The following is a 144,179-nucleotide window of genomic DNA, read 5'->3' on the forward strand; positions in this document are numbered from 1 at the left end:
ACCCTGTAGTATTGGACTGAAATCAAATGTATTGGTATGAACTGATGGTGATAGATAGATGATAGATAATAGATAATAGATAGATAGATAGATAGATAGATAGATAGATAGATAGACAGATAGATTAGATAGATATAAACAGGAATCAAATGTATGAACTCATGGTGATAGATAAACGATAGATAATAGATAGACAGATGATACAGAGATAGAGACTTAGATTATGTGTATGTACACATGTTTATTATAAACAGATTTTCATCTAGCTTTGTCTGATGAGAGGGCCTAAAGGAATGACACCAGTAGCAATGAACACAAAGAGCACCTAGATCTTGCTTTCTAGATGACATTATTTAATAAAAGAAACCAAGGATCCTTGAGAAATGACTGAGCTCATGGCTGGGGCAGGGAAAGTACTGTGTAAGATTATCCTGGAACATCTTGTGCCAGAAAGAAAAGAAGTAGTAAGAACAAAATGGTGGACACATGTTGAAAGGACACAGACGCCAACTTGAAGGGGCCCCCAGTGGTCAATTCTGAGCCAATTTGAAGAACAAAGTAAACTATGGTAATAATGGAGTATAGCATATAGAATAAAATAAGTATTCATGACTGCATACTGATATACTTCAATAATGAAATAACTAGCAAATGGGAGAGAAGGGAAAGCTCTTCTTTACAGTAGACTTATAATTAACAAGTGTCAAATAAATTATTAAAGGAAAAAAATCACTAGTTGGCGATGAGTGGGGCAATATATAAGAAGCAGGATATTTACATAGTCCTAAAGTCTCCCTCTACGAAGTCCTTATTAAATACAAAAGTAAAAACAGTTCCTTTACAGTGGAGCAGTCTGGCAGACACTACCTTAACCAAGTGTTGAAGGCTAACATCACCAATAATAAGAAATATTCAACAAAATGGACCCATGATATATGCACTGAGAAGCCCACAATATTGCTTCTGTGATAGTCTTACCAAATATGTATAAGCCGAATTTAATCAATATTACCCTAATCATAATCTGGATCTTGGCTATAAAATAGGCATTAATGTGATAATTGGCAAATGTTGAATAAGGTCTGGGGTTAGTTAATAGCATAATATCAATGTTAGTTTCTTGATTTTGAAAATTATACTGTGGTTAAGTAAAATATTAACACTTGGAGAAGTTTGGTAAAAGGTATATGGGAGTTCTGTGTACTGGCAACTTTTTTTAGTCTGACATTATTTCAAAATAAAAAGGTAATAAAAATATTAAAAAGAAAGAAAAGGTATTTAAAAACATTTCTACCTATGGTTACAAAACTTCATTTTAAAAGAGATAACTTAACACCCTCTCAAAATACATTTTCTTCTCAAAATAAAAATGCTGGCCACATGCAGTGACTCATGCCTGTAATCTCAGTATTTTGGGAGGCTAAGGTCGGAGGATGGAGAATAGCTTGAGGCCAGGAATTCGAGTCCAGCCTGGACAACATAGTGAGACCCTATCTCTATAGAAATAAAAATAAAAAACTAACCAGGCATCGTGGTGCACACCTGTAAGTCCCAGCTTTGAGAAGGCTGAGATGGGAGGATCGCTTGAGCCCAGGAGTTTCAGACTGCAGTGAGCTGTGATTGCACTAATGCACTCCAGACTAGGCCACAGAAGAAGGCCTTGTCTCTTAAAAAAAAAAGTTAAATACATTCTTAAAAAATACACATGAAAAACATATTTATTCCATAAATTCTCCCACAGATCAATACGTTCCTTTGCTCTGACCCATTGTTTTATTTTTTTCTGCTATTGTTCATATTTTCAGAGGATATGACCTGGGTAATGAAGTAATTTTTTTGTAAATTAATCCTAGTTATAATTTTACCTCAGTGAATTTGAGCATCTTAGAGTCAAATTTTATGTACAGATATATGTTTTTCTAGGCAACAGATTTAGGGAACTTCATTTCTATTCAAAAAGCCTAGGTATAAAGCCCTGGCATCCTTACTCTATAAAGGATAGGCCTATTTTATAGACCACAAGACTCATCACTACTCAATAGTTACCTCACATTCCCAGTGTCAAACCAGAGCACACGCATACACACATATATACTTGCACATACGTACACATATATACTTGCACATACGTACACACACACAATGTATATATATGTGTATGTATATATATGTGTGTGTATATATACATTTTCAATAACTTGCTAATCATGATGAATGCTGTCTTAACTTTTTTTCAAACAAAAGTTCTCATATATTTGTTACTGAACCAACCTAGTGCAGAGCACAGAAACAAAGATAAAACATTTTTTCATTAAAACATGTCCCACAGTACAGATAGTGGCAACGTTTCCAAGTTGATATGGTAAGATGCCAGTGACCCCAGTACAGCATGAATCTGAGTGTCATCTCATGTGCAAGTCCTTACAGACCCAGCTGAGTCTTCTCCAATGTCTCCTGTTGGAGTTGTACGTGCTCTTATTACCAGTTTTCATCTGATTCCACTAGGGAATGGGATGATTTTGCTTTTGTTTCTTGGCCAGAAATCGCTTGATACTGAAAAACTTGCGAGCAGACATAGTGAGGAATGGAGTCAACCGCATACACCACAATGGCAGAGAAAGGGAGAGACCCGTCTTATTTTATTTTAATGAAATATTTTGCTTTGGAGAATTCAAAGAAAAATATAGGAGGTCACCTGATTTTACCACCAGAGGGCATAAGACATTAAGAAGTAGGGCAAACAATGCCCACTTGCTCGTGAGATTCTCTGATTTCATGGTTTGAAATCTCTAGGTGGCTATTTCAAAAAATGAACTCAAACCCTAACCTGAACCAGAACACAGACCTAAAAACAAAGGTTTAATATTCTGCTACTGAAACATACCAGGAGGGAAAGCAGTTCACAGCATGCACTGAGGGCCACAGACAAATAAGCTACCTGCAAACGAGGATAGGAAAAGGTTAGGAGGGAAAAGCTATCTTTTTAAAATCCTCAACCATGTTCTCAAAAATGTAATTTATTTACATTGTTAATTACATTATTGATTTAGGTTAAACATTGAAATAGGCTGGCAGCGTTAAATTTGATATTTCCTCTCCTGGTGATGTTTGAGAAAAATATTACCTGGTTAATGCAATCTTATCTAGCAAAACAGGGGTGAGCTGGTCTAGAATCAATGAGACCAAGGTCTTGAGTTCAAATTGTGTGTGTATCGGTGAACCTCTCTCTAAAACAGGGCCAAGCCCTCCTCCTAAACCAGCAAATGCACACGGTAGGTCATGGGGGGAGTGATGAGAGAGCACACATGTGCATAGCACAGACCCAGCACTGCCCTGGAGAACTCAAAATCAAATTGCACATTCTGTTGATGTTGTATCAATGGACTCTCCGCATAGATAGTATTTGGATCTCAGAGTCAGATAATTTAAATTTCTCCTATTCCTCTCACCACCCTCCCCTCAGCTCCCACCTTTTACATTTCTATGTTCTTCCCCACCTAAGCCCTTACCCTTTTAAAAATCTTTGATGGGGTGCATACATGGAAAAGGGGGTGGATTACTTATTTTAATGAGTTAAAAATTATTTTAATTCTGCCAATAGTTTTCCAGAGTAGAAGCAACTTGGATGGGCAGGAGATTTAGACATAGACCCAACTGGTCTATCTCTATTTTCTGCATGAGATGGCACCTTACCCATTACAAGGATATCATTTCCCGCCTGCCCCCTTGCTTAAAAATCTCTGGAGCTCATTTCATAGATGAGGACTTTTGAGGGAAACTGCATCTTATTTGGAATTAACATGATATTACTATATCCAAAGGAGCCTTCCTGGGTTTGAGGATAATCATGACTGATGCTGCATTTGTGCAGCAGAAAGTATCAGTGAGCCACATGCTGTCGTGTGCTGCGTTCAAGTCTCTCTAAGTGGGTAAAAGTAAACTGGAGAACTGAGATAATCATCTTGACAATTTAGTCAAAATACTCTATATTTATTCTAGATATAAGGACTTAGTATGTTGCTTTACACTGCTAAAATACTTGAGATAATTGCAATGTTTCTTTTACTTTTTAATAATAGTACTAGATATAATTGTGTTACATAAATGTTGTGTTATCTTAAAATTGCTAGAGTCCATTTCTGACTAAAATATCTCATTATTACATTTCTACTTCCTCACCTCTAGCTTTTTAATCAGTCCTTTATTGTCAGATTTCATTTTCCTCTTTAGAAATGGGTGAGGTGGAGCCCCAGTTGTGTTTAACGGGTATATGAGAACTATCTTTTGAATCTTCCTATCCAGGCTGTTGTTATTGTTGTGATACCTTTGAGAACACAAATGGAGTTGAGTGGGTCCCAGAGGAAAAGCCTACCTAGAACCTACTCAACCTGAATTCATAGTTCATAGAAGCTAATCATATTCCCTTTTTTTTTTTTTTTTGCATTGAGCACCTGATTAACCTCCATGAGTCCACACTAGAAGTGACACTGAGAAAGAGTACACCTTCTCATCTCCCATGTGTCCCTCAAGGGTCCCTCATCACCTTCCCTTCCTGAATTCAGGTCAGATGGATTTCCTCCTTTTCCAAACTTGAATGCCTCCCTTGTGCTAAAGCTTACAGAATCCGTATTAGGCCAGGCACGGTGGCTCACGCCTGTAATCCCAGTACTTTGGGAGGCCGAGGTGGGCAGATCGCGAGGTCAGGAGATCGAGACCATCCTGGCTAACACGGCACAACCCCGTCTCTACTAAAAATACAAAAAAATTAGCCAGGCATGGTAGCAGGTGCCTATAGTCCCAGTTACTCGGGAGGCTGAGGCAGGAGAATGGCATGAACCTGGGAGGCGGAGCTTGCAGTGAGCCAAGATCGCGCCACTGCACTCCAGCCTGGGTGAGAGTGAGACTCCATCTCAAAAAAAAAAAAAAAAAAAAAAGAATCCTTATTAATTTGGCCACTATCCGAGGCTATGTTGATTTATATGTGGCAACAGTTTGTAAGCTTTGCTGACATTCAAAAACAGGACTCTTGGGTATACTGGAAAAAGCCCTGCCCTAGGCATCTGGATTGAGGTTGAAGCCATGCCCCCTCACACCTGGGTGGGCTTGGGTATGCCCCTGGAGTAGTAGGTATAAAAACTTCAAATACTACTTCAAATATTTGAAGAAAATGCAGCTTCTCTGTTTTCTATAATAGATCTACTCTTCCTCATGAACATCTACCTCACTGGGTACCAATGCATGGACAGCACTCTTTTATACTTGTCAATATTCAGTATTAAAGTCTCTTCTCTTTTAAATGGGCTCCCTTGTGATGCATTTACTTTTGCATCTTCCCAGCTTCCTCTCTCTTCCCAGAGGATCTTCCAAGCTTCCTCTGGATCTTCCCAGATTCCTCTCTTCCCAATGCTGGGTCCTCCCAGCTTCTTCTCTCTCCCCAGAGGCTGGGGCTGATATAATCATGTGGTAGCAAGAGAAAGGCATGTCAGAGCCCTCTGGATCGTCAGTGCATGGCCTGGTCCCCTCCCAGCTGATGTGTCACTCAGTCCACACGGGTCTTTGGAACATTTTTCTGGCACATCCTCTGGTCCTGACCATTTGCCCCTGCTTGTGCCTTCCTTCTCTACAGCTTCTGTGCATCTTCAGACCTCTGCCAATTCCCTGGGCTTCTTAACACCAATACGTCTGTTTGTCAAGGCTCAAAGAACTTTTCAGAACCCATAGGATCAAGACCGTCACTACTATCTCACCTCACACATTAACAGAGTCTTCCAATACAGTCTTTTTTCCCCCAGTGCTCCAAACAGTGATGGGGAAAAATTGGACTCTTCTCTGGACTTTTCTTAGCAGGATGCATATACTAAAAACCTGCCTCTCCAATTCTCTTTTCTGTCTCCTTTTTTGCAGCCCACTGGCATGAAAGGATAAACATCCCACTTCTTTCTAACACCTGTAAGGGACTTCTTTTTTATATCCTCTACATATCCTCTTTTCATATCCTTTCTGAGGTAACATTTGCAGTCTCCTAAAGCAATCATGGTGGACAAGTTGCAGAGACAGAAATCTAGTTCACCCACAAAGCAAGATGTAGCTGGAGAAATTCCAAAAATATTATCCCTCTTGCATCTAATTTTTCTAATTCTCAGTTTCCTCAGAAAAGTTAAAGGGGGGGCAGGTAATAATGCCTGCACCTACTCTCCAGATGGAAGATCTGTGTGTCCCTCTTGAAATCAATTTGGGTTAAAACTGCAGGAAGTAGAATTTCTCCATATGCATTTATTCCTTAGAGGGTTTACACCCTCAGAAGGCCTATACTGACAGACAATCCTGTCTGCTGACTTAGCCACGATACAGCATGTAGAAACGCACACACACATGCAGGCACACATGCGTACACACACACACACAGAGCCATTCTCCCTTTACACCCTCCTTCTCTTTGGAAATGTCCTCCAATCTGTGTTAGGCTCAAACAGCAAAAAAACCCGAAAACAAAACCAAACCAAAACAATGATCCTTAAAGTCTCAATATAATTACAAATCCAATATGTTAACTTTTCTTAAATGATTCAAAAATCCTAAGAACAGACCACAATTATTTACGTATTCATTCAATAACTTGTCCTGGATGCTTGAATACCTCAGTAATCAAAATAGATCATGACCCTTGCCCTTATACTTGACAGGATGGGAAAGAGTGGGAAGAAGGGAGGCAGATACTAAGCAATACGCTAAATAAATAAGTAAATAATAATGTACATTAGAAGCAGAGGATGGAATAACAGAAATAGTAGAATACACAGGATGAAAGCATTTATTATTACCTTTGTTTCTCATATTTAAAGTAATTCATTTATTCATGTTTTTCTAGTTAGTTTATACCTTCCCAGGATTAAAATAACCTTTAACCTCCAAGAAATGGAATATTATCTTAGACCAGCTAAGACTGCAGATTATGGGTTACTGATCAATGAACTCTTAGGGCCTGGGGCCTGCTTGAAACTTCCGGAGGGATTCAAACTTAATCTAGTAACCATCTCTCTGCCTTTTTCCCTTCCTTCCCTTCTTCCTTTCCACTTTTTAGCATAAAATGCTGGAGGAGAAGTCAGTAACAAGCAGCTAAGACAACATGGTATATTTGGTGAGTACATAAGAGATTTGGTTTGTCACACACTAAGGAATTTGATTTTTACCCAACGGGTGATCAAAGGACAAAAGTGACAAGGTGGTTTTAAGAAATGTCTCAGAAAACTAATCGGCAGAGTAAATTTACAAGATAATTTTCAAAAAGAATCCTAATTTATTTATGCTATCAACCTTGTATGAAGAGTTCTAGAAAAAAGTTAAAGAAGGAAATTTTTATGTATAAAACATTGAAAAACAAATTCCAGATATTTTTGATAAGCTGAGATTAATGAGTCAAATTCTAATGAAACCCTCAGTATTTAGCCATCTCCCTCACTCATGAAGGAAGGGATCAGACATACCCATTGCGCTATTGTCTGGGAAGAATTCTAAGATAGCCCCATTATCTCTGCCTGGGTGTTTCATCCATAATTAGGTTACATTATAGGTGAAAGTGAAGGGATTTGGCAAATATAATTAAGGCCTCAAATCAGTTGAAAAGTTCATCAAAAAGAAAGATTATACTTGCTGGATCTGACTTAATTAGCTGGAAGCCTTTTTAAAGAGGGTTTGGACTTCACTGAGTCAGAAAGAGATTCTCCTGCCGGCACTGAAAGAACAGGCTGCCATTGGTTCTGCAGCTACAAGGAAATGAATTTTGCCATTAAGCATGTGTGCTTGGAAGACTTTGAAACTCACATGAGACCCTAGTCCCAGCTGATCTCTTGATGGCAGCTTTGTGAGACCATGACCTGAGGACCCAGTTAGGCCAAGCCTGGACTCCTGACCCATGAAAACTGTGAAATAATAACAGCATGTTGTTTCAAGATTCTAAAATAGTGATAACTTGTTACAAAGCAACAGAAAAGGAATATACCCTTAGAATGATTTTTTAAAATCACATGGAAGAGTGCTTCTCTATAAAAACAGTCAGTGTGTGTAGTAAAGGCACAGAGCCTAAAGCCAGACTACATGGGTTCATGTCCCAACACCACCCCTCCTTGTTGTGTGACCTTGGGCATGTTCCTGTGTGCTTCTATGCCTCCATTTCCACATTATGAAAAGAAGATAAACACAGGACTCCATTCATAGGATTATTTTGAGAATTAAAGGACTTAAGTTATGCAAAGTCCCTAGAAGGGTAACTGGCACACAGTAAGCACTCTATGAATCATTAACTATCCTTATATGACGCAGCTCTACTAATTGTCAGCGGATCTAGATATATCAAAGACTTTCTTCATATACCCCCTTGACAATTAAGAATGTCATCCTATTATAAACACTCAAGGCATTTGAAGAGATCAAATTTATCACTATGTTGAGTTTCAATAATCTATTTTAGTCAGAAAAAATAAATAATGGATGAAACAATGCAAGAAATACAATCTCAATTTTAAACTGAAAAAATAGCTGGTGGAGACCTAATCATTCCTGAGAGTTTTGTAATGCCCTCTCTCCCCTAAGATTCAAATATCAGTCACAGTTTCAAAGTAATCACTATAATACATGAACAGCTGATGAAATCTCATGTTGTAATTGCCGCATGTTATTTTCAAGGAATTGCACAATGCAAAACCTCTATATGTATACAATAAAATAGAAGGAAAATACTTTGGGGAAGGCTACTTAGCCATGACAGATAGATAGAAAGACAGAAGAATAGGAGGCAGAGATAGAGAAAGAGAGATAAAGGGAGAGATGGAAGAAAGAAGGAAATAGATGACTTGGTGCCCTCATGATGAGATGATACATCTTGAATCCCCTGGGTCAAATGGATTCAATCTTGAATAAATAAGTAAAGCTTCTTCTGAAGCAATAGAAATTGTTGAGCTATAGCTTTTTTAAAAAATCCGGCAAATTAAAAATGGAAAACCATTGTCTTAAGATATCCAACTAGAATTTAACTAGGAAAAGGAAAAACTCAATTGTGATATGAAGTGCAATACTGCTAAAGACTAGCTACCTCAGAATTGCATGGGGGATCTTTTAAAAATTAGAGATACAGCCAGGCGCAGTGGCTCACGCCTGTAATCCCAGCACTTTGAGAGGCCGAGGCAGGCGGATCATGAGGTCAGGAGATCAAGACCATCCTGGCTAACACGGTGAAACCCCATCTCTACTAAAAATACAAAAAATTAACCAGGCATGGTGGTGGGCGCCTGTAGTCCCAGCTACTCAGGAGGCTGAGGCAGGAGAATGGCTTGAACCCAGGAGGTGGAGGTTGCAGTGAGCCAAGACCATGCCACTGCACTCCAGCCTGGGCAGCAGTGTGAGACTCCGTCTCAAAAAAAAAAAAAAAGTAGAGATACATAGTCTTTATCCCAGAGATTCTGATCTAGGAGTTCTGGAGTTCACATCAGGAAACTGTATTTTTAAAAAGCTCTTTATTAGTTAAGGTAAGATAAGTTTTAGAAAGAATCAAATTCCAAGGTGTCAGTAGATTAGCACATTAGAAATTAATTTCTTGCTCATAGGATGGCTCATGGCGAGGTTGGTAGGAGGCTTCTCCACATGCAGTCATTCAGTGACCCAGACTCTTTCCGTCAGTGGCTCTCCCATATGCTAGGGTTTCATAGTCATCTGCATCCACCAAGTAGAAGGGGAAACAGCATGGAGGAGCTCTATGGGAACTTGTAATGGACAAGACTGAAAGTAGCATGAATTTTCCTTTTTCCTCTCATTCTGTTAAAGAGATCTCAGTCACAGGGTGACAGCTACCTACAAGGGAGGAAGGGAAATACCATCCAGCTGGTGTTCCAATAAGAAGAGGTAGTAGATTTCAGTGAACAGCATGCAGTCTCTGCTACAAGCACGCCATGTGATTTTATGTACAACTGGTGCATGATTGAAAGTTCACAGTTGAAAATACAACTTTTGAGTCCAAATAATCTAAATTCCAAACTTGGCCATTTGACAGCTATGTGATCTTAGGCAAAATATCTCCCCTCCTTGTGCCTTGGTTTCTTCAGTTATTCATCTTTTAAGTAAAGATTAAAAACATCCTACATCATAAGGTTCTTGTGAGACTGAAATAAGATAATATGTTTAAAATAATTAGAACCATAACTGGCACTTAATAGTAACACATATTTTACTTAAACTGTATTGTCTAGGAATCAAGGTGTTCTGCTATTTGAGATAAGAACTCAGATGCATCAGTATCAGAATATATATTTTGTCCCAGCTGAATTATTACATTTTACAGTGGAACAGTTTTTTGTTTCTGTTTTGTTTTGTTTTTTGAGACAGAGTCTCGTTCTGTTGCCCAGGCTGGAGTGCTGTGACACAATCTCGGCTCACTGCAACATCTGCATCCCAGTTCAAGCAATTCTCCTGTCTCAGCCTCCCGAGTAGCTAGGACTACAGGCACCCGCCACCACGCCCAGCTAATTTTTTGTATTTTTAGTAGAGACGGGGTTTCACTGTGTTAGCCAGGGTGGTCTCGATCTCTTGGCCTCGTGATCTGCCCACCTCGGCCTCCCAAAGTGCTGGGATTACAGGCGTGAGCCATCGTGCCTGGCCTGGAACAGTTTTTAAAGGTAGAATTTTAACACACTAGAAGTTGGTTTCTTGCTCTCATAAAAGTTCCTGGGCAAGTGGGCAGCTCTCCTCCATGCAGTCATTCTGAGATCTTGTCTTTTTACATCTGGTGGCTCCCCAATCCCTGGGCTTTATCATCATCTCATCCAGTGTGTAGAGATACACCAGGGAAGCAGTACTCACTGTGGTCAGAGCTAAGAATTTGGTGCTGCAGTATTAAAATATTTGAAGCCCACTGAAAGAATAATTGATGTGTTTTAAAAATAAAATAAAAGCAACTTCCAAAATTAAGAAATTGAAAGTGTTGATAGCTGATATCTCAAGCCGATATTTACAATAATCTGATGATTTTAATTCAGAGTGTTTCAGATATTTTTAGATTTTGCCACATATGAATGTTTACCACTACACCCAAGGGACTCCATGAACGCTTCTGGAATAGGACCTAAGCTTTATGGTGCTAATCATTTGAAGCAAGTGAAACCATCATTGATAAGCTTGATGCTGTATCATTGAAAGGATTAATTTATAGAGTGGTTCTGAAGTCTGGACTGGTTCTGAAGGCACTGTCCAATCAGTGAAGTTATCTATTTGAAGTAGAGATGACCTTTGTTCAGCATTTTTCAAAGCTGAGTAATGTATAGGCCTCTTTAAAGAAAAATAATTCTCACTAAGTCACATGAATATATCCATGGTTTTCTGGTCTTCAGACGCCAGTTTGAGGAAAACATCCCTAGTCAAAATAATTCAGAGCAAAATATGTCTCCGCATGCCTCATCTTGCTTTCTCCATCATTTTCCCAATTTCAAACCTTACTTCCCCCACCCCTTGCCACAATCACACACTTTTTGTGCTGTCCTCCCCAGTAAGCATCTCAGAACATGCTGCCTTCCATCTGACTTTCCTGATTCCATCCAAGTTTACCTTTTAGGTCTTGTTCTTGTTTAATGAACTCTTGCTGACCATAAAGCTGACCAGAGCCTGGCTCCCCATGTGCTCAATTTACAATGTGGTAGTCAATGTTCTGAACACAAGAATACAACCTCCTTCTGTGTTCTTGCCTTGCGCTGAACCACATATTAGGGAAGTGAGAGGAAAAAAATGTTTGGGATACCCTTCATGTGCCAGGCCTCATAGAATCATTTCATTCTTTTACCCTCATGCCCTTGGGAAATCACTTCAGCTTTTCAGCTTCCTTTTACTCGTATGCAAAAGGAGGATGGTGACAATTTCCTAGGTTCAAATAATAGTTACTCTTTCTTTAGTTCCTTACTGTGTTCCTAGTTCTCTATCAGGGGTTAGATGTATTATCTCGTTGAATCTTCAGACACTGCTATGAGGTAGGATTTTGGACGAGAAAACAGGCCAGAAAAGGTTTTGTAAATGGATCAGTCCATTTGGGCACAGTCCTCAGAGCTTTGGAGTTTTTCGGGTGATATTGGCTCAGCTGATAATACTTGCTTCCTAAGGCACAGTAACAACAGGAAACTGTATGACTAGAGGCATATATAAAATAAATAACCATCTCATCATGCTCTCTGTTTAGCAGCACTTGTTTGGTGGTTCTTTGCCACATCAGCCCACTTTACAAGTAGTCGAGTTAAGGTAAACTTAAATTTGACCTAGTTTAATCAAACTGTGGGTTGTGGTTCAATCATTCAACAATTGATTACTAAGAACTTAAACAGTTTTAACAACCACTATAAATGCAGTCTTTCTTTTGCGGTCTCTCTCAGAAGCTAATGTTGCTATTTCTGACCACCCTGTATATACTGTAACTCCTCCAAAATAACCTGAAAATGCAAAAAGAGTTACATTTTCACAGACACCATACTTCAAAGAACATGAATAGAAAGAAGGACCATGGAACTGATCTTGAGATGATGTTGCAGCGAATTCAAGCTCCAAATATCATCCTAGATTTTGCTCAATAATAACCTATACTGTTTACTTCCCGCTTAATGAGAAAACTCAAATGCAGACTGAACTTGGGAGTGCTGGTGCCAAGAGAACCATCAGACCGCAGCATGCTGAGACCAATTGGTCTCCACTACGAGTACCAGGCAGCCAAAGTGAGAGGATCAGCAAGGGCCAAAATCAATGGTGTTGGGGCCTCACCGAGGCAGCCCAACCTTACGAGAGCCAAAAGTCACCCCTACTCAGCCTACAAGGCAAGAGGCACTTCTAATAGAGAAAGATTAGAGAGAATAGAGAAGCTTCTCCAGCAGATTCCAATGCTGTTGCCTTTCAGTTTCCTGTTTGGGTTTTGCAAGCCTCCTTCAGTTACCCTGGAATGTCAGAACAAGCAATCTGCTTTGAGTTGGGGAAGGTTTGATGTTTTTTTCATGTGGGGGTGTTAATTTCATCAGAAAGAAAAATGAAAAAAGCCCGCCTCCTGCGCTCAGTAGTGTGGCATGGAAATGTAGCACATCCTACTCTGATGTTTCTTTCCTGCCTCCCTTAGCCCTAGTTACTAGATTGCGGTTTACAGGTTGTTTTGTTTTTTCTTTCCTTTTAATTGGTTTTACTCTTCATGCCAAGTTACTTTAAGGATCTAAATTTTTTTAAGTACTAGGGAAAGCTTTTATTTGCCACTGGCCAGGACTGGAGAGATGAGTTTGCAAATGTTCCATCTTCATGCTTTGCCCCATATGAGGCTCTCTTCTATCCCATTTGCATTCAGGGGAGTTACTCTGAGTTTGGTCCATGACAGCCACCAGCCAGGACTAGAGAGATGAATTTGCAAATGTTCCACCTTCATGTTTTGCCCCATATGAGGCTCTCTTCTATCCCATTTGCATTCAGGGGAGTTACTCTGAGTTTGGTCCATGACAGCCACTGGCCAGAAAAGGAAACAAGGACATGCAGCTATGTTAGCCTCAACAGAGAAGGCAGGAATAGACTATGCTCAACCAGGGGAATGCTGCCTTCACTTCTCCCTAAAATGAGGAGAGGAAAGGAGAGTAAAGGAATGAGAGGAGCACGTGCAACCAGCTTCCTTCTCCCAAACACTTTTCACAAGAAGTCATGTCAAAGCCACAGACACAACCTGGGCCGATGGTTTGAGGGGGTGAAGAATCTGGATTCCCTCAGTTGGTTTGACTTGTATGAACTCGATTCAATTCAACAAGCTTAAGTTTATATATCACTAATTATATCTATTATCATCACTTTATATCTATTATATCTATTATCATCACTTCACAGGCAGACCATAGTTCCAGCCTGTGGGCACTTTAATTAAGCAAAGACGACTAGTGATGCATAGAGTTCAGGATGAGGAGGCCTTTGCCATCAAGTGCAGAAAGAGAACACCATGCATTCTATAAAAACAACAACAGCTTTGCTCTTTCTGTGGTATACCTCCTTTTGGTTTTGTTTAGAGCTCCCTTGGAGAGGGAAGCATGAAGTGGCAAAAGAGGGAGGTTAAATGGCATGAAGCAGATAAATGAAGACAAAAGGGGAAAGAACTATCAAGAGAGCAAAGGGATAGAGCTGGAAAGACCAAGCCTTGTCCAGGGCATCTCAGCTCACTGCAATACAGAAGCTTTAACCATTTTGCCTGGGATTTATTAAAAAACCTGTGAACCACTGAATATATCATTATCCAATTTTATTGAATTAGTTTGCAGCACATAATTTTAGCATTTAGGCAAAATTTCTGTGCAATTTAGATCTGAAAGTCAGGGTTTAGGATTTGGGATTTATAGGGAAACAACCCTAGCCCCACTTCCTCTCAATGCATTGGTGGAGGTTGGGGCTGTAAGGTGAAGGACTATGTAACACAAGCTGCCCTGCCTTCCTCTGGCAGCAGTTACACAAAGCCAAGCAGTTGTCTTGACCTCAGAAATTCTCAAAGTCTTTAACAGATGAATATGCAATATGGCATTCCAAGGGAGAGGTACAGTAGGTTACATGTCACAAATATATTTAACCTTTGAATTCCTCCCCTTTAATTTCACCTACTAGTCTATTAATACCTTCTACAGGGTCCAGTTTGAAAAACACTAAGTGGGATGGTTAATTTTATGTGTTCCCTTGGCTGGACCACGATGGCAGATATTTGGTCAAACATTATTCTGGATGTTTCTGTAAAGGAGTTTTTGGGTAAGATTTGCAATTAAATTCATGGACTTTGAGTAAAGTAGATTGCCCTCCATTTCATAGGTGGGCCTATTCAATCGGTTGATGCCTTGATCAGAACCAAAGGTTGACTGTCCCCAAGTAAGATGAAATTCTGCCAGCAGATGGCTTTCTTTTTCCCATAGGATATTGAGGTACAGGTTGTGTTTGGTTACATGCGTAAGTTCTTTAGTGGTGATTTGTGAGATTTTGGTGCACCCATCACCCGAGCAATATACACTGCACCCTATTTGTAGTCTTTTACCCCTCGCTCCCCTCCCACTCTTCCTCCCAAGTCCCCAAAGTCCATTGTATCATTCTTGTGCCTTTGCACCCTCATAGCTTAGCTCCCACATATCAGTGAGAACATACGATGTTTAGTTTTCCATTCCTCAGTTACCTTACTTAGAATAATAGTCTCCAATCTCATCCAGGTCTCTGAGAATGTCTCTAATTCATTCCTTTTTATGGCTGAGTAGTATTCCATCATAATGTATACCACAGTTTCTTTATCCATTTGTTGATGGATGGGCATTTGGGTTGGTTCCAAGATTTTGCAATTGCGAGTTGTGCTGCTATAAACATGTGTGTGCAAGTATGTTTTTGTATAATGACATCTTGTCCTCTGGGTAGATACCCACTAGTGGGATTGCTGGATCAGATGGTAGTTCTACTTTTAGTTCTTCAAGGAACCTCCACACTGTTTTCCATAGTGGCTGTACAAGTTTACATTCCCACCAGCAGTGTAGAAGTGTTCCCTGATCACTGCATGCATGCCAACATCTATTGGTTTTGTTTTGTTTTTTATTATTATGGCTATTCTTGCAGGGGTAAGGTGGTATCGTATTGTGGTTTTGATATTGCATTTCCCTCATCATTAGTGATGTTGAGCATTTTTTCATATGTTTGTTGGCCATTTGTATATCTTCTTTTGAGAATTGAGCAGACAGCTTTTGAACTTCATTTATAATATTAGCTCTTCCTGGTTTGCCAGCAGACTGCTTTTGGACTTGAACTGCAACTCTTTCCTGAGTCTTCAGTCTGCCAACCTTCTCCATCAGATTTTGAACTGGCCAAGCCTCCACAATCACATACACCAGTTCCTTAAAATAAATGTCTTACACACACACACACACACACACACACACACCCTATTGGTTCTATTTCTTTGGAGAATCCTAATACATTAAGTTAATGTAAATTTGGAAAATAGAATGGCGTCTATTTTCAGATAGTCAGATCAATTGTAATTCTTGGTGAAAAGAGCAATGCACATTTCTAATGTACTATACAAACAGATTTTGAGATAAAGGGCAACTAAAAACCCAGGCACCAAGATCAAATATAAAACATGTCAGAACAAACACAAATTTGAGAAAAGCATTTTCCTAGCCCAGGGCATGGCCCAGGGCAGAGCAAAAGCACCTGGAGAAGAAGGAAGAGCTCAAAACACCAATCAAAAACACAGTAAGACCTCGTACTGAGGTCTCATCTAAGGCAAGCCAGATGGACACAAAGCTTTTAGCTGACAATGCACGCAGGGGCTTCAACTCGGGGCTGGATTATGTGTTCACATTCTAAAAGTAAGGCCACAGAAGGAGGGATGTGGGGCCACATGCTTCTCCATGATAAAGACATAGCCAGAGGAAAGCTGCAAACAAGCCACCCCTAAAGGGTAGAGTCCATGTAAGGTTTGGAAGGGAAGGGCCGAGACAAGATCCCAGGACACTTGCTGATCTTTTCACCTGGGGTGAGGTAAGGTGTCAGGAGCAAGCAATCCCACCCCTCTGGCAGAGGCTTCACCTTCTCATCTCCTCATATGTGCTACTTTGAAGCCTCTAAAGTTCTTGAAGCTTCTACTAGAGATTTCCAATTTCCAAGTATCCCAAACAGTGCATTTTTTCCTTAACTGTGCTTATGATCTACCCACTACCTCACATATTGACTACATTTATTTGATTTTAATACTATATAGTCTCCGAAAAAGACGATGTTTATAGTAAAAATAAAAGGACATATAGTAAAGAAGACTCAAAGACCAAAGTCAACAAGTAAAGAGGAAAGGAAAGGTCTTAAGAACAAAGCAATAGAAAGATCAGCCAAGTTTGAAATTCAATTCAACAAGTGTTGACTACAGATGTCCTTCCAAATCTAACTTACCCACCAGCATAGCATGGAGGTTAAGAGGGCTGCCACTTACTAGCTGTGACCTGAGGCCAAGTTACTTCACTGTTTAGTGCCTCCATTTTCCTATCTAAAAACTAGAGATAGGAAAACAAAACCAAAACCAAAACCAAAACCTTTCCCAGAAATTGACACAGCTTCAAATTATTGTCTATCTCTCTCATTCCTATCTAGTAAAAGTTCTTGAAAGAGAAGTCTAGGTGAGAGGAAAGAAACCAACATTTATTGTGTACCTACTGTATATTAACTCTATAAATTATGCATTTAGTCATCATAAACTTGTGAGAAAACATTTTTATCAATTACATAGACAAAATGGAGTCATGGAGCCTCCAAGGCTTAGATCAGAAGCTATAGGTGACCACAGTTCTCCTGTCTTGTGATGCATACCATGGAGTAATGCTCCACATAGTGGGACTCCTGGGCTCCCTGCCTCAGAATCACTCAAAACTAATCACTTGTTAAAACCAATGATTCCCAGGCCCTCACCCAATTTAATTACAATTGCTTGATGGTAGTGGTTTTAATAAGTCACCCACCACCATGATTCCCCTGTACACTCAAGAGCCATTGACTCAGTGGTTAGGAGCACGGACTCTGAAGTTGGGCCTGGTCCTGGTATCGCTGTGTTCGAGGTATGTGACATTGGGCACATTACTCAACTTCTCTGAGACTCTTTACTTCATTCCAAACATGGAGATTACAGAACATCCTTCATATGGTTGCTGCAGTGATGAAATAATGAATGTCAGGTGCCAGGTTCAGAGTCTGGCACTTAGTAACTATGATCATTTCCTTCACATGAGAATAACTTAATTTCCTCTTTGCTTTCTCATTCAACTTCACAATTCACTGTATTTGCTTTTTTCTCCACCATTTAAGTGAAATCAGCTGAGCAAATATGACCTCCTTGCTAAATCCAATCTCCTCTTTTCTGTTCTCTTGCAGTTTTGTATCCACTCTGTCTATCACTTATTCATCAGAAATGTATTGTGGCTCTGCCCTTGGCCATGCCCTGGGCTAGGCATAAGGAATGCCATGGTGAATGCAGCAGGCATAATTCTTATCCTTATGGAACTTTCAAGCTTGTGTTGGGGACATGGATCTCTGTAAGTAACCACATATAAGTGTAACAAGTTTTGATATGAAAGAAAAGAACAGAGTGCCCTACAAGCGAGTGACAGAAGGGACCTTTTGTCAAAGAGGATCAGGGAAGGTCTGAGACCTGAGAAAGAGCCAAGTATGGAAACGGTCATTCACACAGAAGGAACAGCAGCAGGTAGGAAGACCCTGAGGTGGAAAAGAGCTTGTCACATTGGAGGAAGCAAAAGAACATCCATATGGCAGGACAAGAGGAACGGTGGTATGAAATAAACCTGTAAATAGGCATGGGCTTAACTGTGCAGAGCCTTGTAAACCATGGTGAAGGTTTGCATTGAATTCTAAGGGCAACCGGAGGCCATGGGAAGACTTTGAGCAGGAGTATGATCCTATCACTGTAGCAGTGATTTGGAGAAAGGATTAGAAGGGGGTTAGAAGAGAAGCTGAGAGATCATTTGGTTTGCGGAGGCTTGGATTTGAGTACTGGAAGCTGAGATGGGAACAAGTGAAAGGATTGGGGATGAATTTTTGGTGGAGAATTGATAAAATTTGGAGATAAACTGGATGTGGAAGATAAAGAAGGAAGAGGTGCCAGGAATTACTCTCAGGGCTCAGTTTTGAACAATGAGCCATTTACCATTTTTGGTGGAGCCATTTACCAAGGGGAGGCACTAAATCCCTCTGTGGGGAATATAATATAATCTTTACATTTCTAAAATCTTCCAAATGACTCTGATGGCTGACCCTATTTAAGAAGGCTCAATCTAGAGAGGTGGCATAGAGAATAATGGTTACATTTAACGGCTAGTCATTATATCTTTCTTTGGAGGTAACTTGTCTTGTTCAAACCTAGTCATGAACTGGCCATATCACTGGGAAAGTTAGTTTAATCATCTATAAAATGGAAATAACTGGTTCATACGGCTATTGTAAGATATTAGTCTTATAAAACATTTGGAGTACTTCCAAGCTGCTATTTTTAGATTATTCACTTGAATAAGCCAGGTGTTTTCACATCTGTAAGCTTTAGCTCATTCCCTGCCTTTTGCTTGATGTGTTCATCTCCCCTTGTGAAAATTTTCTATTTCTTATTCAGAGATAGCTTTCCTCTGACTGGTACCTCAAACCACCACCCGTCCAAGCCAGTCATCTGGGTCATTTCTCCTGCTTGCATGGGCTCACCATTCTCTATGGATTCTTCCACCATAGAATTTACCACATGGGTTAGAGTTATTTATTTATTTATCTTTGGTATTCTGAACAAGACTTAGAACTTTTGGAGGTTGCTGATCTTGTCTTATACAAATTTATATCCACAGAACCTAGTCTGTTGTTGTACCTTGAGGCACAGAATGAATTTGATGGATTTAATTGAATTTAACTAAATTAAAAGCATAATACCCCCAGGGAACTCATCTCACAATCTAAGCCTCTTGCTTAATTAAAGTAGCCTATGAATGCAGTCATAGCAAGCTACAGCCAATGTACAGAAAACATTCACCCTACATGGCTATTTAGGCCCAAACTTAAGCCTAAACCAGTCATGCCAGACATAACACCTTTCTTATCTTTCTCTCACCTCTGCTTTGCTCTTCCTGAGCAATGTGGGGCCCATGCCTTTCTGAGGAACAGAGGAAGGAGGAAGGTGGGGTGAGGAGGAAGAAATACTCCTACAACTTTACAAAACCTTCCTTCACCCCTCAATGCAGGAAGGAAGGTAGAGAGAGTGGCTGTATGTGCTGTATTAACAGGCATGCTCAGGCTGGTTTGAGTCCTTTATTTTTTTTTTATTTTGTTTTGTTTTGTTCTGTTTTTATATATATATTTTTTATTATACTTTAAGTTCTAAGTCCTTTCTAAACACCTGACTTTGTGCGGAAGGTCCAAACACCATTAGGCAAACCCCAATAATGTTACAAGCACAGTGACCTATCCCAGAGCAACTTTTTTAAGAGGATCCGTGGTTTTTACCATGTCTTTGAGTGGAAGCAGAATTTGAACTCTCTCATACTAATTCTTGTAGAGCCTTCAACCTCCATAAAGTGTGCAGGAGGTACTTATCATACATTTTAAACTAAAATAATTTGATTAAGCATTTGGGTCTCTGAGGAAAAAGTTGAAGAGGACTCTTCACTCTATTCTTTAATTTTGAGGCAAATGGACCTAACAGGAGGTAGTCTGACATGTAAAAATAGAAACCTTTACAGCCAAGCAGATCTGGGTCTAAACCCTGACTCATTTACTCTTTAATTCCATGCTCATTAAAGTTAATAATGATGACAATGATGATAATCACTAACACTTACATGTGCTTACTACATGCCAGGCTCTGTTCTAAGTGCCTTGCATGTATCAACTTATTGAAGATACCACCACCATATTTTATAGTGAAGGAATCTGAGGCACAGAAAGGTTTTGTAATGGATACAAGTTACTAAAGAGATGAGCCAGAATTCAAACCCAGGCAGCTGGGCTGCAGATATCCATGCTAATATCCATTGTGCTTCCCTGACTCCCACATGCCTCTGGAGCACAGTGTCTGGCTTTCAGAATCTGAGTTTCCTTTCCTGTAAAGTGCATATGATGAGGCCAACCTTGGTGAGGCCTGAAGGAGACAGTGTACATCGAACCCTAGACACCAGAGGGGCACCCACACTACAGTAGGTGCCTCTAATGTCAACTTGTACACTCACAATGTCCTATCAGATTTCTAAGTAAACTCTAATAAAATTCTGAGATGTCTAGAGTGCCCAAGAACAGCAAATGTGTGGGTGGACTGAACAAATTGGAGGTTTTAAAATTTACTGTTTAGAACCTTCCACTGATCCAGAAGGTAGTCATAGTCTGTGATGCCCACTATCTCAATATTTCTAAATTAACTATGGCTTTTGTTACAGGCTAGAAGCCCACCAACTGCTAACAACCAGCTGGAGTGTAAGTCAAAAGCTATGAGAGCCCAGAAGGAGAACAATTATTTAGACCTGGAGGGACCAGCTGGGAAAGTCTTTGAAGGGTCTTCAGAAAATGGCCCAAAAGAAAAGAGGAAAAGTTATTCTACTGAGAAGTGTTTGTGTAATCAAAGCAACCGAGGCCTAAGAACTCACAAAAGATTAGAAAAAGGTAAAGGATGCCTGGAAAGCTGGACTAGGAAAAGGCTGTGAAGGGCCCTGAATGTCACATGTCACATGTTGCCTACAGCATGCAGAATCAAAACATGATAAATCATGTCTTGAATCATGATATATGAAGCATGACACATGAATCATGACATGTGACATGTTGAATGTCACATGTCACATGCCATAGGCAGCCATCAAGAGTATTTGAAAGGAAAGTGTATAATCAGGCCTGTGCTTTAGTAAGGTAATTTGTATAGTGTTCAGTGTGGATTAAAATGGAGAACACAGGTATCAGTTTGACATCGACAGTACAGGAAACCATTTGGGTTTCTTGTACACCTAAATATTAAAACATACATGCAAACACACCAATACACTAAAATCTTGAGAGAGAGGGCCAAAAGTTCTTTGTCGCTGGACTAAAAGTGGAAATAAATGTTTACAACCTCTAAGGTGGATTAAGCTAAGAATTTGGAGTTGTTGGCAAAACTGCCACATAAAATTTCAGACATGCAAAGAAATGCAATTGTAGACTTACACACATACTTCCACCAGAGAAGGGAATCTGGGCAGAGTGGATGACGTAAAAAACGTGTTCAAAGCTTAAGAAATTCCTTGCTCTTCACCAAGAAGAGCCAACAACGTTTTCTTTGAATCAACTCTCATATTCCCTTAAAAAGAAGTTGATAATGTTGTGGAAAACTCACCTATTGAAGTGATAACAAAAACAGCAACCCAGTATGAGTTAACTGGTATTATGTTAAAGGGACAAGTAACTGCACTTTTGACACACACCCTCTAAAAGGTAGGGTGGGAGTGTTTCAAAGAATCAAGTCTGAGTAATAGAAAAGCATATACAACTTCCCCATATACATGTTCAAGCATGGGGGAGCAGGAGGCTGGGTAATTGAATGCAGTTCTGCACACTGGCCATTTTCCCACCACATACCATTTCTTCGGTGTCTCTCCCAAAATTCTCCTTCTAAGTGACACATCCCTTTATTGATCATCTTTCCCCATACTGATCATCCTCAGCAATCATGTGAGTTATTAGTCTAAGTATTTTTTTTCTCAAATATGGTCTTTTAACTACTCCCTAAATATTTTATGTATACATAGTTTGTTTTCCCAATTTAACCACAAGCATTTAAAAAATGGGAATATTTGTCTATATTTCTGTAATTTTTCATCATGCCTTATGTGGTATATAAAGATCAACAGCAATAAAACAACAAAAGTAATAATAGCTAAGACCTTTTGAATACTAACTGTATGTTCAGCATTATTTCAACAGCTTTACAGGTATTAACGATTTAATTATTACAACAACTGCATGAAGTAGATACCATTGTTGTCATCAGTTTATACTTGAGGAAACTGAGTCATGGGAAGGTTAATTATCTTTTCCATAGTCACAGAGCCATTAAGTGTATGATCTCAGACAGTCTGACACCTGAGCTATGCTTCAATGTACCTGTTAAGATATTCTTTTTCTTGAATTCAAATTCTGAAAGGAATACAGAGTTGAAAAATCAGAGGCCCTAGCTAATCAAGTAAAGTTTTGCTTTAAAAACATCAAGAAACAATCTTCCTAAGGTCTCTGCAACATTTTGTGGCCCATCACAGAACAGGGTCATCTTTGACTTCTACACCAAGGAAAATGTGGCTTTTGGATTCTTGGATAGAACCTACTGCATGGCCTCTATCTTCATATGCCCTTGCTGGGATCTGAAGATAATATGAATAAAGTAGATATAGTGGAAGTGAGTAGAAGAAACATCCTGAACAAAAAACACTTGTTCCACTTGGCCAGCTACCTATATTCTCATCAAGGGAGAGTTGGCCACAGGTAATACCACATCAAAGTGCAAACTCTGGGTCAACTTGCACCTTTACTTATTCCTACCTTTGACACACACATAGCATAACATGTATAATTATTATTCAGGGCATAGTTGGTGGTAGGAAGGTTTTTATACATTTGAGATTCTATTTGGTGAGCATATGGTAACAACACAAGAAATGTGCCATCAGACTACTGTTCATCAGTTTACAAAGATGGCTACAACAATTCTTATGATTCTTGTGCACATGTTTCTTTGCCATGTAACTTTGTCACCCCTTCCCATCAAGATATAGAGTCCATTTCTTTTTCCCTTTAATTTGGCCCTGTGACTTGCCTAAAACTAACAGAAGGCTGCAGAAGGGACATCATATGACTTCAGGGTCTCAGCAGCAAAAGGTCTTTCAGCTTCTGCTTTCAGGCTGTCATTGCTGTGAGATAGGAAGCCTGGGCCAGCCTCCATGAGAATGAGAGACCGCACCTGGTCAACAAGGAGAGCCAACCTTCAGCCATTTGAGTGAGACCATCCAGCCTCAGTTAAGCTGCCAGATGACTGAAGCCAGATAAGTGGCCCCAGGCAAGACCAGCAAAAGAACCAACTTGCTGAGCCCATCCCAAATTGCTAAGGCATAGCAATTTAGGACAAGATAAATTCTTGTGTTTTAAATCAGGATTTGTTATGGAGAAATAGATAACTGATAAAGCTCCAAATCCTAACTGAGACAAGAAATTCAACACCTTTTATATTACCATGATACAAACATTATTTTCTTAATAGTCATCATTAAAGCTTTGTATGTTTAACTGCCCTTCCACTACTACAACAGCTACTGTGCTGGTGCATTCACATGCATGCATACACATAAAGACACATTCTCCAGTTTCCCAACTAGTTACTCATATACTCTTTTGGGCTTTCATTTCTCAATATTGCTATATTTCCAGCTCAGTCCATTTAACTAGCTTCATTCCCATATATCCAGCTCTTCCTGTCTATGAAGAGTAGCTTACCATTACTTACTATGTGCCAGGAACTGTTTCTCACTATCACTTTATCAGGCAGATAGTTCTCTATCAATAACTACTGAACAGATGACTTTATCTAGTCAACCATGACATTAGAATCAATTGCAAGATAGAGATAGGAATCAAAGAGAAGAGATAAATATGTTACCCTTATTACTTATTTTTAAAATATTTATATTGGAAAATATGATTGCGACACCTACTAACCCACACAAACACAAGAACATTTGGGCAACCACAGGCCTCCTCCAATGCAGATTGGTGTGTGAAAAACTTACAGCATGGAGGATTAAAAAATGTATATTCTCTGAAGGCAGATATACCCTTCCAGATACAAGAAAATGAATGAACCATTAATGCTGAGTTCTTTCTCCCAAGCTGACCAATCAGTTATGACGATTCTTCTCCCCTAGGAAGAGTCACTCTTGAGAAGTCACAATTGTAACATTGATGGAGGTTTCCTATAGAAACATAAAGATTGGGAAATATGTGTTTCCCCTATAACAAATTTTGTCCTTATCTTGTGACTTTCCATTATGTTTCCAGCCTCAACATCTCCCCTGAGCCTCAGAATTATATGTACACCTGTCTATTCAGTCTCTGCTTGGAAGCCTAATGGGTATTTCAAACTCAACATGTCAAAGAGGATACTCCTCATTTTTTTTTTAACTATCTCTTCACTCCTGTTTAGTTTGCTAGGGTTGCCATAACAAAATAAGGCTGGGAAACTTAAACAGCAGAATTTTATCCTCTCACAGTTCTAGAGGCTGGAAGTCCAAGATCAAGGAGCCAGCAGTGGTTTCTCCTGGTATCTCTCTCCTTGGATACCTTCTCACTATGTCCTCACATGGCCTTTTCTTTGCACACACATATCTCTGGTGTCTCTTCCTTCTTATAAGGAATCAACCATATTGAATTAGAGACCCACTCTTATGATCTCATTTAACCTTAATTACCTCCTTAAAGGCCCTATCTCCAAATATAGTCACATTAGAGGTTAGTGCTTCAGTACAGGAATTTTAGGGGTAGGGCACAATTCAGTTCCTAACAACCCCTCTCACAATCTTTCCTATTTTACGAAATGGCACCACCACTGATTAATTGCTTAGGCTAAATTTTAGGAATCATCTAAGATTCCTATTCCCCTCATACCCCACATCCAACCCATTAGGAAGTTACGTGTGTTTTACCAATTTCATATCCCACCACCTCCACTATGGACTCCAGGTTTTTCCATCTTGTTCTGCCTGCTCTACTGTAATAGTCTCCTAAATGGTTATACTTGTTCCTTTCCTACACTGCTACAGTCCATTTGTCACATATCCACCAGAGTCAATCAGATACCATTGAAAGTAAATCAGATACCATTGCTTCCCTAATTTTCAATCTCTAGTGACTTCTCATTACGCTTAGAATAAAACTCAACTCCATTTTACAACCCACATTCATCTACCCTTGCCTACCTCACCATCCTTACCACATATCACTCTTCCCCATCATTCACTCAACTCCAGTCACTTTGGCTGCCTTGACTTTCTTCAAGCATCCAAAGCTCACTTTGGTGTCACAACCATTCCATGTGTTCATCCTTGTCCATCCACCTGGAACTCTCTGGATGTGTCTCCCCCCTTTTCATTTCACTGATGTCTCTGCTCAAATGTAACTTTCTTAATAGAGCTTTCCTAACTCTATTTTAAACACACCTCATGACTTTCAACTCCTTTACCTTCCTTTATTTACTTTCAAAACATTTACAACTGCTTGAAATTACATTGTATTTTTATTTGATTATTGTCTAGTCTTCTCCACTAGGTTGTAAACTTCCTGAGGCTTTTTGTTTCTTGCTGTACCTGTAGCACTGAGAAGGGTCCTTGAAACAAAATAGACCCTCAACACATATGCATTGAATGAAAATAATTTATGCAATCTAAATAATTCTGATTTAGAAATTTGATCATGCCACTTCTCGTCTTAAGCTCTCCAATGGCTTCTCATTCCTCTGTGGATAGACTTGAGGCATCTAATATGGTGTACAAGACCTTCCTACTTTTCAGTTTTACCTCTAGCAACTCCCACCATGCAGCTTGAGCTCCAGTCCTCCCTAACCTTTATGAAGACTAGAACCGTGCTGCTTCATCTTGTAATCCTTGGATTCTAGCACAATACCTGACACAAAATGGTTACAAAGCAGCTGTCATTAAATGGCAGGAATTATGCTATAAAACAGAGAGTGTACAGAGTCTTGATTTTACATTTCACTAGCTGGTTACTTTATTGACAAAATGGTGATAATAAAATCAGCCCTAGCTATTTCTCACAGGTGATTTAAAAATCAAATTTATATAAAAATATTTAGAGAGCACCTACTATGTGCTGGGCACTGTCCTATGTGTTGAGGGTACATTAATGAGTGAAATAGACAATGATTTCTGCCTTCATGGAATTTATGTTCTAGTAGGTAAAAGACTACACACACACACACACACACACATGCACACACACACACACACACACACAGGTAATAAGTGCAATAGAACTAATTCAGGGAAGGAGAATGAGGAGGGCCTGGTGCAGTGCATATGCACATTTTGTACTTGGTGGTCAGGAAAGTCCTCATAGAGATGATGACATTTGAATAGAGACTCAAAGGGATTGAGGGAATAAACCATGTAGACATTTGGGGAAAGACTATTCCAGTCAGAGGGAACAATAAATGCAAAAACCCTGAGGCAAGAACATGTCTATAGTGTTCAAGATCATATATTCTGGACCATAAAATAAATCTCAATAAATTTAAAAGAATTCACACAATATAAAGTGTTCCCTCAGATCACAACAGAATTAAACGAAGCCCAATTTAATAAATAAAAACAAATAACAGAAAGCATCTCTGGATAATCCTCAAATATTTGGAAACTAAATAACACACCTCTGAATACCTCATGAATCACAGAATAAATCAAAAGAGAATGAATGGAATGAAATTGAAAACAGAAATTATTGAAATTTGTAAGATACATCTAAATTTATGAAACTCAAACACCCATATCAGAAAAGAAGAAAGGTTTAAAATTAACAACCTCAGCTTCTGCTTTAAGAAATTAGAAAAAGAAGAGAAAATAAAACCCGACCTAAGGAGTAGAAAGAAAATGATAAAGATCAGAGTGGGAAACAATGAAATAGAAAATAGAAAATGACAGAGAAAATCAATAAAATTAAAAACTTGTCCTTGAGAAAATCAAAACTGATAAACCTTTCATAAAATAGATCAGAAAAAGAGAAAGAGAAAACACAAGCTACCCATATTAGGAATGTGAGACGTGACAGTCCAGATTTGACCAATAATAAAAGGAAAATAAAGAAATATTATGAACAACTTTATGCCAATAAACTTGACATCTTTGATGAAAATGTACACATATCTTGAGTAGTATGAGCTATCGATATGGTTTTGACCCACGTTCCCATCCAAATCTCAAGTTCAACTGTAATCTCCGATGTTGGAGGGAGGGCCTGGTGGGAGGTGACAGGATCATGGAGGTGGGTCCTTCATGAGTGGTTTAGTACCACCCTTTTAGTGCTGTTCTTGTGACAGTGAGTGAGTTCTCATGAGATCTGGTTGTTTAAAAGTGTGTAGCACCTCCCATTTCATCCTTTCTTGCTGCTCTGGCCATGTGATCTGCCTGCTCGCTCTTCGCCTTCCACCGTGATTCTGTTTCCTCAGGCCTCCCCAGAAGCTGAGCAGATGCCAGCACCATAATTCCAGTACAGCCTATCAAACTGGGAGCCAATTAAACATTTTATTTATTTTATTTATTTTTAAAATTTTTTAATTTATTTATAAATTACCCAGTCTCAGGTATTTCTTTATAGCAATGGGAGAACTGACTAATACAGCTATCATAATGCATTCAGGAAGGAACAGAAGACACTAAATAGCCCTGCACCTATTAAGAAAATTAAGCTTATTTTTAAAAATTCAATTTATAAAGAAGTATATGAATGAAAATACTTTCCACGAAGTAAATCCTAGGCCTGAATTATTTCATCTGTGAATGCTAACAAACACTTAAGCATGATATAATACTCATTCTATGTGAACTCTTCGAAGAAGCTGAAGAGGAGTGAATACTTCCCAACTCATTCCACAAGGCTAGCATTACTCTGATACCAAAATCAAAGACATAAGTAATGAAAACCATGGACCAATTTCCCTTGTGAGCACAGATGAAAAATTCTTAGCAAAATTTTAGCAAGTTGAATGTGACAGTATCTAAAAGAAGACCAAGTAGAGTTTACCCCAAGAGTGCAGTGTTGGAGGAAAAACGGGGGACACTGTGGCTAGGCTGGAATGAGCCAGGGAAGTGAAATGAGATCATGTGGCCCAGAGGATTTGTTCCTGATCATCATGACCCTGAACTCAAACAATGAATACTAGCAGTGTGAATTTTAGGCCTCTCTACTGGAGAACAGGGAAAATTGAGGGGTGGTGGGGACTGGTAAATACCACCGAGAGAACTGTCAGCCTCATTGCAAGGCCTTGATTTTTAATTTGAGTGAGATATAGGAAAGCCATTGAAGAGTTTTGAGCAGAGGAGTGATATCATCATTTTACTGCATTTTAACGATCTACTTTATTGAGAACATATTTTAGTGGAGTGAGACTGGAATCAGGAAGACCAAATAATAATATTGTCGAAATATTCAGTAAATTATAAATAATTCACATACCAATAATTACTCAAATATTGCAATAACTTCATTATTCTCTGTCATAGTTTAGTGCACCATTTCTGACAAGCTGCTTTATATATACTTACTTTTTTACAGGTAACAGTCTTTTGATAAAATACATTTTGCTAGAGAGGACTCTCAGAAGGATGTGGGGAACTCTGCTTGGTTATAGGTTGATCATTGAAGCCCATTGGAATTTTGCGCAACCATTTTATTACACATCCCTCAGTTTTATTGTCAGAAATAAAATGTTATGCTGAATGGTAAGATCCTAAAACAATACAACATTCCTTTATGCGATGTACTTGGTCCCAACTTGATTGTGATGCCAGAAATACACAATATTTAACCTTTTTACAAGGAGCTGGTCTCCCTTGAACCAGCCCCCTGCAGTCATTGTTCTCCTGACTGATGTTATCAGAGATCCTATGTAGGATCTAATTCCTACTCATGCCAGAGCAAGCCAGAAGCAGCTCTACCAACTCCTGGGAGCTACAAAGCAATAGGTTCCCAGAGCTTAAAACTATTGAAAATGATGTTTGTCTAAAACGGCCAGAGACAACTTTTATAAGCTTCCAGGAAGTGGAGAACCAGAAAAACTGAGAAGAAAAAAAAAAAAAGCCAAAGCACACAAGGTCAAGGGAGCTGAGAATCAAAGACTGTGATGACAGGCAAGGCTGTGGATATGGAGTGCACACGAGAGTTCTCTTTCATAAGGGATTGATGATGTGCTTGGGGCGGGGTGGCCATTTGCACTGAGTGGTTCAAAAAACGTACAAAGTCCAACCCATGCCTAAGTGAGTGTTGTAGCTCATAGCGATTTAATTTGTTTTGCCACACTTGAAAGTGCAATATGATAGTGAGAGTATTAGGTCCCTTTGAAGGCAGGCAGGGAAGATTTTTTTGGAGGAAGTAAACACCATGTAAAGAATTGTCAACCTCATCCACATTTCAAGTCAATTCTGCTGACATGAAAATGTTTTTCACAGGTCGAGTGTGCAGTTTCCATTTAGCACACAGGCCTTCCACCTGGGAAAGTCCAGCTTGGCAGTGGCATTTCCATCCATCTCACCAAGTTACCTATCCACTGCTGTGTGCTTTCAGCATGATGTTTCTACAGCTGAGCATTATTTAGAAAACTATGTATGTTCGTCTGTACTGAAGCAATAGTGATAGATTAACTACCTGACACACGTCATCTTGAAATCTCAGGAGGAAATTACTGCCTACAACACACACACACGACCAGTTTTAGAGTTTTGAGGTTTCAAAAAGTTCTATTAAATGGCTTCAGAATGTTTGAAATGTACAAAACATTTCCTAGGAATTTTTATATCAATGTTTTTCCTATGGAAATGTCTGTGAACTAGAATTGTTTTCTTCTATTCTCTATATATTCATTTGGTAAACATGTATTCAAGTCTATACTTGATACTCAGCATTTGGATATTTATAACAATGAAAAACTGAAGTCCCTGTGCTCAAGGACTTCGATTTAGTGAGGGATAGAAGCATATGCAAGTAGTTACAATTCAAAGAGGCAAGCTGATCAGAGAAATACAAATAAAGCACTAGGAGTTAAAGAGAAGGAGGTCACTAACTGCCAGGGTCATTAGAGACCAACAGAGAAAATTATATATGATCTGGATCTTGATGGACTAAAAGGAATTTATGATGGGGAGAAGCAGAAAGAGTAATATTTTAGGCAGAAAGAATAAAGCCTGGAAGTATATAATCATGCTAAGACTTATATGCTGTATTAGTCCATTTTCATGCTGCCGATAAAGACATACCAGGGACTGGGGAGAAAAGGAGGTTTAATTGGACTTACAGTTCCACATGGCTGGGAAGGCTTCAGAATCATGGCGGGAAGTGAAAGGCACTTCTTACATGGTGGCGGCAAGAGAAAATGAGGAAGCAGCAAAAGTGGAAACCCCTGATAAACTCATCAGATCTCATGAGACTTATTCACTATCACAAGAAAAGCACAAGAAAGACCAGCTCCCGTGATTCAATTTCCTCCCCCTGGGTCCACAACACATGAGAATTCTGGGAGATATGATTCAAGTTGAGATTTGGGTGGGGACACAGCCAAACCATATCATAGGCCATATTGAGAGTCTCAATATCAAGCACCTAGCTAGTGATTAATTTTGGCCTGTTCTTTGTGAGTGAAAATGATGGGATCAATTTATGTTCATGAAATTGATGGTGATAATAATGATTAAAAACAGGATCTTTCTATGGAACTTGGCCAACATGTCCATGTGGCTGTGCTAACCAATTATTTACTATTTTATCAACCTGCTTGCATTTTTCTATTTCTAAACTCCTTCAGTATACTTTGAGAAAGTACTATCATACATCATGACTGTTAGTAGAGCCTAGAAGATTTCTCCTTTGACTGTTCTAAATATAACAGTTCATCTGAAATCAATTCATATATTCAACTTAATTCCTGCCAAAATTTCAGTGATACACACACACACACACGGCAAAATTGTTCTAAAGTAAATTCAGAAAATAATAGAGATGAGAAAATTATGAAAACTAGCGCAAATACTAAAATTTGCCGATATACTAACAGATATAACATATTACAACATGTTATATAGCCTCTGAAACAAAAATAATTTGTTACTAGGCTAAAAATAAAATCTGCAGCCCAGAAGTAGAACGTATTACATATAGCACTATAGTTTCAAAAAGGAGATACCATTGGTCAATCAGAAACCTGAAGGTTTAGTCAGTAAGTGCTCTATGAGGGATCAGTTAGCAATTTACAAAGAAAAATTAATTTAGAGCCTCATCTCATTTCATAGGCCAAAATATATTTTAGATAAAGAAGTAAACATTAAAAATTAAACAACAGAAACTAGTAAAAAAAGTGAAATAAATACTTATCAAATGTCTAGATTCAAAAGCACTTAGCTTAGAAATGATAAAAGACTTAAGAGAGAAAAATAAGATTGAGCCATATACAAATTTAAAACTTTAATATCTAAACTCTAAAAATCATAAGGCAAATATCAAATTGTGAAAATGGCTACAGAAAATACTAAAAACATTAATAACTTTATTGTATTATGAGCTGGTATTAATGGACAAAAAACATAAGAAAAAAGGGGGAAATACAAATAAATACAAAATTAACTACAAAGGGAAATTAAAAATAATTATGGTTTTTGACTATATAACTAATCAACAAACATACAAAACCTATATTCATTCTCAGTTGTAATGGAAATCCAAAATAAAACAACATTAAGATATAATTTTTTTGCTGGTATAAATAGTATTTTTCTGATGGATAATATTCAATGTAAATGCAAAGATGGTACAGTGTAGAGTTTGTGTTTGGATAATTGGGTGGTCATTAATTTTATCTTCTTGATTTTATTTTTTAAAATGTCTTTAATGATGTTTTTTTACTTTTATAATTGAAAAAATTAAAAGTGACAACATATATGTATAGTAATTAAGAAAAATATCTTCTCCAATTGGGGCGAATTTGTAATCCTATACACTGGGCCAACTGGCATCAGAACTTCCACGGACTGTTGTTAAAGAATCTGCTCAAAAACGGTGAGATTTTTCAGTGAAGAAGGGTTATTTCCATCTATCAGGATCTGCTGAGGCAGCAGAACAGAGAACTATCTGTTGTCAATCAGCTCAAAATACTTAATAACAAAATAGGTGTTATACAGCTATCATGAGTCAAAGGCAGAATTTTTTATAGAAAAGAACACACTATAATGATTGAAACATGCATATTCAGCAGAGATTTACTCCGCAGAATTCTAGGCAGCGGATTAAAAAAAAAAAAACAGCATTGCTAAATTACTAAAAGCCTAGAGGTGAGTCGTGTGTGTGATAAGTGCTTCAGAAAATGTTATCATCTATTTTCCTTGTCTTTACAAAGAAACTCTCTGACTTACGATGGTTTGACTTATGATTTTTCAACTTTGCCATGAGTTTAACAGGACATAACCCTGTTGTAGATTGATGAGCATCTGTACTTATAAAACACCTCCACCTCTACACAATTTGTTGGTGGTAGTAGTAGGGGCGGGGGCATGTTATGGGGGTGATTCTTGACAGCTCACTAATATCTATATGAAGGGGTGGATAGAATGATAAATGGTAGGTATGATGTGCTGATGGGACAAAGGACCAAAAAGTTCAGTAGAGGAGTTGGGAAGAGAAGTGTCATGAAAGGTGACAGAAAGATCCACATGCCAGCTTATTCCTTGGGCTAAAAACCATTAATGACATTCCCTCTGTCCTCTCAGCTTATGTAAAACACGTAAGAAATAAAATCAAGGTCCCTCTTTTGAAATTATTTCGCTGAACTGTTGAGTCAGCAACACTGCATGAATTTGCATCTCTACTTTTGCCAAGAGCTATCTATTTAGAGAGCACTGTCTTGTGAAGATGTTCTGTGGGATGTACGACCATCAAGTCACTGTAATCCTGATGATAACGAGAGTCAGGAGTGTGAAAGTGGGAAGGTTGACCCCTGGGTGTATTCTGACTGCTCAAATCAGTCCTGTAAAATTGAAATAAACCTACCTGAGCCAGCTCCTATCCACCTGATAGGATACAAAGAAGACTCACTGGCCTGTGGGTTCTTACGTACAAGCTGCTCTTTTTCCCCTCTACTGATCATGGGAATTTCCAGTTCAGGAGTTGTGTTGGCATGCTGTCCTGGACAGAGTGAGAGCAGGAGGACCTGGCCACACATGTGCTTATATATCGCTTTCCTTTCTCCAGTTAGAGGTTGGAAAGGTGTTTACGGAATCAAAAAAATAAAGAATAAGAATGAAACTAATTTGAACTTGGTTGTAAGAGGGTTTGTCATTTACTATATCCTTCCTGTATCTAACTCAGAGTTAAAAGAAACCACAATATTTCCCCCCAAAACTGATGAAGACTAAATAAAACACTAAACAAGAAAAATAATCAGAACAAATAAGAGTTCATTAAGTGGCTTGATACAAAATAAATAAAAATTGATAGTTTTCCTCTATACTAGCAATAACCAGTTAGAAAACAAATACAGAAATAGCCTATTCACCCCAAAATAGGAGTGGGAGTATTGAAAACCTGTAAGAAGAGTATACTGAGAGAAAGTAAGTAGAAAGACATTTTTATAAAATGGTCACTCCTCCCCCAAATTAATCAATATTTAATTCAATTTAAGTCTCATACAAATGTTTTTGGTTTTTTCAAACAGATTGAAGTTGTAACATTAATGTAAAAATTGGTATGGGAGATTGCCTGGAAACTTACAAAAAATAAAATTGAGAAAAGTAGAATTGGGTACTTGCTATGCAGCTCTTGAAACTGTCTGTAAAGGTACTGTGTTCAGTTAATTATGATGTCACTAAAAGAAGAGTCAAATCAATAGCATTCAGAAAAAGATTCATTTAACTATGGCAACCGGATATATAGCAAAATTAACATGTTCGATTTAGTGGAGTAAATTCAGACTATTTCATAAATGATGTTAAGATTGTTGATCCATCTAGAAGAAAGCAAAATTTAATTTCTACCTCACAACTAAATAAAAAGTTTCAACTGGGCTTGTGTGTGTGTGTGTGTGTGTGTTATAATTTGCTTTTTCTTATATCTTGGCTTTTTAAGTAAGTCTATATATATCTAACTCCTTGTTTAATGGAATTTGTATGTAACGATAAATTTTGACTGCAACAATTTAACTATTTTTTTGATGAACATCTGGCATGGTTCCAGTTTTTTAAGGATGCTTTCATAAAAGTACAATTACTGAAACAAAAAAAATGAGCATTTAAAATATTACTAGTTGTTGCTATATTCCTGGCACAAAATTCTGGAAGAAATTTCTCATTTATTTATTAAGGGGTTATTCTCAGTTGATTCATGGATGTCTTAACTTGCTCACTACTGCGCTTGATCAGGATAACAAGCATTAACTGGGCACTTTCTTTGCTCCTGACAATAAGCAAAGATCAGGAGCAGGAGGCATAGGAATGGTGGAGGGGTACAATAGAAACTCCTTACTCTTATGCTATTTCAAAAAAAAGTAGGGAAAAGTGCAGATTTATAAGTACCAAATTGGGTGATAATGCCTATTACATGTGCTTTAAAAGAACCAGAGATAAAAGATTTTTACAAGATAAAATTTGGCTATTTTCTACAACTGTATTCCCCCAAAGTGATTATGACTCCAAATCCATTTTGAATGTAATATTTAGGGTGATTATTATGAATATTAATGTCCCTAATAATTAACTGGATAAAATAAATTCTTCTGCACCGTAAGAAAGTTCAAAATACATGAATGGTCCCAGGACAAAGCTAATGAAAGGGAAGGAAGAAATGTAACCAAGACTTATTTATTATGTACTGTACCATGAGCTAGGTGCTTTGATTACATTCTCTTCTATTTTGTCCACCTCTGGCATGACTTGGAAGGACAATGCATTGTCAGGAATTCTCCAAAATGAAGGACAGGTTTAGGGGCAGGAGATTTTTTTAAAAAGAGCCAGCATCTATAGAGTTCCTGCTATATGCCAAATACTGTGCCAGAATCTTGAATCACACTGCTTCTGTTTCACACATGCTCAATCCTCTAAAGTGAGCTCAAAGATGCCTTCTAATCACATGCCAAAGTAGGAAGTCCTAAGGAGAGGATGAAGTCCTCAGGCACACAGTCTTAAGGGTTGAAAGTTTTTAAGTGAGGAGTAGAAGTTAAAAGTATGTGAGAATGAACCTTGGCTGACAGAAGCCACCTCACCCAGATATGCCAAGGAGATTACCCTCCCACCAGCACAACCACCACCTGCCCCACTACTTCCCAACAGCCAATGGCTGACTCATGAACACGGAAATCCAGTCTGCTTCAAATCATGAAAACTCTGCTGTACTATTTATGCTCCAGAGTCCCCTATTGATCAGGCCAAGGCTAGACTTCATTAGACGATATCCTCGATTGGTAATTTGCCCTTTCCTATGTCACTTCCCTTTTTCTGTTATAGGTTTGGCCTGAAGAACACTTCCTCAATAAGTCCCTTGTCCTCAGTTTCTGACTTAGGCTCTGCTTCTGGATAACCCAACATAAAATGAAGAAAATTTGAGTTCCTGGCCATACTTCTGGTTATCACACCTAATGATTTCTGATCTTCACAATGACTCTTCGAAGTAGGGATTACTAATCCCATTTTATGAATTATTAAGGTAGGTACACTGAGCCAGATTCAGCAAAAAAGGTAGGATGCAGAAAGATAGTTCAGATAGATACTGAACTGCTTCAGTAGTTCCTAAGGAGGAACTGATCAAGGCTGCCTTTAGCAGGAAGGTACTTGGCAACCCAACTCCAGAGCCCTAGGCTCTAACTTCCCACAAACCAGTTCCTTCAGAGGGAAGGCAGAGGTGAGAGGACAGAAGCTGTATCTTTTCTCCATCCATGTTACATGGTCATTCTTCTAAACCTTTGAAAATTAATCTTAGTCATTTCCGATGTCTGGCAGGTGGAATATGTTAAATATGTTTTCAAATTAACATATACCTAAGGAGTCCAGGGTCTAGATCGCAGTGCAATTTCTCTCGGTTTGGAGTCTTCATTATTTGTCTGTTTCCCTGGAGCTAGGATTCCTCCCTATAGTGAGCCTTCTGACTGCAGCTGATAGCATTCCTCTACCTCGCCTTCTGATGGGGTGGTTCAGGACCAAGAGTAGATTCATAAATACACAAGCCTGGACATCTGAATGAGTTGGGACTTTCTGGATCAATCATCCAGGCTTGAGGTAAGCTTTCAAGTGACTAACAAACATGGCAAGACTGTGCTGCATGGGAACCTACTGACCAGATGGAAGAAAACTTAATTGAACACAGAGTCGATTTTCAAAGTTTAGAATATGGTGTGTTGAGATACGTTTGTTAGCTTTCTCCTTTCTGCTAGGGGACGCTGTTGAGGAAGCATGGTTAAAGTCTCTCTTCCCACTGCTGTCGTGTCTAAGTCGCTGTCTCCTAAAGAGCCTAAACGGCTGTGGAAGCTCCTCATTGGAGGGTTGAGCTTTGAAATAACCGCTGAGAGCCTGAGGAGCCATTTTGAGTAATGGGGAAATGCTCACAAACTGTGTAGCAATAAGATCCAAACACCAAGTGCTCCAGGGCCTTTGGAGTTGTCACAAATGCCACTGTGGAGGAGGCAGATGCCTCCATGCATGCACGGCCACACAATGGGATGGAAGAGTTGTACAACCAAAGAGCTGTCTCAGGAGAAGATTCTCAGAGACCAAGTGCCCACTTAGCTGTGAAAAAGATATTTGTTGGTGGCATTAAAGAAGACACTGAAGAACATCACCAAAGAGATTATTTTGAACAGCATGGGAAAATTGAAGTGATTGAAACCATGACTGACCAAGGCAGTGGCAAGAAAAAGGGCTTTGCTTTTGTCACCTTTGATGGCCATGACTCCATGGATAAGATTGTCGTTCAGAAATACCACATTGGGAATGGCCACAACTGTGAAGTTAGGAAAGCCCTGTCAAAGCAAGAGGTGGCTAGTGCTTCATCCAGCCAAAGAGGCCAAAATGGTTCTGGAAACCTTGGTGGCTGTCATGGAGGCAGTTTTGGTGGGATAGACAACTTTGGTCATGGAGAAAACTTCAGTGGTCATGGTGGCTTTGGCGGCAGCTGTGATAGTAGTGGATATGGTGGCAGTGAGGATGACTATAATGAATTTGGTAATGACAGTGGTTATGGAGGAGGTGGCCCCGGTACTCTGAAGAAAGTCGAGGCTATGGAAGTGGTGGAGAGGGTTGTAGAAACCAGGGCAGTGGCTTCTGTGACAGCTATAATGACGGAGGCAGAGGTGGCTTTGGCAGTGGTAGTGGAAGCAATTGCAGAAGTGGTAGAAGATACAATGATTTTGGCAAGTACAACACTCAGTCTTCAGATTTTGAACCCATGAAGGCAGGAAACTTTGAAGGCAGAAGCTCTGACCCCTATGGTGGTGGAGGCCAATACTTTGCCAAACCACGAAACCAAGGTGGCTATGGTGGTTCCAGTAGCAACAGCAGCTACAGCAATAGCTACTGCTTTTTTCTTTTCTTTTTTTTTTTTGGTCGTTGTTGTTTTGAGATGGAGTCTTGCACTGTTGCCTCCGGGCTGGAGTGCAATGGCATGATCTCGGCTCGCTGCAACCTCTGCCTCCTGGGTTCACAAAATTCTCCTGCCTCAGCCTCCCTAGTAGCTGGTGCCCACCACCACACCCGGCTAATTTTTTGTATTTTTAGTAGGGATGAGGTTTCACTATGTTGGCCAGACTGATCTCAAACTCCTGACCTCGTGATCCACCCACCTTGGCCTCCCAAAGTGCTAGGATTACAGGCATGAGCCACTGTGCCCAGCCAGATGATTTTAATTACTGCCACGAGACAAAGCTTAGCAGGAGAGGACAGCTGGAAACATGACAAGGAAACTACAGATTACAACAGATTTTTGAACTCAGCCAAGCACAGTGGAGGTAGGACCTAGCTGCTACAAAGAAGACATGTTTTTGACAATATTCATGTGTATGGGCAAAAATCTCAAGGACTGTAGTTGTGACCAATTGTACAACAGTTTAGTTTCTGTTCTGTAGAAAGTGTAAAGCATGCCTATAAAAGGTTTTAATGTCAATTTTTCTTTGCACCCATGCTATTGATTGCTCAATGTAATAGTCTGATCATGATGCTAATTAGATGTGTCCTTTAAAAAACAATATGATGTGTTGTAGTACATTGGTTGGCTGACATTAATGAAAAGACCTACCTATTAACATTGATAACTAAATCTGGATTTCTCTCTATAAAGCTACCCAATTGGGTCCCACTGGCTGAACTTTATATGCTTCAGTGGCCTCTTAACAAAAGACTGCCTCTAAATTAGACTAAGTGTCTTAGAACCCTGTGGTCTAGAGAAATGAAGTGAAATGTAGTAGCTGGGAGAAACAGGGCATTATACGTCAAAGAGAAGAACTATCTTTCGAGATAAACTAGCACCCCACCCTAGACCAGCTTCATGGCTGACTCTCAGAGCATCATATTTTCCACTGATGGGCTGAAGATTCATAAATGCAGTAAACCACTGAAAACAATTGCTTCATAAGACTTCTTTAGAAAATTCCTCATGGTACTACATCTACAATGTAGAGGGCTTGTCTTCAGCTCCCTCGACATCTCAAATTTTTTGACACATTCAGTACATGCCTGTTATGTCTTTAATCCCAGAACACATGTATTTTCCCCTTCCAGATGATTTTTTTGCAGATGTCACAATGGAGAAGAGCTGTCAGAGGTGGAAGTAATCAGGCTGTCACAAAGATATTACTTTTTTCTTCCAGTGCTGGAAGGCAGTCAGGAACAAGCCATGCATTAGTCTAAGAGCCATGAGATGTATAACTCCAGGTTTTTAAAGCTCATAGTAGAAAACGAAGAGGGGGCAATGGCATAGCAGGTGAATTCATTTGGGGTGTGTTACAGACCAAGCAAGAATCAATCACTTATGTCTGTCAGACCAGATGGATCTGGAAACAGTTCAATCCTCAGGGCCAATGTGATATGTTGTGATATGTGATATGTCACAACAATGTTTTCCCCGCAGGTTTCAAGCCTGTTTAAAAAAAAAAATGTTTTTAAACTTGAAAGGAAGACAAGTGACCAATATTATAAGGTTAATGCAGAAAATAATGGTCATAGTATTTAATAAATTTCAATTTATCAAATAAACCTGTATGTCAGTCTTTCTGGCTTTAGGCCTGTTTGCATCAGAATTATCCTGGAGGCTTCTTAAAACAACAAAAATGAGCACACAAACATCTATTTAATCATAAGGGAATTTTCACCTAAAATAATCTCCCCCTGTGATGTAGATTCACACTGGAGTTGAGTATAATAATTTTGCTCTCATCAAAAATAATTGGAAAGAGAGGAGCTTTGGGATATGTCATTTTGATCTAAGAAAACTTATTGGCTTTCTTGCTGCTTCTTTGGATTCTTTTTTGCATATCATCTGGCAAGTGAGCAGGTGCACAGCTCTGATAACCAGGAAGGAACCCCCGACCCCACTACCACTGCCTCAGAGCAAATACTCAATAAATGGTCACCTCATTTCCACCCCCCTCCCTACTCCCACCCAACAGGCAAAAAAGCTTAAACCTAGTAAAATCTCTGAGTGCTCAACATGGAACGGAAAACCCAGAAGAGCAAGGTTGGAAATTGTAGCTGGGAAGTCCCAAGTTCTCTGGTTCCTCCTGGAAGAGGGCATGAAGGTGGCTTTGTGTAAATATGGGCATTTTAATTTTTATTTGATGAGCCATAGAAAACTAGATAGTCCAGAGATAAATAAAGGAACTGGGAATGTTGGAATCCACAAATATTGACCATCAGTTTGGGATTGGCAGCTTCTCTCCTTCCCATCTTTATTACCAGTTATAGCGCTGTTACCTTAGATGCACACATGCTTTACAATAATGTTTTTGAAGCCAAGCCCTAGAGATTTCTCAAATATGCTTCCTATGTCTTTCTAGAGGCCCAAGCAATTACCTCCCTCATTTATTGCCTCCTATTCAACTTGCGCAGCTTTTATGTGATTTACATATTAAGCTTCTGTTTAAGATTGTGTTGTCTGGGCGTGGTGGCTCCTGCCTGTAATCCCAGCACTTTGGGAGGCCGAGGCAGGCAGATCACGAGGTCAGGAGATCGAGACCATGCTGGCTAACACGGCGAAACCCCGTCTCTATTAAAGATACAAAAAATTAGCCAGGCGCGGTGGCGGGTGCCTGTAGTCCCAGCTACTCAGGAGGCTGAGGCAGGAGAATGGCATGAACCCGGGAGGCGGAGCTTGCAGTGAGCCGAGATAGCACCACTGCACTCCGGCCTGGGCGAAAGAGCGAGACTCCATCTCAAAAAAAAAAAAAAAAAAAAAGATTGTGTTTACACGGTTCCACTGCACATCTCATCCAGGTTTTGAAAACTATTTAGATTTTAGGAGTTGCATTCTACTCTAAGTAACAACTCCAAACCTGCACCATATTTATTGGGTGACTTTAGGCCACAGTACCATTTTGTACAGTAAGGTATCTTCTTATGAAACAGAGAAGATATGCTTACTTCCTTACAGGATAAATAATGTGATGCTGAATAAGATAAAGCTAAAGTTACTAAGAGACAAACACTGTATATTAAGTGTTATAACCACACATTAGAAGACCATTTTAGATTGTGGTTTCAGGGTGCTAGAATATTTGAACCCTGTTTGCTTAACTGACTAATCTAACTTTTTGGTAAGACTGGTTATATTTTTTTCTGTATAGAGAAGAGGTGATGAGAGAAAGTATTCTTTAGTTTATTCATTCACAATTTTTTAAAAAGGTCACTCTGGTTACTGCATGGAGAACAGAACTGGTGGGGGATCTGTTCATGCCTGAGGAGGCCATTTAGGCACCTGCTGCCATCATCAAGGCAAAAGATAAATACCTAAGTTTAAAAGAAAATTTATTTTTACAAGTTATAGATGTAAACAAGTCTCATATGCATGCCCAATAGATCTACTTTGTCCTACTAAAGGAGAAGGAGGATAATGCAGATATAAACTCTAGAACAAGACTGCCTTTGTTCAAATTCCAGCTTTGTCATTGTAGGACCTTGCTTAGACAAATTACTTAATTTTTTAATCTCTGTTGTCTCATCTTTAAAAGGAGGCTAATAGTAGTATCTGCCTTATAGGATTGTCAAGAATAAAGGAGTAAGTATATATGAAGTGTTTAGAATAGTTCCTTCCAGTCAATCAGTGGTAACTTTTTTTCCTCCCGCCCAAGCATAAAGGATCTAAATGGGGCAATGTGGCTAATGGCCTCTAGAGGGCAGCAGAGGAATAAGAACAGAGTGGACGACAGGTTCAGAGAAAGATGTCCTGTCTGATGGAAAAACGGGGAGAAGGGCACTGTGAATCATACAAAATGGAGACTGAGCTCACGGCCATTTATAGCCTGCTTTGGGGACGTTTTCTAATAGTTCAAATCATTTTGTAGACAAAAATCAAGGACTGGAATAAGTGAAGTAATGAGAAGGATCCAGTCATGTATCTGAGAGCATACGTCCAATAAACCTCACTCAAAAGCTAGCAAGAAAATCTTGACTGTTGGCAGGAAGCACAGCTGATACTGAGGGCTGGGGCCTGAGTTCCTTTCCACTTGGCCCTCTCCATGCGACCTGGGCTTCCTCACAGCATGGTAGCTGGGTTACAGCATGAGTGTCCCAGTGAAATCAGGCAGAAGTGGGATCACGTTTTAATGACTCAGAAAAGACATGTATCACTTCTGCCATATTTTAATAGTTAAAAGTCTAACAAAAGCCCTCTTAGTTCCAAGGGGATAGGACACAGACTCCATCTCTTGATGAGGGGGTAGCAAGTTTCTGGAAAACGATATTAACAGAAAATACTGTAGCCATTTCCATAAAATACAGTCGGTCACAAAGTGCTTTCCTAGAAGTTCATACTGCATTCTTTCTGCCTCATTTTCACATGCAAAGCATCAGCAAATCCTAACAGACCGGGCTGCAAAATACATCCCAAACCTGATCTGATCTCACCATCTCCACTGCTCCCACCCTCGTCCAACCCAACATGTTTCTCTACCTGGATCACAGCAAAGTCTACTGAGAGGTTCCTCATCTCCAATTTAAAACCCCATAATCTACTATTTATAGGGCAGCCAGTGAGAACTTTGAAAAAATGTAAGTCTAATCCTATCACCACTGCTTATCTTAGAACTATCCAATGGCTTTCAATTATGCTTAGAAGAAAAGCCAAACTCCTAATGGTGGCCCACAAGACCCTCCATATTTTGGCCCTATTTATCTGTCTCATTTCATCTTCAGGCTTCTTTCCACCACACTCACTCTGACCGTCTTCCTCTCACTTTAGCTCCTGGGTATGTTTTCAACTCAGGCACCTCTGATCCCAAATCTCTTCATATCACACTGTTCCATGATTCAAATCTGCTCGAACCTTCCCAGACCACCCAATATCAATGAGCATCGGTCCCATCACCATCTATTCCTTAACCCTCCTTTATTTTCCTTAATGTACTTATCACTGTCTGAGCTTACACTGTGTATGCATTTGAGTCCTTGTTCATAGTCTGCATCTCCCTCTAGAATATTAACACTTTATGGGCAGGGCTTTATTTACTGCCATATTAACAGTGCTTAGATCCACTCAATAGTTAAGTTGAATATTGAATAAAGAATAAAAGAAGAAACAAAACAAACAGTATAGCCTTTCAAATCAGTGGTGGTGTAAACGAAGATCTATTATCACTGTCATGAAAATGTGTTTGTGTTCTTTACTAGATCTGGGCTATCCTTTCCTAGTGTCCTGTGGTTTCACAGACTAGTTTAGGAATGGTTGGTTGTTTCTAATGTGTAGCACTTAAGAAACTTTCAGCTTGAACCTAAGTGTTTCCAGTGCTGAGGTTCAGTCATGTCTGGGCATGTTTGGTGAGTTGGTGGTGACAGGCCTCAAATAATTCAATTCTAGTGAAATATTTGGCTTTAAGTGGATGAGGAGGAAAGGTACTGTGGCTTTGGTGTGGGTGTAGTTGGGGGTAGGTATAGAGGAGAGGAAGAGAACCCGAGGACAGCGACGTTCAAGTGAACATGTTATCACTCGTCTGGACTTCTCAACACAATTGAACACACTTCCTATATTTGGAGAATTCCCCACCTCCTCTGCAGCCAGTACACTGGTCTGTGACACAGACCCAGACAATCACGTGCACCTCAGCAAGTTTTCTAATCACAAGCATGTGTTGCAAAGAAACAAGTGCCACCTAGAGCCCACTCTGGTGAGAATGGCAGCTGGTGAATTCAGTTACTAGAGGGAGGGATGGCTAAGGTCACACCACGAGCTAGTACCAGCAGGAGTCTGTCCCTGGTGGAGTCAGCAGTTATTCCCACCCGGTCAGATCTTTACTGTGACTCTGAGAATTGATGCTGGCTGGGAAGCCTCCCAGCCTGCTTTCTGGCCTCCTAGGAAATCTTATATTCTTTAATAAATTCATTTTCTGCTACTACTAGATTTTAATTGGTAACAACTGAGAACTCTGACAGAAAAAGATAGGGTGTTTAATTCCAGTCTACTTCACTGATTAGGCCTGACACCTAGGGAGAAAAGACGTAGAAGCCACAATGTCAGGAATTATTTTAATAAGCAATTTTGTAAGACTTGGAGTTTGAACAGCGGTACTTTGCTCCCCAGGCAACAAAGTTCTGTATCAAGCTGGAAAATGAACACTTGCCCACTTTTCCCTGAAACACAGCAGGGTCCTGGCTCCATGGAAGCTCTAGTGAAATCGTCTTCAAACATCTTTTAGAAGGTTGAATACTTTTCCATTGAGATACACAGGACCCTTCATAAAACAGATGAAAGTGGACTGCTTTGGTCAACGTGACACTTGGAGCCCCTAAAGCCAGGATGGCCTCATAAACCCCTCAGTGGTGAGGCTCAGTGGCAGTGCCTGGCTGCGGGCTCCCCAAATCTGTGACACCCAGCAGGAGAGGGACAATCTCCTGAGATGACACCTGAGAGATACATGCCAGGAAGGTAACAGGTGCCACATGAGCAGATTTATCTCTGAGCATATGCCCTGATGCCTCCAAAAAGGCTGGCAGGGAGGCAACTTTGCAAGGACTTTGGGCTTTGTTTCAGGAATGAAGACAATTAACCACAGGATTTGAATATTCTGTAATTAATGTCTTTTCTAACATAATCTAGTGAAGCCTGGGGAATTTTTAATTGCATACCTCTTTACTCAACTATGTCATAGCAGTGGTACATTATGCATATTCAAGTCACTGAAGTTGCCTAAACTTTAGTAAACTTGCTTATTCGTTCTGTTGCTCATTAATTTCTCCCAGCCTTGTGGGAGAGCAACTAAAGTTAATCATCACTACCTCTCCACCTGGCTCTCCAAGGGTTGTCAGCTCCTATCCCCCACCCTTCATTCATCTCTCAACACCTCCCAGAGAGCTCCGGACATCTCTGGCATAATGTTCTGATCCAATATTTGCCTATTGGACTTCATGTCCTCACATCATTTTAGCTGCCTTTGTTAACCAAATTCCCATAGGTATTTTATATATAAAGGGCATGAGCTTCGGGAGATGAGTGAGAATCTAATGCTTGATGATCTGTCATTGTCTCCCATCACCCCCAGATGGGACCATCTAGTTGCAGGAAAACAAGCTCAGGAGGCTGGGCGCAGTGGCTCACGCTTGTAATCCCAGAACTTTGGGAGGCCAAGGCTGGCGGATCACTTGAGGTCAGGAGCTCAAGACCAGCCTGGCCAACATGGTGAAACCCCATCTCTACCAAAAAAACAAAAATTAGCCAAGTATGGTGGCAGGCATCTGTAATCCCAGCTACTTGGGAGGCTGAGGCAGGAGAATTGCTTGAATCTGGGAGGCAGAGGTTGCAGTGAGACGAGATCGTGCCGCTGCACTCTGGCCTGAGTGACAGAGCGAGACTCATCATAAACAGAAAACAAAACAAAAAAAAAACAAGCTCAGGGCTCCTACTGATTCTACATTATAAGTTGCATAATTATTTCATTATATATTACAATGTAGTAATAGAATAAAGTACACAATAAATGTAATGCACTTGAATCATCCAAAAACCACTGCCACTGCACAGTCCATGGAAAAACTGTCTTCCAGGAAACCAGTCCCTGGTGCCAAAAAGGTTGGGGACCACTGAGTTAAAGAAGGCTGTAACCTAGACAAAGGCTGGAAACTAGACAAAGATGTGAGATCAGGCCAGGGTATACTATAAGTGCAGACATTAAAAATGAAGCAGTTTGTACCTCGGCCAGGAAGACTTTTATATGATTCCTTCAGTAGTTGAAAGTGGTAAGCTGATGAGCCACACTTCAAAAGCAAATGGTCCGGGAGACACTTAAAGAAGTGAGTGTGAGGACAGAGGTAGAACTCTTATGGCTCCCCACTGCCTTATCACCAAGTCCAAACTCTGTAGCAAGGCATGATCCAGCTCCTGCCTACTGCTTCAACATTCCTTTAAAAATAAAATATCTCGATTATCCTGATTTGATCATTATGCATGATATGAATGTATCAAAATAGCAAATGTACCCTTCCAAATATGTACATCTATTATGTATCAATAATAAAATGTTTCTTACACATAACCAGGCACTGGCCACAAAAAAAAATAATAATAATAATAATAATGCGGTTTCTCCACTGCAGCAGGCTCATTAATCATCCTTGTGTTTCCATAATTTGTATTCTTAATTCGTAAAGACCTTTTCTACTATTTCTTCTCCTGGATAACTCCTGCTTTTCAAAATTGAGATGCTCAGGCATTCCTCTCCTCCCTAAGGTCTCCGTCAGACTGGATTAGGTGCTGCTGGTCTGTACCTCTAAGCACCCTTCCTGTGATTTCCCCATCATCATGCTGGTGGGACAGCACTGTAGCTATCAGTAGCTTGATTGTTTCTCCTTTAATTGTAAGATTCTTTTATTATTATTATTATTATACTTTAAGTTCTAGGGTACACGTGCACAAAGTACAGGTTTGTTACATAGGTATACATGTGCCATGTTGGTTTCCTGCACCCATCAACTCATCATTTACATTAGGTGTTTCTCCTAATGCTATCCCTCCCCCAGCCCCCCACCCACCAACAGGCCCGGTGTGTAATGTTCCCTGTCCTGCGTCCAAGTGATCTCATTGTTCAATTCCCACCTATGAGTGAGAACATGTGGCGTTTGGTTTTCTATCCTTGTGATAGTTTGCTTAGAATGATGGTTTCCAGCTTCATCCATGTCCCTGCAAAGGACATGAACTCATCCTTTTTTATGGTTGCCTAGTATTCCATGGTATATTTGTACCACATTTTCTTAATCCAGTCTATCATTGATGGAAATTTGGGTTGGTTCCAAGTCTTTGCTATTGTGAATAGTGCTGCAATAAACACGTGTGCATGTGTCTTTATAGCGGCATGATTTATAATCCTTACGGTATATACCCAATAATGGGATGGCTGGGTCAAATAGTATTTCTAGTTCTAGATCCCTGAGGAATTGCCACACTGACTTCCACAATGGTTGAACTAGTTTACAGTTCCACCAAGAGTGTAAAAGTATTCCTAGTTCTCCACATCCTCTCCAGCATCTGTTGTTTCCTGACTTTTTAATGATCGCCATTCTAACTGGTGTGAGATGGCATCTCACTGGGGTTCTGATTTGCATTTATCTGATGACCAGTGATGATGAGCATTTTCTCATGTGTCTGTTGGCTGCATAAATGTCTTCTTTGAGAAGTGTCTGTTCATATCCTTTGCCCACTTTTTCTTGGGGTTGTTTTTTTCTTGTAAATTTGTTTAAATTCTTTGTAGATTCTGGATATTTGCCCTTTGTCAGATGGGTAGATTGCAAAGATTTTCTCCCATTCTGTTGCCTGTTCACTCTGATGATAGTTTTGTTTTGTTTTGTTTTGTTTTGTTTGCTGTGCAGAAGCTCTTTAGTTTAATTAGATCCCATTTGTCTATTTTGGTTTTGTTGCCATTGCTTTTGGTGTTTTAGTCATGAAGGCTTTGCCCATGCCTATGTCCTGAATGGCATTACCTAGGTTTTCTTCTAGAATTTTTATGGTGTTAGGTCTTACATTTAAGTCTTTAATCCATCTTGAGTTAATTTTTATATATGGTGTAAGGAAGGGATCCAGTTTCAGCTTTCTATATATGGCTAGCCAGTTTTCCCAGCACCATTTATTAAATAGGGAATCGTTTCCCCATTGCTTGTTTTTGTCAGGTTTGTCAAAGATCAGATGGTTGTAGATGTGTGGTATTATTTCTGAGGGCTCTGTTCTGTTCCATTGGTCTATATCTCTGTTTTGGTACCAGTACCATGCTATTTTGGTTACTGTAGTCTTGTAGTATAGTTTGAAGTCAGGCAGCATGATGCCTCCAGCTTTGTTCTTTTTGCTTAGGTTTGTCTTGGCTATGCAGGCTGTTTTTTGTTTCCACATGTACTTTAAAGTAGTTTTTTCTAATTCTGTGAAGAAAGTCAATGATAGCTTGATGGGGATAGCATTGAATCTATAAATTACCTTGGGCAGTATGGCCATTTTCATGATATTGATTATTCCTATTCATGAAAATGGAATGTTCTTCCATTTGTTTGTGTCCTCTTTTATTTTGTTGAGCAGTGGTTTGTAGTTCTCCTTGAAGAGGTCCTTCACATCCCTTGTAAGTTGGACTCCTAGGTATTTTATTCTCTTTGTAGTAATTGTGAATGGGAGTTCACTCAAGATTTGGCTCTCTGTTTGTCTATTATTGGTGTATAGGAATGCTTGCGATTCTTGCACATTGATTTTGTATCCTGAGACTTTGCTGAAATTGCTTATCAGCTTAAGGAGATTTGGGGCTGAGACGAGGGGGTTTTCTAAATATACAATCATGTCATCTGCAAACAGAGACAATTTGACTTCCTCTTTTCCTAGTTGTATACCCTTTATTCCTTTCTCTTGCCTGATTGCCCTGGCCAGAACTTCCAACAATATGTCGAATAGGAGTGGTGAAAGAGGGCATCCCTGTCTTGTGCCGGTTTTCAAAGGGAATGCTTCCAGTAGTTGTCCATTCAGTATGATATTGGCTGTGGGTTTGTCATAAATAGCTCTTATTATTTTGAGATACATTCCATCAATACCTAGTTTATTGAGAGTTTTTAGCATGAAGAGCTGTTGAATTTTGTCAAAGGCCTTTTCTGCATCTATTGAGATAATCAGGTGGTTTTTGTTGTTGGTTCTGTTCGTGTGTTGGATTACTTCTGTTGATTTGCGTATATTGAACCAGCCTTGCATCCCATGGATAAAGCCGACTTGATCATGGTGGATAAGCTTTTTTGATGTGCTGCTGGATTTGGTTTGCCAGTATTTTATTGAGGATTTTTGCATCAATGTTCGTCAGGGATATTGGCCTAAAATTCTCTTTTTTTGTTGTGTCTCTGCCAGGCTTTGGTATCAGGATGATGCTAGCTTCATAAAATGAGTTAGGGAGGATTACCTCTTTTTCTATTGATTGAAATAGTTTCAGAAGGAATGGTAGTACCAGCTCCTCTTTGTACCTCTGGTAGAATTCAGCTGTGAATCCGTCTGGTCCTGGACTTTTTTTGGTTGGTAGGCTATTAATTATTGCCTCAATTTCAGAACCTGTTATTGGTCTGTTCAGAGATTCAACTTCTTCCTGGTTTAGTCTTGGGAGGGTGTATGTCTCTTGAAGAAACTTCAGGTCACTCTGTGTTTCATCTTTATATTCTCATTGCTTAACATATGCTATGCTTGACATGTAGTCGGTTCTCAATATATTTTTGTTATTTGAATACATGATTTTGGCTCACGCTAAAGATTCTGGAGTGATTTCTAACTTTCCAGCCCACTTAATAACCAAATACAATGACCAAAATAATTGATCAACCAAGCTCACTCCTTATCCTCCAAATTAGGATTTTAATTCAAATCTGAACTACTCTAACAGCCTCCTTAATGGCTTTCCCAACATAACTCTCTACTCCTTCAACTCTATCATGCATATAAATATCATATTTCTATTCCCCAAATGCCATTTTTTTCTCAGCCATTTCACTGTTCACAACCCTTAAAGAAGACTCAAAAAAAAAAAAAAAAAAAGAAGACTCAAAGTCTTAAAAACTGTAGTGGGATAATAAAATTGTAACATTCACTTTGGAAAACTATTTTGCATTATTTCATAAAGGTGAATAGCCACATACCCTATGAACTAGCAATCCCACTCCTAGATGTATAACTTAGAGAAACTCTTACACAGGGCATGAAGAGGGAAATACAAGAAGGCATATAGGAACATTTCTGCAATGTGAAGAATCTCAAAAAATTTGAATATGCTTCAATAGAGCAGAAAATAAAAAGTGGTATAGTCACAAAAGGATATATCATACAATGGTGAAAATATACTTCAGTGACACAGACATAAATATATCTTAGAAAAGTAATACAAAACAAGCAAGTTCCAAAAGCCTACAAACAGTATGACATCATTTTAGTAAAGCTCAAGACAAGCAAAATTTTATGGTTATATATGCATGTGTGCTACAATTATCAAGTAAAAGATGGAGGGGAATAATAACCCCAACTTCCAGAATAATAGTTGCCTCTTAGAGAGAGGCAGAAATAGAAAACCACATGATACAAGCAATGCATAGCTAATATATCATTTCCCATCATTCATCATTCATTGATCATGGTGCTTTTCTCCAAGGATTGTCTCATGATCCTTCTCAAAGCACTCCAGACAGCCATTGTCCATTGGGTTGGCACAGGAACTAAAAGCTATTGTTTGTAATTCTGGACTAACAGGATTACAGTCCTGTCATAAAGGCCTTCTAAAATCTGACCAAAAATTACCCTAACTCTCTCAGCTCCATTTGGAATAGTCTACCCACTTCTCCTGAAATTTTCCATACTATTCCCACAAGGTCATCTCTCTGAGCTCATTAAAGCAGCCCCTACCCATGCACACACACTCACCTACACACACCAACCTGAAATGTCTTTTAATTGTTTCTCTCTCCTGCTTGGATCCAACCATTTTCATAAAGCTTCCCTGACTCTCCCTGCCAGAACTGCTGCCTCCCTCTTCTGAAGGCCTGATATTGACCTGTCCTTTGGCATTCACAGTCTTGCATGAGTAGTTCTATTTTTAAGTATTTCTGTGTTATAATCTAAGTGTTTTTTAAGCTTCTTAAGGACAGGGCTACACTTCTTTGGAGTCTCTATAAAATTAGCATGGTTTCTCACACTGTAGATGTCCACTGATTTTTCCTGTACTTAACACTCAGCCTAAAACATAAAAAATCTCTTTAATTATAAGAAAGTCCCATGTAGTTGTCTGCTATAAAAAGAACAGAAAGGAGTAAGTAAATAAAGTAGAACAGTTCAGAGTATATATGTTCTAATCACATTTTAAATTGAATTATTCATTAGTAAATTAATGTTGGTGTTGGGAGAGACCATGGTGGGTACCAAGTTTATTAAAGCAAGCAAGAGGATTAATGGATGAAGTCCCAGAAAATTTTTGAATAATTTCCCCATTTTCTCTCTTACCTATATTTTGAGTGAAAACATCAGGATAAATCATATAAGAGGTATTAATGCTTATTCTTTTGTATTTAAAAAGATTTATTATCTTTATGGTGCTCATTATAGAAAATTTAAAAAAAAACAGAAAAAAATAAAGGGAAAATAAACAGGAGTCCTTGAAAATCTTATTACGCAAACATAACCACCATTTGGCATATATCCTTCCATTCTTTTCTAAATGCATGTATGTATCCACAATACATGCTATTGATATTTTATATAACAGGGTCATGTTTATTTACAGCTTGCTTTTCTACCCAGGAAATCTATCATAGAGATTTTTCTATGTTGATGAATATTACTATGCAACATCCTCTCTGATACCTAGATTGTACTCCGTTGTATGTGCATTTGGTTTCAAGTGATAGAACCCCAATATGAATGGACTTTAACAAAAAAGGAGGCAAATCAGATTGTGAAATCCAAAAAAAAAGGTTGAATAATTGAGGAAAAGATAAGAATGCAGTGGAATTTCAGGAAAAACTAGAACCAGGGACTCAGACAACATTAAGACTCTGTTCTCCTCATCTGTGTTTTTCCTTGGATCCATCTCAAGTTCTTTAACTATGGTGTGGCTCTCTCCACACAGCAGGAAAAGTTTCTCTGATTGCAATGACTGTAATTTTGGGGACACGATGTTCATAATTTCAGGACACAGGCTCATTACTTAATTCCCACCCTGTGCCAATTAGCTATTAAACTATGGCAACTATTGTAGTACATGTGACTAGGCAAAGGCAGTTTCTATGAGAACATAGCTACTGGACAGATAAAACTGTAGACATTCACCATGATTTGCTTAATTAATATCCTATTAACAGACATAAAGGAGGCTTAAAATTTTTATTACTGAGGAGGTTTTTTTTCTACTATTAATGCTTAATAAATATTTTAAGGATGCTATGAACTTTTTATACATCTAATTGTTAGCACGTATCTGACAATATTCTTATTATATATTCCTAAAAGTTGGATTCATTTAATTAATGTATTCATTTAATCAATTTTCTAAGTATCTACTATATACCAGGCTGTACTCTAGGCCCTAGGAATACAGCCATGAGTAAAATAGAGAAACCTCTACCTTTTCAGAGTTTACATGCTAGTATGTGAAAACAGACAATAAACTAAAATACATTGGGGAGGGGCAAGGATTGCTGCTTTAAATAGATTCTAAGGGAGGGCAGCACTAAAAAGAGGCATCTAACCTGTGCACTGAGGGATGTAAGGGTGAGCCATGTGACTTTCTGAGGATAATGCATCCCAAGCAGAGGAAACTGCAAGTTCAAAGCTGTGGGGTGAGGAGATACTTGGCCTGTTCAGGGAAGGGGAGAAGCCAGAGAAGAGCTCAACAAGGTGAGGGGAGACCAGGCCAAGGAGAGCATTTCTGGCCTCTGCAAGATCTTTGACTGCTACTCTGCAGGGTGGGAAAGCCACTGGAAAGTTTGAGAATGGAACTGACAAGATGAGATCCAACCTAGCACTACCCAAAATATGATGTGTAAGTCTACGCCAGTCCATGAGCAGTTTGTTACACGTTCCAGACAAAACAAGTAGAGAAACTATGAACAAGCATTTAGAACATAAGAAACTTAGGTTTCTTTTCATCATTTAAATGTAATTTTCTACCTGTTGAACCTGATAATAAAATGTCTTGTATTTTGCATGTCTTTCGAAATTTAATTTTTCTAGTAATTTGTTTTGTACCATATCTTTAAAAAGCTTCAATCCATGAAGGAATGGAAATTATTAAAATTGTTCTTTATCACAGATAAGTTTGAGAAGTACTGCCTTAATTTTCATTTTAAAATCATTCTGGCTTGCCCTATTGAGAACAAGCAGGGATGGAAGAAAGGAGAATAAGAAGAAGTTGTTGTAAGTTTGGGTGGACGGTGAGGGAAGATGTTGTGTAAAAAAAAAAAAGAAGAATAAGAAGTTGGCAGATGCTGTGTATATTTTGAAGGTAGAGCTTTCAGGCTTTGTTAAGGAGTTAGACATTGTGCATGAGAACGAAAAGAGAGTCAGAGTAACTCAAGGGTATTTGGCTTGAGTAACGGGGAAGACCAGGAGAGGAGCAAGTTAGAGGAGTTCTGTTTTGGAGATGTTAAATTTGAGATACATGTTAGACTGCCAAGTGGAGCATGAATTCAGGGGAGGATTCAAATACATGGAAGCTTGGAGATCAGAGCAACACAGAAGATCCAGCCACGGAGCCTGAGATGGCCACAGAGGTAAGGAGAAAACCAGGTGAGTGATGCCTTCCAGGAAAGTTAAAAAAAAAAATCAAGAAGCAAAGATAGATCAATTATGTTCAATGCTGATGATAAACAGAATGAGTATGGAGAGACTACTGTTGGATTTAGAGAAACTGGCAGTTCTTGATGAACTTGGGAAGAGCAACTTCTGTGACATTGGGTGGGAGGAAAACCCCATTAGAATAAGTTCAAGAAGGAATGGAAAGAAAAGAATTGGGACAATGAGCATAAACAATTCCACTAGGTTTTGCTTCCAAGGTGAACAAAGAATTGGGGCCAGTGGTAAAGGGAGAAAGGTGGTTAAGAATTTTTTTAAGATGGTAAAAATGAAATGCTTGCATGCTAGTGAGAATAATCCATTATTAAGGAAAAATTGATAATGAAGGAGGATGAAACAATTGCTGGAGCATATCCTCGAGCAGGCAAGAGAGGAAAGGGTTCAGAGCACAAGGTGAGTATATGGGCACAGAGGTAGATGAGTGGGGGGATAGGTGTGGGAGCAAGTGGAAGTTCACTTCTGATTCTTCAGCTTCCACAGTGAAGTAGCAAGCAAGTTCACGGTTGAGCGTGGTGTTTGAGGACAAGGTGTTGGAGACAGGTGAAGAAAGGAGAATGTGTACACTGGTCATCTAAGACAGTAGGAGAATTAATGGATTAGACAAAGCGCAGCATGACTGCCCGACAGTACTAAGATCCTTTTGCGATTCGTGATCGTGGACTTCAAGTGAGCCCAGCCGGCCGAGTTGTTTTTCTCCAGCAATGTTCAGCTGTGCTGGTGAAGAAGTGAAGTACAAGAGAGTAGGATTTTACCAGGGCTTTGGTTTTCTCAGGCGACAATGGCGACGGGAGAGAGAGACAAGAGAGCTGAGTGTGGATACTACAAAGAGATTCTAGTAATGGCTCATGAACTGCTATCTCAAAACCACGCATTTTTAAAGACTTTTAAAAGCTGAAATTTATCAGTTTCCCATCACTGCTGTAACAAATTACGACAAACTGAGTGGCTTAAAATGCATTAATTTATTACCTTACAGTTTTGTAGGTTAGAACCTGGAAACAGGTCTCACTGGGATAAAAATACTGTGTCAGCAATGTTGTGTCCTTCTCAAGAGGCTCTAGGGGAGAATCTGTTTCCATATCCTTTCCAGTTTTGGAAACCACCCACACTCCTTGACCCACGATCTCCTTCCCCCATCTTCAAAGCCAGCAACAACAGATCAAGTCCTTCTCATATGTAATCACTCTGGCCTCTCCTTCTGCCTCCCTCTTCGACTTTTGAAAACTGCTGTGATTACATGGGCCCACCTGAGTATTCCAAAATAATTCCCCATCTTTTAATTTTTTTAATTAATTAATTTAAAAAAATTTAGATTCAGGAAGTTTGTTACATGGATATATTGCATGATGCTGAGGTTTGGGTTTCTTTTTTTGTTTGTTTGTTTGTTTGTTAATTGAGACAGAGTCTCGTTCTGTCACCCAGGCAGGAGTGCAGAGTGCAGTGGCACAATCTCGGCTCACTGCAACCTCTGCCACCTGGGTTCAAGCGATTCTCATGCCTCGGCCTCCGGAGTAGCTGGGACTACAGGCACGTGCCACTACCCTGGCTAATTTTTTTGTGTTTTTGGTAGAGACAGGGTTTCGCCATGTTGGTCAGGCTGGTCTTGAACTCCTGACCTCAGGTGATCCACCTGCCTCTGCCTCCCAAAGTGCTGGGATTACAGGCATGAGCCACCACGCCCAGCCTAGGTTTGGGTTTCTAATGATCCCATCACCCCAGTAGTGAACATAGTATGCAACAGGTAGTTTTTCAACCCTTGCCTATTCCCTTCCCCTCTTTTGTATTCCTTAGCATTTGTTGCCTCCATCTTCATGCCCATGTGTACTCAATGACTAATAATTAGCTCCCACATATAAGTGAGAATATGCAGTATTTGGTTTTCTGTTTCTGTGTTAATTTGCTTAGAATAATGGCCTCCAGCTGCATACATGTTGCTGCAAAGGACATGATTTTGTTCTTCTTTATGGCTAGAATATACACAATAGGTAGTATTTCATGGTGTATATATACCACATTTTCTTTATCCGTCCACCACTGATGGGCACCTGTGTTGATTCCATGTCTTTACGATTGTGAATAGTGCTGCAATAAACATACGAGTGCAGGTGTCTGTTTTGTAGAAACATTTGTTTTCCTTTGGGTAGATACTCAGTAATAAGATTGCTGGATCAAATGATAAATCTATTTTTAGTTCTTTGAGAAATCTCCTAACTGCTTACCACAGGGGCTGAACTAATTTTCATTTCCACCAACAGTGTATAGGCATTCCCTTTTCTCTGCAACCTTACTAACATCTGTTCTTTTTTGACTTTTTAATAATAGCCATTCTGACTGGTGTGAAATGGTATCACATTGTGGTTTTGATTTGCATCTCTCTGATGATGCATGATGTTGAGCATTTTTTCAGATGTTTGTTGGCTGTCCGTATGTCTTCTTTTGAGAAGTGTCTGTTCATGCCCTTTGCCCACTTTTTAATAAGATTGTCTTTTTTCTGGTTGATTTGTTTAAGTTCCTTATAGATTCTATATATTAGTCCTTTGCCAGATGGATAGTTTGCAAATATTGTCTCCCATTCTGAAGGCTGCTTACTCTAATGATAGTTTCTTTCATTGTGCAGAAGTTCTTTAGTTTAATTAGGTCCCAATTGTCCATTTTTGTTTTTGTTGCATTTGCTTTTAAGGACTTAGTCATAAATTCCTTGCCTAGATCAATGTATAGAAGAGTATTTCCTAGGTTTTCTTTTTGGGGTTTTATACTTTGAGATCTTACATTTAAGTCTTTAATCCATCTTGAGTTAATTTTTGCATATGGTGAGAGGTAGGGGTCCAGTTTCATTCTCCTGTATAGGGTCAGCAAATTTTCTCAGAATCATCTATTGAATAGGGCATCCTTCCCCATTATTTATTTTTGTTGACTTTGTTAAAGGCCAGTTGGTTGTAGGTGTGTAGCTTTATTTATGGGTTCTCTATTCTGTTCCATTTGTCTATGTGTTTCTTTTTGTCAGAGTACCATGCTGTTTTGGTTACTGTAGCCTTATAGTATAGTTTGAAGTTGGGTAATGTGATGCATCTGACTTTACTCTTTCTGCTTAGGCTTGCTTTGGCTATGTAGGCTCTTCTTTTGGATGCATAAGCATTTTAGAATAGTTTTTTCTTATTCTATGAAAAATGACCTGGGTAATTTGATAGGAATAGCCTTGATCTATAGATTGCTTTGGGCAGCATAGACATTTTAACAATATTAATCTTCCAATCCATAAGCATAGAATGCTTTTCCATTTGTTTGTGTCATCTATGATTTCTTTCAGCATTGTTTTGTAGTTCTCCTTGTAGAAATCTTTCACCTCCTTGGTTAGAGGTATTCTTAGATATCATATTTTTTGTGTGGCTATTGCAAATGGAATTGTGTTCTTGATAGGGTTCTCTGCATGCATATTATTGGTGTATAGAACTGTTACTGATTATTTTTATACATGAATTTTGTATCCTGAAACTTTACTGAAGTCATTTATTAGGTCTAGAAGTCTTTTGGAGGAATTTTAGGGGTTTCTAGATACAGGATTATATCATCAGTAAACAGAGATAATTTGATATCCTCTTTTCCTATTTGGATGCCTTTTATTTCTTTCTCTTGCCTAATTGCTCTGGCTAGGATTTCCAGTACTGTATTGTATTAGTCCGTTTTCACCTTGCTGGTAATGACATACCTGAGACTGGGCAATTTACAAAAGAAAGAGGTTTATTGGACTTACAATTCCACATGGCTGGGGAGGCCTCACAATCATGGAGGAAGGCAAGGAGCAGCAAGTCATATCTTACATGGATGGCTGCAGGCAAAGACAGAGCTTGTGCAGAGAAACTTCCATTATTAAAACCATCAGATCTCCTGAGACCATTCACTGTCATGAGAACAGCACAGGAAAGACCTGCCCCCATGATTCAGTCATCCCCCACTGGGTCCTCCCACAACACGTGGGAATTATGGGTACTACTAGATGAGTTTTGGGTTAGGACACAGAGCCAAACCATATCATATGTTGAATAGGAGTGGTGAGAGTGGACAACCTTGTCTTTTTCTAGTTCTTAGGGGGAATGCTTCCAACTATTGCCTATTCAGTGTGATGTTGGCTGTGGGTTTGTCATAGAATGGCAGTATATTCCTTTGATTCCTAATTTGCTGAAGGTTTTTAGCATGAAGAGATGTTGGATTTTATCAACTGCATTTTCTGCACCTATTCAGATAATCATGTGATTTTTGTTTTGAAATTCCTGTTATGTGGTGAATCATATTTATTGGTATGAATATGTTGAGCCATCCTTGCATCCCAGTAATAAAATTCACTTGATTGTGGTGAATTAACTTTTTTATTTTAATTTTTTATTTTATTTTAAGTTCCTGGATGCATGTGCAGGACATGCAGGTTTGTTACATAGGTAAACATATGCCATGGTGGTTTGCTGCACCCATCAACCCATCAACTAGGTATTAAGGCCTGCATGGATTAGCTATTTATCCTGATGCTCTCCCTCTCCCCAACCCTCCAGCAGGCCCCGCTATGTGTTTTTCCCCTCCCTGGATCCATGTGTTCTCATTTTTCAGCTCCCACTTATGAGTGAGAACATGTGATGTTTGGTTTTCTGTTCCTATGTTAGTTTGCTGAGGATGATGGCTTCCATCTTTATCCATGTCCCTGCAAAGGACATGATCTTGTTCCTTTTTATGGCTGCATAGTATTCCATGGTGTATATGTATTACATTTTCTTTATCCAGTCTATCATTGATGGGCATTTGAGTTGATTCCATGTCTTTGGTATTGTGAATAGTGCTGCAATAAACATACACGTGTGTGTATCTTTATAATAGAATGATTTATATTCCTTTGGTTATATATCCAATAATGAGATTGCTGGGTAAAATGGTATCTCTGGTTCTAGATCCTTAAGGAATCACCACTCTGGTTTCCACAATGATTGAACAAATGTACATTCCCACCAACAGTGTAAAAGTGTTCCTATTTCTCCATGGCCTTGCCAGCCATCTGTTGTTTCTTCACCTTTTAGTAATCGCCATTCTGACTGGTATGAGATGGTATCTCATTGTGGTTTTGATTTGCATTTCTCTAATGATCAGTGGTGTTGAGCTTTTTTTCATATGTTTGCTGGCTGCATAAATGTCTTCTTTTGAGAAGTGTCTGTTCATGTCGTTTGCCCACTTTTTGATGAGGTTATCTCTTTTTTTCTTGTAAATTAGTTTAAGTTCCTTGAAGATTCTGGATATTAGACCTTTATCAGTTGAGTAGATTACAAAATTTTCTCCCATTCTGTAGGTTGCCTATTTACTCTGATGATAGTTTATTTTGCTGTGCAGAAGCTCATTAGTTTAATTAGATTCTATTTGTCAATGTTTGCTTTTGTGGCAATTGCTTTTAGCGATTCCATCATAAAATCTTTGAATATGATGTCCTGAATGGTATTGCCTAGATTTTTTTCTAGGGTTTTTATGGTTTGGGGTTTTACATTTAAGTCTTTAATCCATCTTGAGTTAATTTTTGTAGAAGGTGTAAGGAAGGGATCCAGTTTCAGCTTTCTGCATATGGCTAGCCAGTTTTCCCAGCACCATTTATTAAATTGGGAATCCTTTTCCCAGTGCTTGTTTTTGTCAGGTTTTTCAAAGATCAGATGGTTATATATCTGAGATCTCTATTCTGTTCCATTGGTCTATGTGTCTGTTTGGGTACCAGAACCATGCTGTTTTGGTTACTTTAGCCTTGTAGTATAGTTTGAAGTTGGGTAGTGTGATGCCTCCAGCTTTGTTCTTTTTGCTTAGGATTGTCTTGCCTATATGAGCTCATTTTTGGTTCCATATGAATTTTAAAGTAGTTTTTTCTAATTCTGTGAAGAATGTCAATGATAGTTTAATGGGAATAGCATTGAATCTATAAATTACTTGGGGCAGTATGGCCACTTTCACAATATTTATTATTCCTATTCATGAGCATGGAATGTTTTTCCATTTGTTTGTGTCCTCTCTTATTTCTTTGAGCAGTGATTTGTAGTCCTCCATGAAGAGGTCCTTCACATCCCTTGTTAGCTGTATTCCTAGGTATTTTATTCTCTTTGTAGCAATTGAGAATGGGAATTCATTCACGATTTGACTGTCTGCTTGTCTGTTGTTGGTGTATAGGAATGCTTGTGATTTTTGCACGTTGATTTTGTATCCTGAGACTTTGCTGAAGTTGCTTATCAGCTTAAGGAGCTTTTGGGCCGAGACAATGGGGTTTTCCAGATACAGGATCATATCACCTGCAGAGATGATTTGACTTCCTCTCTTCCTATTTGAATACCCTTTATTTCTTTCTCTTGTCTAATTGCCCTGGCCAGAACTTCCAATACTATGTCAAATAGGAGTGGTGAGAGAGGGCATCCTTGTCTTGTGCCAGTTTTCAAAGGAAATGCTTCCAGTTTTTGCCCATTCAGTATGATATTGGCTGTGGGTTTGTCATAAATGGCCCTCATTATTTTGAGATATGTTCCATCAATACCTAGTTTATTGAGAGTTTTTAACATGAAGGGATGTTGAATTCTATCAAAGGCCTTTTCTGCATCTATTGAGATAATCACGTAGTTTTTGTCACTAGTTCTGTTTATGTGATGAATTACGTTTATTGATTTGCATATGTTGAACCAGCCCTGCATCCCAGGGATGAAGCCAACTTGATCATAGTGGATAAGCTTTTTGATGTACTTCTGGATTTAGTTTGCCAGTATTTTATTGAGGACTTTCACATCAAAGTCCATCAGGGATACTGGACTGAAGTTTTCTTTTCTGGTAGTGTCTCTGCCAGATTTTGGTATCAGGATGATGTGAACCTCATAAAATTAGTTAGGGAGAAGGCCTTCATTTTCAATTGTTTGAAATAATTTTAGAAGGAAAGGTAACAGCTCCTCTTTGTACTTCTGGTAGAATCCAACTGTAAATCTGTCTGGGCTTTTTTTTTGGTTGGTTAGCTGTTAATTACTGCCTCAATTTCAGAACTTGTTATTGGTCTATTCAAGGATTCCACTTATTCCTGGTTTAGTCTTGGGAGGGTATATGTGTCCAGGAATTTATCCATTTCTTCTAGATTTTCCTCTTTATTTGCATACAGGTGTTTATAGTATTATCTGATGGTTGTTTGTATTTCTTTGGGGTCAGTGGTGATATCCCCTTTATCATTTTTTATTGTGTCTATTGGATACTTCTCTCTTGTCTTCTTTATTAGTCTAGCTAGCAGTCTATCTGATTCATTATTTTTTTCAGAAAACCAGCTCCTGGATTCATTGATTTTTTTAAGGGTTTTTTGTGTCTCTGTCTCCTTCAGTTTTGCTCTAATCTTAATTATTTCTTATCTTCTGCTAGCTTTTGGATTTGTTTGCTCTTGCTTCTCTAGTTCTTTTTGTTATGATGTTAGGGTGTCAATTTGAGATCCTTCCAGCTTTCTGATGCGGGTATTTAGTGCTATAAATTTCCCTCTTAACACTGCTTTAGCTGTGTCCCAGAGATTCTTGTACATTGTCTCTTTGTTCTCATTGGTTTGAAAGAACTTCTTGATTTCTGCCTTAATTTAATTATTTACCCAGGAGCCATTCAGGAGCAGGTTGTTCGATTTCCATGTGGTTTTGAGTGAGTTTCTTATCTTCAGTTTTAATTTGAGTTCTCTGTGGTCTGAGAGACTGTTTGTTATGATTTCAGTTATTTTGCATTTGCTGAGGAGTCTTTCACTTCCAATTATGTGATTCATTTTAGAGTAAGTGCCATATGGCACTGAGAAGAATGTATATTCTGTTGTTTTGGGGTGGAGAGTTCTGTAGAGATCTATCAGGTCCACTTGATCCAGAGCTGAGTTAAAGTCCTGAATATCCTTTTTAATTTTCTGTCTCAATGCTCTGTCTAATACTGACAGTGAGGTGTTAAAGTCTCCCACTATTATTGTGTGGGAGTCTAAGTCTCTTTGTAGGTCTCAAAGAACTTGTTTTATGAATCTGGGTGCTCCTGCATTGGGTGCATATATATTTAGGATTGTTAGCTCTTCTTGTTGAATTGATCCCTTTACCATTATGTAATGCCCTTCTTTGTCTTTTTTGATCTTGGTTGGTTTAAAGTCTGTTTTGTCAGAGACTTGGATTGCAACCCCTGCTTTTTTTCTACTTCCCATTTGCTTGGTAAATTTTCCTCCATCCCTTTATTTTGAGCCTATGTGTGTCTTTTCACATGAGATGGGTCTCTTGAATACAGCACACCGATGGGTCTTGACTCTATCCAATTTGCCAATATGTGTCTTTTAATTGGGGCATTTAGACCATTTAGATTTAAGGTTAATATTGTTATGTGTGACTTTGATCTTTTCATCATGATGCCAGCTGGTTATTTTGCACACTAGTTGATGCAGTTTCTTCATAGTGTCATTGGACTTTATATTTTGGTGTGTCTTTGCAGTGACTCATACCAGTTTTTCCTTTCCATAGTTAGTGCTTCCTTTGGGTGCTCTTGCAAGGCAAGCATGGTGGAGATAAATTCCCTCAGCATTTGCTTGTCTGAAAAGGATTTTATTTCTCCTTCGCTTATGAAGCTTAGTTTGGTCAGATACGAAATTCTAAGTTGGAAATTTTTTTCTGTTAAAAATGTTGAATATTGGCTCCCACTCTCTTCTGGCTTGTAGTGTTTCTGCTGAAAGGTTCATTGTTAGTCTGATGGGCTTCCCTTTGTAGGTAACCTGGCCTTTCTCTCTGGCTGCCCTTAACATTTTTTCCTTCGTTTCAACCTTGGAGAATCTGATGATTATGTGTCTTGGAGTCAATTTTCTCATGGAGTATCTTACTGGGGTTCTTTGTATTTCCTGAATTTGAATGTTGGCCCATCTTGCTAGGTTGAGGAAGTTCTCCTGGATGATATCCTGAAATGTGTTTTCCAACTTAGTTCCATTCTCCCCATCTTCTTCAGGTATTCCTATCAGCCATAGGTTTGTTCTTTTTATATAGTGCCATATTTCTTGGAAGTTTTGTTAGTTCTTTTTCATTCTTTTTTCTCTAATCTTGTCTGCCTGCCTTATTTCAGCAAGATAGTCTTCAAGCTCTGATATTCTTTCTCCTGCTTGATTGATTCAGCTATAGGTACTCGTGTTTACATCACAAAGTTCTCATGTTGTGTTTTTCAGCTCCATCAGGTCATTTATGTTCCTCTCTAAATGGGTTATTTTAGTTAGCATCTCCTGTAACTTTATCAAGGTTCTTACCTTCTTTGCATTGGGTTAAAACATGCTCCTTTAACTCAGTGAAGTTTGTTATTACCCACCTTCTGAAGCTTACTTCTGTCAATTTGTCCATCTCAGCCTCTGACCAGTTCTCTGTCCTTGCTGGAGAGGTGTTGCCATCATTTGGAGGAGAAGAGGCACTCTGGCCTTTTGAGTTTTTGGTGTTTTCTCATTGATTCTTTCTCATCTTCATGAGTTTGTCTAGTTTCAATCTTTAAGGCTGCTGACCTGCGGATGGGGTTTTAGTGGGAACTTTTTTGTTGATTCTATTGTTGTTCCTTTCTGTTTGTTTGTTTTTCTTTCAACAGTCAGGTCCCTCTTCTGTAGGGCTGCCGCAGTTTGCTGGGGGGTTCACTTCAGGCCCTATTCACCTGGGTTCCTCCTGTACCTCTAGGTGTCACCTGAGGAGGCTGAAGAACAGCAAAGATGGGTGCCTACTCCTTCCTCTGGGATCTCTGTCCTCCAGGGGCACCAACTTGTTGCCAGTAAGAACACTCCTGTATAAGGTGTCTGGCAACCCCTGCTTGGGGAGTCTCACCCAGTCAGGGTACACGTGATCCAGGACCCACTTAATGAAGCACTCTGGCTGCCCCTTGCTGGAATGGGTGTGCTGTCCTGGGGAAAACCCACTCATCTGGGATGCCCAGATTCCTCAGAACTCGCAGGGGAAATACTAAATCTGCTGATTCAGAGATCACATCCAACGTCCACCACTCCCCTTAGGGTCTCGGGCCCAGGGAGATCAGTGTTCTGTCCCTAAGCCCCCGGCTGGAGTTGCTAGAGTTCCTTCAGAGAGTCCCCACCCAGTAAGGAGGGATGGGTCAGGGTTCAGCCTAAAGAGGCAGTCTGGCCACAATCTGCCACAGCTGGTGTGCTGTGCTGTGGGGAATACCTCTTGGGACCAAGCTGTCCAGCATCTTAGGTAGCTAGCGGCCGCAGTGATGGCTGCTATTCTTCCCCCCGGGAGCTCACAGCTTAGGCAGCAGACAGCTGCAGAGATGATGGCTGCCCCTGCCCTCAGGAACTCAGTAGTTTGGGGCAGACTCCAGCCTAGTGACTGTTGAAAATCTGTGCAGCTCTGTGGTTGGGACCCAAGGCCCTGGTGGTGTGGGCTGACAAGTGGAATCTCCTGATCTTCAGGTTGAACAAATCTGTGACAAAAGCACAGTTTCTCAGGCTGGGTAGCATGCTCACTCACTGCCTCCCTTGGCTGGAGGTGGGGGTCCCCTTGCCCCGTGTGGCTCTCAGGTGGACCAATGCACCACCCCACTTTTCCTTGCTCTCCATGGGTCACACCAACCACCTAGTCAGTCCTGATAATAGAACCTTGATATCTCGGTTGCTGGTGCAGGATTCACATGTTGTTTTGGTTCTTTTCAGTGGGAGCCTCCAACCGCAGCTGCTTCTAGGGCTGAATTAACTTTTTAATGTGCTGCTGAATTCAATGTGCTAGTATTTTGTTAAGGATTTTTTGTGTCTATGTTCATCAGGGAAATTAGTCTGTAGTTTTCTTTTTCTGTTGTGACTTTGCCAGATTATTGTATCAGGATGATACTGGTTTTTTAGAATGAGTTATTCTCATTGTATCAGATAAAATAGACTTTAAATGAGTTAAGGAGAAGTCCCTCCTCCTTGATTTTTTGAAATAGTTTCGGTGGGATAGGTACCAAATCTTTGTAGATCTGGTAGAATTTGGCTATGAAGCCATATAGTCCACAGCTTTTTTTTTTTTTTTTGGTTGGTAAGTTTTTTATTATGGAATTTAATTTTATTACTCATTGTTTCTCAGTTGAGGATTTCTGTTTCTTCCTGATTCAATCTTGGGAGGCTTTGTGTTTCCAGGAATTTAACCATTTCTTCTAGATTTTCTAGTTTGTGTGCATAGAGTTGTTCATAGTAGTGTCTGAGAACCTTTTGTATTTCTGTGGGATTAATTATGATGTCACCTTTGTCATTTCTGATTGTGCTTATTTGGGTGTTTTCTTTTTTCTTTTGTTAATTTAGCTAGCAGCCTAACAATTTTATTTATTTTTTCAAAAAAATCAAGTTTTTGTTTCATTGATCCTTTTGTATGTCTTTTTGAGGTCGCAATTTCATTTAGTTCTGCTCTAATTTTAGTTATTTCTTTTCTTCTGCTAGCTATAGGTTTTTCTTGTTTTTCTAGTTTCTTTAGGTGTGAGATTAGGGATCTTTCTATCTTTGACATCTTTCTTCCTTTTTTTTTTTTTTTTTTTCCTAGCCACTGGACAACCATTGGAACTATCTTCCTGATGTACACATTTAGCACTATAAACTTCCCTCTTAACACTGCTTTTGCCACATCTCAGAGGTTGTGGTATGTTGTGTCTGTATTTTCATTTGCTTCAAATAATTTTTGATTTCTGCCTTTTGTTGTTTACCCAAAAGGTATTCAGAAGCAGCTGTTTAGTTTCCATGTGTTTGTGGTTTTTAGAGTTCCTCTTCATATTGACTTTTATTTTTATTCCACTGTGGTCTAACAAGATGGTTGGTATGATTGAAATTGTTAAAAAATTTTTGTGACTTACTTTAGAACTGAGCATGTGGTCAATCTGATAGTATGTTCTGTGTGTAGATGAGAAGAATGTTTATTCTGTGGTTGTTGGATGGAGTATTCTGTAGATGTCTATTAGGTCCAACTGGTCAAGGGCCGAATTTAAGTCCAGAATTTCTTTGTTAGTTTTCTGCCTTGATGATCTGTCTAATCCTGTCAGTGGGGTGCTGAAGTCCCCCATTATTATTGTGTTGCTGCCAAAGTCTTTTCTTAGGTGTAGAAGTAATCGTTGGTTTTTTTACCCTCCAAATCTCATGTTAAATAGAAGTAATTATTTTATAAATCTGGGTACTTCAATATTTAGTGCATATATATTTAGAATAGTTAAGCCTTCCTGTTGAAATGAACCCTTTATCATTATGTGATGCCCTTCTTTGTCCATTTTTACTGTTGTTGGTTTAAAGTCTATTTTATCTGCTAAAAGAAGACTGACTTTTGCTTTTTGTTGTTTGTTTGTTTTCCATTTGCATTATAGATCTTTCTCCATCTCCTATTTTGAGCCTATGAGTGTCATTAAATGTAAGATAGACCTCTTCAAGACAGCAGAGGATGGGTTTTGGTTTTTATCCAATTTGCCACTCTATGTCTTTTAAGTGGAGTGCTAAGGCCATTTATGTTCAAGATTAATATTGATATGTGAGGTTTTGTTCCTGTTATAGTGTTGTTAGCCAGCTCCTTTGTAGTCTCAATTATGTACTTGCTTTATAGAGTCCATGGGCTGTGTGCTTGTGTGCCCTTTTGTGGTAGCAAGTATCATTACTTTGTTCCCATGTTCTAATCTCTGTTAAGCATCTCTTGTAGGGCTGGTCTGGTGGTGACCAATTATCTTAGCAATTGCTTGTCTGCAAAAGATTGTATTTCTCTTTTGTTTGTGAAGCTTAGTTTGGCAGGGTATGGAATTCTTGGCTGGCATTTCTTTATTTTAAGAATGCTGAAAACAGACCCTCAATGTTTTCTGGTTTGTAAGGTTTCTTCTGAGAAGCCTGCTGTTAATCTTATGGGTTTTCCTTTATAAGTAATAATAATCCTTTTATCTGGCTGCCTTTAATATTTTTTCTTTCACATTGATCTAGGATAGTGTGATGACTATGCACCTTGGGGATGATTTCTTTGTGTAGTATCTCACAGGAGTTCTCTGGATTTCTTCTCTCTGTGTGCTGACATCTCTAGCAAGATTGGGAAAAATCTTCTGAATTATATCCTAAAATATGTTTTTCAAGGTGCTTACTTTCTCTTCTTCTCTCTCAGGAAGGCCAATAAGTCATAGATTTGGTTGCTTTACATAATCCCATATTTCTTGAAGACTTTGTTCATTTTTTAAATTCTTTTTTCTTTATTTTTGTTGTTGGACTGGGTTAATTCAAAGGTCCGGTCTTCAAGTTCTGAAATTATTTATTTTGCTTGGCCAGTCTGTTGTCAAAGATTTCAATTGTGTTTTCAAGCACCATTAGTGAATTTTTCAATTTCAGGGGTTTTATTTGGTTCTTTCTCAATATAGCTATGATATTTTTCAAATCTTGGGTCATTTTTATGGCTTCCTTGTGTTGGATTTGAACTTTCTCTTGAACCTTGTTGAGTTTCTTTTCCATCTATATCCTGAATTCTGTATCTGTCATTTTAGACACTTCATTTTCTGGTTAGGATTCATTGCTTGGGAGCTAGTGGGATCCTTTGGAGCTGATGAAACACTCTTGGCTTTTTGTATTGCAGGAGTTCTTATTATGATTCCTTCTCATCTGAGAGCTGACACTTCTTTTTTTCTTGAATTTGCTATTGTTTGGATGGGGATTTTTTATTTTCTTATTCTTTTTCCGCTAGGGGTATGACTGTGGTGTATATTATGTATGATTGGTTGGCTTCATTTCTGGGTGCTTTCAGGGGCTAAGGCTCTGTATAGGTTTCTTGGCTGCAGACAGGTTTGTGCAGTGGCTTTCTCAGGCATTGCTTGTAGCGATGTAATTTTGTTTTGTGGTGTAATTCAGGCTGCATTCCAGTAGATGGCACTTAAGAGCAAGATCCTACAGGTAGGGGCAGGAGTAGGGGCAACGGACAAGTGAGAGAGTGCCCTTCTTTAGTATACATTCATCTTCAGTGGGAGTGGAGCCTCTGGAGAAGCCCAAGAAGTGGTCTCTTTTGGCCCACACTCCCCAGGCCGGAATGGGAAGAACTTGCTGAATTCATAACAGTGCACTGAGGAAGAGTGTTGGGAGATGAGAGATGATTCCTTTCCATGTTCACTCCTGGGCTTTGGTGGTATTGCCTTCAGCAGCTGGTTCTGCCCTTATTTTCTTTGACCCTAGGGGGGCTTTGGCAGGCTGCACTCCGCACTTCCTTGGAGTGAACCACACTGAGCGTTATGTTTCCAGGGGAGTGAGGCCCACCTCCCTCCCACTCCTCAGAGTTGATGGGGCACTGTCCCCTAACTGACCAGGGTAGCAGGCTGAGGCACCCAGAAATGACACATGCAGACTAGTTTCAGGTCACAAAGCTGTCCCTGGCTGAAAGTCTCACTGCCCAGGAGAAACCTAGGCTTCCACAACTCTTCTTCTGCTCCAATACTGCAATGGGAGAGAACCTAATTCCAATTCCTACTGCTGGGGCAATCTCCACACTCACTGCTCAATTCTGGCTGTGGGGGGTCCTTGCCCCATTCTAGAGAAAGTATTATGGTCTCTGGCCTAAAACTAAAATAGTTACTGTGGCCACCATTGCCAGGTCACCAAACAATGTCTCTAAACTCTCAAAATGGTGCCGGCTGTGGGTTTGTGACCAAAGAGGGTGAGACCTCTCTCAGGTGAGCAGCATGGGTGAGAAGCTGTGAGGAGTGAGGTCTGCTCAAATCTCGGTCTCACAGTAGCTCATAGCAGGGCAATGGGTATTGACCGAGGTATATGTAGGAGAGCCTGGCTTCCCTGCACCTCCTTGGCTGGGCAGCAACTGCAGCTGCATCAGCCCAAATTCAGGCGGAGGGTGGGGCACAGCTCAGCATTAAACTCTCAAAATGGCAAATCTCTTGGGCCTGAGATCGGAGAGAGCAGGGCATCTCTTGGGTGAGTAGCATGAACAAGATACCATGGGGAATGTGGTCCACTCATGTATCAGTCTCACAGCAGCTTGCAGAAGGGCAACAGGGACCCTCTCAGGGGTGCATGGGCATGCACATTTTCCCTTCTCCCTCCTTGGGGAAATGCAGCAGTGGCTGCAGCCATGTCCGTAGATCCCCAATATCTGGGCCCTCAAAATGGCCCAGCTGGTGCTGCTCCAGGCTTGGATGCCTGTGGAATTCTGCGTGGGTTTCCTTTCTGGAGCAATGTCTCCATGCAATCTTTAGGCAGCTCTATATGTCAGGCACAATGCCCTAGTGGGTCCAAGGTTTCTCCCATAGCCAAGATCACAAAACCCTATTTCAGAGCTTGGGGGATTTCTCTTACTGTTTCCCTACATCCAGGGGTCTTTCCCAGCTCTTAGTCACTTCCTGCTAGGTAAGCTGCCTCAAACCCTCGCTTACGTAATTCTGGTGTTTCCCATCTCTTCTCTGGTGAATCCAAGCATTCTTTCCTGTTAGAAATATGAATATCTACTTAACGATTCTGGCTTTTCTCCATGGAGGAGTCACACACTACCTGTGTCTGGTCAGCCATCTTGATCTGTTCTTGTCTTCAAGCCAGCTGATTAGCAACCTTAATTCCATCTGCAACGTTAGTTCTCCCTTGCCCTGGAGCATAACATATTCACAGGTTTCCAGGATTAGAATGTGGGCACCTTTGGGTTTAGGATTCTGCCTACTGCAATATGTGATGCCAAAGTGGCCCAAAGAAGCACCACATTCCCTCTATCATAGAATGAAAGGGCCTATCACCACTGCTTTGCCAGCTCTAGGCATAGTTTTCCTTCATTTTGCCAATTTGTCAAGACAATAATATCACAGATGATCTTTATTTGTACTTATTTGATTACTAATGAGCCTGAGTAACTTTCTTATAGGTGGGAACTTTTTGTTTTGTCATCTTTGGTGAAGAAAATCCATGACCTTTGCACAATTTTTAAAGGTCTTTTTTGCTTGTTTTTTTTGTTTGTTTTTTAAGAGTTAAGAGATACTAACTCTGCATATGTGCTATAAATGTGGTTTTTTTTTTCAGCTCATCATTTGTCCCTCAATTCTTTTTATAGTGTTTTTACTACACCAATTTTTAATTATGATTACACAGTCAAATCTGCCAATGATTTTCTTTAGGTTCCTAGTCTTTTTATTCTGTTTGGAAAAATATTCTGTACTCCAAAGAAAGAAAATTTCACTGGACTTTTCAGTGCTCTTGTAAAGAGTTCTAACCTCCTGAAACATAGAAATGTTTATGGTATAAAGATAGGAAATGTTTGCTTTCGCTTCCCCTGGAAGGATTTCATACCATGACAATTAAATCTGTGGCTGTTTATCTAGTTAATTGCTCTGCTCCAAGAAGGCCAAATGGTTACAGTCTGCACTAGTTCCTTAAGTTAGGCCTCAAGGTATCTGGAAGATGGGTGCACTGTCTCCCTAAGTATTTACACTTAAAAGGGATGAAATCCAGACTTTGGACACATATCTAGGTGAAAACAGCTGGATCTTTGGTGCTTGGAAGAATATATTTACAATCAAAAGTCAGAGCAAGAACCCAGGATGCACATCGTATGTGCATTTAAGACAAAATTAATAAAGATGAATATTGAAAACCCAACAGCCTCTCCAAAGTTATATGAATATCCTATCTTTTCCTGGTAATTTATAGTTTCATTTGCTACGTTTAAATATTGATCCATCTGTGTTTTATTTGGTGTATGGATGGAGTGAAATACAGATTTCGTTTTTTCCTACAAATGGCTCTCCAATGCCATAATGCCATTTCTGAAAATAAACTTTTCCTCTATGATTTGAAGTCTCAGTGGGGTAGAAGGTACGGCAGAGACATCTTAGTTTCATTTTATAATTAGGAAATCCAAGGGCCAGAATGGTTAAATGACTTGAGTTTATTGAGAAATATTGGTGATCCAGGACTAAAGTTTTTGTCAAAATCCTCCTTCTCGACACCCCACCTCCCCCAGAAAGAGTGTTTTTGGAGTTTCTTTCTGGAAATCAATGAAAATAATCTATAGGGGAAAATGATCATTAAGGCTATATATATAAAGTGATGATTAAGGCTATACATCACACTGTATCATCTTGAACAAAACACAGTATCAGTGGCAATTTCTCCTTACTACAGATTCTCAGAATCGGTTCCAAACTGACTTTGTGTGTTTTTCCTATCAATAGGCTGTCTCTTCCAATAAGCTATGGTAAAAGTTTAAGAAATTTGTGAAGATATGAATAAACCACTATGCTTGCTTAAATACCAAATTAAAAAAGAAAACTGGCACTTTTGGAAGCCAAGGCAGGAGGATTGCTTGAGCCCAGGAGCTTGAGACCAGCCTGGGTAAAATAGGGAGACCCCCATCTTTACAAAAAATAAAAAAATTGGCCAGGCATACTAGCATGCACCTGTGGTTCTAGCTGTTTAGGAGGCTGACAAGAATCACTTGAGCCTGGGAGGTCGAGGCTGCAGTGAGCTGCTGTGATTGAGCCACTGCACTCCAGCCTGGGCCACAGAGTGAAACCCTGTCCCTGGAAAAAAAAAAAAAAAAAAAGAAAGAAAGAAAAGAAAAGAGAAGAAGAAAACTGTTGTAACTCTTGTCAAAAACAAAAACTTTGACTTCTTCCATATAAAAAAGTAAGCAATTTTAAAAATAACCTATGAATGACTTTTCTCCAAGGACCATTATTCAAACTCCCTAAGAAGATGGAATTTTCTCTTTGACCAACTTCACACAATCACTAGCACCTTATTTTTTTATTTTTAACCTTTAAAAATGTATTTAATACATCAGAGTGACTTGTTTGCATCTTTTCCTGAAGGACCACCTATGCTTTCAACTGAAATGGAAAAAAAATCTTGAAAATGTTTCTGCCTCAAGCTGAACACAAAATTTGTAGGGGGCCACTTACGGAGCGAAAACTGAGATATGTGTGGACTCAAAACTACCAAAGTCTGGGTCACTGGTAATATGAGTTATAGATGTGTGAAGACCACCGCCCATTGATACCTCTATTCTGTCTACTTAACTTTAAGTCACAAGTATAGGCATGCTTGATGAAGTTTTTTTTTCCTTCTCTATTTGTTTAGGAAACATTATAATACATTAAGAAATATTAAAGTAAATGGAAAAAGATACCTGCATACCATCTTTATGATGTCATAAGACTTTTTTTGTTTTGTTTTTAACTCATTAAACCAGTATTACTAAATATATGTTTTGAGTTTCATATTTGTTATATATTTTATATGGTCAAAATCACAGAATACAAATAAATAAAAATGTTTTACTCATTTTCACTTAACATTACTTTGAACATTACATTTTCCATGTAGTCAGATTTTTTATTTTATCATAAATTCAATGGTGATAAAATAGTCCATTTAGTTATAACATATAATTGGCTTAACTGTTTTCCATTTATGTTCATTTAAATTTCTGTCAGGTTTTTGCTAGTAAAAAAATGCTACAGTATGCATTAAGCATATTGGCCCATATAAATTCTTTTTAAAATAATTAATTTAAAATAAATCTCCAGAACTGGTATCAAAGTGTCAAAAGTTCTGCACATTTTTAGGACTCTTACTACCAAATTATTTCCCAAGGATTGCTACCTACTTACGCAGCTTTCAACAAGGTATAAATATACCCATTTCCCTGGATAATAACTGACCTTGGTTTTTAATATTAACTCTCTTGAAATTTTAAAATAATCTTCATTGTTCAAATTAATTTTTTTTTAGTGGCAAATGTGAATGCTTTCTCAAATGCTTATTATCTGAACGTCTTTTTAAGTGAATAGTTCGTGTGCCTTTTTTCATGTACCTATTGGGCTACTGTTGGAGTTCTTGTAAAGCTGTAAAAACTTTTTACATACCATCGAGTAGAGTTTCTCATCCTTGGCTCTACTGACATTTGGGTCCAGATAATTCTTTATTGTTATGGGCCGTCCTGTGATTGTGGGATGTTGAGTAGGTCTCTATCTACTTAACTGGCAGCAACCCAAGTAGTGACAACCAAAAATGTCTCCAGACATTGCCAAGTGTCCTCCGGATGCAAAATTGCCCCTGGTAAAGAAGCACTATTATAGATCCCAATAACAATAATAAATAGAAACACTGCCACTGATAATAATAATAACTATCAATTAATTGAGCGGTTACTATATGTCAGACAATGTTCTAAGTGCTTTATTATGCATCTCATACCTACAACAATACTACAAGCTAGGTACTATTAGCCTCCCTGTACAAAAGGAGGAACTGAGGTACAAAAGGAGTACCCATGTTCACATATGTGGTGGAGGCAGGATTTCGACTCAGTGGCCTGACTTCAAAGTCCATGCTCCAGCCACCATTCCTAGAGCCCTGTTGTTCCCAGTATAGGCTGCCATTTTTGCATTCTATAGAATCCTATTTTTTGTTAGTGTTTACTTTATAAACAATTTTACCTAATCAAAACTCGATTTTTTCATAATTCCTTCTGTTGCTTTAAGTCTGTCACAAGCATCCATCTCTGTTATATCTTGGAATTACTCTCTTTCTGCTTTAAAAATATTTAAGTTAGACCTCTATTTCAAAATAAGACATAAGAGTAAACATAAAATAAGATGTGAGAGTAAACATAAAATTTTTCTTTATTATATAATTATAAATATATTTTAATGTTATATATTTATTATAGTAGTTTTTAAAGTTTCCTATAATCTGATTGTATTATATATGTACTATCATAAATTGATAAAAATCTCTATTATATTGCACAAAACACTTAAATACTTTTAGTGTTTATATTACGTTGTTTAAATAATAATAGCGTGTTATTATCTATTAGGGCCAGTCTTCTCTTATTCTTCATTTTCTTCAGAATATTCCCTGATGTTTTTCTTCTTCCAGAAAGTACTGGGTAATTTTACAAAATAAGAAGAATAAAATAATGGTGTTCACCTAACACATGAACTGAAAATAAGTACTAATATTATTCCGCCTAGAAATTGAATGTGCATAGTGATTCAGTACATATAAACACCCTGACTTAGGCATTTTGAATTCTAATCACTCATTTGAGAATTGATTTTTCAGACATCAAAATTTTTGCTCTAAAGGAAGAGCATTATATAAATGTTAATTTGGTTCCTGGGTAGCCCACACAAAAACTCTCTCTTAACATAAGGAAATACCCAAACAAGTCCATTACTCTGTGAAAAGGGCACTCAGTAAAATGGGTATAGTTTGGAGGTTTCCAGAAATGAAAGTTTCTTCTTGTGACAAAGGGACACTGTGCTTTTATTGCCCTTGAGAATTCCTAACCACTACTGTAACCAGAGGCAGTTTAGATACTCCACCCTCCAGCACCAAATCGAAGAGCAAAGTACCATAGCTCTGTTAGACTCTTGGGACCTATTAGAGCAGGACACATGACTGAGGGAAGATTTTCAAGCCTTCATAAGCCTTTTTAATTACCTCACATTATTTTTCTTAGCCTTTGACTTTTCCCTATTGTTATTAGAATAATCTTTAAAATGAGAGATTTTCATTGGAGCAACTCTGCCCTGCTTTACCAGCATGGTGGGAAGGAGCCAAGGGGCAGGTGAAGAGGCTCTGTAGACTCAGTCGGTGATGTCTCCACCGAGGATGAAAAATTCGATGTGATCTTTGGGGTTGTGGCAAAGATAATGACACTATCCACCTCATAGGCAGGAGGCAATAGCTAAATTAGTTCATTTATGTGAACACCACTTAGGACAGAGCTTGGCACATAATTGGGGCTCTAAAAAGTTAGTTGCAGTTACTTAGGACTAATTATGATGCTTTGAGAGCAGAAATATCTTCTTGATTTTCCCCCATAAGGTAACTGAAATTAATTTATATCACCTTTTTAGCTGCCTCCCTTACCATTTCTTACATATGGTAACTTTCATTCATTGTTCTCCAAGGTCTCCTGTGCCTTTCTCTCAATGTTTTATCTAGATATTACATATCTGAGGGACACCTGGTTAGAAAATCCTTAAGAGACGATTTAATATAGATTCACACTTCCTTTTCTATTAATGAAGCATTTTCTTCTATAAAATTATTTGCTGCAATTCTCGAAAGAGTCAAGTAATAGCAAATGTTGCAAAACTTTACAGTGTGAAATGAAGGCTAGCTTGAAAACTTAACAAGCACTTTGTGTTTTCTTGGTAAAATATATCTTGTTACAAGTGGTAAAAATGAAATGAGGGAGTTTATGAAACATTTCTCCCTGACATTGCTACAGCAGTTGCTGGCTTCATGGTGTAATACCTGAAATCCTCCTTGTCCTAACTCTATTTCCCTTCCCAGACTGTCCTACCCACCTCCACTCAGTAATCTTATCTACTAAAGTAAAACCAGAAAAGTAAACTGCAGTGCACCTGGACAGGAATGTGCAAACTTGGGAAAGATTCTTCACTGGGGAGACATGCGGGAGATGCCTTCCTTCCCTCCAGGTGGTCCAGGCCAAGTATTCATAACATCAGGGTTACCTGTTCATGGCCGTGTGTGTGTGTGTGTGTGTGTATAGTCATGAACATTAAGGGGAAGAATTGGAAGCAAGTCCAGAGATTCTTACTCCTGAACTCTCAGCTGCTACGCTCCCCGTAGCTCTACTAGAGTCCCCTGGTATTTGGACATGTAGGCTATTTCCTAATTGTTGCTATGCAAATAATGGACATTTTGACGGTAAACTTTTTTCAGCATTTAGGAAAGCTCCCAATCATATTTTCTCAGAGTGTGTATCAAAAGACATACATTATAAAAATAAGTTTTATCATGTATATTTAAGGTATGCAACATGAAAGGATAGGATACATATAAGTAGAAAAATGGTTACTGTAGTAAAGAAAGTTAACATATACATCATATCACATAGTTACCCTTATTTTTGCAGTAACACCAGCTAAAATCTACTCAGTAAACAAAAATCTTGAATACAAAACAATATTATTAACTACAGTCCTTATGTTGTACATTAGATCTCTAGACTTGTTTATCCTCTATATCTGCTACTTTGAATACTTTGACCTACATCTCCTATGGCCCCAAGCCCCCAGTCCTTGGTAATCACTGTTTTATTCTCTATCTCTGTGTGTTTGACTTTTTTAAAAATTTAGGTTTCACATATAAGTGAGATTATATATATATTTTTTATTTCTGTGCCTGGCTTGTTTCACCTAGCATAATGTCTTCCAAGTTCATTCATGTTGTAGTAAATGGCAGGATTTCCTCTTTTAAGACTGAATAATATTGTACACACACACACCCATACATCACAGTTTATTCATTTGTCCCTCAGTGGACAGATATTTATTGTGTATAATGTTGCAGTGACCATGAAAATGCAGATATTTTTACAAGGTGGTGATTTTATTTCTTTTGAGTGCATACCCAGAAGAAAATTGCTGGGTCATATGGTAGTTCTAATTTTAATTTATGTGGCAACCTATGTACTATTTTTCATGACTGCACCAATCTACATGGCCATCAACAGTTCCCTTTTCTCCATATCTTCACCAACACTTGTTATCTCTCATCTTTTGATAATAGCCAAAGGGATATACATCTTTAAGGTACTTTTTTATATTATCAACTTGCTTTCTAAGAGAATTGTACCAATACATGTTAAGACTGGATACTTTGGTTTAAGAAGGAAGCAGTGCCAGGCAAGCAAGAGACAAAGCTTATGAACCAAAGGTATGACAGTGGCTACCCTCGAAGCTAAAGTGATTTGGATGACACTGAGAATATTCACATTCAAAACAAGGGAGATGGACTGGGCGTGGTGGCTCACACCTGCTATCCCAGCACTTTGGGAGGCTGAGGTGGGTGGATCACTTGAGGTCAGGAGTTCGAAACCAGCCTGGCCAACATGGTAAAACCCTGTCTCTACTAAAAATACAAAAAAGTTAACCAGGCATGGTGGCGGGCACCTGTAATCCCAGATACTTGGGAGGCTGAGGCAGGAGACTCACTTGAACCCTGGAGGCGGAGGTTGCAGTGAGCAGAGATCAGGGCACTGCCCTCCAGCTTGGGCAACAGAGGGAGACTCCATAAAAAAAAAAAAAAAAAAAAACGAAAAACCACTTATGAAAAACAAGGGAGATGATGGATTCATATTGAGACTGGTCAGATTAGACCCAGGGTGTTAAGTTCAGTATAGATACTTCATGGATGTAAACAAATAACACAAGTAGAGAAAAAAATCCGGATTGAGAGGAAATTTCAAACAATACTTACTGGGAATTGTTAGCAGAATTGTGGCTTCCTAAGCTGAAGAAGATGGAAGGTAAAATGAATTCAAATGTATCGATATGTCAAGCTCTGTGGTAGTGTTGATGTGTGAAGCTCTGTCATATCTATCAGTTTATTTATTTTCTATCACCTTACCTCCTTAAAATACCTGGTCTTTTCTGAACACTGGAGCTAAGCAGGATCAGGACTAGCTGGACTTTGATAGGAACTCTCTTTTATAAAAAGCCTATCTAGGAAAGTGGTTAAGTGCAACTGTGTGGCCATCAGCAAGTTTCTAAGCCTCTTTGCCTCTGTTTCCTCAACTGAAAAGTGGGGATAACATTGGTATCCACTTTATGGGGTTCTTGTTAGAAGTATGTGAAACAATGTATAGACTTGACAAACAGTAATATAGCCAGTAAGGGTTAGCTATTATTTTCATTATCATCATTCTTAACAATTTCAGGAGCTGGCAATCATTATTTCTCTTTATATACAGGCTCAGAAAAGTTAAATAAATTCACAGAGTCACATAGTTATTGGAAAGATAAAGCTAGTCATTTATCCCAAATCTGATTCTGAAATCCAAGGTTTGTGTTGTATTTTTCTTTTGTTTACTTGAAGCTTCGTTCTCAGTAGAAGACTTTATATAGTTTCTCTTTATAATAAGGAGAAAAGAAAGATGTTCAAAAGTAGATTGGTCTCTTTGGGGAGTTAGTACATTCTGCATCACTGTTGGTGTACAGGCAGAGATTAGACGGCGACTTGTTGAGGATATTGCAGAAGATTTATGTAATTGCCTCTAGGGTGTCCTGATTTCCTATTCTCAGCAATGTGTTAGGACAAGGGTTCTATCACACAAATGCACCCTCTTTCCCCTGTTTCAAGGGCAGGCAAACTTCTTGGCCAGCACTGAGAACCAAAGATGAGCATGGCTTCCCTGGGATCTCCAGGAAAATATAAGTCTTTCTCCTTTTATCACTTCCAGGGGTATCCAAGGGAGAGAATACAGTCATGGATTCTTAGTTTCTGTTTCTGGTTGGGCCAGTAAAGCCCCTTCCTCCTCCCTCTTTTTCACTTATCACTAGATACAGAAACTAAAAACTATGGCTTCAGGCTGCTAAAAGCCTAAAACAAAACAAAACAGAAGAACAATGAAATAAGGCAGGTTGGATAAGCTTGCATCATTTTTGCATATCATTTATCAAATGAATGAATTAGTTGTACCCAAATGTCCAAGAAACCCTCTGTGTCATGTATAAAAGTCTTAATGGCTCCGAGTCCCATCAGTGCTGCTCCAAGACCTTCCCTGGTCACTGACTATAGCTCCGACTCTTACTCCAGGAAGCCGTAGAAGAAGGAGTCTCCCAGTTCTCAGGACCGGTCTTCTGATAAACTTGTTCTCTCTCCAGCTCCTGCCAAGTTTCTCCTGGCTGATTCTCCTGGCTGACTCTGGCTGAATCCTGCCAGGCCAGACAGAGCCATGCTCAGGGAGTGACAATTCTGTGCTCTCAGGAAGCTGCACTACGGCCTGAGGCAGAATGAGGGGAGGGAGGGAATGACCCACTACACAGCTATGTGCTTGTCATTTTCATTAGCGCCTCCAAGTGACACTACTTGAGCCCAGAATCTCACAAAGCCATTACATTAATATAGCATTTTATTGTTCACAACATGTTTCTCAATACGTCCTCTTTTATTTCTTTTCATCCACACAAATATCATTACAGATGATGTATCCATTGATTATGATTAGGGTGGATACATATACTCAACCAACAGTAGCTTGATCAAAATAGGGTTGTATTTTATCTCATGTGAGAAGGGAGTGGAGGACTGCAAGCTATTATGGTAGCTTCATCAACATCAGAGACCCACACTCCTTTTCTCTCTACTTCATCATTTTTCTTGGGTGGTTTCCATCCTCAAGGTGACTTCAAGGTCATCTTACAATTGCAGGAGTTCTAGCTACTACAATCTTGTTCTGGGTAGGAGGATGGCTAAAAGAGAAAGACTGTATTTCCCAGCTGAGTCATTTTTATTTAGAGATTTCCCGTTCGCCACTTCTATCTGCAAGGAAGGCTGGGGAGTGCACTTCATTTGTTTGTTTTGTTTTGTTTGTTTGTTTGTTTTAATCTGGACACAAATCTATGCCTGTCAGTATAGGGGCTCAAAGCTAAGGAAGTAGGCAAGAATGATTATTGGGTGGGTAAAAAGTAATCTCTGACCAAGGAAATTGGGGCTAATAGGGATTAAATGACTTGGGCAGTGTAATACGGTGAGTTAGTTTCTACATATGTCCTAAGAAATCTTATGACTCTCTACTGTTGCTACACAACCCTCAGGGACATATTGATACCGTTCCTTATCAACGGAACCCTTCTACACCTTACAGTGGTACAGAATACAACTTGTGCAGTCGTATATGGCAACCTGTCTCTTCCTTTTGCACTTGGCGGAATTTTGTGTGTAACACCTCTCTCCTCTACCACCAAGGAATCCTGCCTTTCACACTGTAACCAGTTGGAGCCTAATATTCATGTCTGCATAATTTACTGGAGGGTTTAGGTCACTGTCCATTTGATGGGGGTTCTCTTTCTGCTCTGAGGCAATAAGTCCTCTTTAGGTTTCTACATAGTTGGTCAGGGCCTTTCCTGATTAGAACTGGAGGGTTTAGGTCACTGTCCGTTTGTTGGGGGTTCTCTTTCTGCTCTGAGGCAATAAGTCCTCTTTAGGTTTCTACATAGTTGGTCAGGGCCTTTCCTGATTAGAAGTCATGGGAAGAGGCCACCATCCTTTTTATCTGGTAACTAGTTGAATAAATGAAATAGTTTGAACTTCAGGCCTATTTTCTTCAATTTGGGTGAAAGAAAGTATACATTAAATACAACTTTTTAAGGGCCTTAGTTGATTACTAGAATCTGTCCATCTTAGGGGTTACAGGGATTTTGCTAATATTAATAAAGCAATATTTTGATTTTCTTCTAAGTATAAACAAAAGGAGTTATGTTTATAGTCATACTTTTTAAAATTAATTCTTTTTTGTTTTATAATATAACACTTTAAAAGTAACTAAATATATTCCTGAAACAGTTGGTACTCTCCTCTTCCCCTAAAAGTTGATGTTAGGGGGAAAAATACTAGTTATTTAAAAATGTGGGTCAGGTGGTCTCTATTATTTGGGGTGTTATTATATTGTCATGAATCCAATAAACTAAGATGCCGCTTTCTTGATAAAATAGGATATGGGTATATTTTCACATGCAGAAATCTATTTTTTGAAGATGTGTTCACTGCAGTGTGGAGTCAGGAAATGAAAAAAACAACAGAGCTTTCCTCAGGTCATCTTGGGGTCTTTCAGTAAACTGAAAGTAACTGAGTTAGAAAGGAATCTCCGGGAGAGGCCGGGGGAGTACCACCAGCCCACCACTACAGAGAACTTCAAAGCTAAGCTACTCACAGAAAACAATGCTCAACCACAGGGCGGATGTGATGTTTTTCACACCCCAAGTCATTTATCTGAAAAGCAATAGCAGTAAATTCTTGAAGTGTTTGCTGTGATAGGATTGCTCCAGAAGAAAGAAGATAAAGAATGCTAAGCTTCCCCTTCCCATGTTTGCCTCACACACCTGTTTCTCCTAGGCAGATTCTTTAAACTTTTTTTCCTCACTTTTCAACAAGAAACTACAAAATTAAAACAATTATTTTTAATCTTTGGGGGTATTCACTTAATTAATATGTTCACTGTTATATCTATTGTGATAATAGGAGGATCTCCCTGGAAAGTGAACACAATTTCCACATGGGCAAATGACAGGAGTATTATTAATTAGCTCAACACACCACTAAGGCTTTAACTCTAAAAGTCTATTAAGTAAATGCATAATAAAAGATTCCAAAAAGAGTTAGTTTTCAAGAAGAATTAAGCTTCAAAAAGCCAAAGTAATGTAATCAATTAAGATTAAAAAATAACCCAATTAAGTGAAAAAACAAAAATATTCAAATATCCTTCAGAATATTGGCATCACCAAGTTCTCTCTCACTGGTCTCTTTACTTACTGTGCCTATAAATTAATGTAAAAAAAAAACCCTTAAGGTCATCCTACACATGCATCTTGTTTAGGAAGGACAGAAGTTTGCCCAATTATTTACCAAGTTTGTATAAAACTTAAAACCCACTCAAAATATTTCGTTGAAAACATACTGGAATGCAAACGTATTGGAAAAAAGTTGTTTGGATTGGCTGTTGAAGCGTAAACTATCACCAGACAGTTTTAGCACCATTCAACTCCTCCTGCAACCACATTGTTGGGTATGGAAATTCTATACATTCAGTTAAATGATTTGCATGATGGAGCAGTATGCAAATACTGGAACCCAGGCCCAGAGCTTAGGTCTCTTGCATTTCCCACACACTTCTCTGAAATCCTGTCAATACCACATAGCTTACTGCTTAGTCATACAATGCTCTGTTGTTTGGGCCACCAGGCAGATTGGAAGCTCCATATGTGACAGAGAACATTTTCATATTTACCATGTATCTCCAAAATGCCTTTTACAGAACTGGCCATGCTTGCATGCATTTATTCACCCATTTCTTTAACTAATGTGTATCAAGAGCCTATTATGTGCCAGAATCCATTATATATATACTATTCTCATATATTCTCATACACACACACACACACACACACACACACACACACACATATAAATTATACAAGGTCCCTGCTCTGTGAAAGGTCTCTGCTTAAATTTTAATGAGATGAGATGGTAACAAGAAAAATATCAGAGGTGACAAATATGATTTAAAAAACTAAAATAGGATGATATAATACAAAGGAACAAAATGGCTATATTGAATTGGGTGGTCAGAGAATACCTCTCTAAAGTGATATCTAGACAGAGATCTGAATGACAAAGGACTTCTTAATGAACTGAGTTGGCACTTACAAAGGAACCAGTAGAAGCCCTGTGTGGCCAGAGCTTACTGAGAGAGTAGTATATGTGGGGTTCCCTCTCTTGGCTTTGGATCCCTCCTCTCTCTGTCACTGTATGGGGGAGCTTCTTCCTTCTGCCTTCTCCCTTCTTGCCTATTAAACTCTCCACTCCTTAAACCACCCCCCCCCAAAAAAAAAAAAGAGAGAGAGAAGAGTATATGAAAAGAGATGGGGGGATAGCAGAAAAAAGTTCTTAGGGTCTTTGGAACCCACTGTTAGGCATGTAAATTTTATTCTAAATATTCAGAGTTTTAGCCAGGAAAATTAAATATTCTGATTTGCATTATTTTAAATTTGCTAGCTATTGTGTGTGCAATACAGAGTAAAAAAAAAAACAAAGCAGGGAGAGTAATTACTTTATCGCAATAATGCATGAGAAAGATTTTGTTATTTGGATGAGAGCAGTGTTAATGGAGACAGAGAAAAATAGATTAAGAAGGTATTTTGCGGGTATAGTCAAGATTTGCTAATGAATCTGTTGTGAAGCACATTAGTCCATTTTCTTATTGCTATGAAGAAATACCTGAGACTTGGTGATTTATGAAGAAAAAGAGATTTAATGGACTCACAGTTTCACATGGCTGGGGAGGCCTCACAATCATGGTGGAAGGTGAAGGAAGAGCAAAGCCATGTCTTACATGGTGGCATGCAAGACAGCATGTGCAGGGAACTGCCCTTTATGAAACCATCAGATCTCATGAGACTTATTCACTATTATGAGAATAGCATGGGAAAAACCTGCCCCCATGATTCAATTACCTCCTACCGGGTCCCTCCCATGACAAATGTGGATTATGGGAGCTATAATTCCAGATGAGCTTTGGGTGGGGAAACAGCCAAACCATATCAATCAATTTCTGGCTCCTCCCAAATCTCATGTCTTCACATTTCAAAACACAATTATGCCCTTCCAACAGTCCCCCAAAGTCTTAATTCATTCCAGAATTCTCAAAAGTCCAAGTCCAAAGTCTCATCTGAGACAAGGCAAGTCCCTTCTGCCTATGAGCCTGCAAAAATCAAAAGCAAGTTAGCTACTTCCTAGATACAATGGGGGTGCAGTCATTGGGAAAATAGGCCCACTTTAAATGGGAGAAATTGGCCAAAACAAAGGAGCTACAGGCCCCATGCAAGTCCAAAATCCAGCAGGGCAGTCATTAAACTTTAAAGTTCCAAAATGATCTCCTTTGACTCCATGTCTCACATCCAGGTCATGCTTATGCAAGAGGTAGGCACTCATGACCTTGGGGAGCTCTGCTCCTGTGGCTTTGCAGGGTATAGCCCCCTCTCCTAACTGCTTTCACAGGCTGGCATTGAGTGCCTGCAGCTTTCCCAGGCACATGGTGCAAGCTGTCGGTGGATCTACCATTCTGGGGTCTGGAGGATGGTGGCCCTCTTCTCACAGCTCCACTAGGCAGTGCCTCAGTGGGGACTTTGTGTGGGAGCTCCAACCCCACATTTTCCTTCCACACTGCCCTAGCAGAAGTTCTCCATGAGGGCTCTGCCCCTGCAGGAAACTTCTGCCTGGACATCCAGACATTGCCATACATCCTCTGAAATCTAGACAGATATTCCAAACCTCAATTCTTGTCTTCTGTGCATCTGAAGGCCCAACACCATATGAAAGCTGCCAAGGTTTGGGGATTGCACCCTCTGAAGCAACAGCCTAAGCTGTAGGTTGGCCCCTTTTAGCCACAGCTGGGACACAGGGCACCAAGTCCCGAGACTACACAAAGCAGCAAGGTCCTGGGCCTAGCCCATGAAACAATTTTTTCCACCTAGGCCTCCTGACTTATGATGGGAGGGGCTGCCATGAAGGTCTCTGACATGCCCTGGAGACATTTTTCCCACTGTCTTGGTGATTAACATTTGGATACTTGTTACTTATGAAAATTTCTGCAGCCAGCTTGAATTTCTCCTCAGAAAATGGGTTTTTCTTTTCTATCACATTGTCAGGATGCAAATTTTCTGAACTTTTATTCTCTGCTTCCCTTTTAAACATAAGTTCCAATTCCAAACTATACATTTGTTTATGCATAAAACCTAATGATTTTAACAGCACACATCTTGGATGCTTTGCTGTTTAGAAATTTCTTCTGCCAGATACCCTAACTAAGCTCTCTCAACTTCAAAGTTCCACAGATCTCTAGGGCAAGGCAAAATGCCACCAGTCTCTTTACTAAAGCATAGCAAGAATCACCTTTGCTCGAGTTCCCAATAAATTCCTCATCTCCATCTGAGACCACCTCAGCCTGGACTTCATTGTCCATATCACTACGAGCATTTTGGCCCAAACCATTCAACAAGTCTCTAAAAAGCCCCAAACTTCCCCACATCTTCCTGTCTTCTTCGGAGCCCTCCAAACTGTTCCCACCTCTTCCTGTTATCCAGTTCCAAAGTCACTTCCACATTTTTGGGTATCTTAATATCAGTACCCTACTCTACTGCTACCAATTTACTTATTAATCCATTTTCATACTGCTGTGAAGAAATACCTGAGACTGGGTAATTTATAAAGAAAGAGAGATTTAATGGACTCACAGTTTCACATGGCTGGGGAGCCTTACAACCATGGCAGAAGGAGAAAGAGGAGCAAAGGCATGTCGTACATGGCGACAGGCAAGAGAACATTTGCAGGGGAACTGCCCTTTATGAAACCATCAGATATCTTGAGACTTATTTATTATCACGAGAACAGCATAGAAAAAACCTGCCCCCATGATTCAGTTACCTCCCACTGGCTCCTTCCCACAACATGCAGGGATTGTGGGAGCTACAATTCAAGATGAGATTTGGGTGAGGACACAGCCAAACCACGTCACACGGTAATAATGAAAAGAAGGAAAGCAAGAATTTCCTGGATTGTTGGCTTAAGCAATTAATAAATAATGATGATTTTACTGAGCTGGGGATGAGGAAGGGATGTGCAGAAGGTGAGGGTGGACAGGGAACCCAGAATTCTCTTTAGTTTGAGATGCTAAATGAAGACATCCAGTTTGAAAGGTCAAGTAGGCAGTTGAATATAGAGTTCCTAAAACAGGACTCACTGGTCCCTACATGGTATCTGATACCATGGCATTGCATGAGATCACATCTAAGAGTTAGATGGATAAGCTAAGAGGGGTCCTGCCTCTTTACATTAGTTATTAGCAGATGAGAAGGCTAAACAAATGAGAGAGCAGAGCAATACATTTTCATGGCATACATATCAGAAAGTAGAGAATAAGTATCAGATTCCCTTCCGTGTTTTAGCAGAAGGGGATACTAATTGGCAAGTGTCAATTTGATATTGTCACCAAGTCATTCAAAAGAATAGAAACCTCTAACTGAAGTTACTGAGTACTAGAAGGATGAACATTGTATATTCATTGGATTTCTGTTTTAGAAAATATGGTATGTGTTTCACATATTTTACACACTGACCTGTGAATGGTTACATTATTCTTATATAGAAAACTGAAATTACATCTGCCTAAGACTGCTCTGTAATTCTCCTGACCTATGAAATACAAGAATAAAAAAAGCTCACCAGCATTTCATCATGGTTCCCTTTAATAACTTTTATTTGTAATAAATATACAAATAAAACTGGAAGACATGGGGTGGTATAATGGAGTTTCCTAGGAGGTAAATAGGGAAGTAAAATGCTTTTTCTTAAAAAGCATATTTTCTAAATACATAAGAACATAACATTGTGATTATCAAACAATCAAATATAAAGCTAAAAGCCTACCTTGACAGCAACCCCTCCACTAAATCTCAGGCTTGTCTTTGTAAATAACCATTTTACTATTTTTGTGTGAATCCCTTGAGTCTTTAGCCCCCTCAAGTGTGTGCTTGTGTGCATGTGCAGGTGCACATATGTATGTAAGTGTATGTGTGCATATGTGTGTGCATGTGTGCAGGGTAGGAGGGGTGTCTGTGTGTGTGTGTGTGTGCGTGCAACAGATGCTGTTGCTGCCCTTTCCAGATTCCTTTTTCTGCTGCTCCTAGACTCTTGACACTCCCCCTTTCCCTGGAGAATTGCCCCTGGCAAAAGGGAGCTGTGACTACTCCCTTGCTGTCCTGGGAGAAGGAGGCAGGACACACTTGGTCAATAATGGGCTGACACAGGGATACAAAATGGCCTCAAGGTGGGACCCACTCTGGTGCAATTTGTGCTCCAGATCACCCCTACAAGATCAGACTGAGTAGGTCTCCAGCTCAGACCACATTCTTGCTTAGCAATCTTCCCTTGTCCTGCCCTCTTCTCTTGTGCCCCTTGTCATGAAAGCACTTTCCCAATAAATCACTTGAGCCAGAATCACCTTCCCAGACTGGAATTCCTTGGAACTCAGTTAAGTGTTTCTACATATTTATATAATGTGTATAAGAATAAATTTTATACAGATGTTAACATAATGTGTATGTTATTAGGAAGTTTTCTTAACAGTTTTCTTGGAAAGATTTTGTATCCATATGCATAGATTTATTACATTGTTTTTGACTGCAGTACAGTATTACTTTGTAGTGAAATAGAGTTTATCAAACATAAAAAATGTTCCAAGGAGGTAAATAAATGTAATTGCTGTTGGTTACATTTCCTTGATTACCAGAAGAAGTAAAGTCATCTTGTAGGTTTATAGTCTATTTATAATTCCTCTTCTGTGAATTATTTTCATACCTTTTGCCCATTTTTCAATTGGACTGTTTGTCTTTTACTTATTTATTATCATTGGTTCTTTACAAATTCTGAATATTGTTCATTTGCCCTTAGTAAAAAAAGTATGCTGCACATACTTTCTCTTAGTTATCGCTGTCCTTTATATGTGTTTTGATGGTCTTTTGTTATTTAGAAGTTTCATAATATGTTGAATTGTTGTGGGTTTTTTTGTGTACTTCAAAAGTTCCATAGTTTGTTGACTATAAAATAACTTTTATATTTTATACTTTACGCATTTCTAAATTTACTTTGAGAAAACCACATTCACCACAAAGTCATAAATAAATCCTGCTATTTTTTTCTAATATATTATAGTTTTGTTTTTCATAGTTATTACTTTAACCCATCTAGATTACTTTTGGGTTAATAGCATTAGCTATCAGTATAACTCATTCATGGATTCTCAATCCTGTCCTATTCATCTTATTGGATTTTTCCTACTCTGATATTATATATTACTGTAGATTTATTAATAATTTGATTCCTTGTGGGGCATGATCACCACATTGGTTGATTTTGTTTGCTTATTTTTTAATTTGCTTGGTTGGCTATTGTTGCACATTTACTCTTTCATATGAACTTTATAATCAGCAGGTAAAATTCCATGAAATTTCCTTTCAAGATTTTGATTGGGATTGTATTGAATTCATAATGTAACCAGAGAGAAGTGACATCTTAAAAATCCTGAGTCTTTCCATGCTCAAATATTGTATATGTTTACTTATTTTTTGATATGTCAGGTTTTCTTTTACACTCTTCAGGAAATTTTAATTCATTTTCCATAAATACCTTGAATATTCCTTATTGGGTTTATTCCTAGGCATTTCACAATTTTTTTTTCTTTTATTATCATTATTATTATTATACTTTAGGTTTTATGATACATGTGCCCAATGTGCAGGTAAGTTACATATGTATACATATGCCATGCTGGTGCGCTGCACCCACCAACTCGTCATCTAGCATTAGGTATATCTCCCAATGCTATCCCTCCCCCCTCCCCCCAACCCACAACAGTCCCCGAAGTGTGATGTTCCCCTTCCTGTGTCCATGTATTCTCATTGTTCAATTCCCACCTATGAGTGAGAATATGTGATAATAAACACAATGTTTCGAATACATTTTTAGTTGATTATTGCTGGTATTTTAATAAGCTGTTGATTTTTATATTTTGGACCCCACCCCTTCCTAATCTCCCTACGAAGTTCTAATAATTTTTATTGGTTTTCTTGAAAATTCTACATAGGCTGTTATGCATGTTATGTAAATAACAATGTTTTGTGTCTTTCTTGATAATAATTGTATCTAATGTCTATTTTTATTTTGGTATTATACTTTATCAGCCCTCTAGTATAGCAGCAAGCAATAACTCTGTGATACAAGACATCTTGACATTGTTTCTAACAAAGAAATGCTTTGAATGTGGCACCACTAAGCATAATTCTTATTATAGATTTTTAGTGTATGTTAACTTTTTTTCTATTTCTAGTTTGCTAAGAACATTTCTTTCAAAAATTGAAGGAATGTTGAAGTTTATTAAATGCTTGTTGGGTATAACTTAAAATAGTTTTTCTTCTTTCATCTGGTTAATATAAGGTATTTCACTAGTAAACTTTTCTTCTTTGGTCAAAATAATTAAATTAATGTATTAATCCATCAGCAATTTTTTCAGGAACTTAATGTGGCCTATTTAAGTGGTTAACCGAAACACTGTATTTCCAAAATGGTAAATAATTATCTAGTCCATCTAAATGTTTATGTATGGATGACTACTGGCCTTTTCTTCTTTATTGTCCCATAAATGTTTTCCAAATCTTTACTTTGGAATAGGTACACAGTTGATTATAGAAAATAATTTTCCTATAGGCAAGCAATAGAAAAGATAGCTCATTAGTTAACATTTTACCTTAAAATTTTTATTTTTAGACTACCCATAAATTCATCATAAATAACTATAAATTATATTAACTTATTTAAATAAAGCTAATGAGTAACAACACTTAAAAGAAGCTTAAACATTTTGCTTATCACATTGAAGACAGCAGGTAACTGTAAGAGAGGATTAATTTCAAGATCAATTATAAGTCTACATTTTCAGCAGCTTAGCTTCTAGAAATTCACAATTCCTATACCTGATAAAAGATTACCAATCTCACCCAAATAAGTTGGTGTCTGAAGTACTACTGTTGGAACGCCTGCCAGCCAAACTGGGATATTCCTTTATTCCCCAATCAGCCTATTGTTCCTTCGTTGCAGATTTTCTTTGTGAGAAAGAATTCTTTACTTTTTGAAATGCGTTCTTTAGACATTTACTTAAGAAGGGTCTATTGATGGTAAATTCTCTCAGCTTTTCCTGAAAATGCCTTTATTTCACCTTAATTCTAAAAATGTAGTTTTGCTTTCTTTTTTGCAGCACTTTAAAGACATCCCTCCACTTTTTCTGGCTTTCACTGTTGCTCATGTGAAGTCAGCTGTACATCTTATTGTTTGTTATTTATAGGTAATTTGTCTTTTTTTCTGTGTGCCTTGAAGATATTTATTTTAAACATTGGAAATTCTGGGCTCAGACTTTAGACCCTTCTCTTTTCACTCCCTCTTTTAGATATCCCAGCCATAGCTATAAATAGTACTTACATAACGATGACTCCCAAAATTATATCTCCAATCCTGACCTCTGTCCCTAGATCCAGACTGGCATACCCAACTGTCTACTGAGCAGCTCTTCTTAAAATGTTTCAAAAGTAACACATTCAAATCTGATCTCATGATTTTCACCACTTTACCTAAACATGTTCCTCTGGCAGTTTTCCCCAATTCAATAAATGACATCACTATTTTTCCATTATCTTAGAACAAAAAGTAATCACTTGGCTTAGACATCACATTTAGTTCTTCAGAAAATTCCATCAGTTCTACATTCAAAATTTATATAAAATTCAATCACCTCTTACCACTCCAACTGCCCTAAGCTATCATTATCTTTTGATTGGCTTATTACAATATATTTCTTGTTCTCCCTGCTTTTATACTTGGCTTCCCTCCTATTAGTCTATTCTCAACATAGTAACCAGAAAGATGCCATTATCTGTGAATCAGATTACAACACTTACCTGCTTAAAAGCCTCTAAAGATTTTTGCCCTTTGCTCTGAGTAAAAGCCGAAGTAACTTCAATGGCTTGGAAGACATTTACATCACCTGGCATCCTCTACCTGCCTGATTTAATCCCTTATTACTTTTTACCTTAATCACTTGATCTAGCCACACTGATGTCCTTGCTATTCATCCAGCACATGAAGCATATTTATGCCTTGGGTTTTTGCATTACATTTGTCCCTCAGATAATCACATGGCTCACTCCCTCATTGGGTCTTCTTGATTTTCAGATTCTCAGGAAGACTTTCCCAGACAGCCATATTTAAAATTACAACTACTTCCAGCATTCCCTACCTCTTTTATCTGATAAAGATTTTGTATAGCATTCGTCACCATCAGATAACATATATATTTTAATTATTTATTTATTCACTGCCTAATTGCTCCTCCCTCCTTCTGCCCCTTACAATGTAAATTCTGTGCAGGCAGAGTTTTGTTTTGTTTCTTCCTTCTGTCTTTTCATTATTGTATCCTTAATGCTATAAAGTTGCCTGGCACACAGCAAGTGTCCAGCTCCATAAGTATTTGTTGAATGAATGAATATAGGGTGTTTTGCAGTTTCCCTGTAATGTGTCCTATTACGGACTTTAAAAACTTAATCCTTCTTCAGATTACTGAATGTAAATCTGCATTTTATCAAGATTACTAAATGATTCATACGCACATTTAAATTTGAAAAGCACTTCTGTAAGATATATGTCTATGAGTATAATTGCTGGGTCATAGAATATACCTACCTTTACAATATAATACAGAATTATTTTTTCAAAGAGATTGTGCCACTTCCTCCAATAATGTGTTGATACTCATTCCCTCTTAGTACCATCATACTTCTTAATTCTTTGTCAAATTAGCAGGTATAAAATAATATCTCACTATAGTTATAATTTGCCTTTTCAGATTATTGATGAGGTTAAACACTCATTTTTTCATAGGTTTATTCATAGGTTTTTCATAGGTATCTTCTTTTGTAAAACATCTACTTTATTCTTGTGCCCATTTACTACCTGGATAGTTATTTTCTTACCAATTTTAGTAACTTGTATTTGAGATGTTAATACTTTGTTGGTAATACAGTAGCTAGCAGCTGTTGCCCAGTTATAGTCTCTTCTTTTACTTTCTTTGTGGACTCTTTGAGGAATAGAAATTCATAATTTTAATATCATCAAACATGTAATTCTATTCTTTAATATTTAATGCTTTGTTTTACAAATATGATATTTGATTTAATAAATTATTCCATACCACAAGGTGATAAAAGTTTCTCCTACATTTTCTTCTGAAAGCCTAAAACACTGTTTTTCACATTTAAGTCTTTAATTCCTCTAAAATAGAATTTTATATGTATAGTGTGAGCTAGAAGTCCAATTTTTCATTTAAGCAATTTTTCCAGCACTGTTTATTGAATAGTTCCACCTCTTTCCAGTGATCTGAAATGCCAACTCCATACTATATCAAGTTTCTATAAGTGCTTAGGTTTATTGCTGAACTCTCTATTCTCTGCCATGAGCCTTTTTGTTTTGCCATACACAGATACCACACTATCTTAATTACCATATATTTATAAGTCATGATCTGTTATAGGACAAGATCCTCCAGCTAGCTGATGTTCTTCAGCAGCGTTTGATTTTTCTTGGCCCTAGATTGTCATATTTATTTTAGAATTTGTCTGTCAAGATCCATTTTAAAAGAAACAACAACAAAAAAAACCTGTTGGGATATTGATTGAAATGTCATTGATTCTATAGACTAAACAGGGAAGGACTGACAACTTTAAAACACTGAGTCTTTTTGTTTATAAGCGTTTAAGAACGCCGTATATTTCTCCATTTATTTGGCTTCTTTTAACATCTTTCAATATGTGGCTTTATGATTCTCTGTGTCTTTTCGTAATAGACTTTCAGATGGTCTCCATCCTCTGGATTTCATGTGCTCGTCTTTCCTACTCAAGAATATCCAGTCAATTTTTCTAAAGTGAATTTTACCACATTAACTCCAGGTTCAAAAATCTGTGGTAATTCCTGTTGCCTGTGGGATCAAATACAAGCTTCACAGGTTCGGATTTAAATGGTTCTGTTTTACCAGCCAACTTCATGTCTTGCTAGGGCTCTACTCCATTTGTTTACTTAGGGCAGTATTACAGCATAGAGGTAAAGAGCTCATTTAGGTAACAGAATCTAAATAAAATTAGAGTCAAGCCCTGACTCCATCACTTACTGGCTTATGGCTTAGACTGAGGGACTTAGTCTACTGGCTCTTCCTCTATAAAACAAAGAAAACATGCATACTCACAGCATAAGACTCTTGTAAAGAATAAATGAGACAGTGCATGTAAGTCATGTAGCACTTGTGATTTGCTAGCATGAATTGCTATTGTTGTCTTAATATTATTATTAACATATTAAAAACATAATAGAATGTCTTCTCTGAGTGAGTAACCGTCATCATACCTATGTTTAACTCTTTCTTGCCTATTAAAATGCCCTCCTAAAAGTGGATTTTTGAATGCTGGATTTTGAATCCAGCAGGATCTGGATGAGGAAATAGAGATATTCTAGGTAGGCTTGTCCCCCATGCTGGACTGGAGGTGAAGAGAAGAAACTGAGAAGAGGAGGGCCTAGGGTGTACAGACTAAGCTAGCTTATGATTGATCCCTGACATGTAAGCAGCCAGCAGTCCAAAATCATAATTACAAAGGGGCATGTATGACAAACACAGATGCAGTTTAAGCTGACCTTGACATACAAGAGAAGCCAAGAACAATCCATTCATCAGAAGAGAAGAGGGATCACCTGGTAGTCATAGTGCTCAGAGCCAGTTGAGTGTCAAGATTGCTCTTCCAGGGTCTGCTGGTTTAAATGTATTCTGACCAGTGTTGAGGGGCTGAGGATAGCCAGACAGGTTGTCAAGCTTCATTCTAAGCATGATTGGGTTCAGAATAGAGCTCCCAAATAGGAAACTAAAGTACCAATACTATTTTAAAATGGGAATAACACCACCATTCAGATCTGACAACCCCAGCAGGGGTAGATAAGAGACGGTAGCTTCTGTCTGTGCCAAAGCTGGTCATTCACTTGCTTAGCATTTGGCTTATAATAAAAAGGTCGGTGAAGTCCTAACACTGTTTTATTTTTAGTTTCACCTTAGGAACATAGTATTTACTCTTTATCTTGATGATACAATGCATGTGACACATCACATGGAATGACACTATGTATGATGTGTAAGAGTTGGTCAGATAATGGTCTGCCTGGGAAATCTGACCATACATAACAAGAATTCCCACCAGAGGTAAACCTGAATCCAGAACTGGGGAAAGAGGGCTCACAAGAACTAATGATGGCCCTAGAGCTCTGGTCTTTTTAGAGATTTATGGTCAGTGGACTGCCAGTCATAGAAAAGGGCCCTGAGCCACCAGACAGGGAGACAAGCAGACCAGGATCAAGGAAGAAGCTAAAGTCTGCATTCTGGACCCACTTAAGAGGTAAACCCCTGACTCAAAGACTGACAGCATCTATGACTCACATCAGACACAGTGAATATTGATTGGGTCTGGTTAGTGAAGTAGAAACATTTTCACTCCTTAGATAATGATGTCACTGGGCTTGACATTTAGCATGTTATCATTAACCAAATATTTATAGCTATAAAGGAAAGAAGATAAAAATTTTAAGTAAGTGGTGCTGAGTGGAGGACCATTTATTTGTTTGCCTTTTCTCTGTTTGTGTTAAGATAAAGGAGCCTGAAGCATGTGCGGAGGGTCAGGAGAATGATCCATGGAAGATCCTGAGGAAGCCAGAGACGGGGCTGAGCACAGATAGGATCATGAGCCCTCAACAGAAGGGAAGAAACCTCAGTGCCACAAGGGTGAATTTAGCATCACTTCATAAATCAGAATGGTCACTAGGACTAGGGATATACAGCAGCTGAGGGAGAATTGCAGGCAGTATTCTGTTAATACAATGGTGGTGTTCTATCCTGAGCCTGGACAATGACAATTTCTCCTATTTGTCTGGGAATCAGGATACTAAAACTCACCTGACATGGAATTTTAGTTCTTAGATGGTACTTGAAAAACAGAGGAGTTTCATATTATTTCTGCAAAAGTGTCAGAAAATGAGTCCAGATCAATGGTCTAACCCTCAACAACTGGGGTCAGGGATTTCCCTTCTCCACCTTACTTTGACCATTTATCAGTGATATGATAAGCCTCAACCCTCACCAAAAATGTTTTTAATGAGGTTTTAAAAGTCTCACCAGGACTTCGATTTTCTTCTTATTTTACCTGGCCTCATATTATTTCAATGACAGCAACTCAGTGGTGATAGCTGGGGTAGTGGTTGGTAATTTTTCCCTCTTGCAACTTAAGGCCAAAGTGCTGTGGTGGGACCCAGCTGAGAAGTTTGCTTCCTGTCAGTGCACAGTTTGCTACAAGCAACTCTTTCTCTGGGCTGCCAGGGGCTGTGGTCTGAATTATGTGACACTAGCATTCAATTACGGTAAAATGTCTTTTTAATAACTGACATTTCCAGTAAACTTGTTGTGGGTTCAGTGTGCTTTGAGGCTAATTAGAAAAGTTTCAGAGGATGCTAACAAATATTTTACTGACAAATAGTTTATACTCCTCCTCTGATTTATTCTGAGCTAAAATATCAAGGGTTCTCCTTAGAGCTACTGAAGACATCACCAGAGTATGTAAAAATTTAGTGTTCGTAACCTGGGAGTTGAAGTTAGCAATATTTCCGTCAGCGAGAAATGATGTTAGCTGCTGAGTTCAGGTCCAAAGAGACATCTGTAAAGTCTTTTTAGGTTTCCTCTGGTCTGGTAACAAATATGCATCTCTCATGTTTATCCTCATTTTAACCAAACCACAGTGGTTCCAAGCAACACTCTGCGGTCCAATCATCAGTGGAGCTCAGTGGCAAACAGAATTCTGAGCATTCTCCATTTGGTGTAATTAATGTGATTTGTTTTTTTGAGAACTAATATTAAGTTTTTCCACAAACTTATTAGGTTCTGGGTATAGGTACTCGTCTATTTACCAAAATAATTAGAAATATGCATCTTATAAACTGACTTTTCTTGGCTAGAAGTCTGAACCATTTCTATTAAATATTTTGGAGATGGGAAAAGTAATTCCTTCTCCTTCTTCTAGTTTTGGTGGAATCAGTCAAGGAACAAAGATTAAGTCAGAACCACCCGCAGGAACCCATGAGCCTCTGTTTCAAAAAGTCAAGTGTCAAGCTGTAAAGATTTGTTGGGGAAATTCAACAAAAGCTCATGCATTTTTTTCTATTCTTCAGAGAAGTAGAGCTGATAACATTAAATGAAAAGTCCAATTGATGCATAAACTTTGTGGTTAAATCTGTAGAGTTTTAATATTGTGGTCTGATCTGTTGGGAATAGCATATTATATCATAAATCACTGTACAGCTCATTGTCAAACTCACTGTTTCATTTAATGCTCAAACATCCCTTTTAGGTAAGGTAGGCATGTATTGCTAACCCCCTTGCCCAGATAGGAAAAAAAATTTTGGAGAGTTTAGTGACTAGACCAAGGCCAAACAACTAGTAACTGTTAGAAGTAGCTTGTCCAATCTCATCTGAGTATATCAAAGATAAGAGATGCAGCCTTAGGGCATTTAATACATAAAATTTGCAAAAACTTGAAATGTGTTTTTGGTGAACTATCTTTTGTATGCAAAAACAATCACCTACATCTAATCTCTTAAAAGTACAGGCTATACTGGCCTATGCTCCACATAGCTATACAGCTAGACTCAGTCTATTCTAACAGAGCTTCAGCCCTTACACTACATTGAAATGGTCCTCAAAAAAGTTTGTGACAACCTTCTTGTGGTCCAATCCAGTGAAAACTTTTCTGATCTTACCTTACTTGAACTCTTAGTGCCATCTGTCATTCTTCGTTTATGAAATTATCTTCTTCCTTGGCACCATTGTCTTTGAGTTTTCTCAGGACAGGCAACCGGGGGCAATTGAAATGTTACTGAATTTAGGATACTACACGCATTTGGGTTACAATTCCAGCTCTGCTACTTACTAGTCTGGGATCTTGAGACATTAATCTTGACAACTTTCAATAAAAATAATTAATATTACCAACATTATAGGGCAGTTTGGGGATTAGAGATAATGCAAGAAAAGCATCGCATGCTCAGCCCATTCAAAGGCACTCAGTGGATGGACACTTCTTCTCTGCCTGTTTCATTGGACTCTTCTTTTTCAATAAACACTCAGTTATCAATAACAACAGGGCCCTGATATATGTTGAACCTCTCCCTTTTCACTCTGTACCAGAGCTGTCCAATAGGACTTTCTTTGATGATGTTCTATAATCTGTGCTGTACCATATGGTAGCTGCAAGCCATATGCAGTCTTTGAGTGCTTGAAATGTGGCTTGTGCAGCTGAGGAGCTGAATTTTTAATTTTATTTCAAATTAATTAATTCAAAGTTAAATTGGAATAGCCACACGCAACTAGTGGCTACTGTACTGGAGAGCACAGCTAAGCTACTACTTGAGCACAGCTACTTTCTCTTATAGCTTTATCCCAAACCATGGCTTCAGCTGCTACTCATACCCAAAGGGTTCCCAGCTTTATATTCCAGCCTTGATTTCCACTGCCAGTTAGCTAGTACTGGGTATCCCACAGGTGATTGTAATTCATCCTGTTCAGACCTGAACTCAGCATATTTTCTTTAAACTTGCCCATCCTTCTAGGCCCTTATCCCAATGAATAGAACTATAGTCCACTTACATGTCCTGGGCATGAACCTGCAGTTGCCTTAGATAGTCCCTTTCTCTACCCAACCTCTGTGTATAATCAACCTACAATATTTTGTACCTGTTACATACTCTTTTCTCTCAACCTATGCTATCATAGGCTTCACACAAGCTCTCATTACCTCTCACCTGAGATAATATGATGGAGATCTAATTTGTTGACCTGCTTCTAGTCACTCCTCTTACCCTAGCCTCAACCATCTTCCATTTGGCTGCCAGAGAGTTTGCTCACTGGTTTTTTTTTTTGTTTCACACCTGCTCAGAATCTTTCAGTGGTTCTCAAATATCTAAGGAGATGCACAATGGCCTGCCTTCTGCCTAGCTCTCCAGGCTAATGTACCATGACACAGCCTGTGCTCTAGTTATCGAGATCTTTTTGCCATTCCTGGAGCCCATCAAATTCTCTTACACCTTTATTCTTTCACACAGGCTTTTTCACCTTCCTACCTACACACACCAAGGCATATACACAAACCACAGAGAATGCCTATGCACAAATAACTAAAAGTAGGCTATAAAACTTCCTCGCTATGAGAAAACACACAAAAGAAAATAGAGAAAACACCAACAGAGCAAAATATTTCAAAAGAAAACATATACAGCAGTCCCCCCTTATCCATGGCTTTATTTTCCAAAGTTTCAGCTACTGGGTCAACCTAGGTCCAAAAATATTAAATGGAAAATTCCAGAAACAAGTAATTCCTAAGTTTTCAATTGAGCACCATTCTGAGTAGTGTGATGAAATCTTATACCATCCTGCTTCATCCTGCTGTATCCTGCCTGGAACATGAATCATCCCTTTGTCCAGCATAATCATGTTTGATATGCTACCCACCCTCTACAATGTGATTGTATAGGAGAAACAATAGTACAGTATGTATAGAGTTCAGTATTATCAGCAGTTTCAGACATCCATTGGGGATCCTGGAATGTATCCCCTTTGGAAAAGGGGTGGCTACTGTAATAAAACAATTTAAGATGATATAAGAGAAACCAAACATGTATGTCAGATAAATAAAAGTCAGATACATTCACTTTTTTAAAGGACTCTAATTGGATTTTAAGAAGTCTAAACTCAAAAAAGTGATGTAATATGTAAGAAAAGTTACATACATACTTCAAAAAATTGGAAGTATCATTTCCATCCTTTTAGGATGGGAAAATACAGCAAGCAAATGAAAATAAAAGTAAAGCAGGGGTCAGGATATTAAGGATATTAATGTTAGGCATGGTTGAATTTGAGGAATAGAACTTTATGGTAATAATAAGTAAATGCAACCCACAGTGAAACTCTGAGCCTAATGCATCTACATCAAATAGCATAACATCTACATTCTTAAAGCAAAAATTATAAAAATGTAAGGAAAAATAGAGAGACAGTAGCCATAAATAAGTTTAATTTATCTCTCTCAGTCTTTGATAACTCAAATAAAACAAAAATAAGAAAAGACATAGAGGACTTAACATAATTAAGAAGGTAGATCCTCACATGGAAAAATATATACCTTCCTTCCTAGCTCCTTTCATCTACAAAGTTTGGCCATGTCTTATTAAGCTACATATTAGTTGCCTAGGACTGTCATAACAAAGAATCACAAGCTATATGGCTTCAACCAATAGAAATTTAATCTCTCACAGTATCAGCAGGGCTGTGCTCTCTCTGAAGGCTCTAGAGGAGGACCCTTCCTTGCCTCTTCCTGGCTTCTGGTGATTGCCAGGAATCCTTGGCCTTCCTCGGTTTGTGGATACATCACTAGAATCTCTGCCTCTATTGTCACATAGTGTTTGCTGTGTGTATCTCTGTGTCCAAGTCTCCCTTTTCTTAAAAGAACACCAGTTATTGGATTAGACTAGTTATTAAATCCAATCCAGTATGGCAGTATGATATGGTGTTCCAAAAATAAAATTCTAACCCCTCGCACAGACTGAATGGACCCTCGTCTCAGCCAAGGGGATCCAAAGAAACCTGAACATATAGTTCGGATCATGATGGGATGGTGGAGTGGGGCAGGGAATGTTGAACATGACTCATTATACTCTCCTCTTTTTTGGAATTCAGGCACAAAATTGACCAGCATTAACATTATAATAGAGATCCTAAGACTGACAGAACAGACTCTTTATAGCCATAAGATACCAAATTCTAACCTGTCTCTAGTACAGCATTACATGACAGCAAAGTCCTGAAAGGAAAAAACATATTTTGAAATAGCCCTGCAAACCTGTCTCTTGTGGAGGAAATTTTACACTCTATAGAGATTCTCCTTCCTTTACTAGTTCTCTCCAGAGAGCCTGACACCTTTGATAAGAGATGTTCACATCTACTCTCTCTGAAGCCTGCTACCCAGAGGCTTCATCTACATAACAAGAACCTAGGCTTCTCTAGCCCTCCCAACTTGCCTTAACTCAGGCTAATTTCAACTCTTCCGGCACAGCTTAACCCTTTCAACCAATTGCTAATCAGAAAATCTTTGAATCCACCTATGACTGGTAAGCCCTGCCACTTCAAGTTGTCCTGCCTTTCCTTATTAAACCAATGTATATTTCACACGTTATTGATTGATGTCTTATGTTCCCTAAAACACATAAAACCAAGCCATAACCCAACCACCTTGGGCCAATGTTCCTAGGACCTCCTAATAGGTCATAATCCTTAACCTTGGCAAAATAAACTTCAAAATTGATTAAGACCTGTCTCAGTTACTTTTTGCCTTATGACATCATCTTTACTTGATTATATATGCAAAGAGCCTATTTCCAAATAAGGTCACATTCACAGGTACCAAGGGATTAGAACATATTTTACAATTCAATCCACAGCAGGCCACATAGGAAACCTCAGTTTCAAAACATAGGAATAGTATAGATTGTATTCTTTGATCATAATGCAGTAAAATTAGAAATTAATAACAAAAATAGGAAAACAAATCTTTGCCACAAGAAAATTTTAGAATATCTCTTAACTCATGAGAAATCCAACATGGAAATTAAATCCAACACTGCAGAATCCCTAAAAACTAATGATCAATAAAATTTTAATATAACCACAAGTCAGAGGAAAATTCATAGTTTAAAACAAAAATTACTAAACAGGAAAAAAAGATAAATAAGAATTTAGAAAGGAACTTCAAGTTACTCTTAAAGAAAGTAGAAGAAAGCAAATTCTATAAATAAAATCCAATTAATGAATCAGAAACAGAAAAGTAATGGAGCTAATACATACATTAAAAGCTGGCTCTTTGAAAAATGAACACACATTAAAATGTATAATCCATGCGTTAGTTACCTAGGCAAGTACAGTGAAAGAAAAAAAATGAGAAATAACCACAGTCACAAAACAGATTTATAAGATAATAATTTAGTCCACTTTGTGCATATAAATTCAATGACAAAGAAGTTTCCCCAAAAAACTAAAAAGTTCCCAGATTGATTCTAGAATTAATTTATTGATTTAGGTAATTATAGAAGTTCATCTCCACGTGGTACACAGGATGAGTAAATGTTATGTGGGACCCAGGACATTTTTGCACTTTTTCATGCACTGTTCTATGCATTGCTCCATGCATGTTAGGCTTTCTAGAATTCCTGGCCAGTACTCACCAAATGCTCATCACCACCCCATTACTGTGGTGATCACACAACTTTCTAAAACAGCCTAGAGACAGACAAACCAGTTAGAAGAGTTAGAAGGCTGTTCTCATAAATCAGATGCAGGAGAGGGTAGGGCAGGAGTGAGATGAAGAGGAAACACAGGATTTTTGACACACTATAGTGATTAGAGATTGGTTTAGGAACCAATTGGAGGGTAACACGGAGAAGCGTGGTGAGAAAATTAGGCTGAGTCTGATTTAGGACACATGAAAATTTTAGAATATCTCTTATACAAAATATCTCATATAAAAAAACATGAGCATTATTCAGTTGAATATGATTTTACTTTCTTACATCCAAACACATTTATTATGTTAGGTACAAGCATTTGACTACTTCATTATGTCTAATACAGTTATTTTTAGCATTTGTAAGCTAAAAATGAATATTATATTACAGGTAGATCATTATGTTAGATTTTGAAAAGTATGTGCATAGCAGGACTATACTTACCTATGAATTTCATTTCAGGAAAATAAGCGAGTTGCAAAATATAGTCCTTTTGATTGTCCCCAAACCCCTCCCCAGCCATCCTCCTGAAAGGCCCGTTGCTGACCCCAAGACACTGCTTCCAGCAGACTCAAGTCTTTGCAGAACTCATGATTGTGACAGTTGTCTCTACTCTCAGTTACCAAATGCCCTGATATTTATAGGCTCTCTCTACAGACACAACTGCAACTGTCCTTCTAAGAGTGGCTACAATAAATCCTAAAGTCCTGCAGCCTCAGGGAGGGCAGGGAAATGGTGGGGGCTGGCTCAAATTCCTAAATACACACACACACACACACACACACACACACACACACACATGCCCTCTAAGGCAATACTTAGAACACATTTGGGTAGCTTACAGCACGCGAAGCAGGGAAGTAGTAAGATTTTGTCTCTGATAAGCATTATGCAGCACTAAACGGAAGAAAAACCAAATAGCCAAATCGCTCTCCCTCTCCGAAAGAAAACTACTAGTAAATAAAAATATTATTGTCTGCCAGAGTCTACATGGCGCCACATGGAAAGTTCCCCAAATTACATTTCATGGATGAAGTTTGATTTAGAAAAGCCCCCCCAGCACAGTGTTCTCAAGAGCTTTCAACATAGAGCCATGCTTCAGACACGCAAAGATTCTGCTCTCTCCTATGCTATTAACATTACATCATCGCCTTCAATTCCCTAAAAGATAGAATCTTTTTTCCCCCCACTGGCTTAAGAAAGGCTAGTCTACTAAAGAGGTTTTGTCCACCTGCTGTGGGAAAAATTGGTGAGTCATTAATAAGAAAATTTACTCACAGTTAGAGGAATTAGGAAAAGGAGGACTATTGGGTGTGAACTCAAATAATGGAAGTTTCTACAGCCTCAAAAAGTCCAATATCAGGTAGAATACATTACATTATCACATTCATTCCTTCATCCATCCACTCTGTCATCTATCCATTCACCCATTAATCAATACGAACTGTGTGCCAGTCAAACAAAAACAGAACAAAACAGCACCTTCCCCCCAACACACACACACAAAACACACACAAGTGCCATAATACAGGGCAACAAGCGCCACGATAAGAGATGAATGGATGTACCGGGTGGTATGGGACCACTCATGGCAATGCACAACCAGACTTGGAGGGAAAACTTTGGGACTTCCTGAAAAGAGCAGTATTTAGGCTGAGACGTAAGGTTCAGTGGGAGCTGGCCAGGTGTAGGCAAGATAGTGATGGAGCAGAGGATAAAGGGTCTCAGAGGTATATTTGAAAAGTACTAGGGTCAAGCCAAGAAAAGGAAAGTTGCAGCCTTGAGTGAGAATGGGGGCGACAAGACAGAACGCTGAAGAAACAGAGTGCCAGTATACAGGCAAGGGATTTAGACTTCCTCCTAAAGTCACAGAAATAAGTGACGAATTTAAACAAAGGAGTGGTATGATCCACCTGTCCTGCTTTATTTTACAACACACAATATAAAGTATTTACAGTATTTTTTTTCTGTCTGCTTCCCATAACTTTGGACATGCGCTTCGTAAGGACAAGGTTCTCAACAGCTTTGTTCACTGCTTAATCCCTAAAGTAAGAAGCAAACAATGTCTGACGTGAAGTAGACAATAAATATTTGTTGCATTAATGAAAGGAAGGATGCATGAGTGTATTCTTCTGTGTATTCTTAGCACCCAACTGAATCCCCTAGCACGTTTACTCAGAAAGTTGGTCACAGGGATATTTCTGTGCTAAATTTTTCCCATTACCCAGTTTCAAGAGACAACTAGTTTGCAAAGTACAAAATATCCTATATTTGGAAGCTCTGGCAGATCAAATGCTACTGGAAAAATTTAAGGGCTAATAAATTATGAATGAAATTAATAAAATACACTTTTTTAAAGGAATTTTAAAGTACCTTGTGAAAGCTAGATTTCTAAGGTGGTAACTCTGAGCTGTTTCAGTAGCACCGTGACAGAATAAACATTGCTTCCCTAAGAAAGCAGCTTACAGCTAGTATTTCCACAGAGTCAGTGCCTAAAGCCCAAGAGGCTCTCATGAATTTCATATGTGGTTTAACCTACAAAGATTTGCATGTTTCCTTTAACGTAAAACCAAGTCAATTGATGAGAAGCTGCTGTGTCCATCACATATCTTCTACCCAATTTCCTAAGGTATGGCTTTTCTCCTTTCTAAAGAATTTTATTTTTGGTAACTCTGGGCAACTTTCCCTCATCCAGTTGTTCACAATGAATTGATGATTAAATTGTAAGAGTGCCACGTTAGTTTGGGACTTTATTTTCTGGATTGAAAAAAGAGAGCATACAGGCATTTTTAGCAGAATGAGAGAAAACAATTCATTAACTCTTCCTCTTCTCACTCCCTTTACTTTTCCTTATTCCTTCTTGCTTCTCTCTCATGCGTATGCACTCTCTCCTGGGTGAGACATATAGATATAGATATGGATATAGATATAGAGATAGATTATATATATACACACATACATACATATATATTAAGGCATTCTGAAAAATTATATAACTTTTTCATTTTATATATAATAAAAGTAAATTATATATAATATATATAATTTTTCAAAGTTACTTGATGTAATCAAGTCATTTCTAGAGGCTTGGCATGGTGGTTCGTGCCTGTAATCCCAGCACTTTGGGAGGTGAGGCAGGCAGATTGCTTGAGCTCAGGAGTTTGAGACCAGCTTGGCCAACGTGGTGAAATCCCATCTCTATAAAAAATACAAAAACTGGCCAGGCATGGCAGTGTATGCCTGTAGTCCCAGTTACTCAGGAGGCTGAGGCAGAAGAATCTCTTGAACCTGGGAGGTGGAGGTTGCAGTGAGCCAAGATCACACAACTGCACTCCAACCTCAGCAACAGAGTGAGACTCCATCTCAAAAAAAAAAGAAAAAATCTAGAGATAAATTAAGCCATATTTAATGTCTGGACACCAGAGGATCTAGATTGGTGAAAACTCACATTGCATCTGAGGATAGCTAGCCTGCTGCAGTGATTGATAGAGATGTTTTAGTTAAGACCCTGAACTCCTTACCATGAGATCACAGATAGCCCTCAGGCTTGAGGATGCCCAAATTTAGAAATCACAGGATGAAGATCTCATACAATGAAATTTATAAAACATCCTATTAGAGCTGCAGGTATAAATATGATATCAAATTTTCTCCCAGATGTGAATTTAAAACAAGACCTATTATCCTTGGCATCAAGATAAAATAATATGTATGGATTACATTCTTTAAATAAATTATGCTATAGTTGAATATCAGATATATCCAAAGGGCACACTGATACATATTAAAACTTTAAACAACTGTTTATTGGAAGAAGTCTTAAAAAGCTAAAGAAATGAGTCCAATAAGCACTTTGATTTTTGTTTTTTTGAGACAGGATTTCACTCTGTGGCCCAGGCTGGAGAGCAGTGGTTTAGTCACAGCTCACTGCAGCCTTGACTTCCCGGGCATAAGCAATCCTGTCACCTCAGTCTCCCTCATAGTTGAGCCTACAGATGCACATCACCATACCTGGCTAATTTTTCTAATTTTTGTAGAGATGGGGTTTTGCCATGTTGCCCAGGCTGGTCTTGAACTCCTGGAGAGGAGTTAAGCAACCCACCTGAGGTTGCCCAGCTAGGACGTGGTGGAGCTGGGATCCAAATCTGTGCACATATACCCCAGACCGAGCTTGTGAGCTCAGATTGCAGCTCCTGAATGAAGAGATGCTCTTACCACCTACATCATAGAAAACATGGATGCTGTCAAGCTCAACTTCCTTCATCTTTGCCATATCCCCTTTTAATGTACCTACCTATATTCTCATTCATTACATATATGCCTCCTTCTCCACTTCTGTCTGTAGAGCTAACCCTTAAATGTGCGATCTTCACTCATCTCCTCTACCACCTGATACTACTCATCTCCTCTCTCCATCAATCCCTTGTTCCCTTGTCTTAATTGTCTACCTCCCCCATGGCTTTCCCTTAAATTATAAAATATGAAATCCACTGCCATCACTAGGGGAAACCTGCTTCTCTCTGTATTGTCTATCCAATTTTTTTCCCTCTGTTTACAATCACACTTCTTGAATAATAGCTTGCATTCATTTTTCTCTCCTTTCTTACTTCACTCTCACCCTCAATACTTCCATCAGCTCCAGGCTTCACGGGCTCTCTAAAATTGTTCTTAAGAAGATCCAACATTACCTTCTATCTGTTTGCTTAGTCCAGTAGATTGTCAGGCCTGATCTTACTTGGCTCTGTAAGATATCTGACATCACAGCCAACACCTTCCTTCTTGAAAGCCTCTCATCTCTTCACTTCAATGACATCTCTATTTCTTCCCTTCTCTGTCCTGTTACCCAGCCATTCTCCTCAAATGTTGGAGTCTCCAAGATTCTATTCTTGAACTTATTTTCCTACTCAGTGTGTTCTCCCCAGATGATCTCTTTCTTATGGCAGTTTCAGGCCTGAATTTCCAATGACAATTGTTATCAACAACATGATGTTTTATCAGCCACTCAAACTGTGTGGCCCAAACTGAACTAATTGTACCCCGACCACAAATTCTCATGCATTCCTTGCAGGTTAATTATATCACAACAAACTAACTGAAATCAAAAACTGGGAGTCAACCTCGATTCTTTCCTGTCTTTTATTTCCTACCAGTCATGAAATCTTTGCTAATTTAACTCCTGATCCTTTGGAATTCATATCCTCCTTTGCCTCCTCATTGTCATATCTTTCTTCAAAGTTGTGCCTGTATTATTGCAACATTTTAAAATTTATTTTCCTGAACTTCTGTCATACTTCTTAAATCAACTCTGTGTGTGATCCTCAGAGTGATACTTCTAAGACACAAATTTGATCAACCATGGTAGGCTAAATAATGGCTCCTCCAAAGATTTTACATCCTACTCTGTGAATATGCTATCTTACATGGAAAAAGGGGCTTTAAAGATGTGATTGAGTTGAGAATCTTAAGATGGAAAGGTTATCCAGTATTATCTGAGTGGGCCCAATGTCATCACAAGGGTCCTTATAAAGTGAGAAATAAGAGGATCAAAGTAAGTAGTAGGTGATGTGACAGCAGAAGCAAGAGGTTGGAGTGATTTAAGGAAGTGGAAGATCAGGAAGAGAGTTAAGCACAAACTTAACTTATACCTTTTAAAAAAAAGGAAAATTGAAGACAAGGAGCAGATATATACATTATATAAATAAACACAAGAACTTGTTAAACTTGTGAAACACAGGGCTACCCAAGACAAATGTTTCCCTTTCCATTTCTACTCTAGGCTATATGAGGAATCTATTTTTCTCTTTTTCTTAGAACTCTTACTCTGCAGGATCAAAATGTCAAGCAGTGACCACATAAGTGGGAAGTAGAGCAAGACGTGCTTATAATTACATTCTTGTGGTTGGCATAAAATTCTGTACCACAGCCATTCCTCAGAAGCCAGCTCATGGGATCAAACAGACAAGCAAGCTCACTTCTCAATTCTGCACCCAGAACCCCACGATGTTACGTATTAGTCCATATTGGTGAGTTCCTTTGTGCCCAAACTTAGCTGCCGCACACTACAGTGATAGGAAACTGCCAACAGTTTTTTGTCAAACCCACTACAGTGGATCCCACAATGGTCAGAGACCTGGTCTAGAGTCATCAGGTTTTCCAGGATGTGCAGCTGGAAACTTGGCCAAGAGGTAAGGATCTGCACTCTTTAGTAAGCTGTATATCCACCAAATGCTGTGACACAAGAAATGGGCCTCAAAATGTTTCAGGCCAGCACAGCTTTGTCTTTGCAAGTCACTTTTCAATGGCAGTTAAATATTGTGGCAAAGCCAATGTACAAACTCACATGCATTAAAACATGCTTATGAGTAATAATACTGTAAGTGTTTCCATGTGTATTAGGTGTCAAGAGCTTCACACACATCATTTCATTCCCTTATCACGGCACTCAGTGTGGTGGGTATTACTATATCTGTTTCACAATAGGAAACCCAGTCTCTGAGATGTTCAGTGCCTTTCCCAGTTACCCAGTTGGTAAGTGGGAAAGTCAGGACATGAATTTTCAGTGATTTTATTAAAAAGGCAGGATGATACGGTGATTTAAAGGCCTAATTCTAGACCCAGGTTGCTTAGATTCAAGTCCCAGCTCTGCCATACTCTGTTAGTATAACTTTAGCCAAGTCACTATGCCTCAGTTTCCTCATCTGTAAACTGGGGATCATAATAGTATCTACCTTATGGTACTATTATTTTATTTATTGTTATTGTGAGTATGAAATTTGTTACTATAAATAAAATGCACTGCCTGACATATGCACTACATAAGCATTGCAATCATTATTATTGATTCCAAACTCATTGATGTCTTTATTTCAGTCTTCCTCTCCACCGAGTGTGTGTGTGTGTGTGTGTGTGTGTGTGTGTGTGTGTGTGTGTGTGCTGAAACTTAACATCTGGAATGAAGGTGGAAGGCAAGACTGAGAGACTGGAAATGGCATCAGAGAGCTCCTAGCAGGTATGTCAAGGCTCTGATCCAATCTCTGGACTAGCAGAAGCCTCCAGCAGCTCTCTGGGGCAGGAGCATAAGGAAACTCTAAGCTCTGTAGTTCTGCTTTAGCACTAAATCAGTACAATGTAGTCTCCCAACTAGGAAATGGATGGAGACTCCAAACCAGATGCTGTAGATCTTTGCTAAGGCCATTCAGTCCATTCACAATAGAGTCAAAATGAGATCTCTGGAAGTTCTGAAAACTCTTATTGTGATTCAGGTCACAGAATTAATTTTCTGATCCCATAAGCTCAATATCTATGTCCTATCTTGAACTCTTTATCCACTTTTATGTACATAAATCTTTGTCTTATCAGTGACTATTTTAGAGTATACCCCTAAAAATAGCATTAAATACAAGGATTTAACATTTTAAGTCTCATCATCCATACTGCCAAACAGCTTTCCAGAAAAGCTGTGTCAATTCACACTGGCTGTGCCACACCCAGCCACCATTAAGTATCATGATTGAAAAACAGAAATCTTTGCAGTTACAGGGACAGATAATGTCAGATTGAATTACCTTGTGCTTCTTTTATTACTACAGAGGTCAATTTTCTCATATCTGGAAGCCATTTGTGTTACTTATTTTTAAAGTATTTATACTTTTAGTACATTTTTTCTGTTGGGGGATCCTGCTTTATTTAATGATTTCTACAAGATCTTTTTATAGTAATAAAATTATTCTTTGGTTATTTTGATGGCAAATGCTTTCCCAGTAAGTTGTTTGCCAATTAATTTATTTACTTTAAAGTATTTTCTAATAGAATCTTTTGAAGTTTTCTCATAAAAATTCAGAAAGTATTATCTTATACTTTCGTATATCAAACTGATGTATTCAAAAAGCACATCACTCTTATTTATTATCTTTTGGCTAAAATTATGCATTTCTTAAAAGGTACACAGAAATTTAAGTTTTGTCAGAATTCCAGCTCTTTGAGGAAGGAGGTCTGACTATTCGCTCCCCACTGTGTCCCAAAACCAAACCTACAGCTGTTCCTAGCACACAGTAGTTATACTATTTATTATACTAATAAGTTCAGTATTATTTTGGAATTTGTATGAAAGTAGCAAATCAGACTCCCAAAGACTTTCCGGGAATAAAAGACAATTACTGCTGACATGCAAGCTCTCCAGTGAGATTGCCTGGTTTCCTGGCCAAGGTATATTTCATTGTTCTAATTTAAGAGCTTGTAAGCTGGGGACTCTTGTTTTCTTTATATTTCTAATTTTTTTACAGCATAGATAAATCAAAATTCCATGTGTTTCCCGTGGTCTACCTGATAAACATACTTCAAAGATACGTCTGCCCTTGCTCTTGGTCTCCACTGTCACCACTCCAGTCTAAGCCAGCATCATGCTATACTGACCTCCTGCAGTGCCCTCCAACCTAGTCCTTTGATTCTTCTTTTGACCTCTTCCAATACCTTTCCATACACAGCTTGAAGCATGAGCATCTTAAATCATCAATCTGATGATGTCACTCCCCTACTTAAAACCTTTTGTTGCTTCCCAGTATTTTAAGGGTAAAATCCAAAATCCAAAGTCCCACATGTTCTGGATGCATCTACACTGTGAAAAGACCTTCTCCACCTTTCCAATTTACCTTCACTACACTCAACCACACTGGCTGCACTTCAGATCCCCAAATAAGCCTCCTATTCTGCCCGGGACCACCCCACAGTCTGCTGCCTCTGTTCAGACAGCTCTGCACACCTCCTGCCTGGACAGCTCCCTGTCATCTGGACACTTCCTATGTATCACCTTCCCCTATAATATGCTCCTTCCCCAGGCTACCTTAGGTGCCTATCTTAGTCTTTCCAGTACCCTATGGTCCACCCTACTTTTAGAGCATTTTTTCACAGTTTGTAATTGTATATCTAGTTGTGTAATTCTTTGCTTTACCTTTCCCCCAAAGGACTGTAAGTTCATGGGGGCAGGAATGGGTCTGTTTTGCCCATCACATATCTCCAACACCTAGCAAAGGCCTGGTACATATTTTGCACTCAAAAAATGCAAGCTGAGAAAATGAGTGTATGAGAACAGCTCAAGGCCATCCTCTCCCAGGAAGCCTTCCTCACTTATGCCCAGGCCACTGGGCTACTTCCCTTTTCAAATACTCAGTAACATTCTTCTTTGCAATAAGACAAAATAAGCACCACTTATTTTGTTGCAGATGATGTATTGCACTGTAAGAAAAAATGCTTCTGGTTTTTATTTTTAAAGTCTTCCTTATTTTTCCCCTACAGTGCACATTGAGGGCAGGATTTGGCCCCCAGCTCCTTCTGGAACCCAATTTCCTTCCACGTTCCATATCACAACCCTACAGACACTGGCCTCCTTGCTGTTCTCAAACACTCTCGACACATCCTTGCTCAAAGACTTTGCTGTTCCCACATTTGGAATTCTCTGCCCTGAGATGTTTGAATGTCTGCCTTCCCGCTCATGCAGCCACTGCCCAAAGGTCACCTCTTCAGATAGCCTTTGCCTCCACCTTCTTTCCCCCTTATATCAATCCTGCCCAATTGTTCTTCCCAGCTGTTGTCACTATTTACCATTACAGCACACATTTACACAGGTTGTTTATCATCTGGCTCCCTTGCCAGAACACAGGCCCTGTGAGGATATGGGAACTTTTCTGTTTGATTCCCACCATGTGCCTGGCGTGAAGTATTTCCCTTTAAATACTTATCAAATGACGGAATTTCAGCTCCAAGGAGAACCTAGAGGTCTAGTGTAGATAAAAATAAACATAGTAGAATTTAGCTGGTTTAAGAAACTAATCCAGCCGTCACTTGAGGATCGTAACTCAGAGAAGGAAGGCAGGCATTCTTTAATTGATAGATTGCTTCAGATACAAAGAGGCAAGTAAAGGAAAGAAGCTGGTTAAAAAATAAAATAAAGTAGAGAATAGTGGAGAACAGAAACTAACTGAAGTGGATAAAAGACAAAAATATGAAAATTGCAAGGATCAGAAATCCTTTCAGTAGCTATGTGACAACCAGAAAGTCAAGTCCTGACTGGCTCTTCCCCCTGACAAAAGTGGCTCTGAATGAAGGGCAACCTCTCCGTGCCGGCAAATCTGCTCAATGTTCATGCATTCGATGAAGTATGCCACACAAGATAGCAATCAAAGGAAACTCCCAAAAATCAAAATAAAAAGAATTAAAACTGAAGAAAGAATTATGGATAATAATAAAAAAGAAATTAGATGATGATGGGGAAACATATAAAAGTCTCACAATGAAAAGAATATTTCCTTTATTAAACATAACTGGTATTACATCATTACATCAAATGGGTTGACCTGTTCAGAGTTCCCAAAAAGAAAAGGGTCTAAGATGTTGTCACATTGAAAACCACCCCAAATCTATAACTTGAGATTTGCATATGTGTATGAAAATATAAAGGTGGGTGTGTTAAGGCCTTGTTGCAACAGAGCAGTAAGAACTGTAATAAATTGGGGTGGGTGGGAGGTTTGCTGCTGTCTGATTGTCTGACTCAGAAAACAAGCCCTTAATCAGTTCTTGACTAGCCCTGTGTTTTTGATTGCCCAATATGAGATTAGAATTATGTTGGTAGTTTCATATTCAATTGTTGAGGAGCAAATAGCTATGTCTATAATATCATAGCCGGTCTCAGAATCTGCAACCCTCTGAAACGGTCTGGCTTCTACCATTAGCCATTAGTTTAACCTTAGCTAATCAAACTTCTTGTATCTCAAAAATTAACTTTCATCAGAAATGAGTTCTTAAAATTCTTATTGACTTCCTTGATAAACTAATAATTCAGACTACACAAATCTGACAATAAAATTGAGAGAAGTCCAGGCACAGTGGCTCATGCCTATAATGCCAGCACTTTGGAAGGCAGAGAAAGGAGGATTGCCAGAGGTCAGGAGCTTGAGACCAGCCTGGTCAACACAGCAAGACTCTGTCTCTACAAAAAAAAAAATAGAAATAAGTCTGGGCGCAGTGGCTCATGCCTGTAATCCCAGCACTTTGGGAGGCCGAGGCGGGCAGATCACAAGGTCAGGAGATCGAGACCATCCTGGCTAACATGGTGAAACCCTGTCTCTACTGAAAATACAAAAAATTAGCCAGGCGTCGTAGCGGGCGCCTGTAGTCCCAGCTACTCGGGAGGCTGAGGCAAGAAAATGGCGTGAACCTGGGAGGCAGAGGTTGCAGTGAGCCAAGATCAGGCCACTGCACTCCAGCCTGGGCGACAGAGCGAGACTCTGTCTCAAAAATAAAATAAAATAAAATATAATAAATAAAAATTTAAAAATACGTTTTAAATGGAGGAAAAAATTTGTTTGTTAATTATGGGATTGTTATTTACATTGCAAATCAAAATTTAGGGAAAAAATAAGTATATATATAAAACTCATAACTGAAGAAAATCTAAAGTATGAGGGAAAAATGGAGTAAGCAGTATATTAAATATGATTGTCACTTGTGTATTTATCTTTTCATCTTTTTCTTTGAATAAACTAACCATTCATTAGTAATAAGCGATAGCACACATTATTTTAATTATTCTTTTCCCAAAATATTCAGTGTAAACTATAAAACCCTTATATACAATGATAAATTCAAAACACATAATTTTACTTCTGGTCCAATTTGAAAAGCCATGCAATTAGATGCAAAGTGTCTTTCATTGGTCCCTGGAGCTCCAGAAGTTTTATCAGTGAGTCAGCATCTCTCCTCCTGTTTCTCGCTTGATAAAATGAAACTTACTGGGTGAAAGAAAGAGAAAAGAAGGCAGGAGATCAAAGGATCAATTTCCTCTTCACTGATATTTTTAGAAGAGCTATGAAATTTTGTTTACAGATGAGCTTCATAATTCTCACCATGATTTGAAGAGGTGGAAAGCAAAACAGTGAAAGAAATACACAAGTGTTAGAGCCTTAAAAAAGACATTGGCAATTGTGTTATCATTTTATTAATTATATTCTCTGAAGCAGAATTCAGCATTTCCACCCAGGTTTCCGTCACTGTGAATTCTTGAAAGAGAATGTAGCACTAGAGTATTTGAAAGACATTTATCACTTTATCATGATATGCATAAGCTTAGGTGAGAAAAATTCAAATGATTCTATGATTGTCTGATGGTTCATTTTATAATCAATGGTTTCAGGAGTCTATTCTGCACTGTATTAATCTGCTTAGGCTGCCATAACAAAACATCATAGAGTGGGTGGCTTAAACAACAGAAATGTATTTCTCACAGATCTGGAGGCTGGTAAGTCCAAGATCAAGATGCTAGCAGGTGAAGTTTCATTCTGAGGCCTCCTCTCTTGGCTCATAGACAGCTACCATCTTGCCATGTGATCACATGATCCCTTCTTTGTGTGTACAAGGGAGCGAGAGAAAGAGACAGAGAGAGAGCAAGCTCTCTGATGTTTCCTCTTTTAAGGTCACTAATCCCATCAGACCAAGGTCCAAATTTCATGACCTCATTTAACCCTAATTACCTCCCCAAAGTTTCATCTCCAAATACTATCACATTGGGCATTAAGGCCCATTTGAATTTCAAGGGACACAAATATTGAGTCCACAACATGCACCATAAGGCACATATGTCACTCAGTCCTTAAGTCACTAAATAATATATATTTTAAGAATAAAAAAATCTAATGTCCTAATAATTCAGGTAATCAAAAATATGAGTATATTTTATACACATAAATGTTTATTTTGTATATAAATAATATATATAATACATATACATATATAGTATATATGTATATGTATATTTTATATATGTAAAATATTAAGTTCAGTTCCTTTATATAAATTAATAAGCATCAATTAAATGATGAGTCCTTTATATTCATTTTTCAGATGTCATACTTGAGAACCACAGAAATGAAATCTTGCTCCATAACACAGAGCTGGTTGGTGGCAAGGCCCCGCCAGCTGATTACCAGTCCAGTGCCCTTTCCAGCAAAGCACACCAACCTTAACTGGTATGAATGCATCTCTACATATCAGTCAATAAAGCATATAATAACATTGGGTCATATCAGAGTTTGAGGGATAAGTCCTAGGTTCTACATCACTGACCTCTAGGAGCCAAAACAGATATCAGAGACCTGAGCCCTATCTCAAGACACTACAGACAGTGATGTGTTACACTGGCAGACATCCCCAATGCAATGGAAGAGGGCTTCAGGCAGGCTCTTTAAAACCTTTTCCAGACTCATAGATACTGCTAGAAGGTTCAGGAACTAATTCACTTTGAGCAGAATAGGAAACATATAGTGATCCAAGTTCCTAAGAACCCAGCACCCATTTTTAATGGAGACACCAGAGTTTCAACGGGGGCTACCACCAGCAGGAGCTCCTGAGAGCCTCTGCCACACAAGCTGATGGTAGGAGCCCAGGTGACAAAAGAGACTGAGGGCACCTCCCAAGGACTACTGCAGAGGGTACTGTCAGACCCCATGCTGAGGGAGAGGGGCAGTGGCTGTGCCTGGCCAAGTTAGTGACCAGAGATTATGTGTGTTGGTTCTTTTCTTTCAGAGCATTTATCTCAATTGCAATTAGTTAATTACATAATTATATGGTTAAAGTCTGTCTTCTGAGCTGGATCATAACCCCCACAGTCCACAACAGTTTCTATTATCTTTACATTTCCCCCCCAACACCTTGAATAGTATCCAGCCCACAGTAACTGCTCAATAAGAAGCTGTTTAGTTGAGAAAAGGAATGTCAACTACCTTTTCTAACACCTTTGGGATGAAGAATGCACAAGGAATGAAGGTTAGAAAGAGGAAATAGAGATTGCTAGTCTTCCATTTCACTCCTCCTTGAGCATTGTGTCTCAAAATATGATGAAGTTGAAAGCTCTAAAATGGGTGGAAATTTAAGTAATAACAACAACAACAACAATAATACAAAACTCTAATTTGCGTCCTTAATGCATTTTATTCTTCCCAAGTAATAACATATACTTATTTTCATTTGGTTTTCATGATGTAACGGTTCCTGTTTATGATAAGGAAACTGTCAGAGAGATTATAACTCCTCCAGTATCACCAAGCTATGAAAATATGAAACCAGGATTCGAATTCAGGTCTCACAGTTCCACACCCACTATTTTTTCACTTCAACTACATTAAAACAATAAAAAATATTAGTAAATGCAAATGTCTGAAATAAATGAGGAAAATCACCATTTTAAAATTAGCAAGCTGCTTCTGTCTTCTAGACTAGAGATTTGGATTTATCTTTGTGATAGACAGTCCCGTTGTCCCGGGAAAAGGAAAAAGAAAACATATGCTTGAGAGGGGCTCTGCGGTTATGCAAGTAGAAAGCAAACATCTGCTCACCTTTTTTAGAAAAGACTAGAATGCAGTGAAACATCCCTAATGTTCATGCGTCCTTCATTCACTCCGTATTTACTGAGCACCATGTGTGCATGTCACTTCAGAATGAGACACTGGATGCCATATAATAAAGTCAACTAGGAAAGTCTTTGATAAACCTTTATTCTTGTGAATTATGTTTCAGAAAGAGAAATGTGTTGTTCCCAGTGAACATTTTGTCTGTTCTATTTAACCTACAACCTATGTGGACCTCCTTGCAAAGTGGGTGTATCAATGTTTGAGCTCTTTGTAGAAGCTGAGGAGTTGGGAGGAAGAGACTTCCGCAAGGAAGTACAGACTTGCATATCCTGAAGGAAAGACCAACACTTTCTCAGGGTCTGGTGCCACACAACCCAAGCTAGTGTAAAGAATCCCACTGAAAACTTTGTTTGAGAGGAAGAGCCAGATGCCAGGAAGCATTAATGTCTGACTTGAGTGTTCTGATGATTTGAGGGAGCTGGAGGTTAAACCTACACCCCTGCAAATAAAGGTAGAGTTTTTCCTAAAGAATGCTTATACTTCCAGTCTGTCATTGCAGACAGGCAATTCCAGTACAGAGAATGCAATTGCGGCAGTGGGCGTTAGAATATGAAGAAGTCTGTTTCCCATCTCTAGGGCCTGGGGAAATTTTACAAGATTTCCTCATAAGGCTTGGTTCCTTCTTATAAGTAGGGTGATTGGGGAGGACCAGACTTTGCCTAGGTTGAGGACCACTGGGAGCCAAGTGATTTTCATAGCTCTAAGAAAAGCCACAGTTAGAACACGGGTGATTTCAATTCTACAATGGGCATACCTTGGAGATACTGTGGGTTCAGTTCCAGATCACCACAATAAAGCAAATATCACAATAAAGTGAGTCACACAAATTTTTTGGTTTCCCAGTGCATATAGAAGTTATGTTTACACTATACTATAGTCTATTAAGTATGCAATAATATTATGTCTAAAAAACAACGTAATATCTTAATTTAAAAATACTTTACAGGCTAGCCTTGGTGGCTCATGCCTATAATCCTAGCACTTTGAGAGGCAGAAGTGGGAGAATCACTTGAAGCCAGGAGTTCAAGACCAGCCTGGGCAACATAGCAAGACCCAGTCTCTACCAAAAAAATTTAAACATTAGCTGGGCATGATGGCATGCACCTCTAGTCCTAGATAGTTGGGAGAATGAGGCAAGAGGATCGCTTGAGCCCAGGAGTTTGAAATTACAGTGAACTCTGATCATGCCACTGCACTCTAGTCCAGGTGACAGAGTGAGACCCTGTCTCAAAAACATAAAAGATATTTTATTGCTAAATATCGAAAATGATTATCTGAGCCTTCGGCAAGTTGTAATAGTTTTTGCTGCTGGAGGGTCTTGACTAGATGTTGATGGCTACTAGCTGATCAGGATGGTGGTTGTGGAAGGTTGGGGTAGCTATGGCAATTTGTTAAAATAAGACAACAATGTGCTTTGCTGTATTGATTGGTTCTTCCTTTCATAAAAGGTTTCTCTGTGTCATGCAACACTGCTTGATAGCATATTACCCACGGTAGAACTTCTTTCAAAATTGGAGCCAATCCTCTCAAATCCTGCCACTGCTCTATCAACTAAGTTTATGTAATATTCTAAATCCTTTGCCATCATATCAACAGTGTTCACAGCATCTCCACCAAGAGTAGATTTCATCTCAAGAAATCACCTTCTCTGTTCATCTCTAAGAAGCAACTCCTCACATACTCAAATTTTATCAGGAGCTTGCAGCAATTCACTCGCAACTTCAGGCTCCACTTCTGCTTCTTTTGCTATTTCCACCACATGTGCAGTTACTTTCTCCACTAAAGTCTTGAATCCCTCAGTCATCCATGAGGGTTGGAATTAACTTCTTCCAAACTCCTATTAATGTTTATATTTTAAACTCCTCTCATGAATCATGAAAGTTCTTAATGGCAGCCAGAATTGTGAATTTTTTCCGGGTGATTTTCAGCTTACTTTTCCCAGATCTATTCATGGAATCACTATCTATGGCAGCTATAGGCTTTTAAAATTTATTTCTTAAATAATACATCCTGAAAGTTGAAATTACTCCTTGATCCATGGGCTGCAGAATAAAGCCTAACACAGCAGGCATGAGCTCTTGGGTGACTAGGTGCATTGTCAATGAGAAGTGACATTTTGAAAGAAATATTTTTTTCTGAGCCGTAGGTCTCTACAGTGGGCTTAAAATATTCAGTAAACCATGCTGTAAACAGATGTGCTGTTATCCAGACTTTGTTGTTCCATTGACAGAGCACAGGCAGAGTAGATTTAACATAATTCTTAAGGACTTTAAGATCTGGGGACGGATAAATAAGCATGGGTTTCAACTTAAAGTCACAAGCTACATTAGCCCCCCTAACAAGAGAGCCAATCTGTCCTTTAAAGTTTTGAAACCAGGCCTTGACTTCTCCTCTCTGGCTATGAAACTCCTAGATGCCATATTCTTCCAATATAAGGCTATTTCATCTGCATTTAAAATCTGTTGTTTAGTGTAGCCACCTACAACATTGAACTTAGCTAGATCTTTTGGATAACTTGCTGCAACCTCTCCATCAGTATATGCAGCTTCACCTTGCACATTTATGTTATAGAGACAGCTTCTTTCCTTAAATTTCATGAACCAACTTCTGCTTCCTTCAAACGTTTCTTCTGTAGCTCCTTCACCTCTCTTAGCCTTCATAGAATTGAAGAGATTTAGGACTTTGCTCTTGTTTAGGCTTTAGCTTAAGAGAATGTTGTGGCTGGTTTGGTCTTCTATCCAGGCTACTAAAACTTTCTTCATAGCAGCAATAAAAATAGTTTTACTTTCTTATCATTAATATGTTCATTGATGTCACACTTTTAATTTCCTTCAAGAACTTTTCCTTTGCATTCATCACTTGGCTAACTGTTTGGTGCAAGAGGACTGGCTTTCAGACCATCTCGGCTTTGGACATGCCTTTCTCACTAAGCTTAATCATTTCTAGTTTTTGATTTAAAGTGAGAAAACGTGTGACTCTTCCTTTCACTTGAACACTAACGGGACATTGTAGGGTGATTAATTGTCCTGCTTTTAATATTTTTGTGTCCTAGAGAATAGGGAGGCTCAAGAAGAGGGAGAAAAACAGGGAACAGCTGGTTGGTGGAGCAGTCAGAACACACACAACATTTATTGATTAAGATCTGTGTCTTACAGGGGCACAGATCTCGGCGCCCCAAAACAATTACCATAGTGACATCAAAGATCACTGATCACAGATCACCACAACAGATATAATAATAATGAAAAGGTTTGAAATATTATGAGAATTATCAAAATGTGGCACAGAGATACAAAGTGAGTGTATGCTGTTAGAAAAACAGAGCCAATAGACCAGGTGGATATAAGGGGTTACCACAAACCTTCAATTAGTAAAAATCACAATATCTGCAAAACACAGGAAAGCGAAGCACAATAAAACAAAGTGTGCCTATACCTATGTGGTTGGCCTCAGTTGTATTACGGGGAATTATGGAAGGGCCTGTCCTACAGTTCAGATAAGCTGGAAAACAGGAGGGCAGAGATCTATTTCCTAAGATCAAGCAGAGGGTATGAGAGTGGTCTCTGGAAGGTGGCAGGGATGATCACAGCAGCCCAGCCCTGAAGGTCATGACAGCGCAGAGGAAGACAAAGAGACCTGGGGAGTGGAGGAGGGAGGAACAGTGAAACCGGACACTGAGAGCTCTCAGAATACTGAGAGAACAGTTGAGGTAGGGGGGTGCCAGTTTTTAGCATTTGGGAAAGAAAAGGAGGGGAGTACACAATTCCATAATTTAGGCAATTATAAAATAAATAAATAAATATCTCTATTTTGTAGTCACGCTGATGAGACCTGAGTCATATGGGTCAAAGCCCTCTGTCTCTAACTGACCCATCCCTCAGATTGCCAAGAGCAATAGGCTTCTGGAAAAAGATTCAGATGACCTTAAGATAGGGTCAACAAAAGTTGTTACGGATGATTAAATGTATGTCTGAAACACTGATTTATGCCATTGGAGTAATCAACTTACCCTCAAGTATCCCCCCTTCTTAATCATGAAGAGTTCTCAGTGGCCCCAGGACCCTGACTTAGCCTATGACTTAAGGGACCCCTGGGTGTTTCCAGAAGCTAGGCCCGGCCCAGCCTAGAGTGTCCCACCCAGACCTGCCTCTTGCCTGCTGGAGAAAGAAGGGTTGTTTGACATATCCCTGAGTAGAGATTAGCCACCTGAAAGAATTAAAAAGACTTAAGAATCCATCACATGTAAAAAGATCATCGCACCATCTTCCTACACCTAATCACAATTGAGTGCACATTTTCAGATTAAATGGACAAACTCTTGACTTCTATTTTATATATATCCATATACAAAAAAAATCAGAAAGTGGTATAGAAATTGTATTTACTGAACATTAAGCACAACCCATTTATTTCTATTTAAATAGCACCAAAACCTCAGTAACATTTAACAGGTTAACAATATAGACTTGAGTCATATTGACTCTGACATTGAGTCAGACCTGGATTTATATCATGCTCTGCCACAGATACTCTGGTATCTTTAAGCTAATTACATATCCCCAAGCCTCAGCTGTCCTCACAAGTAGTAATCATGGCCCCACAAGATGGCCATGATGACAGATGAGAACAGATGACTCGAAGTGTGGCTGTGAGGACTAAATGATTTAACGCCTGTAAAACATTTAGAAAAATGCCTAGCATGTGGTAAGTGCTCATTAAACATAGCTATATTTAAATATTTCTAAAATATTGCCAAATCCAGATGCTAATGACTAGGGCATCCTAAAAGACAGATTTAGAAAGGAAATTGCTGTCTATATTCTGAACAGTACAGTAACTGTGTTTTGACTTTGTCATTTGCCACTTCCATCCAGTGCTTTTCTGGTAGCATGCTGGAAAATGAACCACAGCACACTAACACCCACGCCCCAGCAGCTCTCTAAATCAGTTGTTCTTAAATGAGTCAGCACACACCCAAGCATCTTGGTCACTCATCAGATGTACACAGGCTGCAGGTTCCCAAATAGACTTCAGCTGCTGCTCTGAGTAAACATTTTCTGGCAGCACACCGATGGGGCGGGTGGGGACACAGGTATGCATCTTCTTGGGTCTAGGTTCAGATTTCATACTGAACACAAAATGAGCTGATGAGTTCAAGGTCCCTGTCTCTGCTAAAAATAAGCCTACACAGCAAGGGTGTTGCACTAAACAGTTTGCCCAAGCTGCCTGGAGGAAGCATCTTCTGCCCACATTGCGCCTTGGTGTAACCAACATTCAGAGTCCCACAGTTTCATGACCACCAACTTCACACAATTAGCTGAGCTACATGTAAAACTGTTTCTGTCTGTTCCTACCTAGACTTTTCTCCTTGAGACATAACTCTTCTTTTTAAATTGTGAATGAAGATATCTGACGTGAGTGCTGGGAAAGTCATGGCAAAAGGCCTGAGTGGAAAATCAAAAGGTCACCATTATATCCTTTGGGTTCATGACATCCGGGGAAATAGGTACCTTATACCTTGATCTTCTTAGAAGTGAAATAAAAATAGCCCATCTACCTCACAGGGATCACAATTTCATGGTCCTTTTCAAAACTTGGAAAAAAAGGTGTAAAGTATAAAATCTCAATTAATGGAATACTCAGGCAAGAAAATACCCTGGTTTATACATTTAAGTCTTTTCCTAGCCTTTTGTCAAAAGCTTTTCTAAAAATACAGTCACCCATTAACTAAGTACATTATGATGACAGTTTTTAGCTTTGAGGATTTGGAAGCTTGAAATCAATCAAGCATATTAAATAGTACATGTCTTTTGATTTGTAGTCACTTACTATTTCAAAATGCAATTCTTAAAAAACCTCTGATCGGTTGCTTTCCAGTTAGGGTTTATATTTCAGCTAAGAAAGTCGTTGTTCCCCAGGAATGAAATTGAGCTCAATCTAGTTTTCCATGCACAAATTATAGTAACAGGAACACCGCCATCCCTAGATTCTAAGGAGGAGAACCAGACATCTTAAAAAGTAGGATCCTAGGCAGGACTATAAAGCAAACAATGATGAAATTAGCTTTAGAATACATTTGGAAAATTTGGCTTACACCAATAAGGTGCTATTTGAAAGGGATAAATATTAAAGGCCTGCGTTAAAGTTTTTAAAAATAATCGACTATGCATATTTCAGATAGAAAGACCCTGGCTTGCCAAGGTTTAAAAAAAAAAGTCAGAAGATCTTAGTTGACCACAAGCTGGAACTGAGCCACCAGCATATATGATATGCTTGCTAAAAGCGGCACTTTCCTAGCAGTTCCACTGTACTGCAACAGACTACCACATCTTAAAGAACACAGACAGATGAGATCTCTCTCTTCTTTCATTTCTTTACTCAGCCCACTGCTTTCTAAGTTCTGCCCCCACCCATCACCACCAACAACTCTGAAACTGTGACTGCCAAAGGTCACCAAGGACCACAGATTGGCAAATCAGTGGACTCATTTCTGGTATAAGAACTTGCCATCTTTCAGCATCTGACATCATTGACTATACACTCTTCCTTTGGCTTCTCTGATGCCACTCTCTTGGTTCACCTGACCCCCTGGCTAGCTCTTTCCGGTCCCCTCTTATCTTCCTGACTCTCCACGTGTTACTGTGACTGAAGATCCAGTCCTTACCCCTCTTTGCTCACTCTCTGACACTTCTTAGTGATCTTAACTGCTCCCATAACTTCAACTGCCACCTGCAGAAGAAGTCCCAGATCTTTCAGTCTAGTCTGGACCCATCCCCTGAGCGCCAAACCTATTCTTCCCAACTGTGCTTGGATCTTCTCACTTCTCCTGATCTTGCTTCTCCTCTTCTGCCTGCTTTTATACAGTGCTTTTATCTTGCCAGATAACACCACTATCCATCCAGTGGCCTAAGCCAGGAACCTCAGGACTTCTTCAGTTCTCCCTATCCCTTAGCTGCTATACTGAATCAGTGACAAAAATTTGGCCTCCTTTGCTTATTTTCTATTCACCTCTTCTTCCCAATAGCTCACCTCACACTATAATTTATCTAAGAGCAGGTAGAACCCCTGGTTCTTGTCCCTGGGGGTCTAGAAAGATTATCTGTTAGGCTGCCTGCCTCAAAGCACATCATCCAATGACTCTTCTGAAAAAGTTCAACTTTATATATGCTACTATAAAAAAAAACTTTAATAAAAAACTCTTTTTAAAGAATGTGAGACTAATGCTGATAGGAAGTGAAAATAACTTGTTTTCCTTGATGTTAAGGCATCTTGTAGGAATGAACCAACATTAAGAACTTTTTCTCAATAACAAAAGAAGAATGACTATTATTTATTCTTCCAACAAATATTCATTGACTCTTCATTTTGTGCTAGGTGTTCTTATAAGTGCAGGCTGGCCAGGCTGAGGTGGGGTGGGTAATGGATGGTAAGCAACTAAAGAAATGAGAACAGAAGTAGAGTATAACAGAGAGTGACTTGGACACAGCATTGGATTGAGTCATCAGGCAAGGTCTTGCTGAAAGGATGCCATGTAAACTGAGACCTGAATGATCAAAAAAAGAGAGAGAGACAGGCATGGGAAGGTCAGGAGGAAGAACATTCCATACCAGGAGAACTGTTTATTTGGGATCTTTCTTCTTTTTTAATGTAGATGTTTATTGCTTTAAACTTCCCTCTTGGAACTGTTTTTGCTGCATCCCATAAGTTTTGGTATGTTGTGCCATTTTTATTTGTCTCAAGATTTTTTAAAAATGTCTCTTTTAATTTATTTGTTGATCCATTGGTTATTTAGAAACCTGTTGTTTAATTTCCACATATTTGTAAATTTTCCAAAATTCCTCCTATTATTGATTTTTAGTTTCATACCATTGTTGTTGAAAAAGATACTTGATAAGATTTCAATCTTCTTAAATTTTTTAAGACTTGTTCTGTAGTCTAACATATGATCTATCCTGGGGAATATTGAAGAGAATATGTATTCTGCTGCTGTTGGATAAAATGTCCTGTATATGTCTGTTAGTTCCATTTGGTATATCCAATGTTTCCTTATAGATATTCTGTCAAGATAATCTGTTCATTGTTGAAATCCCCTACTATTATTGTATTGCAGTCAATCTCTTTCTTCAGGTCTATTAATATTTGCTTTATATATCTAGGAGCTCTGACATTAGGTACATATGTATTTACAATTATTACATCTTCTTGATGCATTAATCCCTTTATCATTAGATAATGAAGTGGAGGGAGGAGCCAAGATGGCCGAATAGGAACAGCTCCGGTCTACAGCTCCCAGCGTGAGCGACGCAGAAGACCGGTGATTTCTGCATTTCCATCTGAGGTACCGGGTTCATCTCACTAGGGAGTGCCAGACAGTGGGCGCAGGTCAGTGGGTGAGTGCACCATGCGCGAGCCGAAGAAGGGCGAGTCATTGCCTCACTCGGGAAGCACAAGGGGTCAGGGAGTTCCCTTTCCTAGTCAAAGAAAGGGGTGACAGACGGCACCTGGAAAATCAGGTCACTCCCATCCGAATACTGCGCTTTTCCGACGGGCTTAAAAAACAGCACACCAGGAGATTGTATCCCACACCTGGCTCAGAGGGTCCTACGCCCACGGAGTCTCTCTGATTGCTAGCACAGCAGTCTGAGATCAAACTGCAAGGCTGCAGCGAGGCTGGGGGAGGGGCGCCCGCCATTGCCCAGGCTCGCTTAGGTAAACAAAGCAGCTGGGAAGCTCGAACTGGGTGGAGCCCACCACAGCTCAAGGAGGCCTGCCTGCCTCTGTAGGCTCCACCTCTGGGGGCAGGGCACAGACAAACAAAAAGACAGCAGTAACCTCTGCAGACTTAAATGTCCCTGTCTGACAGCTTTGAAGAGAGCAGTGGTTCTCCCAGCACACAGCTGGAGATCTGAGAACAGGCAGACTGCCTCCTCAAGTGGGTCCCTGACCCCTGACACCCCAGCAGCCTAACTGGGAGGCACCCCCCAGCAGGGGCAGACTGACACCACACACGGCCAGCCAGGTACTCCAACAGAACTGCAGCTGAGGGTACTTTCTGTTAGAAGGAAAACTAACAAACAGAAAGGACATCCACACCAAAAACCCATCTGTACATCACCATCATCAAAGACCAAAAGTAGATAAAACCACAAAGATGGGGAAAAAACAGAGCAGAAAAACTGGAAACTCTAAAAAGCAGAGCACCTCTCCTCCTCCAAAGGAACACAGTTCCTCACCAGCAACGGATCAAAGCTGGATGGAGAATGACTTTGACAAGCTGAGAGAAGAAGGCTTCAGATGATCAAATTACTCCGAGCTACAGGAGGATATTCAAACCAAAGGCAAAGAAGTTGAAAACTTTGAAAAAATTTAGAAGAATGTATAACTAGAATAACCAATACAGAGAAGTGCTTAAAGGAGCTGATGGAGCTGAAAACCAAGGCTCAAGAACTACGTGAAGAATGCAGAAGCCTCAGGAGCCAATGCTATCAAATGGAAGAAAGGGTATCAGCGATGAAAGATGAAATGAATGAAATGAAGTGAGAAGGGATGTTTAGAGAAAAAAGAATAAAAAGAAATGAGCAAAGCCTCCAAGAAATATGGGACTATGTGAAAAGACCAAATCTACGTCTGATTGGTGTACCTGAAAGTGACGGGGAGAATGGAAACAAGTTGGAAAACACTCTGCAGGATATTATCCAGGAGAAATTCCCCAATCTAGCAAGGCAGGCCAACATTCAGATTCAGGAAATACAGAGAACGCCACAAAGATACTCCTCAAGAAGAGCAACTCCAAGACACATAAATGTGAGATTCACCGAAGTAGAAATGAAGGAAAAAATGTTAAGGGCAGCCAGAGAGAAAGGTCGGGTTACCCTCAAACAGAAGCCCATCAGACTAACAGCGGATCTCTCAGCAGAAACTCTACAAGCCAGAAGAGAGTGGGGGCCAATATTCAACATTCTTAAAGAAAAGAATTTTCAACCCAGAATTTCATATCCAGCCAAACTAAGCTTCATAAGTGAAGGAGAAATAAAATACTTTACAGACAAGCAAATGCTGAGAGATTTTGTCACCACAAGGCCTGCCCTAAAAGAGCTCCTGAAGGAAGCGCTAAACATGGAAAGGCACAACCGGTACCAGCCGCTGCAAAATCATACCAAAATGTAAAGACCATCGAGACTAGGAAGAGACTGCATCAACTAACGAGCAAAATAACCAGCTAACATCATAATGACAGGATCAAATTCACACATAACAATATTAACTGTCAATGTAAATGGACTAAATGCTCCAATTAAAAGACACAGACTGGCAAATTGGATAACGAGTCAAGACCCATCAGTGTGCTGTATTCAGGAAACCCATCTCATGTGCAGAGACACACATAGGCTCAAAATAAAAGGATGGAGGAAGATCTACCAAGCAAATGGAAAACAAAAAAAGGAAGGGCTTGCAATCCTAGTCTCTGATAAAACAGACTTTAAACCAACAAAGATCAAAAGAGACAAAGAAGGCCATTATATAATGGTAAAGGGATCAATTCAACAAGAAGAGCTAACTATCCTAAATATATATGCACCCGATGCAGGAGCACCCAGATTCATAAAGCAAGTCCTGAGTGACCTACAAAGAGACTTAGACTCCCACACATTAATAACAGGAGACTTTAACACCCCACTGTCAACATTAGACAGATCAACAAGACAGAAAGTCAACAAGGATACCCAGGAATTGAACTCAGCTCTGCACCAAGTGGACCTAATAGACATCTACAGAACTCTCCACCCCAAATCAACAGAATATACATTTTTTTCAGCACCACACCACACCTATTCCAAAATTGACCACATACTTGGAAGTAAAGCTCTCCTCAGTAAATGTAAAAGAACAGAAATTATAACAAACTATCTCTCAGATCACAGTGCAATCAAGCTAGAACTCAGGATTAAGAATCTCACTCAAAACCGCTCAACTACATGGAAACTGAACAACCTGCTCCTGAATGACTACTGGGTACATAACGAAATGAAGGCAGAAATAAAGATGTTCTTTGAAACCAACAAGAACCAAGACACAACATACCAGAATCTCTGGGACACATTCAAAGCAGTGTGTAGAGGGAAATTTATAGCACTAAATGCCCACAAGAGAAAGCAGGAAAGATCCAAAATTGACACCCTAACATCACAATCAAAAGAACTAGAAAAGCAAGAGCAAACACATTCAAAAGCTAGAAGAAGGCAAGAAATAACTAAAATCAGAGCAGAACGGAAGGAAATAGAGTCACAAAAAACCCTTCAAAAAATTAATGAATCCAGGAGCTGGTTTTTTGAAAGGATCGACAAAATTGATAGACCGCTAGCAAGATTAATAAACAAAAAAAAGAGAGAAGAATCAAATAGATGCAATAAAAAATGATAAAGGGGAATATCACCACCGATCCCACAGAAATACAAACTACCATCAGAGAATACTACAAACACCTCTATGCAAATAAACTAGAAAATCTAGAAGACATGGATAAATTCCTCGACACATACACCCTCCCAAGACTAAACCAGGAAGAAGTTGAATCTCTGAATAGACCAATAACAGGAGCTGAAACTGTGGCAATAATCAATAGCTTACCAACCAAAAAAAGACCAGGACCAGAGGGATTCACAGCCGAATTCTACCAGAGGTGCAAGGAGGAGCTGGTACCATTCCTTCTGAAACTATTCCAATCAATAGAAAAAGAGGGAATCCTCCCTAACTCATTTTATGAGGCCAGCATCATCCTGATACCAAAGCCGGGCAGAGACACAACCAAAAAAGAGAATTTTAGACCAATATCCTTGATGAACATTGATGCAAAAATCCTCAATAAAATACTGGCAAACCAAATCCAGCAGCACATCAAAAAGCTTATCCACCATGATCAAGTGGGCTTCATCCCTGGGATGCAAGGCTGGTTCAATATACACAAATCAATAAATGTAATCCAGCATATAAACAGAACCAATGACAAAAACCACATGATTATCTCAATAGATGCAGAAAACACCTTTGACAAAATTCAATGACCCTTCATGCTAAAAACTCTCAATAAATTAGGTATTGATGGGACGTATCTCAAAATAATAAGAGCTATCTATGATAAACCCACAGCCAATATCATACTGAATGGGCGAAAACTGGAAGCATTCCCTTTGAAAACTGGCACAAGACAAGGATGCCCTCTCTCACCACTCCTATTCAACATAGTGTTGGAAGTTCTGGCCAGGGCAATTAGGCAGGAGAAGGAAATAAATGGTATTCAATTAGGAAAAGAGGAAGTCAAATTGTCCCTGTTTGCAGATGACATGATTGTATATCTAGAAAACCCCACTGTCTCAGCCCAAAATCTCCTTAAGCTGATAAGCAACTTCAGCAAAGTCTCAGGATACAAAATCAATGTACAAAAATCACAAGCATTCTTATACACCAACAACAGACAAACAGAGAGCCAAATCATGAGTGAACTCCCATTCACAATTGCTTCAAAGAATAAAATACCTAGGAATCCAACTTACAAGGGACGTGAAGGACCTCTTCAAGGAGAACTACAAACCACTGCTCAAGGAAATAAAAGAGGATACAAACAAATGGAAGAACATTCCATGCTCATGGGTAGGAAGAATCAATATCATGAAAATGGCCATACTGCCCAAGGCAATTTACAGATTCAATGCCATCCCCATCAAGCTACCAATGACTTTCTTCACAGAATTGGAAAAAACTACTTCAAAGTTCATATGGAACCAAAAAAGAGCTCACATCGCCAAGTCAATCCTAAGCCAAAAGAACAAAGCTGGAGGCATCACACTACCTGACTTCAAGCTATACTACAAGGCTACAGTAACCAAAACAGCATGGTACTGGTACCAAAACAGAGATATAGATCAATGGAACAGAACAGAGCCCTCAGAAATAACGCTGCATATCTACAAGCATCTGATCTTTGACAAACCTGAGAAAAACAAGCAATGGGGAAAGGATTCCCTATTTAATAAATGGTGCTGGGAAAACTGGCTAGCCATATGTAGAAAGCTGAAACTGGATCCCTTCCTTACACCTTATACAAAAATCAATTCAAGATGGATTAAAGACTTAAACGTTAGACCTAAAACCATAAAAACCCTAGAAGAAAACCTGGGCATTACCATTCAGGATATAGGCATGGGCAAGGACTTCATGTCATTAGATAATGAAGTTCTTTGTCACATTTTACAGTTTTTGACTTAAAGTCTATTTTTTTTTTTTTTTTACATAACTATAGCTCTCCCTGCTCTTTTTTGGTTTCCATTCACCTGGAATATTTTTGTTCATCCTTTCATTTTCAACATAAGTTTGTCCTGTAAGGTGAAGTGAGTCTCTTGAAGGCAGCATATTATTATTTTTTCACCCATTCAGCCATTCTGTGTGTGTCTTTGGTTAGAGAATTTAATCCATTTATATTCAAGGTAATTATTGATAGGTAAGGACTTACTCCTGTCATTTTGTTAATTGTTTTCTGATTGCTTTGTAGATTCTTTGTTTCTTTCTTTCTCACTGTCTGTCTTCCTTTCTGATTAGATAATTCTCTCTAGTATGCTTTCATTCATTAAGTTTTATCTTTTGTTTATCTACTATACATTTTTGCTTTGTGGTTACCCTGAGGCTAACATAAAACATCTTATAGTTATAAAAGGCTGTTTTAAGCTAACAACTTAACTTTGACCACATTAAAAAACTTAACACTATTACTCCACCACGCCCCACGTTTTGTTTTTTATGTCACAATTTACATCTTTTTTATTGCATATCCCTTAACAAATTATTGTAGCTATTATTATTTTTAGTAGTCTCATCTCATCTTCATAGTATAAATATACGTGATCTATGCACCACCATTAGATTATTAAGAGTATTCTGAATTTCACTGCATCTTTATTTTACCAGTGAGTTTTATACTTTGATAAATTTTCATATTAATAATTAATATTCTTCTCTTTCAGCTTGAAGAACTCCCTGTAGCATTTCTTATAAGACAGGCCTGGTGGTGATCAACTTCCCCAGCTGATGTAAGTCTGGGAAAGTCTTTCTTTCTCCTTCATTTCTGAAGGACAGCTTTACCAGGCAATATATTCTTAATTGACAGGTTTTTTTTCCCCTGCAGCACGTTGAATACATCATCCAATTTTCTCCTGGCCTGTAAGGTTCTGCTGAGAAATCTGCTTCTAGCCTTATTGAAACTTCCTTATATGTTATTTTCTTCATTTCTCTAGCTGCTTTCAGGATCCTCTCTTTGTCTTTGATTTTCTGTGGTTTTTTTTTGTGGGGGGGGGAGGGGTTGCAGGGGGTTGTTTGTTAGTTTCTTGGGTTTTTTTGTTTATTTTTCCTTTTGTTTCTTGTTTATTTGTTTTGTTTTTTGAGACAGGGTTTAGCTCTGTCATCCAGGCTGGAGTGAAGGGGCATGATCTGGGCTCACCACAGCCTCAACCTCCCAGGCTCAAGTGATCCTGCCGTCTCAACCCTCTGAGTAGCTGGGACTACAGGTGCATGCCACCACACCTGGCTAATTTTTGTATTTTTATATTTTTATTTTTTGCAGAGACAGGGTCTTGCCATGTTGCCCAGGTTGGTCTCAAACTCCTAGGCTCAAGTGATTTGCCTGCCTCGGCTTCCCAAAGTCCTGGGATTACAGGCATGAGCCACCGCACCTGGCCTTCTTTGTCTTTTGATTTTTGACAGTTTGATTACATGTCTTGGTGTAGTCTAGTTTAGATTGAATCTGATGAGAAAACTTTGACTTTCCTGTAGTTGGATATTTATCTCTTTCCCTTAATTTGGACATTTTCTCCTATTATTCTTTAAATAAGCTTTCTGCTTTTTTGTCTTTCTATTCTCCTTCTTGAACTTCTACAACTTGAATATTTGCCATTTTGATGCTTTCCCATAAATCTCATATGCTTTCTTCTTTCCTTGTTATTCTGTATTCTTTTTCTCCTCTGATGGTATATTTTCAAATAACCTGTCTTCAACTTCACACTTTTTCTTCTGCTTAAGACTTTTTTTTTTAATTTTTTAATTTTAATTTGTGAGGGTATATAGTAGGTGTATATATTTATGTGGTACATGAGATGTTTTGGTACAGGCATGCAATGCATAATAATCATCTCATGGAAAATGGGGTGTCCATCCTTTCAGGCATTTATCCTCATATTACAATCTAATTATACTTTTTAGTTACTTTTAAATGTACAATTACGTTATTTCTCACTATAGTCATGCTGCTGTGCTATCACATACTAGGTCTAGTTTATTCTTTCTATTTTTCGTACCCATTAACCATCCCCACTCCCCCACCCTAAATCCCCTACTACCCTTCCCAGCCTCTGGCAACTATCCTCCTACTTTCTGTCTCCATGGGTTCAATTGTTTTGATTTTTAGATTCCACAGATAAGTGAGCACATTCAATGTTTGTCTTTCTGTGCCTGACTTATTTCACTTAGCATAATGACCTCCATTTCCACCTATGTCATTTGCAAATGACAGGATCTCATACCTTTTATGGCTGAATAGTACTCCATTGTGTATAAGTACCACATTTTTTTATCCATTCATCTGTTGATGGACACTTAGGTTGCTTCCAAGTCTTAGATTCTGAACAGTGCTCCAACAAACATAGAAGTGCAGATATGTCTTTGATATACTGATTTGATATACTGATATACTGATTTCCTTTCTTTGGGGTATATACCTAGCAGTGGGATGGCTGGATCATATGGTAGTTCGATTTTCAGTTTTCTGAGGAACCTCCAAACTGTTATCCATGGTAGTTGTGCTAATTTACATTCCCACCAACAGTGTACAGGGTTCCCTTTTCTCCACATCCTTGCCAGCATTGCTATTGCCTGTCTTTTGGATATAAGCCATTTTAACTGGAGTGAGATGATATCTTATTGTAGTTTTGATTTGCATTTCTCTGATGATCAGTGATGTTGAGCACCTTTTCACATGCCTGTTTGCCATTTGTATAGCTATTCAAATCTTTTGCCCATCTTTTAATCAGATTATTAGATTTTTTCCTATAGATTTGTTTGAGTTCCTTATGTATTCTGGTTATTAATCACTTGTCAGGTGGGTAGTTTGCAAATATTTACTCCCATTCTGTGGGTTGTCTCTTCACTTTGTTGATTGTTTCCTTTGCTGTGCAGAAGCTTTTTAACTTGTTGTGATTCTGTTTGTTCATTTTTGCTTTCATTGCCTGTGCTTATCAGATATTATTCAAGAAATTTTTGTCCAGAACAATGTCCTGGAGTTTCCCCAATGTTTTCTTGTAGTTGTTTCATAATTTCAGGTCTTATATTTAAGTCTTTAATCCATTTTGATTTGATTTTTGCATACAGTGACAGCTAGGAGTCTAGTTTTATTCATCTGCATATGGTTATCCAGTTTTCCCAGCACGACTTATTGAAGACACTGTCTTTTCTCCAGTGTATGTTCCTGGCACCATTATCAAAAATTAGTTTATGGTAGGTGGTGGATTTCTTTCTGAGTTATCTATTCTGTTCCATTGGCCTATGTGTCTGCTTTTATGCCAGTACTGCTGTTCTGGTCACTAAACCTCTACAGTATAATTTGAAATCAGGCAATGTGATTCCTCTTGTTTGTTCTCTTGGACTAAGAAAGTTTTGGCTCTTGTGGTTCCATATCAATTTTAGGATTGTTTTTTCTATTTTTGTGAAGAATGTCTTTGGTATTTTGATAGGGATTGCACTGAGTCTGTGGATTGCTTTGGATAGTATGGACATTTTAATAATATTGATTCTTCCAATCCATGAACATGGAATATCTTTCCATTTTTTGGTGGCCTCTTCCATTTCTTCCATCAGTGTTTTATAGTTTTCATTATAGAGATCCTTCACTTCTTTGGTCAAGTTAATTTCTAGATATTTAATTTTATTTATGGCTATTGTAAATGGTATTACTTTTTTATTTCTTTTTTAGATTGTTCACTCTTGATATATAGAAATGCTGCTGATTTTTATATTTTGGTTTTGTATCCTGTAACTTTACTGAATTTGTTTATCAGTTCTAACAGCTTGTCTGTGATGTCCTTAGGTTTTTCCAAATAGAAGATCATACTATCTGCAAACAAGGATAATTTGACTTCTTTGTTACCAATTTGGATTCCCTTTATTTATTTCTCTTGTCTAAGTTCTCTAGCTAGAACTTCTGGTACTATGATGAATAACAGGGGTGATGGTGGGCATCCTTGTCATGTTCCAGATCTTAGAGGAAAGGCTTTCACTATTTCCCATTCAGTATACTAGCTATGAGTCTGTCACATGACTTTTATTATGTTGAGGTATGTTCCTTCTATTGCCAGTTTTTTTAGGGTTTTTATCATAAAGCAATGTGAAATTTATCAAATGCTATTTCAGCATCAATTGAAATGATTACATAGGTTTTGTCCTTTATTCTGTTTATATGATGCCCCACATTGATTGATTTGTGTATGTATATTGAACCATCCTTCCATCTTAGGGATAAATCTCACTTTGTCATGAATCATCTTTTTAACATATTGCTGAATTCAGTTTGCTAGTCTTTTTTTTTTTTTTTTTTTTGAGACAGAGTCTCACTCTGTTGTTCAGGCTGCAGTGCAGTGATTCAATCTTGGCTCACTGCAACCTCCACCTCCTGGGTTCAAGCAAGTCTCCTGCCTCAGCCTCTCAAGTAACTGAAACTACAGGCATGCACTACAACACCCGGCTAATTTTTGTATTTTTAGTAGAGACAGGGTTTTGCCATGTTGGCCAGGCTGGTCTTGAACTCCTGACTCAAGTGATCCACCTGCCTCAGCCTCCCAAATAGCTGGGATTGCCCAGACAGTTTGCTAGTATTTTGTTGAGGATTTTTGGATCAATATTCATTAGCGATATTGGCCTACAGTTTTCTTTTTTTGATGCTTCTTTGTCTGGTTTTGGTATCAGGATAATACTGGCCTGGTAGAATGACTTTGGAAGTATTCCCTCCTCCTCTAGTTTTTGGAATATTTTGAGTAGGATTGTTACTAGTTCTTCTTTAAATGCTTGATACAAATCAGCAATGAAGACATCAGGTCATGGCTTTTCTTTAGTGGGAGACTTTTTATTATAGCTTTGATCTCATCGCTCATTCAGGTTTTGGATTTCTTCATGGTTCAATCTTGGTAGGTTGCATGTGTCTAAGAATTTGTTCATTTTTTCGAGATTTTCCAATTCATTGGCATATAATTGCTCATAATAGCCACTGATGATCCTTTGAATTTCTGCAGTATCATTTGTAATGTCTCTTTTTTTATCTCTGATTTTATTTCTTTGGATCTTTTCTCTTTTTTTCTAAGTTAGCCTGGCTAAAGATTTGTCAATTTTGTTTAACTTTTCAAAAAACTTTTAAAACTGTTTCAATGAAATTCTTTGTTTCATTGATCTTTTGTATTGCTTTCTTCATTTCAATTTCATTTATTTCTGCTCTGATCTTATTGTTTCTTTTCTTTTACTAATTTTGGGTATAATTTGTTCTGGCTTCTCTCATTCTTTAAGATGCATAGTTAGGCTATTTATGTGAAGCTTTTCTTCTTTGTTGATATAGACACTTATAGCTATAAACTTCCCTCTTAGTACTGCTTTTACTGTGTCCAATGGGTTTTGGTATGTTGCATTTTCATTATCATTTGTTTCAAGAAACATTTCAATTTCCTTCTTAATTTCTTCACTGATCATTCAGGAGCATATTGTTTAATTCCATGTATTTGTATAGTTTTCAAAATCCCTCTGTTATTGATTTCTAGTTTTATTCTATTATGGTCAGAGAAGATACTTAATATTATTGCAATTTTTTGAATGTTTTAAGACTTGCTTTGTGACCTAACATACGGTCTATTCTTGAGAATGATCCATGTGCTGAGGAAAAGAATGTTTATTCTGCAGTCATTGGATGAGATGTTCTGTAAATGTCTTTTAGACCCATTTGGTCTATAGTGCAGGTTAAGTCCAAAGTTTCTTTGTTGATTTTCTGTCTAGAAGATCTGTATAATGCTGAAAGTGGGGCATTGAAGTCTCCAGCTATTATTGCATTGGGGCCTATCATACTCTTTAGCTCTAATAATATTTGCTTTATATATCCAGGTGCTCAGTGTTGGATGCGTATATGTTTAAAATTGTTACATCCTTTTGCTGAATTGACTCCTTTATCATTATATAGTGACCTTCTTTGTCTCTTCTCATGGTTTTTCCCTTGAAATTTATTTTGTCTGATGTAACTATAGCTACTCCTGCTCTTTTTTGGTTTCCATTGGCACAGAGAATCTTTTCCCATCTTTTTATTTTCAGTCTATATGTGTCTTTTGTTTGTTTGTTTGTTTGTTTGTGTTTGTGTTTTTGTTTTTTTGAGACCAAGTTTCACCCTTTTTGCCCAGGTTGGAGTGCAATGGTGCAATCTCGGCTCACCGCAACCTCCGCCTCCTGGGTTCAAGTGATTCTCCTGCCTTAGCCTCTCAAGTAGCTGGGATTACAGGCTTGTGCCACCATGCCCAGCTAACTTTGTATTTTTAATACAGACAGGGTTTCTCCATGTTGGTCAGGCTGGTCTCAAACTCCCAACCTCAGGTGATCTGCCTGCCTCAGTCTCCCAAAGTGCTGAGATTACAGGCGTGTGCCACCATGCCCCGCCTATATGTGTTTTTATAGGTGAAATGTGTTTCTTGTAGGCAACAGATCACTGAGTCTTGTTTTGTTTTGTTTTTAATCTATTCAGCCACTCTGTGTTCTTTGATTGCAGAGTTTAGCCCATTTACGTTTAATGTTATTATTGATAAGTAAGGACTTATTCTGCCATCTTGCTATTTGTTTTCTGGGTGTTTTGTGGTCTTCTCTTCCTTCTTCCTTTTCTTCCTGTCTTCCTTTTAATGAAGGTGATTTTCTTTGATGATATTATTTCATTTCCTGCTTTTTATTTTTTGTGTATCTTTTGTATATTTTTTGGTTTGAAGTTACCATGAAACTTTCAAATAGTATCTTACAACCCATCGTTTTAACCTGGTAACAACTTAGCACTGTTTGCATAAACAAGCAAAAAGAAAACTAATGAAGACTCTAGGCCCTAACTTTATTCCTCTGCTTTTTAACTTTTTCTTGCCTCTGGTTATATCTTATTGGACTCTCTATGTCTTGAAAAGTTGTTATAGTTAATATTTTTTATTAGTCCATTGCTCAGTCTTTCTACTTAAGATAAAAGTAGTTTACATACCACAGTTACAGTTTTATAATGTTCCGTGTTTTGAGGTACTTACTATTACCAGTGAGTTTTGTACCTTCAGATGATTTTATTTTACTCATTAATGTCCTTTTCTTTGTGATTGAAGTGCTCCCTTTAGCATGTCTTGTAGGACAGGTCTGGTGTTGTTGAAATCTCTCAGCTTTTGTTAGTCTAGAAAAGTCTTTGCTTCTCCTTTACATATGAAGGGTATTTTCACCAGATACGCTATTCTAGGGTAAAAGGTTTTTTCTTCAACACTTTAATATGTCATGCCACCCTTTCCTGACCTATAAGGTTTCCACTGAAAAGTCTGCTGCCAGATGTAGTGGAGTTCCATTGTATGTTATTTGTTTCTTTTCTCTTGCTTTTCTTTTAGAATCCTTTGTCTATTCTTGACCTTTAGGAGTTTAATTACTAAATGCTTCAAGGTGGTCTTCTTTGGGTTAGATCTGCTTAGTGTTTGAGAACCTTCTTGTAGTTGGATATCAATATCTTTCCCTAGGTTTGGGAAGTTCTCTGTTATTATCCCTTTAAATAAGCTTTCTACCCCTACCTCTTTCTCTACTTCCTCTTTAAAGCCAATAACTCTTGATTTGCCTTTTTGAGGCTATTTTCCCAATTTTATAGCTGTGCTTCACTGTTTTTTTTTTCTTTCCTTTGACTGTGTATTTTCAAATAGCCTGTCTTCAAGCTCACTAATTCTTTCTTCTGCTTGATGAACTCTAATATTAAAGGACTCTAAAGCATTCTTCAGTAGGCCAGTTGTGTTTTTCAGCTCCAGAATTTCTGCTTGATTCTTTTTAATTATTTCAGTCTCTTTGTCAAATTTACTTGAAATGATTGTGAATTCCTTCTCTGTGTTATCTTGAATTCCTTTGAGTTTTCTCAACACAGCTATTTTGAATTCTCTGTTTGAAAGGTCACATAGCCATTTCTCCAGGATTGGTCTCTGATGCCTTATTTAGTTCTTTTGGTGAGGTTATGTTTTCCTGGATGGTGTTGATGCCTGTTGACATTCTTTGGTGTCTGGGCATTGAAGAGTTAGGTATTTATTGTGGTTGTCTCAGTCTGGGATTATTTGTACCTGTCCTTGTTGGGAAGGATTTCCAGATATTCAGAAGGACTTGCGTGTTGTGATCTAAACTGTATCTGCTTTAGGGGGCACCCCAAGGCCTGTAACATTGTGCTTCTTACAGACTCATAGAGGCACCTCCTTGGTAGGCTTGGACAAGCTTCAGAATAATTATCTGGATCACCAGGCCTCTAGAGATTCTTGTTCTCTTCCTTTACTTTCTCCCAAATGAATGAAGTCTCTCTGTTCTGAGCCACCTTGCACTGGGGATGGTGTGACACAAACACCCTTATGGCTGCCACAACTGGAACTGCACTGTGCTGGATCTGAAGCCAGCACAGCACTGGGTCTCACCCAAGGCCTGCTGTAACCACTCCCTGGCTACAGCCTATACTTGCTCAAGGCCCTGGGGCTCTACAATCAGCAGGTAGCAAAGCCAGCTAGGCCTGTGTCCTTCCCTTCAAGGTGGCAAGCTCCCCAGGCCCTGGGCATGTCCAGAGGTGCTGTCCAGGAACCAGGAGCTAGAGTAAAAACCTTAGACGTCTACCTGGTATTCTCTTGCACTGTGGCTGAGATGGCTCTTAAATCATAAGATGTAGTCCTTCCCACTCTTCCCTCCTCTTTCTAAAGGCAGAGAAGCCTCACCTCATGACCACCACCACCACAGACCCAAGGGAATACTGCCAAGCTACCACTGATGTTCCTTTCTGGCCCGAGGTTTCTCTGGTCAGCTTGTGGTAAATGCTACTTGACCTGAGACTTATCCTTCAGGGAAGTGGGCTCCCCACTGGCCCAGGCCAGGTCAAGAAATGCAGTCCAAGAGCCAAGTCTTGGAATGGGGGGACCCAAAGGGTCTGCTTGATGCTCTAACCCCTTGAGGCTGAGCTGATACCTAAGGTGTGAGACAAAATCCCCTTTGCTTTCCCTCCACTTTTCTCAAGTGGAAGGAGTCTTGCCCCATAGCCACTATATCTGGGAATGTGCTGAGTCTCACCTGAGGCCAACAAGTCTCAGAGGCTCACCTAAGGCCTTTGATATAGTACCTGGATATCTCTGCTGATTATTCAGAGCCCAAGGGCTCTTCATTTAGCAAATGGTAAATCCTGCCAGGGCTGGGTTCTTCCTTTCAAGGCTGCAGATTCTCTTCTGGCCTGGGGTGTATCCAGAAATGCCATCTTGGAGCTAGGGCCTAGAAAGGGAGCCTCATGACTCAGACTGGTGCCCTATTCTGCTGTGGCTGAGCTGGTATCCAAGATGAAAGCAAAAGTCCTCCCCACTCTTCCCTCTCCTCTCCTCAAGTGAAGGGAAAAGGTCACTTTTGGTGCCATGAGCTAGCTGTGCATCCTGGTGTTAGGGGAGAGGTGAAGCTAACATTCCCTTAGCTACCCCAGCTAGTGTCTCAGTAGGTTGTGTGCCGCCCACCCAGCCACTGTCTCTGGACCCAGTTTGGCACTAGAACTTGTCTAGGAGTTGCAGTCCTTGTGGCCTAGACCACCTTTCAAGCTTATTTAGAGCCCCAGAGCACTTTAGCCCATTAGCGAGGATTGCAGAAGCTCAAGTTTAGACCACTGGGATCTGTGATTTTCCTCTGGCTAGAGCTGCTTTGAAGCCTCCCTCTGTGGGTGGGTGTCAGCTGAATTTGGTCCAGTTTTGTTTTCTGTTATAATAGGGCAGCACTGTGTTCAATGCCTCACAAATGCTGTGATCTTCCTCTCTCCAGTGCCCTGAAAGGCTCTCTGCACCATGCCACCCCTGCTTGGGGATTGGGCAGGAGTGGCATTGGTGATTCAAGACTGTTTCTCCTACCATCTCAGTGCCTCTTTCAATGATATAAAGTTAAAACCAGGTATTGTGAGTACTCACCTAAGTTTTGGTGTTTATGAAAGTGATTTTTTATATAGATAGTTGTTAAATTGGTGTCCTTGCAGAGGGGACTATCTATGGAGGTTTCTATTCCACCATCTTGCTCTCCTTGATTAATTCTGTTGTTGACACTCTTTGCTGCATTTTTTAATTTCATTCACTACATTTTTCAGCTCCAGAATTTGTTTTTTTTTCTTGTAGTTTCAATCTCTCTTACATTTATAATTTTGGTCATTTATTGTTTTCCTAATTTCATTGAATTATTTTTCTGTATTTTCTTGAAGTTCACTCAACTTCATTTAATCAGTCATTTTGAATTCTTTGTAATGCAGTTTGCGTACTTTAATTTCTTTGGGGTCAGCTACAGGAAGGTTATTGTGTTCTTTTGGTAGTGTTGTGTTTTCTTGGTTTTTTATGTTTTTTATCTCATAGTGATGTCTACACATTTGGTCAAGTGGACACCTCTTTCAGACTTTACGTGATAGTTTTGCTGCAGGTAGACTGTCTCCAATGGTAGGGGGATGGTCTGAGGGCACTTGCTGGGTGGGGTACAGTAATTCTGGCACAAGTGAAGGGGCAGCTGTGTAGTCTTTGTGCAGCTTTGTCAGCTGAGGTTGGTGTTGACAAAAATTGCAGGGATCCTCAGCAGCCAATGCTCTGGATGTCTGCAGTGGGGTCCTCAGTGGCAATGGCTGCTAAGAACCTCCTGGTCTTTTTCTCCCACTGGGGATGTTGTGGCTGAGGCATCCCTCTTGGCTTTGGGTCTGGTTTGTGTACCCTCTCACAGTGGTCATGCTACCAATGACTGATAAGTGGATCATTCATGGAGCTGAGGCCTGAAGCACAGGCACATATGGAAGAAAAACAGCTCCAGGATCCACAGAAGTAAAGGCATTGGTGCTTGGAGCACAGGCATCTCACTGCTGTGGTGGTAATACTATGTAAGGTACATAGCTTGTAAAGCAGCTGGGAGGCTGAGAATGGGAGCACAGGTGTGTGCAGAGTTAAATGGCTCTGGTATAGAGCCTAGCTTTCTACAGTGGTTGAGCCAGCACCAAGAGCATGGGCATAGGCAGGAAGAACTTGGCTCCAAGGCCCAAAGTGAAAATTAATTCACTATGGTGATGCCTCCTCCAGTATCTGATATGTGGGCAGGCACAAAGCAGTCACAGAGCTTGGGTCTGGAGTGAAGGCAATCTCAAGGGAGCCACAGCTTGGGGGTCAGGGCCCACACAAAGTTAAAAGATGTGGCTGCTCCTTTCCCAAAGCAGCTCCATGGCAACTGCTTCTTGATGGGTGAAGGAGAGGGTATAAAGCCATGTCTCCTTCTCCAGAGCTAACCAGGGGAAATGGCTGTTGGTTGCCTCAGTGGCAAGAGATATTGGTGTCCTGTGCAGAGCAGGCTGCTGTGGCCACGGTGGCTTCTGCAGAGTGGCTGATACAGATAGCCTCTGCCTTTTTCTTTGTTATTGGCTGCCTTCCAGAGTCACATGTAGGCCAGTATCACCAGCAATGCTTCCTATGTGGATGGATATGCTCCATATTTTTTGCTCCACCACATTGCTGCAGATTCTTTGATGAGCACTTGAGGTCTGTATTTTGGTTTGTAGATAGCTGTCTATATTTGTTTTTTTGTGTGGGGGAATGAAGGCTTGTATCTCCCACTCTGCTATCTTGGTGACGTCACCCTAGTTTACTTTCTTATAAGCCTAAATCTGGTTGTGGAATGATAGTGGCAGTTATTGAATTTAATTAAACTGAATCTGCAGAAGTTCCCTAATAGTTACCTCTTTGTAGTAAGACTGCCTGGGCTATAGGCATTTTCTGATTTTTTCCCCTAAATGAATCATGTCATTAAGGTTTTTTTTTAATCCTAAAATGAATCATCCTAGAGTGTCCACTCCCCTGCTCCCACTTGAATAAACAAATGGACACTTGTTTGTTGAGTTTCTTTCCTACAGATTATGTGGTACAGGAAATGCATGAGGAATTGTTCCTGTCCTAAAAACTGATCATCCGTTTGATAGACAGAATATACACATGAAACAGTTAGAGAATAGCTTAACATAGCATGAAATAAAATGCATTACACACCATGCATCTCATTTAAAATGCTGCCAGTAGAGAACACTCAGCTTTTTCTCACATATGCAGACTGATCAGTAATCCCCTGCAACTTACAGGATGCCCAAAAGTCCCTCCAATCCTGCCACAGAGTCTGAAGCCTCCCCCTGGAAACTTGATTATTTCAGAATCAAGTCATTGACATTTCAGGAATATTTTTTGAAAATATCAACATCCCTAGGATAAGTCACTCAAAGATCTGTATCCAGTCTGGGTCCTTAGGTAAAATTAGCCTATCAAATTTCTTCCAGCTGGGTCAGCCAGGAGGGTAGAGTCATAGAACAAGTGAAACGTGTGATGGGAGGAATAAGGAGGGTGCATTCTGGGCTCAAGGCTTTTGGACAGAGAAAGGCAGGCCTAAGTGAACCATCACATTGAGGGGTCCAGGGTAGACAAAGAGCTTTGAGGTCCAGAATAGGTAGGAATGTGAGAAGGGAGAATCACAAGAGGAAGGCAGTGGGCACAGGATATGAACTTCCTACTTTGCAAATTTATGCAAGACTCTTTCTCACCTAGGTTTGACCTTCCTCCGAGGTTCTCTGTGGCCAGGCCTATGAAGCCCAGCTTGAGACTCATGATCATTTTTCCTCTTAGAATTACGCTGATCATGTTCCTACTGCTGTGGTTGCTGCAACATCTGGCCAGGTTGCTTTCTCTCATCACTTCATGGGCACTTCCAAGAAGCTGCAGGCTTCAGGAGTGAGGGAAAGGCGAGGAGGGTTGTGTGGAGGCCACAGTCCAGCAGAATCAATGAGCTGGCTCTGCCTCTGCCACTGCCCCTGCAGACCCTCTCTGCTACAGCTCCTGTCTGAGCTAAGGACTTCTCTGCTACACCAGAGAAATCCATCTCCTCTTCCTCACATGTATTCACAAGATTTGCTACACAGATGGAACCCTCCAGCAGGGTCAGAATCCTCCAGTTCCTGGCTACTGTCTCATTCTCTCAGGGGAGGTGCTCCGGTTGAGAGTGTAGTGTCTGCCTGGGTTTGAGCCCTGGCTCTGCCATTTACTACCTCAGTGATCTGAGGCCTCAGTTTCCTCACCTGTAAAAAGAGAATAGTATTGATGTCCCACTTATAGAGCTACATATAAAGAGTTCATCATCTTTATTATAGTAAGTACATACATAGTCAATCCAAAATCAATGTTCATTACTATTATTATCACTGTGACTACTCCAATTAATTATCCAATTAACAAGTGCTAATTAAGAAGCTGCTTTGTTCCCACCATTGGGCTGGGAATAAAACACTCCACCAAAATGAACAACGATAATGATAAAATAATGGTTTTCATTATGAGTGCTAATTTTGTGCCAGGCACTGTGCTAAAGACTTTTAGTAATTTGTATTGTCTTCTTTACTCTTCCAAACCAAAACTGTGGGGGTGACAGGTAGGGAGAGAGGAGGGGTTGGGAGATAAACTTAGAATCTCCCTTTCACAGGCAGCCTCTGCAGAAAGTCCAACTTACTCCCAGGAATGGCCAAGTCTTTCTCAGAGCTGGGAAGAAATCTCCCTCACCCAGTCGCACACCCCTGGGCCCTGCCTACAACAGTCCAGGGAAGCACCTTTAGCCCTCCTTTACTTCTTTTTGAATCTTCTACCAGCCTGCTTTCCTGTCTCCCCTTCCACTCCCGTCTAATCAATGTAGAAATGGCCTCTCATTTCACTTCTGAGAAGCCATTTCCTGTCATCTCTTTAAAGTCTACCGCTTTCCCACTGACTGTCTCTAATAAGCAGAAAGCAAATGTCTAGCCCTCCTTGTCAGCACAATTAGGAAACTGCTTCCTCTGGACGTGCCTGAAGTCCTTATGTTGCTAAGAGCAAGACTCTTCATGTTTTGCCATTTGGGACGTAACTGTTTTGGTGAGCAGTGTGCAAATCAGTTTTTAACACCAACATTCTGGTCTAGTCTTTGAGACAGGAAAAAGATGAAAATAAATATGTTTCCACATTTTAGGGTAGAAAACCCAGTCTGTGGTTTCCCTGGCACTGCTTGTGGTACCATTGAGACCTTCAAGCCATGCAGCCCCATAGGTATACTGTTCCTTATTTGCTAACCTGGTGTTCAAAATAAAAAGACTGGTTTCCTTAGTAGCATTTGATTTTGATTTTACTGAAACTTGTGTGGTTAAAAACGTTCTTATACTATTAGTATGTGACCTTTAAGATATTTGTCAGGAAAAAAAAAATCTCATAAGAGTAGAACCTTGTTTCCCAACTGAGTCTCTTTTCACTTCAGAAATGGAGTCCCTTAAAATGATCCCTTCCCAACTATACCCTGAAATCTTCAAACCCCTATTTTCTCCTCTTCCCACTTCAAGAGGAATTTTGGGTCACCTGTCCCATTACTCCAAATGGTAGATACTGGCCAGCAACAATTTTTCTAAGTTTCATACCTTGCCTGGCTTTTTTTGTGTCATCCAACCTGAGCTCATGGGCCATGGGCGTGAAATAGCAGCAGCTATAGTAGCAGTAGCCACAAAACGTATCAATAAAAGATGAAAAATGACATTTAAACAAAGAACAAACCAGAATAAAATGAGCAGTTCATTCCTGTCTGACATGCACATCAGTTAAGAATCTAATAACTTGATGCCTTTGGAAAGATGCAAAGTCTCAGATGTTGGGACCACTGTTTGGAAGTCATATGGACATTTGTCAGGGGGTGCTTGTTCAGTAATTCATGGTGTGTCCTTCTTAGTTGCTGTGTCCTTTGAGTATGTGTTTTCTGATTTACCTCTGGTAACCCTGAGTCAGGAATTAAAGTAGAGAAAGAACTCAGGGAAACAATAATCGATTTTTAACTACATTATGACAAACTGTCTTCACTGATGTTATTCCTTCAATTGGCCGGTGTTACATTGTCCTGGTGTCTTCTAGACATGGTCACACTTGCAGACTAATACAGCTACAAGGTCTGGCCCCTTCAGTTACATCCAATTCAACCCAGTATATTACCCTAGGGAAACTGACAGTGGGGATTTCCTAACTCCTGAGCCAGAGTTTCCAACATGTCATTTTCCAGTTACTCAGCATTTTCTACTCTAGTGATAGTCCCTAAACTTACTGATTAAAAACAAAAACAGCTAAGCCCCAATTACCCAGAATTCCTGGTGCCCCAATCCACCCAAGATCAGTTACTCATATTGATGATTCTTGTCACCCCAGAGTTTTCAGTGCCTTCTACATAGTACCCTCAATGAGAGAAAAATATTAATTTGAAAATATTTGAAATGACCTTGTCAAACTCCTTGGAAGATTAATCATATGCCATTGATTAGAAAACAGAGAAAAGCAAGGCTGCAAAATTATGGCTTCATGCATGCACAGGTGTGGAAGTTTCCATAAAATTCAATTAGTCCAATGGTCATAGGGCTGAGTGGGTGATAGCCATCTCCCCACCCTCCAAGTAATTTTGGAAATGTACAGTGAGCAACTCTGATTGTCACAATAATTTCATAGGTTCTACTGGAATATTGTAGGTGGAGAAGCCAATGAGGTTAGAACTCCTGCAATGCATGAGACAGTTTGGTGCAATGAAGAATTGCCCCGTGTCTCATGCAACTTACACACATAATTTATCTTAATTTATACAGTGGCCCTGTAGGTAGTGTATTTATCTCCATCTGGCAAATTATAATGGAGGTTAATGGGGAGCCTTCATCTTCCCTATCTGCTTGAAAATCTCTGTCCCTAGAATTAATCATTTTGGTTCAATGTATGCAGACAATATTCCTCCCTCAATTTTTCTAGATTGTTCACATCTCCATGGGGCACATGCAGGGGCCTCTAGAGACCCCACTACAACATCTAAGATAATTCTCCACCTAAAGTAGTGAAAAATCATGTTGGACACCAGAAAGCTCTTAGCAAGGCTCAATAATTAATTACTGATGTTATTTTCACATGGAAAGAAATATTCTTGGTAAATCAGAATAAATTCCTTGAAACTTCATGTAAAATTCATAATTGTGTTAAGGTAATTTTGAGCCACTGTCTGTGTATGCCATTCTGTGGGATACACAGAGTATACATTTGTGAGGCTCCAAGGACATTCTTTCCACTTCGTACTTCTTTTTAAATCACAAGGTAAGATCTTAAGAGATGCAAAGATTCATTTGTTTTCCTCCACCAACTTAAATTTTTCTCCCTTTCTTTACTACCTGTAGGATTTTAGCACTGAATAAATAATAGGCTTGAAGGCGAATTATTTTCATGAGCCCATATGCATTAGGACAAAAACTGAATTCTATGGTTTAACCAGGACATAATATACATCAATGTGGTCTTTGAATGGCTTACAAAGGAAAAAAACATTTCCTGGGTTATTGGAAGCAGCATGGTGTCGAGGTAGTTAAACAGATTCTATCCCTGTGGTCAAATACCAGTGCTGTAAAATCACATGAGGTTGAAAAAGAGGAATAAAAATGGAATTTGCTTACCCACGCATACCCTAATGACCAAACATTGTAAGTAAACTGAATTGGG

The 144,179-nt window shown here is 39.0% G+C and overlaps 1 pseudogene; it reads left to right on the forward strand.

Moving 5' to 3' along the window:
* The first annotated feature begins 36,755 nt into the window (after nucleotides 1-36,755).
* Nucleotides 36,756-112,881, forward strand: LOC100446628 (heterogeneous nuclear ribonucleoprotein A1-like; annotated as a pseudogene).
* Nucleotides 112,882-144,179: the final 31,298 nt, after the last annotated feature.

This window comes from Pongo abelii, chromosome 10 (assembly GCF_028885655.2).
Source record: "Pongo abelii isolate AG06213 chromosome 10, NHGRI_mPonAbe1-v2.0_pri, whole genome shotgun sequence".
NCBI lineage: Eukaryota > Metazoa > Chordata > Mammalia > Primates > Hominidae > Pongo > Pongo abelii.